The sequence below is a fragment of the Oncorhynchus kisutch genome, linkage group LG2, assembly GCF_002021735.2.
Source record: "Oncorhynchus kisutch isolate 150728-3 linkage group LG2, Okis_V2, whole genome shotgun sequence".
NCBI classification, from domain to species: Eukaryota; Metazoa; Chordata; class Actinopteri; order Salmoniformes; family Salmonidae; genus Oncorhynchus; species Oncorhynchus kisutch.
Window position 1 is genome coordinate 39,584,138 of NC_034175.2, and position 144,179 is coordinate 39,728,316.

General features: G+C 41.7%; 3 protein-coding genes across 12 annotated transcripts; 1 reads left to right on the top strand and 2 right to left on the bottom strand.

Moving 5' to 3' along the window:
• Positions 1 to 3,287: 3,287 nt before the first annotated feature.
• glsb (glutaminase b) lies at positions 3,288 to 66,946 on the top strand. Of its 8 annotated transcripts, none has more exons than XM_020454159.2 (18): positions 3,288 to 3,815; positions 22,682 to 22,778; positions 24,794 to 24,915; positions 28,869 to 28,998; positions 29,406 to 29,485; positions 30,700 to 30,863; positions 34,349 to 34,407; positions 42,605 to 42,637; positions 42,750 to 42,808; positions 44,719 to 44,785; positions 49,191 to 49,241; positions 49,880 to 50,056; positions 50,942 to 51,073; positions 54,484 to 54,576; positions 63,329 to 63,390; positions 63,595 to 63,671; positions 63,907 to 63,970; positions 64,230 to 66,940. In XM_020454159.2, the coding sequence occupies exons 1-18, from the start codon at positions 3,496 to 3,498 to the stop codon at positions 64,381 to 64,383; spliced, it is 1,941 nt and encodes a 646-aa protein (XP_020309748.1). In that variant the 5' UTR covers positions 3,288 to 3,495; the 3' UTR covers positions 64,384 to 66,940. The 8 variants fall into 8 exon arrangements, with proteins under 8 accessions (XP_020309748.1, XP_020309764.1, XP_020309772.1 ...); XM_020454140.2 differs by having other exon boundaries at positions 3,338 to 3,815; positions 28,869 to 29,025; positions 64,230 to 66,946; XM_020454150.2 differs by having other exon boundaries at positions 3,338 to 3,815; positions 28,869 to 29,025; positions 42,608 to 42,637; positions 64,230 to 66,834.
• LOC109865728 (signal transducer and activator of transcription 1-alpha/beta) lies at positions 66,105 to 99,701 on the bottom strand. Its single transcript, XM_020454126.2, has 24 exons — positions 99,578 to 99,701; positions 94,399 to 94,526; positions 88,765 to 88,909; positions 86,717 to 86,812; positions 86,270 to 86,359; positions 86,004 to 86,082; positions 83,415 to 83,524; positions 83,154 to 83,305; positions 82,897 to 83,031; positions 77,662 to 77,754; positions 76,696 to 76,755; positions 76,497 to 76,526; positions 76,316 to 76,406; positions 75,062 to 75,103; positions 74,803 to 74,886; positions 74,552 to 74,650; positions 74,259 to 74,394; positions 69,587 to 69,642; positions 69,406 to 69,497; positions 69,139 to 69,278; positions 68,672 to 68,857; positions 68,370 to 68,445; positions 68,102 to 68,150; positions 66,105 to 67,658 (listed from the first exon to the last, which is right to left on the bottom strand). Exons 2-24 carry the CDS (start codon positions 94,524 to 94,526, stop codon positions 67,635 to 67,637), a joined length of 2,193 nt encoding a protein of 730 aa, XP_020309715.1. The 5' UTR covers positions 99,578 to 99,701; the 3' UTR covers positions 66,105 to 67,634.
• Positions 99,702 to 101,946: 2,245 nt separating this feature from the next.
• LOC109865765 (signal transducer and activator of transcription 4-like) lies at positions 101,947 to 130,426 on the bottom strand. Of its 3 annotated transcripts, XR_002251617.2 has the most exons (23): positions 130,175 to 130,424; positions 129,418 to 129,546; positions 128,760 to 128,895; positions 117,638 to 117,736; positions 117,070 to 117,241; positions 116,518 to 116,603; positions 115,806 to 115,957; positions 115,345 to 115,503; positions 114,833 to 114,925; positions 114,649 to 114,708; positions 114,358 to 114,378; positions 113,946 to 114,039; positions 113,628 to 113,672; positions 112,382 to 112,465; positions 110,092 to 110,190; positions 109,447 to 109,582; positions 109,114 to 109,166; positions 108,699 to 108,793; positions 107,506 to 107,642; positions 106,956 to 107,147; positions 106,645 to 106,690; positions 102,701 to 104,384; positions 101,947 to 102,596 (listed from the first exon to the last, which is right to left on the bottom strand). XR_002251617.2 is itself a non-coding variant. In XM_020454222.2 (22 exons), exons 2-22 carry the CDS (start codon positions 129,543 to 129,545, stop codon positions 104,381 to 104,383), a joined length of 2,088 nt encoding a protein of 695 aa, XP_020309811.1. In that variant the 5' UTR covers position 129,546; positions 130,175 to 130,426; the 3' UTR covers positions 101,947 to 104,380. The 3 variants fall into 3 exon arrangements, 2 of the variants coding, with proteins under 2 accessions (XP_020309811.1, XP_020309791.1); XM_020454222.2 differs by having other exon boundaries at positions 101,947 to 104,384; positions 113,628 to 113,669; positions 130,175 to 130,426; XM_020454202.2 differs by having other exon boundaries at positions 101,947 to 104,384.
• Between the last annotated feature and the right edge of the window lie 13,753 nt (positions 130,427 to 144,179).

Consider the following 144,179-nt stretch of genomic DNA (forward strand, 5'->3'; position numbering starts at 1 on the left):
TTGGACCTAGACTTGGCGCTTTGGTACCGCTTGCCATGCGGTAGCAGAGAGAACAGTCTGACTAGGGTGGCTGGGGTCTTTGGCAATTTTCAGGGCCTTCCTCAGACACCGCCTGGTATAGAGGTCCTGGATGGCAGGAAGCTTGGCCCCAGCGATGTACTGGGCCGTACGCACTACCCTCTGTAGTGCCTCGTGGTCGGAGGCCGAGCAGTTGCCATACCAGGCGGTGATGCAACCAGTCATGCTCTCGATGGTGCAGTTGTTGAACCTTTTGAGGATCTGAGGACCCATGCCAAATCTTTTCGGTCTCCTGAGGGGGAATAGGTGTGGTCGTACTGTCTTGGTGTGTTTGGACCATGATAGTTTGTTGGTGATGTGATGACCAAGGAACTTGAAGCTCTCAACCTGGTCCACTACAGCCCCATTGATGAGAATGGGGGTGTGCTCAGCCCTCCTTTTCCTGTAGGCCACGATCATCTCCTTTGTCTTGATCACGTTGAGGGAGCGGTTGTCCCGTCACCACACTGCCCGGCCTCTGACCTCCTCCCTATAGGCTGTCTCATCGTTGTCGGTGATCAGGCCTACCACCGTTGTCGTCTGCAAACTTAATGATGGTGGTGGAGTCATGCTTGGCCACGCAGTCATGGGTGAACAGGGAGTACAGGAGGCCTCTTTATTTCTCACACAGCACTTTAACAGTGAGCCAACAAGAATGTACAATACATTCTTAAGATATTTTGGTGCTGACAGAGTATTGTCCCATTTAAAATGCCAATCTAAGTATGCCAAATTCCATGGTTGAGGATGGGTACTGACACTATTTGACTAGTTGGAGGGGGGGAATAATAGTGTAGTTGCTACAAAAACCATTGTAGCATTATATTTATTTAACTAGGAAAGTAAGTTAAACAAATTCTTATTTACAATGACGACCTACCAAAAGGCCTCCTACGGGGGCTGGGATTAAACATATAGGACAAAACACATCATGACAACACTACATAAAGAGAGACCTAAGACAACATAGCAAAGCAGTAACACATGACCACACAGCATGGTAGCAACACAACATGGTAGCAGCACAAAACATGGTACAAATATTATTGGAAATAAAAAATAAAATTATTGGGCACAGACAACAGCACAAAGGGCAAGAAGGTAGATACAACAATACATCACGCAAAGCAGCCACAACTGTCAGTAAGAGTGTCCATGATTGAGTCTTTGAATGAAGAGGTTGAGTTTTTTGCAGCTCGTTCCAGTCACTAGCAGCAGTGAACTGAAAAGAGGAGCGACCCAGGGATGTGTGTGCTTTGGCGACCTTTAATATAATGTGACTGGCAGAACGGGTGTTGTATGTGGAGGATGAGGGCTGCAGTAGATATCTCAGATAGGGGGGAGTGAGGCCTAAGAGCGTCTTATGAATAAGCATCAACCAGTGGGTCTTGCGACGGGTATACAGAGAAGAACAGTTTATAGAGTGCAGTGATGTGTCCTATAAGGAGCATTGGTGTCAAATCTGATGGCCGAATGGTAAAGAACACCTAGCCGCTCGAGAGCACCCTTACCTGCCAATCTATAAATTACATTGCCGTAGTTTAGCATGGGTAGAATGGTCATCTGAATCAGGATTATAACAGTGTGCTTATAGATATATGCACATTTCTATGTGCGACGGCAGTGCGAGACCATTACAATATCTACATTTAAAGTAATTGCAGTACCTATTCTAAAAGAGAGGGGGCACCCTTTTGCCTCTAATCACATACATACCATTTAGGGGCACCCTCTGAAAGAATTTAATGGCAAAGGAGTGAGATATTTCTAGAAAAGGAACGGATGTGACGCATGCCTCAGATCTCTGTAACCGGAGAAGAAAAAGAGCTCATGGTGTCAGTGTGAGAGTACTCTTTCAAAAGGAAACCCAATTACATTGTCTCCCTTACTCTCTCCATTGACAGAAATGGGTTAGTTGATCTTAGGTTTTACAAGGTAGTAAAATATACACCGTTATGGTGGTGAATAATGGTTCATGCAGTGTTCCAGCCCACATAGTATGAGACTCTAACTCCAACACTAACCTTCACTATATCAGCTGATCAACTGATAGTAGCTAGACAGGAAGTGCACTTTATTGCACACTGAAGAGAGACAGAATGAGTGAGAAAGGTGTGTGGTGGGGGGAGAGAATACAGTAACACTTTTTTTGAAAGTAAAGTGCTTCTCCATCTCGCCATCCTTCCCCTTTTCTCTTCTACAGCCATCAGTGATAAGAGGCGTTGCCCTAAAACGGTCTGCAATCCAATTTCCTAATATGGGCACCTCATCTGCATTTAGTGTTTTCCAGTGGCGCTGCCTGGCCGTCACAGCAAGAGGCAAGGCTATATAATACATCAGCAGGAATATGATCTCGTGGGAATGATCCAGCCAATGTCACGTAATTGAGAGAATGTGTGATGTATAGGATGGTCATCAAGGTCATACTGTTCATTATTCAGTCAAGTTTTATTGTCACGTGCTCAAGTACAGTGAAATGCCAGTCAACCTTTCCTTCTATGAGAGGGCTGACTGAACAATATAGAAGCCTCTTCTGTTTCTCACACAGCACTTTAACAGTGAACCAACAAGACTGTCCAATAAATTCCTATGATATTTTGGTGCTGACAGAGTATTGTCCAATTTAAAATGTCAATCTAAGTATGCCACACTCCAAGGTTGAGGATGGGAACTGACACTGTATTTGTCCAGCTGGGGGAGAGAGAGCCTGCATCAATCTGTCTCTCCCAGTAGACAAGGGTTTGTTGTCACAACTCATTCATTTGATTAGAATGATTTGCTACTGCTCCATGTCTGAATGATAATAGCTGTGCTTTTATGTTTTACTTCTGAGCGTAGGCTTAGATCATTAGGCTATCATTAGATAATGTACATTTGTTTCCATTCATCATCTATGTTTTATTGAAAGTCTTTCAAGACATCCATAGATTAAGGTCAAATTAAAAGAGCAACAAAAGCTACGCTGGACCTAGCTACCATAACATTTTCTAGACAAACTGAATGACCTCCACATGGGACGTCATCCTTGTTTTGAACAGTGTTTTATGAAAAGTGTGATTAAAGTTCACATACATTCTGGGATATAAATCGGTATTCGGCACGCGCAATAACTTTCATCAATGCCCTTCAATAATTAAAATATTTCCCGCCGCTAGGGAACCGCAATTCGTCAGAGGAAATGATGCAGGACAAAATTATGATAGAAACCAAGACCAGCCAATCCGCCATAAAGACGCTTCCAACCAATAGGATGTTTAGGGGGCGTAAGATAAGGGATTTTATTCATTTTTACAACGCCAGTACATTATGCTAGTACAGTGCTAGTCATTGCCCACGCTGAATGTTAACGTGGTACAGTGACTTTGCCTATCTTTCAATTCCGGGTTTTAGGATTTTTTTCAGGCAGACATTCTCCTCAACTTGCTCGAAAGGATTGAAATGTTACAGTTTAGGTTTTCGGCAGTGCTGAAGGAGTTGTTTCAATCCAACCTAAAGCGCCCTTTGACAGGTATTACAAGAAATAAAACGTCGTTACCAATCCACTACTGCTCCAGCAACGCCTCTCTTGATGTCCAAGTCAGCTTCAAATTGAAGCTTCTCCATGCCGGTGTCCACCGCCCTTTGCTTTGCGCCACACCTGGGACCCGGACCTACTGCACGAAGACCGAAGGTGCTGCTATACCTGTGACTGAAAGTGCTATACCGGTGACCGACCAGGAGAAGAAAGATGAGACTGCCAAAGAAGCAGCGGCGGAGAAGTAAGTTGAAGGCATTCGGGTGGGCTCCACATGATCAACAAATTGTAGAATTTGTCATAGTCTAAACTAGCCTATGGATATTTTCCTGTAGCCTGCTATTATTTTTAGAACAAGGCGCGCCTATTGGTGGTTTTTTATTCCATTTGATTACAAAGCGTAGGCTAATTATTCCATTAGCTAGCCAGTCACGTTCCTGGGCTAAGCCACTCTAATCAAATAACGTTACATTATTGGTCGCTTACAAATATTTTGCCGATGTTATTGCGGGTGTAACTAAATGCTTGTAAAAATGTTATTTTAAAGTGTCCGCCATAGTAGTACGGTGTCCCTGGAGCAAATTAGGGTGAAGTGCATTGCTCAAGGGTATATCGACAGATTTATTTTTACCTTGTCGTCTCAAGTATTCGAACCAGCGACCTTTTGGTTACTGGTCCAATGTTCTAACAGCTAGGCTACCTGCCGCCATACTGTCCTTATAAACATGTAATACACTTTTGGTGGTAAAATAACTTAGGGGCTCGTTAATTCTACGTCAAATAACAACCGTTCTCAAACGTGTATCCACTTTTTCAGTTCTCACAGTGTAGCGTGCTTACCTTGATAAGGCCTCTGTACGCGCGCCCACGTTTGTTTCCCTCGTGGAAGTGTACATTTGTTTTTGAATTTTGTATTTTTTTTTTTTACCTTTTATTTAATTAGGCAAGTCAGTTAAATAACAAATTCTTATTTACAATGGCGGCCTACCAAACGTCAAAAAAAGGCCTTCTGCGGGGAAGGGGGCTGGGATTAAAAATACAAAAACATGAAATAAAAATATAGGACAAAAAACACACATCACAACAAGCGAGACAACATTACATAAAGAGAGACCCAAGACTACAACATAGCTACATAGATGTTATCAAATGGCTCCAGTCCAAGACTGGCTTTGACTTTGTGAACATGGCACCGTAGGAATGTCAATTGTCATCCCCTTTCCATAAACACAGTCCACAGAAAGAAAAAGTTGTTTATCTTACTGCCGAAACAGCAAAATTGTGTTTTTCCGTGACACCTGGTTGCAAACAAGTGACATGATAGGCAGGGCCTACTCCCGATAAAGGTATATTTTGAATTAAGAAGCTTTCAAAAAGAGTGGAAATACACATACTTCGACATGTAGAATGGGAGTCATAGCGGAAAGTAGCTTTCGAGTATTAGCCGACAGACTTGGGTCATCTTTGGAGATCCCTATGCAACGCCTTTTCCAGCATGACTCACTACTAAAGAATGCGTTGTAGTCTACAGCCACACTGGCGTCAATCTACTGTTCTCTCCACTAGCTTTTCACCTAATACTGAACCTTTTTAAATGACTCACCATCAACAAGTTGTGAAACAACAGGTGCTCATATGAAAGACTACTTGGCACCATAGTTTATCTATAGCCAAAGAGGAATTGCAATGTACTTATCTCGAAGTAGACACTCCATTTGAAGTTTCGATTGGGAGGAGAGAGCACAAGGTATTCTTGACTGACTGTTTGTATAGCGGTTATAAATAAGTTAATGCCTAATCTTAAGAACATTTTTTCTTTCTTAATGCCTGTAAACCAGTGTGTGTGACACGTTTAATCAGTGGCCTCACTTCTTCTTGTGTGTTGAGAGGGCAGACACAAGGTGTGTGTTTGATAAGCATGTTGGGGGTGGGCTGGGATGGGCTGCTGGGGGCATAAGAACAGTATAAACGCCTGATCTATTGAGTGCCCGTGTCAGGTGACACACACTTGCATAGCAGTATTGTAAATATGGGGATTGCCTGGCCTAAATACAGACACACACACGCTCGCCTACTGTTGCTGCTGCTGTAACACAGTGAGGGGATGTTCCCATTGAGGGGTCCGTTCCACCTCAGGCCGGGAACCCTACACGTGGCCTAGGTCATGTTACCAGGCTCATCCCCAGGAAATCAATGCACACAGTCCTCGTCTAGTTAGACTATGGGAGAGGGAGGGAGAGAGGGAGGGAGAGAGGGAGGGAGGGGGAGATGTATGTTTTCATGGTATTACTATTAGCAGGGGGGGGTCATGATAGGATATGATGTGAGAAAGGTATGACGTCAGTGCTATGTGGATGTTTTATAGTGAACTCATATGAGCATGCTCCAACTGTTCACAGTTGCAGTACATAGAGCAAGCTTCACATGTACCCTTGGATCCTACTCAGGTGACCTCATGAGGCAAGGATGTTATTGAAATCTGGAAAGAACAGGAGGAACTAAAGCAAATACCGTTAAAGGACTTGTACAGTAAAGAGGGTGCAGTCAAGAAGTTAGTGACTGTTTGTTGCAGACAGTCAAGTAGCACGTTACAGTGCTTGAAAGGTAATGTAAAGTAACTGTTTGGTATTAGTCATATAGGCTAGTCTAGTTACTTTGTAGTTACTCTATTGGAATCTCATTGGTATTGAAATAAACTGTGGTATATGGCAAATTTTAAGTTCTCTCTGGGGTTGAACATGCCCCAAGAACCCATCTATAAGTAGCTCGCCAAGCAATTTTGAAAGTAAATGCTTTTTTTTGGTCATCTGTTCCTTCGCAAACTGTCAAACATAAAGCTCCTGGCTACTAGGCAGGTAGCCTAGTGGTTAGAGTGTTGGGCCAGTAACCGAAAGGTTGCTAGATCAAATCCCAGAGCTGACAAGGTAAAAATCTGTCGTTATGCCCCTGAACAAGGCAGTTAACCCACTAGGCCATTAATGTAAATAAGAATTTGTTCTTAACTGACTTTTCTAGTTAAATAAAATAAATATTCAATCAAAGCCACATGGACATTATTCCACTCCTGGTTAGCAACTATTGGCTTAAAAATCCAAACTTGACACAATATCTGCCAATTATTTTCTTGAAGTATTGCCCGTCTGTCTGTTTGGTGCACACATTTGTCTATTACTCCGGATGTAGCCAGTTAGCGACGGTAATGATAACCGTCTTGTAGACAAACTCTTTACCCCAAAATCTTCTCAATTAAATGTTAACTGTAAAGTAGGCTTACCTGACAGGAATATATAGATTATTTGTTTCAATTGGGTGGCCATTGTTTTGCAAACTCTGCCATGACAAGTGCTGCAAAGCAACAGGCCTTAATGCAGAAACATCGCTAGACCAACACATTCCTCTCTTGCATAAAGGATCGGACCCTTTTAAAAAAAACAATAGCATGGTATTCTTTCACTGTAATAGCTACTGTACATTGGACAGTGCAGTTAGCTTAAATTATTGTTAATCCTTCTGCCCATATCAGATATGTCTATGTCCTGGGAAATGTTCTTGTTACTTACAACCTCATGCTAATCACATTAGCCTACGTTAGCTCAACCGTCCCACAAGGGGACACCGATCCTGTAGAGGTTATTAATGCACGATGAAAGGGGACTTGCACCAAAAAAAACGGTGGTAGTTTTTTTTTAGACCTCAAAGTTGGTCTGTGATTTAAGCATTGACATGATGCAGAACATCAGTTTTTGTTTATATTGAGAGTAAATAATAAAATGTCAGGAAAAATAAAACAAAAGAACTGCTGATTTTTATGGGGCCCCCTTAGAGTTGTTTATTAACCACTGGAAGGGCAATAGTAAAGGGCTTACGTGTGTTACATATATGTACTGTATGTTACAGGAGAAGGTCAATTTGGGAAATGTATACGTTCCCCGTAATAAATTTGCAACAGGAAAGGAGCCAGCATATATTACAAGTTAAATCAGTTGACAGACAGTGAGCTGGTATGGGTCGTATCAGGACAACTTATCTGGGAAAAAAATAACACAAATGTATATACCAGGTATATTGACAGAAAACGCATATCTTGTACCCTAAGGACCAGGGTAGAGGAGAAGGATGTGGTTCTTTTTTTGGCTTGTGACATATTACTTAACAAAAAAATATATATATATATCTCTCATGCTAGAAAAGGTTGGAGACCCCTGAACTAGGGCCATAAAAATACTGCAACTGTTACAAATATAACATCGGTTCAGACCTCAGACGAACTATTTTTTAGAGCTCTACCCTCAAAATAATCTATAATGTGAGTTCTGATGTGGTTGAGTAGCTGGTTTGCGGTGCATGATACTGAAGTTGCAGAGTTTTCTCTCTGTCACTGTTGACAGAGAGAAAGGGAAAGTGGGATACCTAGTCAGTTGTACAACTGAATGCCTTCAACTGAAGTGTCTTCCGCATTTAACCCAGCCCCTCTGAATCAGGAGTGCAATGAGTCAGTGATGCAATGAGTCAGTGATGCTCACTAGTTCTTTTAAAAGGGGATTGCTTGCTCCACAGACAGACATCTCTCTCACAGCCTCAACATGTGCGTCACATGTGGCTTACAAGGACAGTACTTCATTTTCTAATGAAGGCAGAAAACCACAGGCCTCAATGGTGGCATTTTACCCTAATGCCAACGCTTTCTTCATTTTTATCGTAGCCGCAGCAACTTCCTATAAATGTAGTTCATGGATTTGACTCAAATCCACTGCGTCACAGGCAACGCATGTAAATGCAGATTCACAAACTCCCTAGACTCGGCACATTGCCTTTATGTAACAAAAATGGGTTACTGAGATGCGAAAGAAAAAGCAGATGAGAAGAGTTTGTGTGGTGCATGTTGCAGGCGGATGGGGTGATTAGCTGTCAGCAACAGCAGCATCTGGGTAAAGATGGCGCGCAGATCTCATGTTAGGATTTAGCTCATAGAAGGCAAGACTAGACACTTGGCAGGTTAAACTATTTTGTAAAGTACAGTGGCTTGGCAAAGTATTCACCCCCGTGGCATTTTTCCTATTTTGTTGCCTTACAACCTGGAATTAAAATATATTTTGGAGGGTTTGTATAATTTGATTTACACAACATGCCTACCACTTTAAAGCTGCAAAATATTTTTCATTGTGAAAAAGACAAGAGAGACAAAAAAATGTGTTGCTTTATCAGTATGCTTAGGGTCATTGTCCTGTTGGAAGGTGAAACGCCGTCCCAGTTTCAAATCTCCTGAAGACTGAAACCGGTTTCCCTCAAGAATTTCCATGTATTTAGCACCATCCACCATTCCTTCATTTCTGACCAGTTTCCCAGTCCCTGCCGATGGAAAAACATCACAGCATAGTGCTGCCACCACCATGCTTCACTGTGGGGAAAAAGCTAAATGTTAGTCTCATCTGACCTGAGTACCGTCTTCCATATGTTAGGGGAGTCTCCCACATGCCTTTTGGCGAACACCAAATGTGTTTGCTTATTTTTTTCTTAAAGCAATAGCTTTTTCTCTGGCCACTTTTCTATAAAGCCCAGCTCTGTGGAGTGTACAGCTTAAAACCTCTTGTGACGGGGCAGTATTTTCACGTCCGGATGAAATGCATGCCCAAATTCAACTGCCTGCTACTCATCCCCAAAATATAAGATATGCATATTATTAGTAGATTTGGATAGAAAACACTGAGGTTTCTGAAACGGTTTGAATCATGTCTGTGAGTATAACAGAACTTATTTAGCAGGCTAAACCCCGAGGACCATTCAGATTTTTTTTTCGAGGTTACTCTCTTTTTTGAGGTTACTCTCTTTTCAATGGGAATCCAGATTTCTAAGGGACCTTCTTACAGTTCCTATTGCTTCCACTGGATGTCAACAGTCTTTAGAAATTGGTTGAGGTTATTCCTTTGTGTAATGAAGAAGTACGGCCATCTTGAACGAGGGTCACTTGAAGTGCACTTGAAGAGGCGCGTGACCAGAAAGCTAGCTACAGTTTGTTTTCTTCCGGTATTGAACACAGATCATCCCATCTTCAATTTTTTGGATTATTTACGTTAAATACCTAAAGTTGTATTACAAAAGTAGTTTGAAATGTTTTGGCAAAGTTTACAGGTAACTTTTGAGATATTTTGTAGTCACGTTCCGCAAGTTGTAACCTGTGTTTTTCTGGATCAAACACGCCAAATAAATTGACATTTTGGATATATATTGACCGAATTAATCGAATTGGACCATTTGTGATGATTATGGGACATATTGGAGTGCCAACAAAAGAAGCTCGTCAAAGGGAAGGCAATAATTATATTTTTATTTCTGCGTTTTGTGTCACGCCTGCAGGTTTGAAACATGGTTTCTCTCTTTGTTTACGGAGGTGCTATCCTCAGATAATAGCATCGTTTGCTTTCGCCGAAAAGCCTTTTTGATATCTGACATGTTGTCTGGATTCACAACAAGTGTAGCTTTAACTTGCTATCTTGCATGTGTGATTTAAAGACATTTTTATATTCATTCATTTGAATTTGGCGCTCTGCATTTTCCCTGGCTTTTGGCCAGGTGGGACGCTAGCGTCCCACATATCCCAGGGGGGTTAAAGTGGTCCTATGGACAGATACTCCAATCTCCTCTGTGGAACTTTGCAGCACCTTCGGGGTTTTATTTGGTCTCTTTGTTGCCTCTCTGATTTAATGCCCTCTTTGCCAGGTCCGTGAGTTTTGGTGGGCGGCCCTCTCTTGGCAGGTTTGTTGTGGTGCCATATTCTTTCCATTTTTAAAATAATGGATTTAATGATGCTCCGTGGGATGTTCAAAGTTTTGGATATTTTTTATAACCCAACTTCTCAACAACTTTGTCCCTGACCTGTTTGGAGAGCTCCTTGGTTTTCGTGGTGCCCCATGTTTAGTGACACTGGGGCTTTTCAGAACCGATATGTGTGCTATTTATTTATATATATATATATATATATATATATATATATATATACTGAGATCATGTGACACTTAGATTGCACACAGATGGACTTTATTTAACAAATTATTTGACTTCTGAAGGTGATTGGTTTCAAGATCTTATTTAGGGGCTTCATAGCAAAGGGGGTGAATACATATGCACGCATCACTTTTCCGTTTTGACATTTTTTGAAACAGGTCATTTTTTTCACTTCACCAATTTGGACTATTTTGTGTATGTCCATTACATGAATCCAAATAAAAATCCATTTAAATTACAGGTTTTAATGCAACAAAATAGGAAAAATGCCAAGGAGGGTGAATACTTTTGCAAGGCACTGTACATTCGGGAAGTATTCAGACCCCTTCCCTTTTTAGACATTTTGTTACATTACAGCCTTATTTTAAAATTGATTAAATAAAAGCAACACTTGTTGGTTACAATTTGCTATGCTTATCTAATGGTTTCATTCTCCTATCAGTGTAATGGCTATTTCCTATGAGCAGACAAACATCCAACATTTGTATTTCTCCCAGTACTCTTTGTAGCACCAGAAAGGTCAGTGTAATTTCTCCTTATCAGCCTGGCTAAGTACTTGTCCACTACAGAGCATTGATACAGGATAAGAGCCTTGGAGCAGAATAGCAGTCTTACTGGGGCTATCTGCACTATGTACACTTATGTGGAATACACATTTGTGTAAGCGTTCATAATTTGCCGTATACACTCTTGTGCTATACAAACTTGTGCCGTACCCACACAGTTAGCCCTGAGTCATATCTGTAGAGGATACACTTATGCCGGCATATGCACGCTAGCTGGGTGAGTAGTTTAGGTCACTAACTTCCCGGGGGCTCAAATAAGTCAACCTGAACATTGGTGGAACATACCTAAGTAAGTTTTAAATAGAACAAACCTCCTCCAGGTTCCTCTATGTGCTCTCTCAAAGAGATCCACAAAAACTACTCGGAATGACTGGGCCTACAGGATATTCTTCAGACTATTGAATCAAGTCGAGTAATCCTCTTCAGCAGTGAACATTTTTAGTTCCAAAAATGTACTCTGGTGCAGATTGCTTGACTGAGCTGTACCGTTCTGTGTAGTGAAGGGCATTAGCGCAGTATCAGTTCTCCCAGGATGCTGTAGACTAGCCGGGTCAGGGGGGTGGTTTGACTGGTGGACTGCTGCTCTTTCGCCTAATGAGAGGAGTGTGTATGACAGCGGGCCTACACACACACTGCTCATTGTGTGAGAGACAACTGAGTGTGAAGACTAGACTGGCCTTTGTTGGCATCCCCAGAGGCTCCCTCTTTTTTTTTCTTCTCTCTCTTCCCCTCTTTTTTTCCACCAACAGACTCAGTGGATAGCTATGCAGTTAGAGGACAGCTAGCCTGGTTGCCATCTAGCCTACAGCTCATGCAGTGCTTAATGTGTGTTTGTGTTTACGTTTGCTTCCCTTGGTTCCTTCCGCCATGATGTGACCCGTATTCCATTTATAGTAAGAGATTAGGCTAGGTAGGAAGCTAGATTTATGCTACAGGACCGGAAGCTATTACAGTACTAAAGATGAGGGGATAAAGCCGTTAGCCCTGAGTCACCCTGCATGCCCTCTACTGGAAGTAATAAACCAGTTAAGTTGGCATAGTGTAAAATCACATACAACATTTGCACAGACCCATTTTGTACATTCATTAAAACATGCAAGAATCCGAACACGTGCCTACTACACAGAATGCACAATTATTTCTTTCCCAACACAGAAACTATTCTCCGCTACTGTTCTCCGCTATTGGGAAACATCTCAGAGAGCAATTTGTCATTATAAACTCACAACACAATAGTGGTGAAGTCAGAGGCTTAGACTGGAAATGAAACCAGTCATTATAGCATTAAGTGAGGTGTGGCAGGCTGGGTCAGGTGAGCAGAGTTATTTACAGTGGAGTGTGGCGGTGGTGAGCTGTCTTACCCAGCCACTTCTGCGTCCTAGCTTTTGGAACCCGATCTCCGCAGGGGCACGGGGACCCGCGTCAGTGAAAGAGGGAAGGAAGTGGTGAAAGCCCCAGAGAACAGGAGTAAGAATAGAGGATTGTGGCATTAATGGGGAAGCCATAATGGAGGGAAATGATGCGAGGAAGGAGTGTTGGCAGAGTGGCCATTGGTGCACGTTTTGTTCTGTATTGCTCATAGTGGATTTGCGCAAATGTAATAATGCCCAAAGTCTTCCATTGGAGGAATGACGTGTTCCATAATAACAACGTGTGTATTAGGACACATGGTGGATATTTAGGGTTTGTTGAAATTGTTTGCCCCAATTTGCCTGGGCCAGCTCAAAGGAAAAGTATTATTGGCCACAGAAGTATGGAAAGTATGATATGCAGTAATATAGGGCCAGGACGATACCAGTATCGCAATCTTTTTTCCCATGGGAAACATTAAAACACAAAGCAGACAGAAAACTTTGGTCCTTTTTAAAAACCTGCTGTATGTAAAATATTGTGCGCTATGGCTTGGAAAATAAATAATTGACTCGATGACAACAATGATGTTTGTTTGCAACATTAGGGCTGTTTTACAAAAGAAGTTAAATCTGATTTGTTTTGTTTCCTTGACACGATACCAACGAGTATCGTGATACTAGTATCATCCCGGCCCTACAGTAAAGTTTACTTGCACTTCCCTCATCTGTCTATGACCGTGTCAGAAAGCTTGTCCACATCTCCCGTTTTAGAGGTAGAGTGCATTTTAATCCACTGCATTTCTACTGCAGGTGTTTGCTGTGTGGAAGAAGTTCTCAGACCTCTGTGTGTAGCCTTAAAGCAGAATGCCTGCGTCAGCAGTTCTAATTCTGAATACAGGGTCTCTCTCTCTCATTCACTCTAAAAGAATAACACTCAAGCCTGCGCCCAGGCAACCTCGTCCTCAGATGGGCAAACACACTGGAATAGTTTCTCAGGCCCGGTCGATTAGCAGGCCATCCATCCACTGTAGCCTAATCTAGACGCTGACATTATTGACCTAACATCTGTCGCTAAACCATCACCCATCTGTTGGGTAAGAGATTGATCTCTGGTACAATTACCGAGAATACGAGTTTTACGTAACATTGTCAACTTCTGAGTCAGACATATAACAGCTAAAACGCTTTTAGGATATTAAAGCCAGATATTTTGTCATTGTTTCCTTATACATATCTAATTTCATAAAGCATCACAAACACAATGGGCAATCTCCAATACTTGTTGTAACACGTGAGCTTGATGAGTCAGAGTGAGATGTAGGTGTGTGGATGGTGGATGCGATGGCCTGTGGCCCATGGTACTGTAGGAAGAACCAGGCAGGAACCAAACAGGACCTAGGGAGGAAGTGAAGCATGCTAGTCCGGTGTGAACACATCCTGCCCTAAGCCATGCTCCAGGGGGGAGAGAGGCACTTAGTGCAGTGCCTGTGTAAAATAACCTGGGCCCCTGTTCCAAGAAAGGACACGTCCTCCGACCTAGCACTTTCTACATGCCCCTGCTTTTTCCCCCTCCCATATTTTGGAGCAAAGGTCCCCTCACGTATGCGGCAGTCACAGCGGCAGATGGTTGAATGCGTTTACTTCCAAGTGACCGCTTGCTGGTCAAATTAAAAGCAAAACACCTTCCGTTTCCTGGTAACCGGGCCTCTGCGTTTGCACTTCGATCTTTTGTTTGTTTTACTTCCTACTGTGTAAGTTAATTGTCTGTTGTGGTGGGGGAAAAAACGGACATATTGCAAACAACATTGTAGTGTGTTTTAAGAAATTGCCATTGCTAAAAATCTCTACCCTGTCTGTTTTTCTTCTGACATTCTTTCCTCATGTCTCACTGGCCTGTTCATCTCTTTTGGTGGTCATCCATTTTCTCTTTTGTTGCTTTGGTCTGTCTGGCTACAGTGACTAGCTCTCCGTGGGTTGCTATTAGGTCAGTGGCTGGGTAAGCACTATCAAATTAGGGGGGGGGGGGGGCAATATTGTATATGTTTTTTGTCCCCCCCCCCCCCCCCCACTTTGATTCTGAAATTACCATTAACCACTAATGAACTTGTAATTTTTGCACATTAAGTGTTTGAGCTAGTAATGTATCAATATTGTTTACAAATTAGCTATGACATAGCCAATGAATATATAATATCACAATGTGGGATTTCACCCCCATATGAAAATCAAATGGTTTTAACCGTTTGGTAGTTTTTTAGCAAGCTTCTTTTCTCCTCCAGCTTCGGCCATGCAATGTGCCTCGCAAAAGTGATTAGTCGTTATGAAATTTATCAACATTACCCTCTATATCAAATAATGACCCTATACACTGTTACCATGACTGATGGTGAACCTGAAGAATTAAAATAAATTATATTGTAAGCCCATTCAGTAGGTATAGCCAGATGAGAGCTGTGTCTCTCCGGTAGTTTACTTTTAATCCCTGTAAAACAGAGTTTTCAACAGAGCATTGATGACGATGACCTAGCAAATGACAAGTTGTCCCTCAACTAATCCAGCCTAAAATCACGCAAGCCATTTTCGCATTTTAATGACCTTTTGCATGCTACATTTTGATCGGTTTGGAGCCCAAGGACCGATGCAGTCAGATCTTAAACATTTTGAATCAGGGACCTATGAATCGTTACATTCTTGGTAAATACCAATGTAGCCAAGATACACAAGCGATAGCCTTCAATGTCGGCATATTTCATATTATCCGACAAAATGAAATATTGCTCTACTCAGCTCAGCCATAGACCGATGTAGCATCCACAGATACAACTGTTGCCACTAAAATAGCAATATATGGACACATTTAATTGGTATCATTTGCATATTGTGCATTCGGAAACTATTCAGACCCCTTGTCTTTTTCCACATTTTGTTACGTTAGTCTTATTCTAAAATGTATTAAATTAATGTTTTTCCTCATGTCAAAGCAAAAACAGGTTTTTAGACAAAGAATCCGATGGTCACTCTGACAGAGCTCCAGAGTTCCGCTGTGGAGATGGGAGAACCTTCTAGAAGGACAACCATCTCTGCAGCACTCCACCAATCAGGCCTTTATGGTAGAGTGGCCAGAGGGAAGCCACTCCTCAGTAAAAGGCACATGACAGTCCGCTTGGAGTTGTCAGACTGGGGCGTGTGCAAAGAATGTGCAAAGCTGTCATCAAGGCAAAGGGTGGCTACTTTGAAGTATCTATCTTTTTATTTGTTTAATACTTTTTGGGGGGGTTACTGCATGATTCCAAATGTGTTATTTCATAGTTTTCACTATTATTCTACAATGTAGAAAATATATATATATATATTATTTTTTTGGAGTGGGTGTGTCGAAACTTTTGACCGGTACTATATAACGCCAGTCTATTCTTTAATAATAATTCAAAATTAAAAAGGGGGTGACTCCAAACTTTTCAACGGTTGTGTGTGTGATACTTTGTGTCAAATATCGATGTATCGTCCAAGAAAAAGATCACTATATGTAGCTGTATCGATTTTTGTCCCCCATCACTACTTCAAACCCTCCAAAGCGATGAGTTACATTATTCCAACTAAGAACATTTTTCAGGTGCAATAATGACCATTTGTCAGGATGCGAACGCCAAATGGTGTAGACACGCCCTAATATGCACCGTTTATCCCACGCAATACCAACACAACATATTTGGGCAATACACAGGTGCAAAATATGAAATCGGCTCAAGAAAGCTAGGCAAAACAGCGAGGCCTATGCTGACCCTGTCCATTTAACAGTAACTGGACTCAGGAACAGCTGCAGCATTATCAATTCGAATGCATTTGAATGGCAGGAAATGAAAGCGTGAATACTCTGGAGAATTTCCTCAGGTTTTTGATGCAGTTTTAGATTTTTTTTATTTAGCATAAAAAACAACTATAATCATTGAGGAAAAAACAGATGACAAATATAATAATTCCTTTTTTATTTGGCTGTTCATAACAGCATTTCTTTATTAGATTATCACAGGGTAAACACTCCCTACCCTGACTGCATGCCACTGAGGGGAAGTGGTCCCAACTAGAGGATGTAATAACACTACTCTATTGAAGGCGTTTAAAGCAGCAATCCTTAATTGAAACATTAACAAAGTGTTCTCCCCACCAGTTTCAGTAAAAAGCTGAGGGATGAGGCTGGAGAAATGCAACCACTCTCAAATCCATAGACTACGCAATGGATGCAAGGATCGACAATCCATGATATAAAAATGACATTTGCCAATAGATCAGCCACGGCCATCCAAACCTGTGGCGTATTTGAGATGTGGTCACCCTAATTCCACCGATGGAAACATTGCTACGATATGTTTTCACATATGAGGAGAATAGCATTATTTCAACCACAGTTTTCTTACATGTCAAACTGAAATTTGATTTTCAAGTGAGTGTTTTTACACATGTGAACTTCCAATTCCATATGATAAGTATGGTTTTGCCTGTGAAATTTAAGCTCAACATTTGACATGTATATTTTTTTTAATGGTAAACTTGATTAAACTTGTCATTTGATTTTTCTATAGGCTATTGATATTATTTGTTCTCATTGTTAGTCTTACGTTTCTAGGCTATTCAAATAACTTTTTGAGATGGCAATCCGTTACATTGATTGTTTGTTCAGGAGAAAGCCATGCATAAAACAATGAAGCGTAGCCTTCAGTCACATTCATAGCTTCTCGAATGGAGAGCAAAGCGAATATAGGCAAAGTATATTTTTAAACGGCTAGACACAAGATGGTTAAGGAGTGTTTGTATAAAAATTTTAAAAGTTAAGCCTAATACCCATGCATTTGAGAGAGAGCGAGAGAAACAATATTTTCATTAGCATTTATTACTGGGTGTGTCATTGGCATTGGGCAAAGTCAATACTGTGTCTGTCTGGCGCAGCCCTGTTGGACATGCTCCAAGCAGAACATCCCCCTACGTGCTGATCTAGGATCAACCTACGACTGGATGGCACTGCCTCATCAGGATTCAGTGCTTTGGACCTGTAGTCAGTGACCTGCCACTTAGTATGACTTTTACTCTTTTTAGATTTATTTGACAGGGATAATGCACATCGATCATGATTTCTGTAAATGTGCCAGATTTAGTTACTCAATTTGTACCTGTAGTCGATGGCGGTGAACCCTGTGAAATGATTGTCTGAATCCTATCCTGAATGATCATAAATGAATTCTCCACATACTGTATTTTAATCCTCTAATGGAATTCTTCAACTAAAACATGACAATAGTCACCTTGACGTGAGCCAGCTCTTGGCTATTTCTGGCATCTATGTCTTTGTGACTCAGCAATCTGATGGTTTGGATGTCTGTGGCTGATTTATTGGCAATGCTGTGTTAGGGTTCTTAACTGCTGAGGTGCAAGAAACCATTGGATTGTCTTTTTCTTAGGGAGACGCAACCATCTGGGGCAAATACTTCAGATAAACGTTTAGTCTTGATTGATACACGATTCGGTTGTCAACAAACATCAATTGAATTAAAAATCAAACAAACCGTGGAACACTATTATAGATTTGGTGTAAACCTGGGGCAAATTGAGACAAAACTGTTGCATGTTCAGTCAACGTGAATTACTATCTTGATATTGTGTATTTTTCTGCTGGTGGGAAGAGATCCATCTGAGATGTAGCATTTGAGCCATGCTGGTTTTTAGTCAAAGACTGATGAAAGGACAGTTACCATATCTTCTGAGCAAGGGCAAAGTTGTGTGCCAGTCCCACCATTGTAAGGGTTCTGGATTCTGCAGTAGATGATATAATGATGTATGTCTGCCTGGTAGTTTGTAGCCGGTGGGTCCGGACTGAGTTGGCTCTGTGGTGTGGTTAGTGGCGTGTGAACGAGACCAGGAATGTTGTCTTTATTAATCCCATCGGGGGGGGGCGGGACTGGCCGGGGGCATTCCAGGAATGTGGCTGCCGCACTCTGACGCTGCTGGAGTGTGTAGCATAGGGAGCAATAGTTTATGGCGTCTTTTTGTTGGCAGTAGCTCCGCCATGGTTGGTTGGACAAAACCAATTGGATACCACGAAGTGAATGGAGTTTTTGTAGGGTTTTGGGATAGACTCCAAAAATAAGGTAAACCGAGGCTTAGGAGATCTCATACGCTTTGTTCTATAAGATAATCTACATCAGCTAACTTCACTTTTGTGGTGAATTTCTGTAATAAAAAAAAAAAGCACAAAAGATTCATAATCAATGAAGGTCATGTTAACTAACTGATATTATACATTTTTTTGACCCCTTTTTCTCCACAATTTCATGGTATCCAATTGGTAGTTAGTCTTGTCTCAATGCTGCAACTCCCGTATGGACACGGGAGAGGCAAAGGTGAAGAGCCGTGCATCCTCCGAAACACAACCCAACCAAGCCACACTGCTTCTTGGCAAAATGCTTACTTAACCCGGAAGCCAGCTGCACCAATGTGTACGATGGGACAAAGACAACGCTGGGCCAATTGTGCGCCGCCCAATGGGTCTCCCGGTCGCGACTGGACTTGGACCCAGAATCTCAAGTGGCACAGCTTGCGCTGCGATGCAGTGCCTTAAACCACTGCGCCACTCGGGAGGCCCTGATATTATCTAATAGAACGAAATGTATAAGATCTCTTAAGCCTGTGTTAACCTCCGACCTTATTTTCGGCGTTTATCCCAAAACCCTATTCTTTCCCAATTTAATTTCCCTCATAGGAATGGCTGAACGAACCAGCGGTTACTAATTTCCCTTGTTTTTTTCTACAAGCTGGCAATCCCTGTGTAGGGATCCCTGTGTAGGCTGTGTGTGCTGAACAGCATGCTGTGTGTAAACTCTGAGTGAGGGTGAGAACTGGGCAGTGTGTGTGTGTAGCCTATACTCTCAGTGGGGATGTGTGTGACTCGATCTGCTTTGTTTTGTGCTCAGTGGGAGCCAATGCTGAGAAAGTAGGCTGGATACTGCGTGTGTCAGTCTGACTTACAGAGGCGAGTGTGTCCTTAGTCACCCCACTGCAGACAGCAGGAAGTGTAATTAAAACCAGCAGGCCCAGTGCAGTTCTCCTCCCTCGTTCTTTTTTTCGTCTCCCGCTCTTTTCTCTTTTTTGTCTCTCTCTCTCTCTCTCTCATGAGGATGATGCATGAAACTTTGACTCAATACTAATATGTCTCCAAGCTCAATGTGATATTTCCACTAATAGCATGCATAGAGAGAATATTTGTTTAACTGTATTTACCTACTGTATGTTTTGGTAGCCACAATTTTCCCATTACATAGGCTTTCCTGAGGATTCTCAGGAGGTTTCCTCCTTTTTTTTGTAACTCTTCCAGGGCATGGATGTTTCTCTCCAGTGGTGGGGTATCCATAACTAGTGGTACCTCTAGGATGATGATGACACCAATGGTTATTCCCAGGAGCATGACAAAGGGTTGGGTTCCTGTTTTGTGTGTTTAATGTCTCATTTGTTTTTGCCTTGTTTTCTTTCCCCCTCTTTCTCTCCATCGTCCTGCTTGCTTTACATTTTGTGTCTGTAAGTATAGTACTATTTTTGTCTCTCACAGGTAGATATCGTTTTTCTCTCGTTCTCCTCTACCTTACACCCCCCCCCCCCCCCCCTGTTTACCTCTTGTCTGTGACATTTGTGCGATGTATTTCCCAGTTCCTCACTGCACTGCACACCTATGGATTTGATCCAAAGAGTCCCCCCACCCCCATCATCTCCTTGCAACACTAGCCATGCCCTGAAGACCAGATGTGACTTATTCTCAGACACCCAGAAACTACAGGAAGTACTCTTAACTGCCATGTAAAAAAAAAACATGTCAACTGTGACCAGCAGTAATGACTTTGAAGTACACAGATATTGTATTGAAACGGTGGTAGCTCGGCTGGCAAGTGACTGTGTTTTGACGGGTGCCTTGAAAGTGGCAGTCTCGTCTGCCGCTCCTGGTAACTGTGCCACTGCCATGCACAGTCAGTCGCTGAGCTACAAGTGGCAATCCCTCTCTGCTTTGCCAGTGCAGGCAACCGTAAGCCCTCTCTAATGTGATAACAGGGATAGAACATCAACAGGGTTAGGTAAGCACTTTATTTAACCACGCGACCACAGAAACGCGCAGGGACGCATATATATATATATATATATATATATATATGGACGCTCCCACACATTCAGGCCTTCCAACGCGAGCTTCAGAAATCCCTCACCTAATGTGATAATACCACATCAACAGCCGCTAGATAAACCCTTTATTTAACCTGGTGAGAATGGCTCTGAACACACACAAACAAGCTGGCTGACCACCTTCTGCTATTTTCTTCTTTCTTCCATTTCCTTTGGTTCAACATTCCGACCTAGAATATGTGGACATCTATAAGTACCTAGGTGTCTGGCTAGACTGTAAACTCTCATTCCAGACTCATATCAAACACCTCCAATCTAAAATCAAATCTAGAATCGGCTTTCTATTCCGCAACAAAGCCTCCTTCACTCACGCCGCTAAACTTACCCTAGTAAAACTGACTATCCTACCGATCCTCGACTTCGGTGATGTCATCTACAAAATAGCTTCCAATACTCTACTCAGCAAACTGGATGCAGTTTATCACAGTGCCATCCGTTTTGTTACTAAAGCACCTTGTACCTCCCACCACTGCGACCTGTATGCTCTAGTCGGCTGGCCCTCACTACATATTCCTCGCCAGACCCACTGGCTCCAGGTCATCTACAAGTCCATGCTAGGTAAAGCTCCGCCTTATCTCAGTTCACTGGTTACGATGGCAACACACACCCGTAGCACGCGCTCCAGCAGGTGTATCTCACTGATCATCCCTAAAGCCAACACCTCATTTGGCCGCCTTTCGTTCCAGTTCTCTGCTGCCTGTGACTGGAATGAATTGCAAAAATCGCTGAAGTTGAGACTTTTATCTCCCTCACCAACTTCAAACATCTGCTATCTGAGCAGCTAACCGATCGCTGCAGCTGTACATAGTCTATCGGTAAATAGCCCACCCAATTTTACCTACCTCATCCCCATACTGTTTATATTTATTTACTTTTCTGCTCTTTTGCACACCAATATCTCTACCTGTACATGACCATCTGATAATTTATCACTCCAGTGTTAATCTGCAAAATTGTAATTATTCGCCTACCTCATGCCTTTTGCACACAATGTATATAGACTCTCTTTTTTTTCTACTGTGTTATTGACTTGTTAATTGTTTACTCCATGTGTAACTCGGTGTTGTCTGTTCACACTGCTATGCTTTATCTTGGCCAGGTCACAGTTGCAAATGAGAACTTGTTCTCAACTAGCCTACCTGGTTAAATAAAGGTTAAAAAAATAAAAAATGTATCTCAAATTCAAGTGGAACTGTTATGTCTGGTTTAGCCAAAACTTCCAACAAGTCGTCTGAGGGTCGTGACTTAGCCGCACAAATGATTTGAAATGACACTGTCAAATTGAGAATCTGAGCTCAATGAAAACATCAGTAGCCTAGACCTAGGGGTGTGTGTGTGTGTGTGTGTGTGTGTGTGTGTGTGTGTGTGTGTGTGTGTGGAGACACACACATTGTACAATAGGGGGAGGAAATGATAGTACAAAAAAAAAAAACTTTCCAGTTTCACTGGCTCACCCAATGATGCTCACTCACCGGCGGTGGCTAATGTGCGCTCGTGCCAAAAGCCTATCTCTCTTTTGTTTTAGTCTGTAAAACAATGCTTTTTGCTCAATAGGACAATTTGGATGTTGATAAAATGGGGCAGGGAAATTAGAGGCAAATCAAATGAACTCTGATTGCTTTTATTAGAATTTTTTTCCATTGCGTACAGTAAAAAAAAAAAAGGTTTTTTAAATTATACTGTCAATCGTCCATAGGAAACCTATGGGAATCATAGAAATATAGGTAATAGAAAAGACATTTCCATGCAAGTTGGCTGCCGGACCAACCACCAAAAGTCATCTTTGTGGTAGTAATACATCAATTTACATTTCAATGACGTACCAGCTCAATTGCAGTAGTCTAAAGCGGATATGTCCTTTTCTATGAATTACAGTTCTATTATAGAAGTGACAACCACCCTGTATTATTAAAGGTATTATTAAAGGTACTGCTCTCTGACATCTTGTGTTCCTGTGTGTTCCTCCCCTACAGGAGAAGGAAGGCAGGCATCCTGCCCAGTCTGGAGGACCTGCTCTTCTACACCATCGCAGAGGGCCAGGAGAAGATCCCGGTCCACAAATTTCTCACAGTGAGTCATACACACACACACACCATCCTAACCCATTTTCATTATTAGACACCATTGTTCTCAGATTATTTGATGCTGTAACCATCATCTTCATCAATATTATCATTGTTGTTATCAGCATTATTATATTTACAACATCCTATTCAGAGCGACACAATTGCACATCACTATCGTAATTACATTTTTAGTAACATTAACTACATAAGGTTACACTGATCATGCTACATACTTCAGCACCACCACACAGTTTTCTATTGGCGCCATCCACATGATCATATTATTGCCATATTCATTATCACGACAGGTTTATTTCATAAGCGTTGGATCACTGCTGCTGCCCCGTCTCCTGTCTAGAGATAATTGAAGTGAGTCCTCAGACAGAGTGATGGGGAGGTGGTTGAAGGGTGTGAAATCTATCCCCCCCCTGGCCCTATCACGACATTTAGCCATTTGTCCTCTGTGTCACACACCACAGATTGAGGTGCTGCAAAAAGGTTGTTGACACACACACACACACACACACACACACACACACACACACACACACACACACACACACCATCCTTTATTACTCCAGCTTATCTGATCTTATTGGGCTATTTATCACCAGAGTGTCCTCTTCACTGCTTTCTTTACACCCTTCCCTGGGTAGGAGGAATATGTAACAGAACCTTGCACACATTGTTGTTTTTTGTGGTAGGGCATTCTCCAACGTTCTCCTGTGTCTCCTACTCAATCCCTTTTTTAGGGAACTAGGAACTGTGCCCATCTTCTTAACCAGGGATATTGGGTTAAGAACTGTGCCCAGCTTGGATTGAGCCGTAGCCCCATAGTATATCAATGAGTTGTTTGACCCAATTTAGGCATACTGTAGATGATTGGGATAGCAGCTACAGCAGGCTCTCCCCGCTGGTGGGTGTGCTGACCTGCTGTAACGTCCTCAAACAAGTGTATGACCGTCTAGTTCTGAAACTCAAAACGTTTCAGGAAAAACTCAGGGAAATAGGGCTGTTGTGAATATAGGTGATTCTGTTGGAACCTACAGTTATGATGCCAATCACATATGCCTATATTTACAGCCACTGATTTTTTTTTTCTTTACAATTTCATGAAACAAATCTTATGGAGAGAACTATTTTCCTGACAGTTTTTCCCAACGCGGCGATATATGTAACGGCATAGGATAAGATCTGCGGGCCAGCATATGATTAAACACACTCACGCACCCAAACCCACACGCCGATTCTGGCACAATATTAGGAACACTAGGTGAATACGAACATGTACACACCATCAAATAATAGCCCCTGGGTTTTACGGGAGGAAACGCAGGTTTGTGACTCTGCTACTTCACAGCTTCTCTTCCCTGACGCACATGTGGATTTTGAACCAGGCTGGGCCTGTGAGAGGTTTTGCTGAGAAAGCGGCTTCCCGTAATCATGTGGTAACCTCGTGTTTGAGCGTCCTAACTATAACGAGGAAGTTGGGGGGGGGGGAAAGGAACATATTTGCCTTTATTCTATTTATCGAATATCGGTGGAATTATCGTCCAATATCAGTAAAAGGCCAATATCGGCAGATTTTAATATTGGTCTTTAGGTCCCAGATCTGGTTGTGCTCTTGCCAACTTCATTTCTATTTGGCATGACAATCAGTGACGAGTTGCCATGATGGCACAAACAGTCTCGGGCTATATACAGTATATACTGTTTTATTGAGATTTTTTTTTCAGGACTTTGCCTGTCTTCTATAACTGTTCTCCCAGGCCGCTTGAATAGCTTCCTTTCCTTGATTCCTTTCCTTCACGATCACAGAGAGCTAATCAGGTCTGGTCAGTGCTAATAAAGGAGAAGAGACCAGGAATGGCCGCTTTTCATACGCCTTTCAACACCAAGGATGTTTGTTTTTTTCTCCCCACTTTGGGCCCACCAATGTTAACCGAGTTTCTGTGACTGCTCAGTGCAGGCTCACCAAGGCTAAACCAGAGTTGTGACCCCCCCCCCCCCCCTCTGCAGGCACTAAAGGCCACGGGACTACGCACAGGAGATCCCCGGCTGAAGGAATGCATGGACACCCTTAAAGTCACCCTGAAGAACACCTCGGACGGAGTCATGCTGGACAGAGACCTCTTCAAGAAGTAAGTGTTGTTCCCCGATGCGAATCAGAGACGCTCAGTAGTGTTAACGATATATGTATTGATAGAGTGGGGCGTGAATATGCTGTTGGCTATGCATTATCTTTTCACACTATTGTACCCACCCGAACAAGGCTGGCTTGGATATTTTCTTTTCACATCTTTCAGCACTGTTCAAGCAACTATGGTGAATGCCTAACCCGACCAGCTCAGCTCAGCTCGTCTCAGTGGTGTGAAAAGCCCTAATGAGGGATGATTGATTCATGACTGCGAGTTGACGTGTCTGTGCAGGCAGAGCTCCAGTTCCTGCGTGTTTTCCTCATCATAACAGCTCTAGCTCATGAATCATTCAGCCCGTCTATTCTCTGGGTTAAGATGGAATCCATTATTCACGTCTCGCCCGCCTGTGCCAAGCTAGAGGAAACCCAGTGATCTACTTCCTGCCACAATGTCACACGGCCCAGATTGACCCTAATTGTTGACATCCTGTCCTGAACCTTGTCACCTCAATGGAAACTAACTAATCCCGGTGATGTCACTTTGTTTCTATGAGCCACACGTTTTAAAATGCATTGTAAATGCATTAGGTATTTATGCATTGTTAGAATTTCTTACAATGAGCCATGGTGAGCTATTATGAATGCTTATAGCATGTCTTTAATGTATATTACCACCTCTGAGTAATGCTATATGAATGCAGTTGTCTTTTGGCCACAAACGGCTGTGACGATGAGCCCTGAGCTGTTACGAATGCGTACAGGAGGTCGTGTCGTCCGCTATGCCATAGTGAACGTGACGTGATAATAGGCCATCTAAAGTGCATTCATAATGCATTATAACAGGGTGGCTTAACAGAGAGCATAACCCCAAACCCTTCCAGACCGAGACCCCCACCAGAGCCAATAGGATGTCGGTCAGGCTCACGTATAGCGCCATGACACAGGACATCATGTGCTCACTGCAGCATGTGTTATGTTATAGTTTTGACGTCTTCACTATTATTCTACAATGTAAAACCCTTGACTGAGTAGGTGTGTCCAAACTTTTGACTGGTACTGGTACAGTGAGCAATATGTTTGGAACCTCAAATTGCAATAAACTGGCGGTATCGAAGGGCAATCCATATAGAATCGCGCACACTGGGCCTGACAGTTGTCATTAGCGGCTAAGCTTCTGTGGCGAAGAGAAATTACTTAGCAGTGCATGAGTACACTCATTCGTTCTCCCTTCCTCATCTTACTTAACATCACACTCTGGACACCGCTAAGCTACACTGCCCTAACTGGCCAATTAGCAGAGGGGATCCCAAACCTTTTCACCCAGTCCACCCTTCCTGCATTGGGGAACATCCCACGTACCATGTCTTACTATTGGCACAAGTACTGTTCAGGACACACTGTTCACACCCCTCTTGTTGGTGGAGAGAATTTTTCAGGGAAATTTATTTCCTGCAATTCTACACATTTTGTTATGGGGGGGCAGAGAAAATGTTGCTGTTTTTAAACCACATTTTTCTTGCATTTCTATACATTTTGCCATGTCTAACGTGTATTCATGTGGTATATTTTAGCAACTCAAACGTTACAACAAAATCTATGGGCTGAATAACCTAGCAAAAAAAAACTTTTAGCTGACATGGGCTAGTTGATCTGGACATTTCTAACAAGTTATAAATAGCTCTCTAAGGTTTGCAATGACTGATATGACAAGAGGAAAACTGGTGATGCTCTACACAATTTCGAAATTGCATTCTACTATTACAACTTTCAAGAGTATGTTGAAAGCTGGACTGAGGTAAAAAAAAAAAGAAGGGAAAAAAGAGGGGGGTTTGGGAACCACTGACCAGGCACTTTCATTCTCTCTGTTGTCACCCGCTGAATACATTGTGGGTGTGGGTGGTAGTAGGCTGGCCAGGTTAACATTGACAGGGCACTGTGTAAAACGATAGGCTCTGTCCACTCGTCCTTTCTGCTGCTGATGGACGTTAGACTAGACAGGGGGTCCGGACCTCCTGGAGTAGCAGAGCCAAACCACAGAAAGTCTATGTACTGCAGTGTTCGGTCGTAGGCTCAAATGACTCCGTTGATTGGCGTGCGGTGCTTGCAACGTCAGGGTTGTATTCATTAGGGCACACTGTATCAAAACGTTTTGTAACGGAAAAATGTTTCTTTATTGGAGAAGTTCAGGTAGTCCCTCCCTGTTTCTAACGTTTGTTGCCTAACGAATACGACCCAGGGCTGCATTCTGAACATTGCAAATAGTAATGTCTTGTGTAGAGCTCACATGATTGCTCAGTTGGTGCCGTGTCAGGTGTTCGCTGCCTGCTTTTCTGCCCAGTGTCACCCATCACCACAAATTAAATGTCAAATATCTATGTGTGGCAATTGTCAGCTATTTTTAAGACACCGGGGCAAGGCGGAAATGAGTGATGGCACTACGATACAGTCGCACTGAAACTGGTCTCCATGTCCACACGCAGTGCCCAGTTATGCCCATGCCAGTCTTCCTGTTTTCATCTGCATCTAGAGGAAGTGCTGCTTGGTACAATAGTTGTCCTTGTGGTTTCCAGAAAGGTCTGTGTGCGTATACAGTTCATTCTGGGTGGTTCCCTAAAGACAACCCTTCTGTTATTCACCCCCCCTGGAATAGTTTGTCCCTGGAACATTTCTGTAACAGCAGCCTGCTTGCTGAGTCTCCAAGGCCTAGCTTATAGCTCCCTGAGGGACATGTATGTAAATGATTGCAGCAGAGGGATGGTGATGGAACTATGGGATGTCTGTCTCCTGGACACACCTGGGTGTTATATCCTTCAATGTGTTAAATGCTAATATTGACTAGCAACGCTCTCCTGAGGCCCGGCGGCACGTTGAAAACAGTATCCCACAAGAAACCATGCATTCAAACCTTTTTTTAGATACAGTATGGTTATCGATTTGTTCTTCAAGGATGGAAGAGCTAGGCCAGGTCCCAAGGATCTTTAGGAATAAGGCACTGCATCTCAGTGCTAGAGGCGTCGCTTCAGACACTCCAGTTCGAATCCAGACTGTATCACAAGCGGCCGCGATTGGGAATTCCATAGAGCGGCGCACGTCGTCCGGGTTTTGGCTGGTGTAGGCCGTCATTGTAAACAAGAATTTGTTCTTAACCGAGTTGGATAAGGGTTAAATGAAATAAAAAATAAAATGATCAAACATGCCCTAGTTGCCACCTCACTTTTCTTTTTAGTAGGCCATATACTGTGGTCGTTGAGATGAGCATCTTTTTATGAATGTTCATGTAGCACTCGCAAAGCTACAGTAAGTGAGTTTTGTTTATCTTAAGTTAACCAGGCGTTAACTGAGAGCATCTGGGAATACTTATATTAGGCCTATGTTTCCCCCCCACTTACCCATAATGTTTTTGTGTGTGTGCATGCGACGCGTTCATGTGTTTTAGTATTTCATCCCGTGGCCCCAGGCTATTGTTAGGTTCTAAACCAAGAGCACAGACTCGCAGACAATTAGTAAAGCTCAAACCAAGTTTTTTTTTTTTTCACCCACTGGGTCACACAGCTGCATAAGACAGAGATGTATTTACACAGGTGCTGGTATTTAAACGTTCGTCCTTACACATCTGAACAGCCAGTACATCTCTGTTACTAGACAGTGATGCATGGTCTTTCTCACCTCATCTGACCTGACCTCGGCCCATATTCCTGACTTGTACCAGACTGTGGCCCTTCTCCTTCCCATGTATCCCTGATGTCTAACAATAACATGTTCTGACCGAATGTAAACATTCTACATTCCCCTCTCTCCCTCAGTGACATGAATAGGATATTTTATATTTAAGTTTAGAAGTCAGAACTCATTTTGTGGCTCACCATGGCTGTGTTAGCTCCATGCTAACTACCTGAGCTAAGAGGGACTCGTGTCATGTAATGTCCAAATAAACCTCTACCACCCTCCTTCCTCCAGATGTGTCCAGAGCAACATAGTCTTGCTCACCCAGGCCTTCCGCAAGAAGTTTGTCATCCCCGACTTCCAGTCCTTCTCTTCTCACATCGACGAGCTCTACGAGAGTGCCAAAAATCTGACCGAAGGCCAGGTTGGTAATCAGCCCATCCTGGGGGAGGTGGGTGGACGCCATCCTTCTCGTTGTTCCTGTAGTCTGCCTCTTTCACCTTTTTTTTCTTTTTCTTCCACCTCCTCTGTGGTATCGTCAATGGCAGATATTGTGTGTAGCTGGAGTTTTCTTATGTATCCTTTTCTTCTGTGTGTGTGCTTAACTGTACACGCTTAGAAAAAAGGGTTCTTCGCCTGTCCCCATGAACTCAAAAGTGTTCTACCTGGAACCAAAAATGGTTCTCCTATGGGAACAGCCGAAGAACCATTTTTAGGTTCTAGACGGCACCTTTTTTTCCATTTTTTTTCAGACTATGTATTTTTATCAAGGGAGTCTTACACGAACAGTTTGGATTACAGGTGTTGGAACTATTTTTCTCTCCACCGCAGGTTGCAGACTACATCCCCCAGCTTGCCAAATTTAGCCCAGACCTGTGGGCCGTGTCTCTGTGTACTGTGGATGGACAAAGGTTAGACTCGCGCCTCACCCCACCATTATGTACTCACAAAGCTTTTATCATGTGATTGAGACAGGGTTATTATTATTATCTTTAAGACCAACAGTTGGTAAGTTGACCAACAGTTGGTAAGTTGGTCAACAGTTGGCAACACTGAAAATGCACATGCGTCCCGCTATTTAACATCTGCAAATTTACCCAGTGATAGGATATCTCAAGGCCATCTGAACTGGGATAAAGGCCAGCTAAACTTCCAGTAGAAGCCAAACATTACGATGTAGGGTCCGCAGTTTAGTTCTGGCGCACTCATTGATAATAGATATGGTAAAATAACAACCAATCTTAGGGGGTGTTTGTGTGTTTTTATATGTCTGTAAATGACACTATCTCTCTTTATGATGTTTGCTGTAGGATAGAAAGTCATAAAGATAACATTGGAATGAGGTGTTTTGTTTATGTTCGGTTTTTATGATTTACAGCATGCACTAAATTCGGAGGGGCAGCTATCTGGATGCCCCTTAGCAGCTCTCCTTTTCTTTCTCTGTCGTTCTTACTGTCTTTATCCGTCTTATCTATTCCCCCTCTCTCTTTCAACCTACCTCTTCCTCTAGGTTTCTCTATTTCTGCTCTTCATCTCTCTTTCCTTCTACCCTGTCTTCTTTTTGTTCCGTCTGTACTCCATCCGCCACAGTCTTTCTCCCTGTACCTCGTTTTCACTTTCTTCCACCCCCTTCTGAGCTTCTCACTTTTCTGTGTCTCCTCTCCCCGTCTCCTTTAATGACGGCCCATGAGTGACGATGTCTGGTCATAGTGACCTTCTGTAACAATATGTTTACTCGCTCACGCCTCTCCCACTTGATTATATGGTGTTGACAGAGCCATCATGCGCTCCAGATATTGCACACTGCTTTAGTGTTCAGCCGCAACAAGAAAATCTCACCAGTTGAATAGTTCCTGCATGCACACAGCGGTTCTTGGCAGAGTTGAAGCCAATATCTGCATTGAAATGATATTTTTATGAACAATTTCTGACTGTCCTCAAGCCGTTCTTGTGATATCAGTGTTATTATTACCTTAACAAAGCTTCTCTCACATCAGTTTATCATGTGACGTGATGACACGTAAAGTCAAATAAGGTGAATCTGCTTTGTGATGTGTAGGAGGCCTTAAAGAACAGGGAAGTGGGACTTGATTAACCTGTATTTAAGCCTGCTTTTGTTTCTCAGACACACGGTAGGCGACACCAAGGTCCCCTTCTGCTTGCAGTCGTGTGTGAAGCCGCTGAAGTACGCCATCGCGGTGCACGACCACGGCACCGAGTACGTGCACCGCTTCATCGGGAAGGAGCCCAGCGGCCTGCGCTTCAACAAGCTCTTCCTGGACGAGGACGGTGAGCTGTTTCTCAGAGCTGATCCTGCTGGGGCACAGAATAAGACTAGAATGACCAGAATGGGGAAAGCCCCTCAGATCATGCCAGGGACCAGTTTGAATCCAAATCACAATAATGTTGAATCCAGATCACACTGTTAAATTCTGTATCCCTGTCATCAAATGTTATTTCAAATCAATACAGGTCAGGTAAATAGGCAGGTACAGCATCACTGTGTCGAAGTGGACAGTTTTTTCCCCCACCTGTGTCCAGACATCTAAAATAAATAAAAACTGTATTTTTCTGAGCAGTATGACATAGCTAGATCAACGTACGCCATAGCCGCTTTGCCTTTGAATGCCCCTGTCCTCTCGCCATCCCCTTTGTTTGATTGTTTTACCTCTTAAGTGCTTTTGATGAAGAGCCCACAAGTGATGTCTCTTTCTCCAGTCCCCCCTGTCTACACATCGATGCCTCGAGCGTCATCATCCATCCAACACGGTTATAGATGCCACTGCTTTCTAACTGCTCTCCAGCTGATGACGCATCCACCGCGGAATACAAGGCGGGCTGATTGGTTGTAAATGTTGACATTAAAAAGAGTGGGGAGAGGCCCTTACTTGCAACACACCAACCCCAACCGCCTTAGTCTATTTTCAATCCAACTTGGCCTTTCGGCAACTGTTGCTATGGCGATGATGAAACTTGAATGATTCAGAGATCATTCCCTCCCTCTGCTCAGTAGGGGTGGGCTGACGTATGATGAGGAGTCGGGGGTCTCACACAGTGTCCTCCTGCTTGCTTTTCCACCTATGATTCTACATCTTGCTGCTCCCTCTCAGAATACCAATAGAAAGATCAATGGTGACCCAGGAATAGAAGAGAACCTGTCAAGAGTCCCAAAGGGTTGTGTGTGTGTGTGTGTGTCCAAGCTGGCTGTACGGAAACCTCAATGTTTTTTCCTACACACATTATGTAGTCAAAGTAAAGGTGACCTTCATTCCCTCAACACATTTGACTACCAAATGGAGGATATGTTTCACTGTCCTCCTCACCCCAAGAAATAGGATATGCCTATGCTGGTAAATCAGAGCAAACAATAACTATACATTTGTATTGGATATGTTCAGGGGTTACCTCCATTTCAATACATTTTCTCCCATTTTAGTTCCTACTGAAATTGACAACTCTGTTAAATTTGCGCGCGTCATAAAGATACAGTATGTAATGACGTGCCCGTCAGAAAGTATTAACACCCTTGACTTTTTCCATATTTTGTGTTATAGCCTGATTTAAAAAAAATATTATTTCAAAATGAAAAGCTGAAATGTCTTGAGTCAGTAAGTAATCAACCCCTTTGTTATGGCAAGCCTAAAAAAGTTCAGGAATAAAAATGTGCTTAACAAGTCACATAATAAGTTGCATGGACTCACTCTGTGTCCAATAATAGTGTTTTAAAATGTTTTTTTTTACTACTTCACCTCTCTACCCCACACACACAATTATCTGTAAGGTCCCGCAGTGAATTTCAAACACAGATTCAACCACAAAGACTAGGGAGGTTTTCAAATGCTTCACAAAGAAGGACACCTATTACATAAATTGAATATCCCTTTGAGCATACTGAGGTTATTAATTATACTTTGGATGCTGTATCAATACACCCAGTCATAACAAAGATACAGACGTCCTTCCTAACTCAGTTGCCGGAGAGGAAGAAAACCGCTTAGGGATTTCACCATGAGGCCAATGGTGACTTTAAAATGGTTATAGAGTTTAATGGCTGTGATAGGATAAAAGTGAAGATGGATCAAAACATTGTAGTTACTCCACAATACTAACCTAATTGACAGAGGGTAAAGAAGGGAGCCTGTGCATAAATCAAATATTACTAAAAAATGCATCCTGTTTGCAACAAGGCTCTATAGTAAAACTGTTAGAAAAAATGGAGCAAAGCAATTTAACCTTTTGTCCTGAATACAAAATGCTATGTTTGGGGCAATTCCAATACAAAATTTTACGGAGTACCACTCTCCATATTTTCAAGCATAGTGGTGGCTGCATCATGTTATGGGTGTGCTTGTAATCGTTAAGGACTGGGGAGCTTTTCAGTAGCAAAATTTTAAAGGAAAGTCTGCTTTCCACCAAACATGGAGATTAATTCACCTTTCAGCAGGACAATAACCTGAAACACAAGGCCAAATGTACACTGAAGTTGCTTACCAAGTAGACATTGAATGTTCCTGAGTGGCTGAGTTAGTTTTGACTTAAATCTAATTGAACATCTATTGCGAGACCTACAAATGGTTGTCTAGCAATGATCAACAATCAATTTGACAGAGCTTGAAGAATTTTGAAAAGATGTGCAAATATTGCACAATCCAGGTGTGGAAAGCTCTTAGAGACTTACCCAGAAAGATTCACTGCTGTAATTGCTGTCAAAGGTGCTTCTACAAAGTATTGACTCAATGTTTCTTTATTTCATTCTCAATACATTTGCAACATTTTCAACAACAAAAAATGTACTTTGTCATTATGGGGTGTTGTGTGTAGATGGGTGATAAAAATATAAATTGTATCCATTTTTAATTCGCACTGTAACAACAAAATGTGGAGTAAGTCTAGGGGTATGAGTAATTTCTGAAGGCACTAACCGTCTCAGGGTTGCGTTCAGTCACTGAAACCCCGTAATCCTTAGTGCTGGTGCACATCTGAGTAGCAATCTGGGCCCATATCCTCAAAACTTCTCAGAGTAAGAGTGCTGATCTATGATCAGTTTAGCCTTTTAGATCATAATAAATAAAAATCCAAATGTATTTTTTATATGGACAGATCCTAGATCAGGACTCCTACTTTCAGACACTTTGTGGATACGGGCCCTAGTCTTTATCATCCCCTGTCTGCGTGGGCCATGTGCCACTGTTCTCAGAATCCCCTGGTGGAGGTGCCAGGATAGCTGTGTCAATTTGGTGACCGTTATGTAAGTAGGTTAAGACTCACTGCAGCGAGAGAAGTAGCCTTGACATTTGGACGTTGAGCAGGACCCAGATCATTTTGTTTGTTTAGTGTTCATTTCACTTTGCCCCTAACCCTGACAAATCTCATTAGTATCTAAGTAGTCGGAGAGAAAGTGTTTGTCTGTCATGTTTGAATAACAAACCTGATTGATTCAAGTGCAGGCTTGCATCTGTTCTCAGTGCTCTATGCCAAATGACATTTGCATATCCATTTCATTACAATACATTTAAAAAAGGGTTGCTAAATTATTAATGGATTGTCTAGTGTTGACAGTGGTCTGTTTTGATATGGTTCTAGGAATTTGTATGTCATTTTTACAATGAAAGCCACGTCACTCCAACATTCTTCGTAGCAAGCATTTATAACCAATACTGTAGTACATTTTTGAAAAGGCTCTGCAAGGAATCATTCCCACTCTAGGTCTTTGAGATTTGTAATCAATATTTTAAGTTGGTGTATATTTTTTTCCCATTTTTTTTATATTCCAGATAAGCCTCACAACCCCATGGTGAACGCCGGCGCTATTGTTTGCACCTCATTGATAAAGGTATGAATCCACTTGTGTTTCTGTGTATTTTTACTGTCTGTCTCATTCATAGTTCATACCAATGACCTCCGGCCCAGATAAGGTAAATTTGCCTTGTTCGCTCTGTGCCAGCGTCGATATTTGACGAGCGCCGCGATTTAACACAGGGGTCTTCAACCTTTTCTTGCCCAGGGGCCCCAGTCATGGCACACCGGCGACCCAGGGACCCCATCATATTTTGGCAATTAGGTCAATGGTAATGGCAGGGAGAAGTAATCAACATTTTAAATGAATAGATTTGGTAGATTTGTTTTTCTCTTTTTTTTTACTGTAGGTATGTACAAAATTAGCTTATTCTGTTATTGCTTGCAATATTGATAAAAACAGAGTCCGGGTCAGTGTGGTAGACAGATAATGTTTGGAAAGCCTCAAGGGGGTTAACCTAGTTTGTCATCATCATCTTGTTTGTCTGAGAGAACACCTCTCGACTTAATAGAGGCATGAAGTCGACTGCTAGGTGACTGACATGGCGATTAAGGCCTGTCGTAATTCTCCCTGAGAGGGATTTAGGGCAGCCTCCACTGGGACATGATTTTGCCGCCCCCGGTGATAATAACCTGGATGGACAAACAAAGACACACACAGACAGAAAGGCAGACACACACACACACACAAACAGACGAAGCTATGTCAGAGAGATCATGGAGCACTTTAGCTGAGCCCGCCAAGCAGGGTTTCCGTTAGTAAAATGTGGCACTGGACATTTGCCTGGCAGCATTTTAATTTATCAGACCCGTATGAATTGGGTTCGTAACTTGGTTAGGCCGTCCACCCACGGTGCTCGGAAGTACAGAAATCCCATTTAGATTAGGGTAATTAATCTTAACAGAACATGCAAAGACGTGCATCCATACCGAATTCCGATGCGCACTTTGAAGATGTTAGAGTAACTGTCCACATGTACTTTTCCTCAGCCAACAAGACAAGTATTGAACAGTCAAATCACTAGTCTATGTCAATCTACTATCCCCTATAGTAGAAAAGTTGACCTATTTTAGTGGTCAGCTTGGCGAGAAAGAAATAGCCTATTCCAAACAGACTCTGGGACAGTTGTGGGACTATAGATCCCAAAGTAGTAGGCTACATAAAACAACGTTAATAAGCAATGAGGCTGATCCAACCGATCATAACATTTAGCTTAAAATGTTGATAAACTATTATATCTTCACATTATAAGTGTAGCAATGCAGACAAGGCAGTAGGCTAGGTGTGGATGTTCATCCCATAATACAATCAGTGGGAAACCACAGAGAGGAAAATATCCATTAGAAATTTAGAAAGAGGGGAGATCTAAAGATGCAAAGACTACCAATAGCACACGAGAGAAATAGAGAAATAGGCTACTGCTTTCAGTGGCATATGGAAGACTTCCAAATGCCATGCATATGGTCGGATTCATAATATGTAGTAAAACGTTCAGGTTTCAAACAATTAAGTACATGTTTTCAAAATGCATACTGCCTCCAGCTCATTGCAAAGTAGTGTGACGCGTGAATAAAACCTGCCTTCTGTTACCTATGCACAGGCGAAATAAGAAGCGTGCTTCAATTTCTAGTTGAGAAATAATAATAGTAACTAATTTTAATAGGTGATTTCCTTTTAGAATTGTTACGCAATGATTGGGTTTATAAAAGCACCTTTCACTCCAGCAGCAAGGAAAGAGCTGTTTGAGGACCGAGAGCAGCAACTCTCATGATGTCTGACAGATTTTTCACTCAAAGGCGCTGTATGATTTGCGTGTGTGATAAATAAGATGCATAACGAGTTTACTCGCGCACCAATTGAATTCCACTAAATAAGCATGACTTGTCAAATATATTTCAAAAGCCGCTAAGGTTATTCCATCTACTTGTTTGGTTCACTCTCTTTTCTTCAAGGAAACAATATTTCCTCTTTAAAATGGGCATTGATCCTGAGCGGATCAATCGGAGAAGCTAGTGCTAGCTTTTGGTGTCCCTCGAAGAGGTTTGCTACACTATTACAAAAAAAGACACTAGGAACCTTAAATGATACTTCAGCTGTCCCCATAGGATAACCCTTTTTGTTTCTAGGTAGAATCCTTTTGGGTTCCATGTAAAACCCTTTCCGCAGAGGGTTCTACATGAAACACCAAATATAGGTTTCTCCTATGGGGACAGCCGAAGAACTCTTGGAACTCTTATTTTTTCTAGTCATTAGCTTAACCCCAGGCTTCTGTGCCTCTCCACACCTGTCTAGACCTAATAAACTGTCTCATCTTCTCACTGTTGTCGTCTCTCGACTCCTAAGGACAGGAGGGTGTCACCCCATCTGTCTCTGCTCTTTGGAGAGGATGGACCAATAGGAACAGAGTAAACACAAACATCACAGACGTGATTGTCTGTTCTCGTTGCTTGTTGAGACTCGTTGAACATTAATATGAGGCTTGTTTTGTTGTGGAATTGACCTTTGTTCTCTCTGAGAACTAGGCTACTTTTTCTGGGACTATAGGACACGTATGTTGTTTGGTCTGATCTGTTTGTACAGTTTCCCCATCTCCTATGGTCATTGGCGTAACATTGACTATAGGAGTTGGCAAGAAAACACAAACAGATCTGGGAGCAGGCTTGTTGTTGACCCGCCACTCGCTGTCAGAAAGAGTCTGGGTAGCCATTTGATTAGCTGTTCATGAGTCGTATTGCTTGGGAGTAGAAGCTGTTAAGAAGCCTTTTGGACCTAGACTTCGTACTCCGGTGTTGCTTGCCTTGCGGTAGCAGAGAGAAGTCTGACTAGGGTGGCTCGAGCCTTTGGCAATTTTTAGGGCCTTCCTCTGACACCACCTGGTATAGAGGCCCCGGATGGCAGGAAGCTTGGCCCCATTGATGTACTGGGCCGTAAACACTACCCTCTGTACCAGGCCGTGATGCAACCAGTGCTCTTGATGGTGCAGCTGTATAACCTTTTGAGGATCTGAGGACCCATGCCAAATCTTTTCATTCTCCTGAGGGGGAATAGACGTTGTCGTGCACTCTTCATGGCTGTCTTGGTGTGTTTGGACCATGACAATTTGCTGCTGATGTGGACACCAAGGAACCTCTCTCAACCTACTCTAACACAGCCCCGTCGATGAGAATGGGGGGGCATGCTCGGTCCTCCTTTTACAATCGTCCACAATCAGATCTTTGTCTTGATCACGTTGAGAGAGAGGTTGTTATCCTGGCACCACACTGTCAGGTCTCTGACCTCCTCCCTATAGGCCGTCTCATCGTTGTTGGTGATCAGGCCTACCGCTGTTGTGTCATCGGCAAACTTAATGATGTTGTCATGAGTGAACAAGGAGTACAGGAGTGAACAAGGAGTACAGGAGGGGACTGAGCATGCACCCCCGAGGGGCCCCATGTTTTGGATCAGCGTGGCGGATGTGTTGTTACCCTTACCACCTGGTGGCCTGCCAGGAAGTCCAGGATCCAGTTGCAGAGGGAGGTGTTTAGTCCCAGGGTCCTTAGCTAAGTGATGAGCTTTGAGGGCACTATGGTGTTGAACGCTGAGCTGTAGTCAACGAATAGCATTCTCACATAGGTGTTCCTTTTGTCCATGTGGGAAAGGGCAGTGTGGAGTACATGGAGATTGCATCATCTGTGGATCTGTTGGGGCGGTATGCAAATTGGAGGTGGTCTAGGGTTTCTAGGATAATGGTGTTGATGCGAGCCATGACCAGCCTTTCAAAGCACTTCATGGCTACAGACGTGAGCGCTTCGGTCAGTAGTCATTTAGGCAGGTTACCTTAGTATTCTTGGGCACAGGGACTGTGGTGGACTGCTTGAAACATGTTGGTATTAAAGACTCAGTCAGTGACAGGTTGAAAATGTCAGTGAAGACACTTGTCAGCGCATGCTTGAAGTACATGTCCTGGTATTCCGTCTGGCCCTGCGGCCTTGTGAATGATGACCTGTTTAAAGGTCTTACTCACATCGGCTACGGAGAGCGTGATCATCAGCTGTCCTGGACAGCTGATGCTCTCATATGCATGCTTCAGTGTTGCTTGCCCCGAAGCGAGCTTCAAAGTCATTTAGTTCGTCTGGTACACTCGTGTCACTGGGAAGCTCGCAGCTGTGCTTCCCTTTTGTAGTCTGTAATATTTTTCAAGCCCTGCCACATCCGACGAGCGTCGGAGCCGGTGTAGTATGATTCGATCTGAGGTCTGTATTGACGCTTTCCTTTTTTGATGGTTCGTCGGAGGGCGTAGAGGGATTTCTTATAAGAGTCCCATTCATGGAAAGTGGCAGCTCTACCCCTTACCTCAGTGCGGCTGTTGCCTGGTTGGGGTATGTACGTACGGCCACTGTGGGGACGACGTCATCGATGCACTTATTTATGAAGCCAGTGACTGATGTGGTGTACTCCTCAATGCCATCTGATGAATCCCGGGAACATATTTCAGTCTGGGCTAGCAAAACAGTCCTGTAGCTTAGCATCTGTGTCATCTGACCACTTCCGTATTGAGCGAGTCACTGTTACTGCCTGCTTTCGGAATCAGGAGGATAGAGATATGGTCAGATTTGCCAAATGGAGGGCGAGGGAGAGCTTTTTATGCATCTCTGTGTGTGGAGTATAGGTGGTCTAGAGTTATGTATAATTTGTATTTTATTTGATCTGATTGCACATGTTAACATACGGGTAGAAAATAGGTAAACTGCATTTAAGTTTCCCTGCATTAAAGTCCCCTGTCATTAGGAGCGCCGCCTCTGGATGAGTATTTTCTTGTTTGCTTATGGCCTTATGCAGCTCTTTGAGTGCAGTCTTGGAGCCAGCATCAGTTTGTGGTGGTAAATAGGGAGCTACGACAAATATAGATAAACTCTCTTGGTAAATAATGTGGTCTACAGCTTCTCATGAGATACTCTACCTCAGGCGAGAAAAATCTTGAGACTTCCTTAATATTAGATTTCTAGATGTTTTTTACAAATAGACACAGACAGCTACCCCATGTCTTACCGGAGGCAGCTGTTCTATCTTGCCAATGCACTGAACCCAGCCAGCTCTGTTATTCATGTCGTCGTTCAGCCACGACTCTGTGAAAAATAAGATATTACAGTTTTTAATGTCCTGTTGGTAGGATGGTCTTGATCGAAGCTCATCCATTTTATTATCCAATGATTGCACGTTGGCCAATAGGACTGATAGAAGAGGTAGATTACACACTCGCCTTCGGACCCTTACAAGGCAGCCTGACTTACGTCCCCGATATCTCTCTCTCCTTCATCGAATGACGGGGATTTGGGCCTTTTCGGGTGCCTGAAGTAAATCCTTTTGAGTCTGATTTGTTAAAGAAAAAATGTTCGTCCAGTATGAGCAGAGTAATCGCTGTCCTGATACCCAGAAGCTCTTTTCGGTCATAAGAAACGGTGGCAGAAACATTATGTGCACAATTGGTCAAGCCTCCGGCGCCATCTCTTGAAGCAACTCATCCATTATACTGACCCCCCCTCTTTCGTTGAAATATTATGCACCAAATGATAAACAGATGGAGATGTCCATTACATTCCCAAGTGCCAGTGTATGTCCTTCCAGACTTTGTCTATGGAAATCGAGACTCGCATGTTGGCCTACCAAGCAGCTAAGTGTATACAGAGTATGCACACACACCCACGGAGGGGCTACACCTTCACATACCTCTACATGGAAACAGGAGCACACACACCACATACTGTACACACACACAAACACACACACTGAAAGGTATATGTTTCTATCGGGTTAAGCCACGCATGGAGTTGATTTGAAAGGTGTTGTGTTACCCTGTCTGGGTGTCCATTTTCTTCCCATGTGAGTTTTCCACAACATTACACAGGCACTGCGAATAGAACAGCTACTCCTGAGCAAGCTGCATTCTCCTCCATTCATTGACAGGTTCATATAATGTGGGTGGGTTCTTTCTGTTTGTACATTTTGTCAGTGAAATGTCAAAATCCAGTGGTTTTGTCTTTACTTGTTGTCTGTGTCAGTTAATAGTTAATAGAACTATGTCTGTGTCCCTCAATGCCCTGTCTCCCTCAGTATATACCCGCATGTGCGTCATATAGTATAGTGTTGAGCTGATTATCCCACTCACAGGAAATATGTTGGGCTTACACACCCCACTGTGTGTCCATGACAACGCCACCGGGGCCACACCCCGACTATGTAACCATGGTTTTGATGGCTTCTTGTGTCTTTTTTGTGTGTATGTTGTTGCATATTTTGCAGACTTAGGAACTGTGGGATATTATGACCACCGCTGCCATGTCGTTGGTAAATTACGTTGGTAATTCTTCTTCCTTTTCTCCCTCCCCCCACCATCCCCACTCATTGAACAAGCCCGGATAGAATAGATGCATCTCTGTCAACATACCACTGTCATTTTTTGTTTGACTTGGTTATGTGTACCGATACATATGTTAGAATGCTGTCTGGAAGCAAAGTATTTTTCTCTGAATATATGAAGCAGGTTGAGTTCAATAGTCAATAGACATGCATGCTTTTTTTGGGGGGGGGCCATGTCTAGCAAAGCCAGTAATAGCAAAGAAATATGAGCATACTAGATCAAGTGACACGGAAGATCGTTTTTTTCCTCCCTTGCGCCTCTCTTTGCTCCCTCTCTACCTCCTGCTCTTCTGTTTAGTCTCCCAGGCGATCAACACTCCATGCTAATAAGCCCTCCTGATCCCCAGAGCTGTTCACAGGACACGTGTTAGCCTATAATACATACACACACACACACTGCACGGCAATAAAATAAGTGTTAAATAGGGCTGTGACGGACATGGAATTTTGGATGAAAATCATTTGGACAGCCAAATGACTGCAGTCTCTCTGTAATAACCGTTCAAATAGGAAGTGTGATTTGTTGATTCAACTGACATTACATGAAATACATTCCATTGCATGAGCCACATTTTAAAGCTGCAATATGTAAGCTTTTGGGCGACCCTACCAAATTCATAAAGAAGTGCTAGATCTGTGCTTCTGTGACTTATTTCTTTGCTTCCCGTTCTTAAGTTTTGTTTTTGCGTCTTTTACTATACACTATATTTGCTTGTTTTGTCACATATAAACTGAAATTAGGAGAACGATTAGAATTTTAGCAATCAGGAAATGGCAGAGCGACTTTTGCATAGTGCATCTTTAACATCAATTCAATGAACATTCTACATTACCATGGAAATTATTGCGTCACAATACCAGGCAGCTATTACGAGTGTACCCATGAGTTTACCAGGCAAATAGGTTATCAATAAAACGCCACAATATGGTGCCGAGTGTACAATTTGACTGCTCGGGTGAAAGGAAACCCCAGGCTCCTCTAAAACCATTGACAGGTAGCTACGTGCCACTTTCAAAGGATTGTTAAATAAATGTTGCAACTGTTTTGGTTTTAATATCACCTGTTGAAGAGCATTTGAGAACTACTAATTTCCGATTATTCCATGCAGAACAATTGCGCACATTTATCTCTATCAGAGTTATGCAAGTATGACCTATTGCCAAGGTTAGATGTTCCAAGCACATTTATTCATCGTCTGCTACAACACCTTTCTTGCTTCAGCAAGGGGCAAAAAAAATTATTGTTAAGAGTCCATGTTATGGCAGAAACGGACTCAACCTGCACGAATGCCCAGCCGTCCCGGCTTCAGTCAGCTGTTTGTTCCCCCTCCAAAAATATTTTAAGAATGTGTATATATATTCTATTTTTGAATGGTTATGATGGTTATTCTTCATCCATAACCATTGGTTATATGGTAACCATGACCGTCGGTTACACGGTTATATGTAATTGTGCCAGCCCTAGTGTTACATTTATATACAAAATGTGATTATGACGGATCATCTCCTTTTAATTTGATTCCAACCAAAGCCCACGCATTAACTGTCTTTTTGTGTCTATTGACTCTATAAATTCATTATACTTCTCTCTGTAACTATTTAACACCCTTCAGATTCTCTTCATCCATGTTGAATTGTGTATGTTTGTCTAGGTTTCACCGAAGCTCAGTTAACTTTGCATTTATAATGCATTAAACTGATCATATTTTTTGTTTTTGTGTATGACAGTATTATTATTTAAACCAAGGCTTGTGTTTTCTTGCTACTTTCATTCTGCTGTAAATATTTTCTCTTTGTCCAACAAACTTGACTTAATACCTTTTCTATTACTTTTCAGCAGGGAGCGAGCAATGCTGAGAAGTTTGACTATGTAAGTTTAATACCACATTTTGTGCATTGTGGCAGCTGTTTGGAGTTGTATTGGGTATTTTGTAATATATGTTAGAAAAAAAGTTTAACTGACTCCGTTGTTTCATTTCCAGGTCATGAACTTCCTGAATAAGATGGCAGGAAATGAGTATGTAGGCTTCAGCAATGCCACGTAAGTAGAGAGTGGCACCCTATTCCCTACAGTGCATTCAGACTCCTTGACTTATTCCACATTTTGTTAAGTTACAGCTGTATTCCAAAATGTATTAAAACATTTTTTCCCCTCCTCAATCTACACACAATACCCCATGATGACAAAGCAAAAACGGATTGTTAGAAATGTTTGCACATTTTATTAGAAATAAAATGTATTACTGAAATATCACATTTACATAAGTATTCAGACCCTTTACTCAGTACTTTGTTAACACTTTTGGCAGCAATTACAGCCTTGAGTCTTCTTGGGTATGAAGCTGCAAGCTTGGCACACCTGTATTTGGGGAGTTTCTCCCATTCTTCTCTGCAGATCCTCTCAAGGTCTGTCAGGTTAGATGGGGAGCGTCGCTGCACAGCTAGTTTCAGGTCTCTCGAGAAGTTTGGCGGTGTTCAAGTCCGGGCTCTGGCTAGGCCACTCAAGGGCATTCAGAGACCTGTCCCGAATCTACTCCTGCATTTTGTTGGCTATGTGCTTAGGGTCGTTGTCCTGTTGGTAGGTGAACCTTCGCCCCAGTATGAGGGAGCAGGTTCTCATCAAGGATCTCTCTGGACTTTGCCCTGTTCATCTTTCCCTCAATCCTAACTAGTCTCCCAGTCCCTGCCTCTGAAAAACATTCCCACAGCATGATGCTGAAACCACCATACTTTACCGTAGAGATGGTGCCAGGTTTCCTTCAGACGTGACGCATTGCATTCAGGTCAAAAATGCCAATCTTGGTTTCATCATACCAGAGAATCTTGTTTTTCATGGCCTGCGAGCCCTTTAAGTGCCTTTGGGCAAACTCCAAGCAGCCTGTCACACACCTCTTACTGAGAAGTGGTTTCCGTCTGGCCACTCTACCATAAAGGCCTGATTGGTGGAGCGCTGCAGAGCTGGTTGTCCTTCTGAAAGGTTCTCCCGTCTCCACAGATGAACTCTGGAACACTGTCAGACATTGGGTTCTTGGTCACCTCCCTGACCAAGGCCCTTCTCCGCCGATTGCTCAGTTTGGCCGAGCGGCAAGTGGTGGTTCCAAACTTTATCCATTTAAGAATGATGGAGGCCACTGTGTTCTCGGGGACCTTCAATGCTGCAGAACATTTCTTGTACCCTTCCCCAGATCTGTGCATCGACACAATCCTGTCTCGGAGCTCTATGGACAATTCCTTCGACCTTATGGCTTGGTTTTTTTTCTCTGACGTGCACTGTCAACTGTGGTACCTTATATAGACCGGTGTGTGTGCCTTTCCAAATCATGTCCAATTTAATTGAGTTTACCACAGGTGGACTCCTATCAAGTTGTAGAAACATTTCAAGGATGATCAATGGAAACAGGATGCAGCTGAACAAAATTGAGTCTCATAGCAAAGGGCCTGAATACTTATGTATTAAAAACAGAAATAGCTTATTTACATTTTTTTATTTTTTATTAACTTGTTTTCACTGTCATTATGGGGTATTGTGTGTAGATTGACGGATGAAAACATTTTATTTAATCCACTTCAGAATTCGGCTGTAAGGTAACAAAATGTGGAAAAAGTCAAGGGGTCTGAATACTTTCCAAATGCACCGTATACAGTGCACTATGTGGGCCCTGGTCAAAAGTAATGCAGTAAATAAGTAATAGGACGACATTTCAGACGCCATTTCAGATGCTTTGTGTGGCCTCCTCCTTTCCGGACACTTCTCCATTATTCATTATTGTTTAGACTGCAGGCATGCAGTCTAAAGTCTGGATGTTTACAGAAGTTAATCACAGTAGGCTCAGGATCTCATTTGGAAGAGGGTTTTTAATTATGACGGCAATGAAGGAATGTGGTGAAAGAAAACACACCTACTCACATGGGTGTAGACTGTTAACTGTTGTTGTGTTCTTTGTTACGCAGATTCCAGTCGGAGCGCGAGTCAGGAGACCGGAATTTCGCTATCGGCTACTACCTGAAAGAAAAGAAGGTCAGAACCGTGATGCTATCTCTCCCTCATCTTTCCACTTCCTCTTATCCTCCCTGTTCTCTTACTTGGCACTGTTCACTGTTCCCATTGTACAACTCACTAAGTTGGAGAGCTGCCTTTACGTTTAAATTTGAGTCATTTAGCAGACACTCTTATCCAAAGCAACTTAGTTAGTGCATTCATCTTAAGATATTGTAGCTAGGGGGGAAAGACACATATCTCAATCATAGAAAGTACATTTTTTAAAGTTAATTAGCTAGCAGCAAAGTCAGTGCTAGTAGGGGGAAAGTATTTACAGTTGAATTCGGCAGTTTACATACACTTAGGTTGGAGTCATTAACTAGTTTTTCAACCACTCCACAAATTTCTTGTTAACACACTATAGTTTTGGGAAGTCTATGCATGACACAAGTAGTTATTCCAACAATTGTTTACAGACAGATTTATTTCACTTATAATTCACTGATTCACAATTCCAGTGGGTTAGAAGTTTACATGCATTAAGTTGACTGTGCCGTTAAACCGCTTGGAAAATTCCAGAAAATGATGTCATGGCTTTAGAAGCTTCTGATAGGCTAATTGACATCATTTGAGTCAATTGGAGGTGTACCTGTGGATGTATTTCAAGGCCTACCTTCAAACTCAGTCCCTCTTTGCTTGACATCAAATGAAATCAGCCAAGATCTCAAAAACAATTGTAGACCTCCACAAGTCCGGTTCGTCCTTGGGAGCAATTTCCAAATTTTTTATTTTATTTCACCTTTATTTAACCAGGTAGGCTAGTTGAGAACAAGTTCTCATTTGCAACTGCGACCTGGCCAAGATAAAGCATAGCAGTGTGAGCATACAACAAAGAGTTACACATGGAGTAAACAATTAACAAGTCAATAACACAGTAGAAAACGAAGGGGGGGTCTATATACAATGTGTGCAAAAGGCATGAGGAGGTAGGCAAATAATTAAAATTTTGCAGATTAACACTGGAGTGATAAAAGATCAGATGGTCATGTACAGGTAGAGATATTGGAGTGCAGAAGAGCAGAAAAGTAAATAAATAAAAACAGTACGGGGATGAGGTAGGTGAAAAGGGTGGGCTATTTACCAATAGACTATGTACAGCTGCAGCGATCGGTTAGCTGCTCAGATAGCTGATGTTTGAAGTTGGTGAGGGAGATGAAAGTCTCCAACTTCAGCGATTTTTGCAATTCGTTCCAGTCACAGGCAGCAGAGTACTGGAACGAAAGGCGGCCAAATGAGGTGTTGGCTTTAGGGATGATCAGTGAGATACACCTGCTGGAGCGCGTGCTACGGATGGGTGTTGCCATCGTGACCAGTGAGCTGAGATAAGGCGGAGCTTTACCTAGCATAGACTTGTAGATGACCTGGAGCCAGTGGGTCTGGCGACGAATATGTAGCGAGGGCCAGCCGACTAGAGCATACAAGTCGCAGTGGTGGGTAGTATAAGGTGCTTTAGTGACAAAACGGATGGCACTGTGATAGACTGCATCCAGTTTGCTGAGTAGAGTGTTGGAAGCCATTTTGTAGATGACATCGCCGAAGTCGAGGATCGGTAGGATAGTCAGTTTTACTAGGGTAAGCTTGGCGGCTTGAGTGAAGGAGGCTTTGTTGCGGAATAGAAAGCCGACTCTTGATTTGATTTTCGATTGGAGATGTTTGATATGAGTCTGGAAGGAGAGTTTGCTGTCTAGCCAGACACCTAGGTACTTATAGACGTCCACATATTCTAGGTCGGAACCATCCAGGGTGGTGATGCTAGTCGGGCATGCAGGTGCAGGCAGCGACCGGTTGAAAAGCATGCATTTGGTTTTACTAGCGTTTAAGAGCAGTTGGAGGCCACGGAAGGAGTGTTGTATGGCATTGAAGCTTGTTTGGAGGTTAGATAGCACAGTGTCCAAAGACGGGCCGAAAGTATATAGAATGGTGTCGTCTGCGTAGAGGTGGATCAGGGAATCGCCCGCAGCAAGAGCAACATCATTGATATACACAGAGAAAAGAGTCGGCCCGAGAATTGAACCCTGTGGCACCCCCATAGAGACTGCCAGAGGACCGGACAGCATGCCCTCCGATTTGACACACTGAACTCTGTCTGCAAAGTAATTGGTGAACCAGGCAAGGCAGTCATCCGAAAAACCGAGGCTACTGAGTCTGCCGATAAGAATATGGTGATTGACAGAGTCGAAAGCCTTGGCGAGGTCGATGAAGACGGCTGCACAGTACTGTCTTTTATCGATGGCGGTTATGATGTCGTTTAGTACCTTGAGTGTGGCTGAGGTGCACCCATGACCGGCTCGGAAACCAGATTGCACAGCGGAGAAGGTACGGTGGGATTCGAGATGGTCAGTGACCTGTTTGTTGACTTGGCTTTCGAAGACCTTAGATAGGCAGGGCAGGATGGATATAGGTCTGTAACAGTTTGGGTCCAGGGTGTCTCCCCCTTTGAAGAGGGGGATGACTGCGGCAGCTTTCCAATCCTTGGGGATCTCAGACGAGATGAAAGAGAGGTTGAACAGGCTGGTAATAGGGGTTGCGACAATGGTGGCAGATAGTTTCAGAAATAGAGGGTCCAGATTGTCAAGCCCAGCTGATTTGTACGGGTCCAGGTTTTGCAGCTCTTTCAGAACATCTGCTATCTGGATTTGGGTAAAGGAGAACCTGGAGAGGCTTGGGCGAGGAGCTGCGGGGGGGGCGGAGCTGTTGGCCGAGGTTGAAGTAGCCAGGCGGAAGGCATGGCCAGCCGTTGAGAAATGCTTATTGAAGTTTTCGATAATCATGGATTTATCAGTGGTGACCGTGTTACCTAGCCTCAGTGCAGTGGGCAGCTGGGAGGAGGTGTTCTTGTTCTGAAGGTACCACGTTCATCTGTACAAACAATAGTACGCAAGTATAAACACCATGGGACCACGCAGCTGTCATACCACTCAGGAAGGAGACGTGTTCTGTCTCCTAGAGCTGAACGTACTTTGGTGCAAAAAGTGCAAATCAATCCCAGAACAACAGCAAAGGACCTTGTGAAGATGCTGGAGGAAACCGGTACAAAAGTATCTAAATCCACAGTAAAACGAGTCCTATATCGACATGACCTGAAAGGCCGCTCACAAGGAAGAAGCCACTGCTCCAAAACCGCCATTAAACAGCCAGACTACGGTTTGCAACTGCACATGGGGACAAAGATGGTACTTTTTGGAGAAATGTCCTCTGGTCTGATGAAACAAAAATAGAACTGTTTGGCCATAATGACCATCTATGTTTGGAAGAACATAAAGCAAGCCGAAGAACACCATCCCAACCGTGAAGCACAGAGGTTGCAGCGTCATGTTTTGGGGGTGCTTTGCTACAGGAGGGACTGGTGCATTTCACAAAATGGCATCATAAGGAGGAAAATTATGTGGATATATTGAAGCAACATCTCAAGATATCAGTTAAAGTTAAAGCTTGGTCGAAAATGGGTCTTCCAAATGGACAATGACCCCAAGCATACTTCCAAAGTTGTGGCAAAATGGTTTAAGGACAACGAAGTTGAGGTATTGGGAGTGGCCATCACAAATCCCTGACTTCAATCCTATAGAAAATTTGTGGGCCGAACTGAAAAAGCGTGTGCGAGCAAGGAGGCCTACAAACCTGACTCAGTTACACCAGCTCTGTCAGGAGGAATGGGACAAAATTCACCCAACTTATTGTGGGAAGCTTGTGGAAGGCTACCTGAAACGTTTGACCCAAGTTAAACAATTAAGGCAATGCTACCAAATACTAAAAAGAAAGGAGGACCAAGGCACTCTTCATATAATTAATTAAAATGCCTTTTAGTATGGCATGTTTTTTTTTTAACGACGCATTTCGGCTGCATGGCCTTCGTCAAGGGGGGTACAAAAAAAAGGAATACAATGTCCTCTTTAGAACAGCTTTTCCAATTAGCCCTAATTGGAAGAGGGAGTGGTTACAAAATTGATTGGACACGCCTAATACTAATTGAGTGCGTGTAAACTTCTGACCCACTGGGAATGTGATGAAAGAAATAAAAGCTGAAATCATTCTCTACTATTTTTCTGACATTTCACATTCTTAAAATAAAGTGGTCATCTTTCTGACCTAAGCCAGGGAATTTTTTACTAAGATTAAATGTCAGGAATTGTGAATTTGAGTTTTAAATGTATTTGTCTGTGTATGTATACTTCTGACTTCAACTGTGTTCATTTTGATTTAGGAGCTATTCCATCTTTCCCTAATAAGGAGTAACTAAACTTAAGCCATCTCACTCTCTCGCTCTCTCTCTCTATCCAATGTATAGTTTAAGATTGCTGAAATACAGAACAGCACATCAGTCATGTCAAAATATATTGCGTGGCTGTAATCTGTCTGTTTATATCCCCCCCCCCCCTCTCTGCAGTGTTTTCCTGAGGGGACAGACATGACGTCCATTCTGGATTTCTACTTCCAGGTACGTACAGACAGACGGCCCACAACTACACACTGCCAGTGGAGGGAGAAATGGGGAGGGGCGGGCTTATGGTATTGGCTAGATTGTGAATCCCCCCCTCTCTTTCTGGGTCTGGTGACTGTGACTTTGTTCATGTGCTTCTCTGGCTGAGAAGGGAAATGTGTGTAATGGGATAGCTGTGTTGACGTCACATCCCTTTGGGTGTTGACAACCTTCCTCTCTGGTGTCACGCTGACAACCCACTGACGTATAGGCTCCGGTCATGCTGGTCCTTTGGTAATGTTTGCCTTGGCCCACTGAGAACTCACATAACCTGGAGCCTTTCCTAAAACCATAGAAGGACAAGAGAGAGGAGTAGTTGTACTGGGTACATTATATTCTATCCATTTACATGTACTTTGATTATAGTATATGGTTTTCATTCTCCGTGCATACACTCTATTTTGATTATACTGTAGTACGTTTTCATCCAGAGTGGGGGCAATATTGGGACGGGAGAATAATTGAGTACGCAATGCCCTAGGCTCACGCTTGACTGTCATATTTATTCTGTGTGCATGTTCTATATTAATGTATTTCTACCTCTATTACTGTTTGGCTTGATCTTAGATTTGTGTTGTAACTGTCTGTCCCTCCAGCTATGCTCCATCGAGGTGACCTGCGAGAGCGCCAGCGTCATGGCGGCCACCCTGGCCAACGGCGGCTTCTGTCCAATCACGGGCGAGCGCGTGCTGAGCCCGGAGGCAGTGCGTGACACGCTGAGCCTCATGCACTCCTGCGGCATGTACGACTTCTCTGGCCAGTTCGCCTTCCACGTGAGTATACTGTACCTCGCCGCCATAGCTCATATAGCACCACAACACTGCTGTATATAAATGTTCCATAGTCTCCCGTTCTTTATCTGCTCTGACAAAAAAATAGCTTTCACCTGGCCTGGTTTTTTTTTCTTCAGAAAAGTGCAGATGAAAGAGAGGAGACAAGAAAAGGAAGCCATTTTACACTATTGAGATGCACCTTGAGTGTCAGTCCACAACCATTGACTTTTGTGGTCCAGTTAAAGCACAGCTTATTCTGCCCAATACTGCCACTCTCTGACAAAATCTGCCCTTTCCTCCTGCCCAATACGACCCTTTTAGTCCCATCCAGCCTGTCTCTGCCCCACAATGTCCCCAATTGCCCTCCACTGGGCTCCAGTCGCTGTCCTTGCCAGAACAAACCAGGTCAATATTCTACCTATAGCTCCCATGGAGGATTATCCAATCAGATGTTGTGCGATTATCCAATCAAGTATTCCCACGCATGATAGGGAGACACGTGATCGTATACAAATGTAAACAAGGTTTGAAATGGTTATGTATTAGTCAAATATTATATCTGTTTTGGCTTCTTGCGGTCAATTTGCAGTCTACAAATTATTCCCCAGACCGTCCTCAAGAAAAAATTGGCCCTGTGGCTGAATCTAGTTGATCCCTGCCTTGCTTTCACTCTGTGTGTCTGTCTGCCACTCACTCTTAGTGTGTATAATGCCCTGGGCCTGTATTCACCTTGAGTCTCAGAGTACGATTGTTAATATTGGATCACTTTTGTCTTGGATCATAATGAATAAGGGGAGCTGATCCTAGATAATGCACTACTTACAATTTGGGCCCTGATGTCCACAGAGTTGTGGGTAACCTCTCCCTGTGTCTTTGTGTCTATAGGTGGGCTTGCCAGCCAAGTCGGGCGTGGCAGGGGGCATCCTTCTGGTGGTGCCCAACGTTATGGGCATCATGTGCTGGTCTCCTCCACTGGACAAGCTGGGCAACAGTGTCAGAGGCATTCAATTCTGCACGGTACGGGGACACACTGACAAACACACATTGACACCTCCGAATAGACATACTCAGCCCCCCCCCCCCACACACACACACACATTACTATTACCACCCTCACACATGATCATATTTCTGCTTATTATATATCGCCCTCTCCCGCTCTCTGAGCCACCGCTACATGTTAATCTTTCTACCATCAGAAATGAGCTAGCCTAGCCAAATAGTCCTCCTGGAGCATCTGAGCCTCATAGAAACATCTTATTTAGTACATTTCCTGCTACAATTCAAACTTTATTGTTCCTGCAAGGAAACTCATTGTGCAGACGAGTACATGGACATAAAACAATTTCCCAAGTTGGGATCAATAAAGTAACACTCTACTCTCTACTGTTTACTATTCTCAAACGGGTATAAAAAAAATTGGATGGATGCTAGTTTCTGTTTGCGCCAACTAAGCTGGTTATGGCATTTCACACAATGGTATGCTGTATGACTTGTTGTTGCATAACACGATTTATAAATGGTACATACTATATGTAGATGTATGTTTTACTTGTGATGTCCCATAGTGAACTAGTAGGTGCGTTCTCATTGAGGCCCAGTCACTGGCGGTGGGGTTACGTACAGATACAGCTCTGAGCCGTAGAGAGAGGCCCCACGCTAGTCTGCTCCTTAATAACAAAGTGATGATTGATTAGATCGCATGGCTGGAAAACAATGCCAGGGATCACTGTCAACATGTAGTTGAAGAACGCCAATGTTCTTTAACACTAGAACTGCCATAGGCCATCGGCCACTGACGTTTTGATTTTGTTTATTAAAAAAAAGCAACCTCCTGCTCCTTCCCTGATTTTTATTTTATTTTTATATATTTTTTTTTCAAAATGTTTGTAGTTTGCAATACTCATTTAAAAAAATCATAAACAGAAAATGATTTAGATCCTTTGCTCAGCCAGGCGCTAATGAGTCTCTCTCTCTCCTCCACTGAATGAATGACATAGAGATGAATGGGTGATAATTATGCACTTTACTTCACAATTGAATTCAAAATTAGGCCTAGCTGAATGACAAGGAGGGAGAAGAGGTTGATTTAATTTAGAACAACAATAGTGCAGTGATGAGTTTATGCCTATTTATCAGCATTGTGGCATGTTTAAACCAAATAATTTGAATACGTGCCTTGCGGGTTGATATCATTCTCTTTCATGTTTTACTTTCTAAAAGAAGCTGTTACTGTTTTATTTACTATTACTCTATTGCTAATCAAATGTATTGTAAGGGAAACGAAAACATGCTGTTGCATTAGGCCTTGCCAAACATTAGGCACTTTGCCAAACATGTCCTTGATTCTATCCTTGATGTCCTTGATTCTATCTTCCGAGGGGAAGCAAACAATGCCAGTCAGCCTGCACAGCCGGCTCATCAACTATACCAAAACTAATTTCACATGTAATAAGAGTTAGCCTAAAGATAAGATTAAATTGACAATAGACTGAGTGACAATATTATCAGTTGTCAAATTTTTCATGAAGAGATTGGCGCAGCTTGAAATTGACAGATGCAGGGAAAGGAGCATCACTTTATCAAATCCTCATTCAGTCACATGCAGGTCAAACGTTTTGATTTCTATATAGTATCAGAAAGGCATAGTCTGCCGTTTATGACAATTACTGTTGTCAAATAAATAAATATTTCCAAATATCCCTTTTTTACAAGAATATCTGGGTTGTCTATACTTTCAGCACATGGCCAGTTGTGAGGCAGCTTTGCTCTGTCTACTAAAAAAAGACTAGTAACATAATACATTAAAATATGCTATTGTTTTATACATTTTCTTATTATCACAATGTTTCTTTAAACCTGCAAAAACTCAATTATAATTTCGTTCTGATGGATATAACTGTTTTTTTTTTTCATTTTTATTTATAGACTAGAGTTTAATAGTTTTTTAGTATTCTAATATTACGTAAGACCTTCATAAACACAACCAAATTATGATTCTTCCGATAGCATATATGAAATGTGTTTATTAGACTGTTAGAATGCTGATATTTCATTGGCTGGAAGGAGGGTCCATCAAGGCCAGGTGTTCTCTAGCTGATACTTTTAACACCAGCAATTCTGGTGTTAACCCCTCTAGGGTATGTGGGACGCTAGCTTCCCACCTGGCCAACATCCAGTGAGATTGCAGAGCGCCAAATTCAAGTACAGAAATACTCATTATAGAAATTCAGAAAAGATACAACTATTTTACATAGATTTAAAGATCAACTTCTTGTGAATCCAACCAAGGTGTCAGATTTCAAAAATGCTTTACGGCGAAAGCATACCTTACGATTATTTGAGAACATAGCCCAGCAGACAAATCATTACAAACAGTAATGAGCCAAGTAGAAGAGTCAGAAATAGAGATACAATTAATCACTTACCTTTGATGATCTTCATATGGTTGCACTCAGAAGACATTAATTTATTCAATAAATGTTCCTTTTGTTCGATAAAGTCTCTCTTTATAGCCAAAAACCTCAGTTTTGTCCTCGCGTTTTCTTCAGTAATCCACAGGCTCAAACGCAGTCACAACAGGCAGACAAAAAAAAATCCAAATTGTATATGTAAAGTTCATAGAAACATGTCAAACAATGTTTATATTCAAACCTCGGGTTGTTTTTAGCCTAAATAATCGATCATATTTAGACCGGACAATACCGTTGTCAATATAAAAGGTAAACAAGAAAGGCACTCTCTAGGTCGCACGCATGAAAAAGCTTTGTGACACGGCATGGTCCACTCAATCAGACTGCTCGTACTCCCTCATTTTTCAGAATACAAGCCTGAAACAATTTCTAAAGACTGTTGACATCTAGTGGAAGGCATAGGAACTGCAATTTGAGTCCTAAGTCAATGGATACTGTAATGGCATTGAATAGAAAACTTCCTACTTCCTGAATGGATTTTTCTCAGGTTTTCACCTGTCAAATCAGTTCTGTTATACTCTAGACACTATTTTAACAGTTTTAGAAACTTCAGAGTGTTTTCTATCCAAATCTACCAATTATATGCATATCCTATCTTCTGGGCCTGAGTAGAAGGCAGTTTAATTTGGGAATGCTTTTCATCCAAAATTCCAAATGCTGCCTACCCTAGAGAAGTTAACTTTACCTACTCATGTGACCTGGCATTGCCACTAGACCAATGGTTAGCGTCACCGGCTTCTGCACATAACATGTACGGACATGTCCGCATGGGATCGAATCCCAGCCCCACCGCTATTCTGATTCACTCTAGAGTTTATATTTTTAGTCCGAGCTCTCTCTTTCTGTTTCTTTCACCCTCTATCTCATTCGCTCTCTCTTGTCTGTCTTTTTCTCTCTGTGTCTCCCTCCCTCCCTCTGTCGGAACATGACCCTCTCTGATTCTATGCGTTCCAGGACCTGGTGTCTCTCTTTAACTTCCACAACTACGACAACCTGAGGCACTTTGCCAAGAAGCACGATCCTCGCAGGGAGGGAGGTGACCAGAGGGTGAGTACACATAGAAACAACCATCCCCTTCACACACACACGCACACAGATGCACCCCTCTTCCATTGTTACCACACCTTCCCAGAATGACATAATGTGCCTGATTTAATGGTGCTAAATTGGCTGTAAGCCGAGTATCTTAAGGGTTGCTAATGAGAGTTCCTAAAGAAAAATTGCTGCCCTAGTTATTTAGATAGCCACAGTACACTCTAATTTATTGACATTTGGATTATGTTTGTGGATATTTGATCATTTTAGGTATATTTTGGGGAATTTACTTGTTTATCTGGTTTGCCCTTTTGGAGGGGGGGGGATTGTCATTTAATTTGAGTTAATCTCAAGGTCCGTAAACTTTGGCATGCTTGGTTAAATATTAATGAAAGGTTAGGATTGATTTTGAATTATCCTTTCCTTTTGGTGTAATAGTGTTTTAATCTGTATGTTGAGAGGCAAGTGGCATCTCTGTCAGAGCAAACCAGACACACACACACACACACACGCGCCAAACAGTCAGACACAATAAACGCTGGCACATTCTCCATTACATAGTTACAAAACTTAACATATTACCAACCACGCATAGATAGTCACAGACACACATCCCTAGAGCAGCCGCACACGTGGCATGTGCAGGCAGACCCAACTAATCTGTTATCCCATGTTGCTTGAAACAGCAGTTTACCTTCGGACCAATGGATTACGAGAGCCTTCAGCAAGAGCTAGCTCTCAAAGACTCTCTGTGGAAAAAGGTGGTGCCCACTGATTGCCACGAGGACAGCTCCACCACTGTAGTCTATAGGATGGAGAGTGTCGGGGAGCGCAACTAGGACCCCCTCTCTCCTCCCTACCTTCTCCTGTCCCCTTTCTACACCCATATATGACTTCATATATTTATATAAATTATCAAGAGGATTATTTATTTCTATAAGTTTTATTATTATTTTTTTTACATAATGTAATGTCACATTATGTACGGGTGATGAATGATAATTGATTCTACCTAAGTTACTGTACTTTTTTTCCCTCTTTTTTTTCCTGTGTGTCCGTGGCTGCAATCCAAACACTTAACAGACACACCCTCAGCCCTCAAATGAAGTGGACACTTTTGATGATATATCATGACATCTGACGAGTTGACACTTGCAGGGCGAGGGAGGAAGGAATGATTTTTAAATGAGTCGCCCTTGCCCGGAAATTCGTCACTTGTTCATCTCGCAACGATTGTGTTTTCATTCACCAGTAGCGTGTGGGTGCTTTATATGCGCTACAGTCGATTATGATTGCATGTCTACTTATATTAACTACATAATTATTCATATATGCCTACTGTATCATAGCTAGAAAAAGAATTAGCTAACTAACGTTAGCCTCTCTAGCTGGAACTTCTGAAGACGGGGAATGTTTTATTTCTACAATTTCCAAAAGCTAACCAAACAAAAACATCATTACTTTTACGAGACGTGTTTGTGTAGCACAATTTGTAACTTCTTTACATTTGTTTTTACTTACACTTGTATGTTGACTCCATATTGACGTTGAGGTTTTAAGTTTTGGTGGACTGTACATCCGCTAAGAAAAATCATCGCAAATTGAATTATGGGGTGTTTCAGGCCCCGAAGCGAACATAATTGTACCCTCGCAAACTCTATTAAAAACGAGGGCTGAGGGGCTTGCGTTGCACACTTCCCTTGCTTGGCTAATCATTTGGACCAACGACAAATATGGCTGTGGGGATTCCCCCTAGGGAATAAGGCGAGGGTAAGTGGACGAGGGTGTGTCTTTTATGAGTTTGAAATGCATCTCTTGTGTTTTTGGGGTCCCTGCAGAGCTGAGGGAAGCCCTTCTGGCTGCCTGTCTAGAATGTCAGACTTTAGGGGCCTGAAGGGATTGCCTGGCTCAGATTGAGGCTTTGCAAGTAGACTTGATCCATTATTTCATGTGTGCTTCAATATCTACTGACAGGTTTGAAGTCCTGTATCTGTTGAACATGCCAGTGTGGGTATTAGGCCCATTGTAATGTGTTTGTTAACTCCCTCGCTTTGGTTTTTCTCAAACCAAAAGCCAAGGGAAGATGTGGAGTGTTGTGCTTTGAAACACATAAATACAATGCATCTCATTATATTTATATGCGTTGACAGGCTCTTAAGGTTACTACAAGCTTAACTCTGTTGATCTGTGTGTGTGTGTGTGTGCGCAGGTGGGTGAAGTGGGATTGGTAACAGGGTATCCTTGCCAGTCCCTCGTGTTTTTTTGTTGGTTTTTGGGGGGGGGGGTTTGGTCTTCATTTTTTGAAAACAAGGAACAGTAGCCTTCCTTTGCTTATAGTAGTAGGCTGGCTTTTAACCTGGCGAAAAACATAGCAAGCTAGCTAGTCTTTTTTAGCTCTCCACATCTCCATGTGAAATAATCAGATTGATCATTTAGAAATATTCTTCTACTTGCTGGTGTAACCTAAAACATTATCCCAGTTTGATATACTGCTTGTGTATTCATTCCCATATCAGTTAAAAATAGAACAGCATTTATTTTTTTGTTGTAAAAAAAAAACACATGGCTAGCAAGTTGGCTACAGCAGGTTATACCATTTCACAGTAGCCTGGAATCACTAGTTACTATTTCTAAATAAAATAATGTTTTGGGTGGATTCAGTTGCGGAGATTATGTTTGGTTATCAATGCAAAATAGTCTACTTTGATGAATTGCCTGCATATATATATCAGATCAAGGAACCAAGCAATAATACTGCCCCCACGGCTGCAGAAATAATGATACTGCATGTCTCAATTTTCAGGTAGTAAAACGGTACGCCGAATGCCAGAGCTTTTTTACAAGGAACCGCCCCTTTTTTGTGATGAAAAACGACATTGCAACACCGATATTTGCGTCTGCATAGAGCTTATAGTATGCTTTTAGAAGAGCAAACTGAGATTATAATGATAAGGCACTTATCGTCTCCGTGTCACGCCTGATATCAGTCGGACCATTCTAACTTGCATACCAGTGCTTTACCTTTCACATACCAGCAACAGATCTCACATGAGCCGATTTCTCAACTGCTGTTGAGTGGACCGAAGCTTTTCATCAAGGACGTAAAAGGTGACTCATTCCACCCCCTTTTGTGTGTGTGTGTGTGTGTGCACCTTTTTTGTATTTGAGTGGTGCATGCACACGTGTGTGTGTGCCATGTTCATCTAAGCTGTGACGCATGCTGAGGGGACCTTGACCCTGGCTCTGACAGACCGACAAGACACAGCACAAACCTTTAGTTTTCATGACATAGCCTAGTAGAATCCTGCTGGATCTATTCCATTGGCAGTTGCAGTATGCATATGTCAGATGGCATATCGTGGTTCTATAGGTCATACGTATATGTATTGTATAAGTCAGTATACCATTGAGAGAAAGTGTGATCACACATTGTTACCAATTTTATATTTAATCCGTATTATTACTGTGAATTACGTTTAGCTACCCTTAAAGAGGAAGGGGAAACCAGTTCCTCTTATCTATACTGTAGCTTAAGAATACTCCTCTTATCTATACTGTAGCTTAAGAATACTCCTCTTATCTATACTGTAGCTTAAGAATACATCATGTTTATTTCCAATATGCACTGTACAGTATCTACAGTTTTCCCAAAGACTGTATTTGCCTGTTGTGTGTTTTGGGGGGGATTGTTATCTTGCAGTAATCTTGATGAAACTCAACAGCAGCGCAGAACGGCAAGGGAATCCACTTACTTCACAAACGTTGGCCACATTTGCACATGTACGTCAACCAACACCGTGGGTGTCCTGCTGCTGGGGCTGTTTTTCTTGTTCAATGTTGTTATCCAATCATTCTTGAAACTGGACTGTTGAATTGGTATACACTGTAGTTGTAGTAGCCCTTTGTTACCCATGACTTCGTCATGAATGTGCTCTTCTTCTCGTGGGACCCATATAAGTCTATGGGTCCCATACCGGCCAAGGTTGGGGTCAATTTGAATTGAAGTCAAATCAGGAAGTGATTTAAATGTCAAATTCATAAATGGAAAGAATTTTGAGATACATGGCTTCTCCCTTTCAGTTTGTTGACAAATTATTGAACACAGATGCCCTGTTTTTCAATGATTGAATTTGAATTTATTCATTGAATTGGAATTCCTGAATTGGTTGACTTGAACCCACCCTATCCCATGTACTTTTAGTTCGTTTTTAGCTTATTTTAGTATCAGACTTTTACTTAAAATATATTTTTGTTGTTTTGTCATGTCAATATGCTTGGACTTCATTTAAAATTGTGATTTGGAACTAGGACTACTATTTCACAAAGGATGTTTTTTTTTTTAAGTGTAGGCCTTTAGATGTCATTCAGTGTGTGGTGCAAAGCATTCACAAGTCTCTGCCACTGTGGAGTGAAGCTAGCTGTAACTAGCCTAGCAGCTAACGTTAACTTGCTTGCTAATGCTAATTTACCAAATAATCAGTTCTGTTAAATCGATTCTATTTATTTGTACTGAAATTGTATCATTTTTTTTCTTCTGCTACTCGTGTGTTCTGAAACACGTTTGAGTGTGTTTTCTAATGTCTTGCCCATGTTGACATAATATGGAGAATGCAGGGGCTGAAAGCTTGCAAGACTTAGGAGTTAGGATGACGTTAGAGGATACAGGAGGAAGTTATGGGGCTTACTGAACTTTTCTACTCTACTGCAAAATGTGACTAATAACCCCAATCAAATTTTACACAAGGGTTTTTTTGAATGCCGTACCAGTATTTTCATTACAATTTATGATTTCACAGCAACATGTTTAATGTTTCCCACAATGTCATTATTTTACTTTCTTTCGAATGGCATATTTTTGTATGATTTAATAAATGTGTTTGAATCCCACCTTGATATTTTAAAGTTCATTTTAGTCCTTGTATTTTTTTTCATTTTTTCATTTTTCTGTTTCATTCCATATCTGTGCCTTGGAGAAAACAGCTGTAGCCCTCAAAGTTCTCGTGAGCTCCTCAGATCTTAACCTGATCTACCTGGAGTGTTGATTTATTACCAAAACCAGTTTGAGTTAGTGTCTTGGGCATAAAAGGGTGTTGCTTTCTCCTCATAGTAAAGACACTGACTCTTGGTTTGGATGAATACACTAGGTATTTGTCTTGTACAACTTTGTAGTTCTACAAGAGGCCAGTATTGCAAATACTAGCAAAGAGCTTCAGTAGTTGTAATGCTAGAAGTGTGTTGCAATGACAGGTGAAGTACCTGTTGAAATCATGTTGCCATGTTATAAACCAATAAAGTACTATATCCAACAAATACCTGTTTGTCAAATTACCACAACTGAAACTAAGTGGTTGAACCCTTTTTGTTTTATTAGTTAACAGGGGATTTTGTGAAAGCACTTTTGTTATATTGTTTCCACTGGTATTCTCTTACTAGGAAATTGTGGTATCAATGGGTAGTTATTGACATGTACCTTCAACACAATTGGTAATTTTGTATCTGGTTTGTACTAAACGGTGCCTAGAGGTTTTAATGAACCCTTAACAATCTGTAACGATCAGTAATTTAATGTTAACTAGTTGGTTATTCTTGTTTAATTACTGTTTTCACCATATAATTCCCAAGTAAATACTGTACCTGATCATGTCTGTGTGCTAAATACTTTGAAAGTGCAGTTTCTGTGACTAGCTTTGACTCTTCTGGTCGCAGTTCAACCTGAGCAGGAAAAAGAAAGGTGAGGGGGTGGGTGATTTGGGGAGGGGTCTTGTGTGGTATGCAGTGCAGTGCACCCTTTCAGAGTAAATGGAACCAATCAGAAGAGACCCCAGAATGCATTGTGCTTGATCTGTGTGAGCTTGGTCTGTATGCTCACGCTCCGGTCATTGTTCTGAACCAGTTTTTACTTGGTGAGTTAAGTCAAGTGTGCTCTCTTTGCTGGCAACTGTGTTACTTGCTGTACTATGTCTGTCTGTATAGTATGGTTATGTATTTCTGTTGTAGCCATTCTTTTTCAGCCTGTCAAGGAACATCCATCACACTTATAACAAACGTGACTGAATAGTCACTGTTTTGGCTTCAGGGTGAGCGTGGGTAAAAACTATCAAAGTAGTTAAGTTATTTAGTAATAAGTCAAAATTAGCCTCTTTTGAGCCAGTTCTGTTTTATTAGGGTGAATTGTATACACTTTTGTATACAGTCTAGACATTTTTGTATGGGAATGTGCTGGACTACCCTTGACATGCTGTGCTTGCTTGTGTGTTGCAGTGTGATCTCACCTACAGTGACCTGTGTCTGTGCAGGGCTGGGCTGATATAGGCCAGATTGGATTCAAACACACATTATGATACCTGTGGGGGAGATGTAGTTACTGCCATACAAATATAAGTAAATCGTGTAATTCTATGGCAGTGGCAATTTTGGTCACATGCCTATGGTGTTACATTTCACCTATTGGCACAATGCTCAGACTGGGTGTGTCTAAGTGACTTGTCCGTGTCTAGCCTCTTAATAGTCAAAAGAATCTCGGTCCAAAACGCCTCCCTGGCCCCATATGAACAGCGTGGTTCAGAGATTCTCTGCCCCACATTGGGTGTGTATACATTTTTTTATTTAAAAACTAGCCTACATAGCCCATGTTTGTTGATGACTGTGGGTTGGAAAAGGATGCTATCTTTTTGTGGTAAATAATGCAAGTGACTTCAATGGCTTTCTTTGAACGGGGGGGAATATTAGATTCACAGGAATACATCACATAAGATGAAGTAATACTTCAAGCTGCAGCTCCATACTACTTGTCAGACAGAACTGATACTGTATACTGGTTGTTGGGGTGGGATTGGGGTGGGATTGGTGTGGGTGGTCCGTGGGTGGCTTTTAACCATTGTATTGGTTTCCTCATGTCTTACTCAATAGTAGGAAGAAGTTGAGTCCAAATTGGATGTTGGGTACTATATTTATTGAATATTATATGAATCCTATAAATTTGAAAGGGCCAAATTGGTTGTAATCAATTAGCTTAATTTCTCAGATCAAATTCCATTGTAAGAAAATGTTGCAGAAATGCACATTTTATCTGCTTCTAACTATAAAAAACCATCTGAAATGATGGGTGTCATGGCTTGCTGAAATATGGGACGACTCTGCTTTGCGCTCTGCTGTCTAACTAGTTATTTTTTGCTACTGAGTTGTGACACTGATCTGCTAAATGCCTTTGCTCGACTCTATTCTACTTTGTTCAGTTCTGCTAGCTCTGCTACCTACGGCTATGCCCTGCTTTATTCTGTTCTGATTGGTGTTCTACTGTGATGTGGAGCTCCTATATGTTCTGTTTTGGGCAGTTGTCTCTGAATTCTGCAGCATCATCAAAATGATTCTGAGATGTTACTGAAACACTGCACAACTGTTCCTCCCCAAGCAAAAAAACAACATCTAAATTGGTAATAACTCCATATTGTCATTAACTGAGTAATGCATTAATTGATTGGTTTACTGGTTTGTTGTGAATGTGAATCAAGGGTTTTATGCTTTTGATACCCCAGCACTGTTTGTTTTTTAATTCACTCTTTTAATTCAATCCAGTACAGTTGAGTATCTAAAGCATCTAATTCCGATCCAAACAGTAGTTCACATGATTAGACGTTGACGCTTTGAAGCTCTACCCACAATACCACCGCCACCCAAATGGGAAAAACATGAGACCATTTACTGAAGGCAATGTCACTATGCCTTCAGTAACGTTTCAGCACCCTCTAGTGGTTGATGATTAGATTAGAGAAAGCTACCACAGACCCATAGCCTGCAATGCAGCAGAAAAGGCACACATAGTCTGCTAAAGCTTCAAGTTAGTAAATGGACCACACGAGAATAAGCTCAAATTGTATTCTATTTCTATGCTAGTGCCATAGTGTTACTCCCAATATGTGAATCTCTACCTTTTTATTTCTCCAATCAACTCTTTAGAAAACACTGCCAGAATCCAACCATAGTATCTGGTCTGTAGTCAATACTGGTAGCTCCTCAAACATGACTCAAGGCTCCTTAAGCATCTAATTGACTGGATGGCAGAATCGAGAACCTTGGCTAATAAATCTGTCAATATCCCCTGTTGCCTACAGCTCGAGCCAGGACTCACGGTTTGCCTAGGGCTAGAGAACTCACTCTTAACTCCTAAATCACTCCTAATACACTCACTACTCACACACACCTACTGGTCTTACCAACTGCTCAGTGGTCTCACTGCACACATAGTTAGTAGAATTTAAAAAAAATATACATTTGGGGACAATATTAAATATTGACAGCTTTATTACCCAAGGTTCTCTATTCTGCCAGCCAGTTAATAAGATGCCTTGAGTCATGTTTTGACAACACTAAAGTTAACAGGTCATATATGATCGTTTTTAATGATCATGGCTTATGATATAGGATAGCCTATTTTCATGCTGCCATTTCTCAAAAGAATGAAATAGATGCTATTCAGTCAGTCACTATGAGAGTTGCTTAGACACAAGGGGGTAAAAAAGTACTTCTGGCAAGTCTTACATGGCATTACATTCTACATAATGAATAATACTGCCATTGCCATGGGGGTTTTGTAAGGAGTTGATTGGGATCCAGAAGTCCTGATTGATGTTTGTTAGATTCTGCTTCTCTTTTAGCTGGTGAAGGACTGTGGTAGGGCACATACACCCCCCCCCCCCCCCCCCCCCCCCCCCATGCATGTGTGTGTTTGCCTGTTTCCACAAACTGCCTTCCTCCTTCTCTCCAGGTCAAGTCTGTCATCAATCTCCTGTTTGCCGCCTACACCGGAGACGTCTCTGCACTAAGGAGGTACAGTACGCACCTCTCTTACACACAGATGACACACTCATTGAAAGGGATTTTTTTTTTTTCAATCATGTTAAATTCATAATACTTGAGTAGTTATACCTCTGTTCATAATGATCCGTCTTCTATTGTATCTCTGAATTACTTCGGCCTTCTTTCTCTGCCCGTTATCTTCCATCTGACACTGCTGACCTTTTCTGTCTGTAGGTTTGCCCTCTCCTCCATGGACATGGAGCAGAGGGACTACGACTCCAGGACTGCTCTACATGTTGCAGCAGCAGAAGGTGCGTCTCACAACCTCCCTCTTCCTATCACACACGGGGGCAAATTGTGTAATATCAGGGTCCTCTGGGAGGGATTGGCAGACTCGGCCGCCTCTGTTTTCATAGGGGTTAATTTGCTGTCCCTCGGCAGCTGTGCTGCGTGGTGTGTGACGTCTTTGCTGCAGTGTGCGTAGGAGTGTGTGTGTATGTATGTTTTTTGTTTCTTACGCAACTCTGCCATCTGCTCTCCTTTCAGGACATGCAGAGGTGGTGCGCTTCCTCTTAGAGGCGTGCAAGGTGAACCCTGTTCCCAGGGATAGGTAAGCCCACAGAAACTTGCCTGTCTGCCTTGTGTGTTTTTTTTGTGTAGGTGGGTGGACGAGAAACGGTATCATATACTTGAGTGATAGTAAGCGTCTACAATGTACATTCTACAATACAAGTGTACTCCCACTCCAAAATAACACTTTTGTTTGTCCCCTGTCATTTTCAGAACAACTAGTGTTCGCTCCCAGAACTATTATGCCTTTTGTAGGCCAGTCTAACCCCAGTCAGTCACGCTTGTTATCTTCCCTATAGGTGGGACAACACTCCAATGGAGGAGGCCTTGCACTTTGGCCATCACGACGTGGTCACCATCCTCCAGGACTATCAAAACAAGTACAACCCACAAGAGGCCCCCAAGAAGAAGGTCAAGGAGACGACGGAGAACAACCTGGACGGCCTGCTGTAGTGTAGCCTTGCGAGCCAGCAGGTGGCACCACGCTGCTTTTATATCATCTCTACTATACTAGACTGCTGTTTTTGTGGTGGGATACGCTTTTTGGAGTGACCTTTTATTTTGTCGACTTTGTATGATGTCGTATTTCTGAACTGTGTTTTGATTGAACGTGTGTTTTTTTTAAATATATTTTTTTATACTCCCTTTTACCGTAAGCGTTTTGCTTTACCTTTGTCGTGCGCTTTGCTCCTTTTGCGACCGTGTTGCTTACTTTTGCTGTATCTTGTCTCTCTTCCATCACCAAGTATGTGTGGTGTGTGTTAGGGTCCCAAATCAAAGTGCACAGGCTGATTTGAATCTTTGTGACAATGGTGTACAATTCTAAAGTGATATTATTATACATATTCTCCTACATGTAAATTGTATATTTATGTACTGTTGAAAGTTAGTTCATTTCATGATATCAAGGACCAATACTTCCTGTAGTAGATCATCTAGCAGTTTGGTCTTCTTCCTGGAGGGCCACAATGTCCAGTAATCTTTGGCCAAATCAGGCACTCTCTATGGAGTGATATGATGTTGGCACTAATGTCACTCCGTACCATTCTAGCTAAAGTGCTTCTTTTAATGCCTGGTTGGACAGTTAAATAAACGGTAGGACATGATGGGCCACCACTATCAATAACGTCCAAGGACAAGGTTGGATGAGGGCTTTTTCCCCCTTTTGTATTTCACCACGCAGGCACTATATGGTCCTGTAGCCGCCTTAGTCACATGTAAAGGATGCCAGATGTTACCAGACTTCCTATGCTACCACTAGTCCGGGTTCAGACTTGTCTGGACATTTTATCAACCCTACTGCATAGGAACTATATGCGCTTTCATTTCAATATCATTTTTCTGTACTTTGACTTTGTTTGGGAAGTGCTCAAGACCCTCTTTAATTTGTATATATTTTTTTGGTCTTTTTCTGTATTTTCTCATTTATAACAGTGGAATTGTACTTCCCTATAGCTAAATACTGTATGTAATGCGCACAACACAGGCGGTTGTCTGTTTGTAGAGAGGTCTCTAAATCAGGAACTGCCGACACAACGGGGGTATCTGCGTCCCCATGATAAAACACTAGTCTGCCATCATACAGAATACTTTCTATCAAACCAATACAACAGGACTAAAGCCTACAAGTAAACCATCTACCCACTCTTCATCGGAAGCACATTTCTGAAAGGAGCAAACCAATTGGACATGTTTTGTGTAAAAGAGCGGGCTAACGTGTTAAACACATAAACATATGGCAGTTGACATGAATATTGTCAAAAAGAATCCTCTTAGATGTCATTTTTTATGAATAAGCGTGTGCCTGTGGCCAGGAATCAATTTCCCCACAGTAGTTAAGATCAGCTGGTGTGTAAAGGACCATATTACACAATCTAAACTAGGCTTAATTCAGGATTGGAATTATAGCATAGTCAAATTCCATTTAATTTCCAAAGAGTCTAAGAGATGAATGGAAAGTCCAGAATGACTTATTGTATTTGTATGTTATGCTTTGCTACTTGAATATGCACAGTAGCGTTGTATCCTTAACAGGTGCAACAACAGTTGGTTGATTTAGTGTGTCAGTTTTGTGCATAGCCACTCATGAGGTCCAATATGAATGTCAGATCCATCCACTTGAGGAGTGACGCACAGTATGACATGAGCGATACCAAAAACATAACCACTTGCAGTCAATTTACAACCTGTTTTTATTTATTTTTTAAATTGATGTTAACGTGAAGCAATACTGTACAATAGATCAAATTATAAATGAACAACAGTGGTAGTATTTTTTTCCCCCATAAGACCGATGTAGCATAAAGAACAGCTTCATTGACACAATGGGGAATAACCTTACGCAACGTTCTAATCCAGATAACGAATACACAGATGAAAAATCAAGTGGATTGGAAAGCTCTGTCCTCTATGTACATAACATCTCTACCACTACTTGTTGGTCTCTGTAAGGCAACGTGGCCGGTTTTCAGCAACTCCCCAGATCTGTCTGAGACGGTGACATTGTGTATAGAAAAATGTTCAAATGAAAGCCAAAGAATGATAACGGAACACGTTGCCACAGAAACTCAACCTCCTTCACCACTCCCAGTAGTCCGGGAAACACAAGACTGTCGTATCCGTGACATACAGGGAAAGGTCTCAAAATCAGACATTGGTTTTGCTATTGTTGATTCAGTGAAAGGTAACCTTGCCTGTGATCTGAACTTGTCAGCTGCCTAGGCTTTAGCTCAGAGGGCGAACACAATATTGTGGTTTGCAGAAGACCGGTGTTTGAACCCCTGTAGGTCATATGGACAGATGGTTCAAGTCAGGTGTCACCAGTAGTTGCAGACCAGTCTAAAGTTCCAACTAAAGACAGTTCTGAATGTATTGCTAAACACGGATGTCCTTTTCTGTTCATATTTTAGGGTATAGTTGATGTGCAGATGTGCAGATGTGCGATTGCTCCTGGCAGTGGAATATATACACATATTTATTTTAATAAACAAGGTTAAATAAATCAAAGCTATTCAGGCATGTGTGAGCCCTCTTCTTTGTCCTTAAATTAAACAGTGAAGTCCAAACATTTACCATTCATTTCTATTGGGCACAAAATTATCAAACAACCAAAACAAACAGCAAATGCATACAAGTGTGAGGAGTCACAAGCTTGGAATCATTGCGTGCTCGGATTATGGGACCAAATTCTAAACTTGAATACTTAAATTCACGTAAGGGAATTTGTCACATTAACTTTTGGTCCCCTAAAATTAAGGGACTATGTGCAAAAAGAGCTGTAATTTCTAAACGGTTCCCTCTATGTATGAAAATACCCTCAAATTAAAAGCTGACAGACTACACTTTAATCTCATTGTATCATTTCAAACCCATGGTGCTGGAGTACAGAGCCAAAACAACAACAAATGTGTCAAATGTCCCAATAATTTTGAAGCTCACTATAACAGCTTAACCATCACACTACATATGCATTCACAAAATATTATCCTGTCACACAGAATGACATTCCTTAATACAAACAGCTGAACTTGAAGCCCCAAAATCTCATGCATGTACATTAAAACGACAGACTACATATGTATACAGTTTTAGTTATATTTACAAAGGAAACCCAACAAATCTCTTCAATTTAATCAACATCTTCAGATCAGTTCGGTGCAGAGGAGTAACAAGTTTTCCAAGGGGCGCTGCCTGAAGAGGGCAGGTTAGTTTGGGAAAGCTTTGCACACCTGTAGGGAGAGGGACATGAGAAATACCAGAATCAAGGACAATAGGCTGCATCTCAATAGTGGAATGCTGCACTTTTGTGATTGCATTGAGTGTGTACTCTCACATTGTAAAAAATGCATGAATTATCCTTACATGAAAGGTTTGGAAATACATGCTCTAGCTATGATGCTAGTCCAGCTGTTTTCTGATGATTAGACATGTGTTCTGTCTGGCTTGAAACCTACCATAGTCGGCTGGTGTTGCCCTTATTGAAACCTACCACAACAATTGCATACTCTTTCTCCTTGTCTCCTTCTCAAAACCCATTGGAGGTCAGGGAGTTGGGACCTCTGGCTTTGTCATCCAATGGGTTTTGAGAAGGATGCGAGGAGAGAGTATGCAATTGAGAGCTTCCCAGCGTCTCTAATATGTGTGCGGCTGGTGCCGTCTGGCTGAAACCTACCACAGTATCAATCTCAGCAGGGTTAATAATCCTGGTCAGCTCTCCGTGGCTGAGGAGAAACGCAACCAGTAGAAAATATCAACTTTAGACATGAATAACTCAAATCAATAAAACTCAAATCTAGAGGTAATTTGGCATTTACTGTACCTTTGTGTTATCATTATTTATTTAAACATTTGACCTTTCATTGTACTTTGGGCTAGGTGGGTGTGTGTGATCTAAAACCAATGAACACTAGAAGGTGTTTCATAACAAGAATCACACTTACAATTCAGATACAGAGATAAGCTTCCTCTTAACGTAGCCAGCATCAGAATCACTCTCCAACTCCATTGGCTCAGCGGCTGGGAAGGTCGAAGGTTATACACGTTTAGGGATCATAAACTCAGAACCAAGACAATTACCAGTGGCCAGTATTTCAAATGGGAAAAATTGTGGCACAACAAAATATGAAAAAGTATGCAGTGAACATTGTGTAGGAATTGGAAGTCCACATCACCATTTTGACCTTTTTAACTACTCATTTTGACCTTTTTAACTATGTTTGGGCTGCGGTCGAGTGTTAGTGACCTTCTGTGGGGCGGCTGTAGTAGCGTGCTAAGGCGCTGTCTTTGGCGATCCTGGGGTAGAGGTAGACCAGAGGGTTGTCAGGGATGTTCTCGGCAGCCATCACCCTGTAGTTGTGGAGGATGTCAGGGAAAGAGACGGCGGCCAGCTCCTTCTTAGTGTAGGGCTCCACCGTGTGGAAATGGACATCTGCATGTTCATAGTTATACATAAATTAACAAACAGAATGTGATAAGCGAATGTGTTCGCAGTCAGATTACCTGTTAAAATACGACAAAACGGAAACCCATCTACAAGGAGAGAGATGGACACACATTCATAATGTGTAAAAGAAATGACAAAAACATGTCTGTCTGCATGGGTATGTATAGGCCATCATTGTAAATAAGATTTTGTTCTTAACTGACTTGCCTACTTAAATATAGGTTAAATAAATGTTACAGTATAGCTACAAACACACAAACACACACCGTCATTGGAGTGCTCCACCCAGGTAAAGGTGACAGCTCCCTCCCGGCTGCTCTCGCTGAAACGCAGCAGGAAAGTCCCAGGCTCCTTGTCCTTCAGCAGGGCCTTCTCTCTCTCCTTACTGACAAAGCCCATGATACACCTATATCCCAGAGATTCAATGGATTATAGCACAATAAAGTCACTTTTCACAAAACCTAGGCTTCAGACCTAGGCTTCAGAAAGGCCTACTGAAGAAATGCAGACAATGTGAAAATCAAAGCTCTTACCCGTCATTCCACAAACACAGGAGGTGTCCCTTGATCAGGTCCAGGATTCCATCGATCCACAGCCAGAAGGAAAAGCCCTTCTCGTTCACATTCTGCTCAGGCAAAGATGCACTTACTACACAGATCATAGTAAAACACACAGGGGTTGGCCAAAACGCCAAACTTAAAGTGCGATGCTCACCTTGCAGAACATGGTCCAGGGGATGAGCCCATTAGGATTTCCTACAGCCTCTCGACCTGTCACAGGAGCATCCTAGTATTATTGGTTCACTTTAATGGAATGACCTTAGCTTACACTTATGAGCATTACATGGACACATGTCATAAGCTGTTTACATTTACATACAGTGCCTTGCGAAAGTATTCGGCCCCCTTGAACTTTGCAACCTTTTGCCACATTTCAGGCTTCAAACATAAAGATATAAAACTGTATTTTTTTTGTGAAGAATCAACAACAAGTGGGACACAATCATGAAGTGGAACGACATTTATTGGATATTTCAAACTTTTTTAACAAATCAAAAACTGAAAAATTGGGCGTGCAGAATTATTCAGCCCCTTTACTTTCAGTGCAGCAAACTCTCTCCAGAAGTTCAGAGAGGATCTCTGAATGATCCAATGTTGACCTAAATGACTAATGATGATAAATACAATCCACCTGTGTGTAATCAAGTCTCCGTATAAATGCACCTGCACTGTGATAGTCTCAAGAGGTCCGTTAAAAGCGCAGAGAGCATCATGAAGAGCAAGGAACACACCAGGCAGGTCCGAGATACTGTTGTGAAGAAGTTTAAAGCCGGATTTGGATACAAAAAGATTTCCAAAGCTTTAAACATCCCAAGGAGCACTGTGCAAGCGATAATATTGAAATGGAAGGAGTATCAGACCACTGCAAATCTACCAAGACCTGGCCGTCCCTCTAAACTTTCAGCTCATACAAGGAGAAGACTGATCAGAGATGCAGCCAAGAGGCCCATGATCACTCTGGATGAACTGCAGAGATCTACAGCTGAGGTGGGAGACTCTGTCCATAGGACAACAATCAGTCGTATATTGCACAAATCTGGCCTTTATGGAAGAGTGGCAAGAAGAAAGACATTTCTTAAAGATATCCATAAAAAGTGTTGTTTAAAGTTTGCCACAAGCCACCTGGGAGACACACCAAACATGTGGAAGAAGGTGCTCTGGTCAGATGAAACCAAAATTGAACTTTTTGGCAACAATGCAAAACGTTATGTTTGGCGTAAAAGCAACACAGCTCATCACCCTGAACACACCATCCCCACTGTCAAACATGGTGGTGGCAGCATCATGGTTTGGGCCTGCTTTTCTTCAGCAGGGACAGGGAAGATGGTTAAAATTGATGGGAAGATGGATGGAGCCAAATACAGGACCATTCTGGAAGAAAACCTGATGGAGTCTGCAAAAGACCTGAGACTGGGACGGAGATTTGTCTTCCAACAAGACAATGATCCAAAACATAAAGCAAAATCTACAATGGAATGGTTTAAAAATAAACATATCCAGGTGTTAGAATGGCAAAGTCAAAGTCCAGACCTGAATCCAATCGAGAATCTGTGGAAAGAACTGAAAACTGCTGTTCACAAATGCTCTCCATCCAACCTCACTGAGCTCTAGCTGTTTTGCAAGGAGGAATGGGAAAAAATGTCAGTCTCTCGATGTGCAAAACTGATAGAGACATACCCCAAGCGCAGCAAAAGGTGGCGCTACAAAGTATTAACTTAAGGGGGCTGAATAAGTTTGCACGCCCAATTTTTCAGTTTTTGATTTGTTAAAAAAGTTTGAAATATCCAATAAATGTCGTTCCACTTCATGATTGTGTCCCACTTGTTGTTGATTCTTCACAAAAAAATACCGTTTTATATCTTTATGTTTGAAGCCTGAAATGTGGCAAAAGGTCGCAAAGTTCAAGGGGGGCGAATACTTTCGCAAGGCACTGTAACACTTGACATTTTTTCTCATTTTGCAGACGCTCTTATCCAGAGCGACTTAGTTAGCACATTCATCTTAAGTTAGCTCGGTGGGTCACGGGAGCCGGAGCTTGGACTGGGCTGAGCGGGAGGGCCCAGAGACCAGAGGTGGCAGAACGGAGTGCTCGTATTGGGGTGTAGGGTTTGAGAATAGCCTGAAAGTAACGAGGGCAGTTCCTTTTGCTGCTCCATAGGCAAGCACCATGGTCTTGTAGTGGATACGAGTTTCGACTGGAAGGTATCGGAGTGTGCGAAGTAGCGGGGTGACATTGGAGAACTTGGGAAGGTTGAAAACCAGGCAGGCTGCAGCGTTCTGGATCATTTGCAGGGGTTTGATGGCAGGAGATGACAATTGCCTGGATTAGGTTGCGATTGAGGTGGTGGGCCAACATTCAAGCTGAGATATCTGCCAGGCACGCAGAGATGTGTGTCGCCACCTGGGTGTCAGAAGGGGGGAGGGGGGAGAAAAGTAGTAGTGTCATCCGCATAGCAATGATATGATGGAGCCGAGGGACTCGGCGTATAGGATAAGAGGAGAGGGCCTAGAACAGAGCCGTGGGGGACACCAGTAGTGAGAGTATGTGGTGCAGACAACAGATCCTCTCCATGTCACCTGGTAGGAGCTGCCTGACAGGTAGGATGCAATCCAATAGTGTGCAGCGCCTGAGATGCCCAGCCCTGAAAGGGTGGAGAGGAGGATTGGATGGGTGTCGAAGACAGCAGATAGATCTAGGAGGATGTGAACAGAGGAGACAGAGTCAGCTTTGCCAGTGCGGAGAGCCTCCGTGACAAAGAGAAGAGCAGTCTCGGTTGAGTGACCTGTCTTGAAGCCTGACTGGTTAGGGTAAAGAAGATTGTTCTGAGAGAGGTAGTGAGGGAGTTGATCAGAGACAGTATACTCAAGTGTTTGGGAAAGAAAAGAAAGGGATACAGGTCTAGAGTTTTTTTTTGACGTCAGATGGGGTCGAGTGTTGGTTTCTTGAGGAGGGGAACGACTCGGGCCATTTTGAAGTCGGATGGGACGCAGCAAGTGGTCAGAGATGAGTTGAGGAGGGAAGTGAGGAATGTTGATGTTACTTTTTTATATGGTAAATAGATCTTAAGCAACAATTGCATTGTTAGCCATTATTTAAGATTAGTTAGCTAAATCAATTGGCCACCTAAACTCACTTGCCAGACATAAATGTCAAGAAAAACTATTGGCCATCTCACCTACAGTTTACATATACCTTAGCCAAAAACATTTAAACTCAGTTTTTCACAATTCCTGACATTCAATCCTAGTAAAAATTCCCTGTCTTAGGTCAGTTAGGATCACCACTTTATTTTAAGAATGTGAAATGTCAGAGAGAACTATTTATTTCAGCTTTTATTTCTTACATCACATTCCCAGTGGGTCAGAAGTTTACATACACTCAATTAGTATTTGGTAGCATTGCCTTTAAATTGTTTAACTTGGGTCAAACATTTCAGAATCTTGGCCCATTCCTACTTGCTCACACATGCTTTTTCAGTTCTGCCCACTTAGGTCAAGGCTTTGTGATGGCCACTCCAATACCTTGACTTTGTTGTCCTTAAGCCATTTTGCCACAACTTTGGAAGTATGCTTGGGGTCATTGTCCATTTGGAAGACCCATTTGCGACCAAGCTTTAACTTCCTAACTGATGTCTTGAGATGTTGCTTCAATATATCCAAATAATTTTCCTACCTCATGATGCCATCTATTTTGTGAAGTGCACCAGTCCCTCCTGCAGCAAAGCACCCCCACAATATGATGCTGCCACCCCCGTGGGATGGTATTCTTTGGCTTGCAAGACTCCCCCTTTTTCCTCCAAACATAACAATGGTCATTATGGACAAACAGTTCTATTTTTGTTTCATTAGACCAGAGGACATTTCTCCAAAAAGTATGATCTTTGTCCCCATGTGCAGTTGCAAACCGTAGTCTGGCTTTTTAATGGCGGTTTTGGAGCAGTGGCTTCTTCCTTGCTGAGTGGACTTTCAGGTTATGTTGATATAGGATTCATTTTACTGTGGATATAGATACTTTTGTACCCGTTTCCTACAGCGTCTTCACAAGGTCCTTTGCTGTTGTTCTGGGATTGATTTGCACTTTTCGCACCAAAGTATGTACATCTCTAGGAGACAGAACACGTCTCCTTCCTGAGCGGTAAGACCGCTGCGTGGTGACATGGTGTATTTGCGTACTATTGTTTGTACAGATGAACGTGGTACCTTCAGGCGTTTGGAAATTGCTCCCAATTAAGACTAGGTCTTGGCTGATTTCTTTTGATTTTCCCATGATGTCAAGCAGAGGTACTGAGTTGGAAAGTAGGCCTTGAAATACATCCACAGGTACACCTCCAATTGACTCAAATTATGTCAATTAGCCTATCAAAGCTTCTAAAGCCCTCGCGTCATTTTCTGGAATTTTCCAAGCTGTTTAAAGGCAGTGAACTTAGTGTATGTAAACTTCTAGAATTGTGATACAGTGAATTATATGTGAAATAATCTGTCTGTAAACAATTGTTGCAAAAATGACTTGTGTCATGCACAAATTAGATGTCCTAACCCGACTTGCCAAAACTATAGTTTGTTAACAAGAAATTTGTGGAGTGGTTGAAAAACTAGTTTTAATGACTCCAACCTAAGTGTATGTGAACTAGTTTTAATGACTCCAACCTAAGTGTATGTGAACTAGTTTTAATGACTCCAACCTAAGTGTATGTAAACCTCAGACTTCAACTGTATTCATGTCTAACCAACAAATGCGCCTTTATATCACAGACGGCTTTGCGGTGGTTGTGTCGTGGCACAAAACCACTCCTAGTCACAATACGATCTCCCTCTCCCAGACTCACCCAGGAGCTTGTCTCCCAGCATGCTCAGCTGCTCGTCGTTGAGGCCTCGCTTGGTTACGGAGGAGAACTGCCAACTCAGCACCTTCGACAACTGGCTCCAGGTGGCCTGGGACGGGCTCAGGAAGAACAGCAGATTCTGAAGGAGGAAAGAGAGGGACAGAGATGATCAGCTGAGCTGGGGTGGAACAAACGCCTGCACATCCAGTAGCTCTTCAGAAATTGGCAGCCCATGGATCACATGACGGAAGAAAGCAGGAAAGGAAATATTTTGTGAGGTGAGAGGAGATGAGTACCTTGGACTCACTGGTCAGCATGTTGTACCACATGACAGAGGCCCAGGCGCTGGGCAGCTGGCTAATATTGGAGATGACCACAATGGGCAGGGACGTCGTCTGGACACACATACGCATTCACGCACACACGCACACAGTCAGAAGGGAAAAGGGACAATAAGGTACCTTGGTACGTACTATTTATAAATATTGCTACCATGACTGTATACCATGTTTAGTAAAAGCTCCACAAAGTAGACTGTTGTTCTCACCTCCAGGTTGACCTGGAGTCCTGGCTGAGTGAGTTGTGTCTCAAAGCTGATGGAGTGGAGCTCCTCTGTCACTATGAGAGGACCCTGAGTGGACACACACACGCAGGCTTTCTTTTGACAACGATGATAAGCTATTGGACACACACACGCAGGCTTTCTTTTGACAACGATGATAAGCTATTAAAAGACTGTAGCTTAGCTTAGATACAGCATTACCACACGTATAATGATTAAAATGAAAATAATTGTATTTCCTTACGTCGTTTGTTCTGTTGCCTGTAGCCTTTTGCTCCTTTAGTTGCTGGGGAAGAAAATTATTGTAGTTGAGATGCCACCTGCAGCACACAAATATCGGTATGGCATTTACAGTGTACTGTACACTGAGTCTAGAAAACATTATGAACACCTGCTCTTTCCATTACATCGACTGACCTGGTGAATACAGGTGAAAGCAATGATCCCTTATTGATGTCACTTGTTAAATAAACTTCAATCAGTGTAGATGAAGGGGAGGAGACGGGTTAAATAAGGATTTTTAAGCCTTGAGACAATTGAGCCATGGATTGTGTGTATGTGCCATTCAGAGGGTAAATGGAGGGTGAATGGGCAAGACAAAAGTGTTAAGTGCCTTTGAACGGGATATGGTAGTAGGCGCCAGGCGCACCGGTTTGTGTCAAGAACTGCAACGCTGCTGGAGATTTCACGCTCAACATTTTCTCGTGTGTATCTAGAATGGTCCACCGACCAAAGGACATCCAGCCAACTTGACACAACTGTGGGAAGCATTGGAGTCAACATGGGCCAGCATCCCTGTGGAACGCTTTCGACACCCTGTATAGTCCATACCCAGACAAATTGAGTCTGTTCTGAGGGCAAATGCAATATTAAAAAAGGTGTTCTTAATGTTTTGTACACTCAGTGTATATTGCTGTGACCAGTGGTCGGTACAGTATTAGGGGACTCCAAACCGAGTCGCCTGACCCCAAGGCAAGAACGCTTACCACAACCCACTCTCTTAGGAGAGTTCGTAACAGACTAACGACCACTACAATTTGGCCAGACAAATTTTTTCAGTCAGAGCGTTTGGATCACTCTGTCACCCTGCCAACCAGTGTGACAGAGTGCAGTACCTTTGAAAGCTCCAAAGCAAACCTGAAAAAGTGGCTAAAGGCAAACCAGTCATGTGAACATTAAGACATTCTGACTCTTAAGATACTGTAGGACCAAGGGACATTTAAACTGTTATGTAATATTATAATTATATTGTTTATTGTTGCATATTTAGATTATTAATATATACAGTGTGTATATATATATATATATATAAAACAGTGTGTTATATTGTAGCATTGTAATGACATATTGATGTTGATTGTTTCCTGCCCAGGGAATACAGATGAAAACAAGCCATCTAGCTATATCTGGTGCAATGGAATGTTGTACATGGTCCCTGACAAATAAATACAATTATTAAATACAGGATATGACACAACGACATTGCATCAATTCATACCAGGTGTCTGAATTCTGCTGCCAAGCTTCCATTGGACTCCTCCATGTTCATAACTTTAGTATTAGTTCCAAAGATGTTGAATTTCCGGAACCTGGACAATGACATCAATTTAGAGGAAATGTAATCACGTCAAGGCTTTTTCAGGTATAGGTTGTAAAACGAAGAGCAAATTCATTCCTACCCTCTCACTGCATTCCTCTCAGTCACGTCCCTAAAGAAAGACAACCCACATCAGTGACTCAAGCTTTGACTCTTGTCATTGATAAAAATCGAAATCATTACTTCCGAACGTGCGGTGTCATCTTAATACCTTCGAGGTAAAAGGTTACAGAATCAAGAATACTCTCAGGGCAGGTCACTTCTAGAACACATTCACTTACTTGTCAAACAGAGCTTTGACTTTGAACTGGTAGTTCAACTCCTGAAGCTTCACCAGCAGTCTGGGGATAACATTGACACAAGATTGTTCAAATAAGGTTGTTCAGGTTTGCAGGCTTTTGCTCCAGCCCTGCTATTGAATTGAATGTATTTTGACATATCCAACAAAATGCACAATGTGGACCCAGAGGATATCACTTGAAGGTATTAATTAAAAACACTGGGTTTCCAAAGTGGTCTTCGATTATTATTATTAATTATTATTATAATAATAATTATTATATTATGATTAAAAGACAAGACAAAATTACAAAACAGCCATAAATCCTAAATCCTAAAAATTGCCACTATTCACTGTGCTTCTCCCCTCCCCCAAAAAATCAACCATATTCATTTCACATTAAAACAATCTATTAATTGCACATCATAATGATCCTTGAAATAAATACAACTGGCCAGCAGTAGGGGGCACAAGGGGCAGTGGAGTGGTTTCTCTTAGTAGACAACCTTGTCCAAAAAAAGAAAAGAAAAAGAAAAAAACCCTTGGTCTGCTTTTTAAAAGCTATTTTTACTTTTTATTTGCTTGGTCTCCAAGGGAAGGATATTCCATAGACAAATGCCTGTATGGAAAAACGTGCTCCTCGCAGTACTGTTTACTATTGGATTGTACAAGACATAACACTAGCTCTGGTATTGTGACTGTGTTGGTTATAGACCATATCAATGTGGTTTTTCCATGTAACCTGTGGCATGATCATTTAAGATGTCAAACGCATGATTAAGTTTAAGTTGGTCCACTCTGGAGTCCAAAGACAACAAGCCCACCTCCCGGAACTCTTGTACCCCTCTGTGGGTCCTAGAGGGGACATTCAGCATACCTGATAACATATAACCCAGCGGATTCTACTAACTAATCAATACAGTATTGCACATTGAGTTTGGAGTGTGTGTGTCACTGGTGCCCCCACCTGACTTTGACAGTGAACTGCACCCCAGTCTTCAGCACCAGAGGTCTTTGGGGGTAAGTGGGCATACAGGGCTGTCTCTCCACCACGATAGAACTGAAAGACAGACACCACAGAAACATACTCTCAATCAGCTGATAGTCACACTCCTATGGCACTCCACTAAAGCCTAGTCTAGACATTAACTCTGGGAGCTAACTCTAGTCTTCTGGGATGTAATCAGGAACCAAACAGGGAGAACCCTACTTGAATTTATCCAGCAGAAACTCTAGTTGCTACAGCAGTTTGGACTAATGATCACACCCCAAATCTCAGGCAAGGTTACCTTTCATGCGAGAGTAGTTCACTGAACCAACTCTGCTACATAATAATGATAGATAATAATGCCACTTAGCAGATGCTTTTGTCCAAAGAAACTTACTAAACATGTGTATTAGGGTTGAATATTTTCCCGAAAAACTACACATTTGTATTCCTGAGAAAATTGCAACCATTCCGGTAATATTCCCGTTCAAACCGGAAAAGGTATTTCAAATCATATAATTCCAGTGATTATTTTTATTTATAAATATGGACAGGAATTTCATGGTTTCTTGTTTTGTATTAGTCACAATTGAATCAACTCAAAGTTCTGTCAAAAAGTCACCACACAACACAATTTGTTAATTTAAATCTAGGCCTAAAATGTTGGTGTATTGGGGTTGCACCGCAGAGGATTATGGGGATTGTATGTTCTAGATACAGTGCCTTGCGAAAGTATTCGGCCCCCTTGAGTGGGGGGGAGTGATCATGGGCCTCTTGGCTGCATCTCTGGTCTTCTCCTTGTATGAGCTGAAAGTTTAGAGGGACGGCCAGGTCTTGGTAGATTTACTCCTTCCATTTCAATATTATCGCTTGCACAGTGCTCCTTGGGATGTTTAAAGCTTGGGAAATCTTTTTGTATCCAAATCCGGCTTTAAACTTCTTCACAACAGTATCTCGGACCTGCCTGGTGTGTTCCTTGTTCTTCATGATGCTCTCTGCGCTTTTAATGTACCTCTGAGACTATCACAGTGCAGGTGCATTTATACGGAGACTTGATTACACACAGGTGGATTGTATTTATCATCATTAGTCATTTAGGTCAACATTGGATCATTCAGAGATCCTCACTGAACTTCTGGAGAGAGTTTGCTGCACTGAAAGTAAAGGGGCTGAATAATTTTGCACGCCCAATTTTTCAGTTTTTGATTTGTTAAAAAAGTTTGAAATATCCAATAAATGTCGTTCCACTTCATGATTGTGTCCCACTTGTTGTTGATTCTTCACAAAAAAATACAGTTTTATATCTTTATGTTTGAAGCCTGAAATGTGGCAAAAGGTCGCAAAGTTCAAGGGGGCCGAATACTTTCGCAAGGCACTGTAAATGGTTGATCTGACTGCGGTCTCCCATATTAAAATGACTGAATTGTTATAAAGACGTGGTTATGAAACCCACAAGACATAAAAGATTGGCGACGTGTAAGTCTGAACCTATGGGAACATATTCTGTCTGGAAGTCATTTTTTTACATGTTTAAAAATGTTATTTCCCATGCTGCACAGTGTATTGCTAACCGAGGCAAGTGCATAGTTGAGATAGCATTGTCATGGGATGTCAGAAAAGGATTTGAGACTGACGTTGAAGTGGGAAAACAACATGATAAAAGGGAGGAATATACAGTGAGTAAAGGAAAGGACATTTATTAAACTGTGAAGACAAACAGAATAAATGAGCATGATAGCAGATAACCATAGACTTCCAGTCATTGTGCTAACGCTAGTTAGCACTAGCTCGCGAAACTACCTCCAACTTCCTTCATACTGGACATAGAGACATAAAAATGGTATCCACAAGTTAATCTAACTCTGGGGAAGTAGATAAAGGGCCTTATTGCCACAATCCTGAGGTATCCCTTTAAAAATAATGGTGGAACCAGGATATATGGGAGACTTCAAAGTCACAGTTAACCCGGTGTTGTCTGCTGAGCAGTATCCGCTACCACACATTGACAACCTTTTTGCGGGTTTAGCTGGAAGTCAAAAGTTCAGCACAAGTAGACTTCGCAGAAGTCGATTTTAAGATGCACGTGGATGAAAAGTCAAAAGGAACTGCTGATCGTCGTGACACATAAGGGGTTCTTCAGGGACTGTCATCTACCGTTTGGAATCACAAGGGTGCCAGTACTGTTCCAGAGGGAGATGGACCAGATCTTGAGTGGATTGCCAGGAATACAATACTACCTGGATGACATCCTCGTTACTGGGAAAGACGAAGAGGACTACCTCCGAACTTGGATGCGACCTTGCAGAGATTGAAGGACTACAGGCTGTGAGTTCATATGCTCAAATGTGCATTCTTCCAATCATCAGTTGAATACGTTGGACAGGTCATCGACGCCTGAGGCCTTCACAAGGATCCATCCAAGGTCAAGGTTATTTTGGACACCTCAGTTCCTAAGAATGTGAGCCAAATATGTTTTTTTTCCTGGGGTTACCGAATTTCTAAGGACGCTTTATCCCAAGCTTAGCAACAAAGCTGAAACTGCTGCATCAGTTGTTTTGTCAGGACAAAACATGGAAATGGACAGAACAATACGAGGAAGCATTCATGAAAACACTTGAAATCTGAAGCACTGGCACACTTCGAGCCATCAATGACCATCCAACGAGCTTGTGATGTTAAACCCATATGGTGTGGGAGCACATCATGCCTTCAGGTGAAGAGAAGCCGATCGCTTTCGTATTGAGAACATTGAACAATGCAAAAAGTAACTACGCACAGATAGAACGAGAAACCCTAGGTATCATTTTTGGAGTGTGTCAGTTTCACCAGTATCTGTACAGGAGGAAGTTCACCCTTCTTGCAGATCATTGTTCGCTGACGAGCATCATTGGACCGCATTCTGGTATTTTGTCCTTTGTTGTAAGCATGAACGTAAAACGTGGGCTCTGTTAATGTCAGCGCACACCTACGATATCAAGTACCACAAGTCAAAACTGCATTGCAACCCTGATGGACTCAGATGGACAACTCAGACGAAGTCACCCAAGTGGATATCTTCTACCTCAGATTAGTGGAAAATGCACCAGTCATTTCAACACAAGTGCGAAGAAACACTAGAAATTACTCAGTGTTATCTGAAGTAATGGACATTGCCATCAAAAGTAAGGCTGCAGGAGATGCTCCAGAACTGAAACCGTACCTTTCCAGGAGAACGGAGCTGTCAGTACATCTGGTCATCTGCTGTGGGGGAGGAGAGTTATCATTCCGCCTTCGCTGAGGATACCAGTGTTGCAACAGGTCATTGTGAAATTGCACAAAGCTACTTCTGGTGGCATGGATTGGATGGAAGCATTGAGGAGAAAGCAAAAACATGCTCCTCATGTCAGAAGGTTCGCAACGTACCTCAACTTCATCCGTGGGATTGGCCGAAGGAAGCATGGCAACGTGTACACGTCGGCAGGTCCATTCGAAAACAAAATGTTTCCCGTGGTCTTTGATGCTCACAGCAAGTGGCCAGAGGTTGCCATCATGAGGCCTACTACTGCTGAGAAGACCATCGAGAAGCTTGGAAAAGTGTTTAGTCAGTTTGGATCGCCACTCCAACTCATTAGCGACAACGGACCGCAGCTAGTGCCCTAAGAAATGACTACATTCCTACATGGAATGGCGTACGGCAGGTCCGCCCCACGTACCACACATCTACCAATGGGCTGGCAGAGAGGTTCGTACAGACCATGAAACATGCCTTAAAAGTGTTTCAGGGTCAAGGGACACTGCAACAATGCTTGAACAGCTTAATGCTATCCTACAGGAACACGCCTCACGCAACCACCAAGGCTTCGCCTGCATCGCTACTCAAGAAGAGAGCGTTACGCACAAGCTTCGACCTACTCAAACCTCAGAACTCAAAGGAGGCAGTGCGAAGTCAACAGGTCAAATCAAACATTATGAACAAAGGGCAGAGATTTTAATCCTGGAGACTGTCTTTGCTAAGAACTACCTCGACGGACAAAAGTGGGTTCCTGCTACAGTCATTGCTCCGACTGGTCCTGTGTTCTACACTGTCCAGACTGCAGAGGACGTCATCTGGAAAAGGCACACAGATCAGTTAAAGTTGAGTAATACCACACCGACAGAACCACCAGTCGTGAGTGGTCCAGAACTGTTACTGGGTGACACCCTGACCCAGCAGTAGTCACCTAGGGGCTCACAGTCACCTTCTCAGGACTGTTGTTCATAATGGGGACAATTTAAGTAGGAAAATGAGGAGATGTGGTGTATTGGGGTTGTGCCACAGAGCATCATGGGGGTTGCATGTTGAAACCAAACACGTTCTAGATACATTTTTGAACACATTCCTGTCTCCAGACTCATCATTATTGAATTGTTATAAAGACGTGGTTATGAAGCCCAGGAGACATAGCAAAAATATGATGAGGTTATTAGCCTACAGCCTAGTGAAAATGTCATTGGTTTTACATGTCAGCCAGCTGGTTGGCCCTTTTCCATCCCCTTGCTATCAGGGGGATTTCGTAAGGTCGTGGTATTGTGGTGACTTTATCATAGGGAACAACATATCCGATTCTCCGCTAAACAGACATGCAAATAGGCCTAGTAGTGGCGACTCATTAACAAGGATAGCACACGTGCACTATTTTTGTTATTGTAACATCATTGATCAATGTTGCCAATGTCTATTTCCTCCAGCACATTTGTGGACACAATGTACCAGACATTTTGATAAAAGTGAGTAGCTGCAGTTTATGTTTTGAGGCTCTGCCAGTGCCACAAAGATAGCTTGGAGATTTGTGAATGTGAGATGGAGAAAGCCTTCAGTAACTGTGTCGAGAGGTTGCGTGTAGCCTACTATTGATAGTCAGCAATGCAATTTATAGAAGGGATGTTTTCTATCGGGGACTTTACATTGAGTAGGCAAAATATGGTAGGCTACTAGCGATGTGAGGGCTGGCCTAATGTAGGCTATGAATGAAGCCAGAAATTAATATGTCCGGTTCATTCATGCAGCTATTCGCAAAGTATATTTTGCATTAGCGCTGCATAAAATGTGTATACCATCGGTTCACGGGACCCGTCAATATTATTATTGGGAATCGGGAAGGAGCTTGGTCGGTAAGTCCCGGTATACTGGTTAAACCCGAATGTGTATGTGATCGCAACAAGAACATAGATATAGGTGACGGAGCGGGGTCTCACTTGACAATGAGGGTCTTGAACAGGACGAGAGCGCGTTCCTCCAGAGTGCTTTTGCCCTGAGTGATGGGGTCCAGCTCCTGAAGTTTCTTCAGTTGCTGGCGTACCTGCTGTAAGCCCTCTGCCACCGCAGTGAACCTGCACCCACCCCCCCCCCACACACACACACACAGGGTTATGGTTGAAAGTATCTGAACAGTGTCTAAGGTTATGTGTAGTGGCAGGGGCAGGAGCTAAGGTGGACAGGAGGCAGGGCTGACCAGGTTTGTAGCTGATCTAGACAGGCATTAGGTGGACCACCGATACACGCAATCTGCTGTCTGTGCTTCCACTCAGGTATCTCCTCTGTCACCAGGGTGTACTGGATCTGCTCGGCCAAGTTCAGGATGTAAGCTATCTGATGCACCACCACCTACAGGTCGGGAGAAAAACACCACAAGCCAATCATACACCACAAGCTAACCATACAGAGTACACACACACGTACGTACGTACGTACGTACGTACGCATACACACGCACCTCTCTGGTTATGTTGAGTGTGATGAACATCTCTCTGATGACCATCTCCTCTTCACGGATCTCTTTCTGTACCACCGGTGACTGTGTCATCCCATTCACCTCTTGTTCCACTGACAAGTACATAGAGTCACAACTGATATATCGTTAAGCATTCCCAATATGATATTTTAAAAAAGGATCTGGAATTTTACAGCACAGATATTTCAGTCTGGAAACTAGTTTTTAGTACAGTAGGAGTAAGTTGTTACTTCAGTACCGTCACATTGGCTAAAGCATAGACCAGAGATCATCAACTAGATGATGACCGAAAGAAGGCCAAACAGATATAATATTAGACTAAAACTTTGTATACGATCACGTGTTTCTCTATTATGCATAGGAATACTTGGGAAAAGATTTCCAAAATCACTTGGAGCGGATATCCTGGTGTTTTTACAGTCTTTCATGTCCAATATTTTTTTTTATTCAGTAAATAATATACATAAGTGCCTTCGGAAAGTATTCAGACCCCTTGGCATTTTCCACATTTTTTTATTTTACAACCTTATTCTAAAATGGATAAAAATAAATACAAATTCCTCCGATATCTACACACAATAGCCCATAATGACAAAGCGAAAAGTATAGAGATTTTAGCCAAAGTATTAAAAATAATAAACAGTAGTATCTTATTTACACAAGTATTCAGACCATATGAGACTCGAAAACTGAGCTCAGGTGCATCCTGTTAACATTGATCATCCTTGAGATGTTTCGACAACTTGATTGAAGTCCACCTGTGGTAAATTGTACATGTCTATACAAGGTCACACAGTTGACAGTGCATGTCAGAGCAAAATCCAAGCCATGAGGTCGTAGGAATTGTCCGTAGAGCTCCGAGACAGGATTGTGTCGAGGCACCGATTTGGGGAAGGGTACCAGAAAATGTCTGCATTTGAGGGTCCCCAAGAACACTATTCTTAAATGGAAGAAGTTTAGAACCACAAAGACTCTTCCTAGAGTTGGCTGCCCGGCCAAACTGAGCAATCGGGGGAGAAGGACCTTGGTTAGGGTGGTGACCAAGAACCAGATGGTCACTCTGACAGAGCGCAAGAGTTCCTCTGTGGAGATGGGAGAAGTTTCCAGAAGGACTACCATCTCTAAAGCACTCCACCAATCTGGTCTTTATGGTAGAGTGGCCAGACGGAAGCCACTCCACAGTAAGAGGCACATGACAGCCCGCTTGGAGATTGCCAAAAGGCACTTAGACTCTCAGACCATGAGAAACAAGATTCTCTGGTCTGATGAAACCAAGATTGAACTCTTTGGCCTGAATGCCAAGTGTCTCATCTGGAGGAAACCTGGCACCATTCCTACGGTGAAGCATGGTGGTGGCAGCATCATGCTGTGGGGATGATGCTGACAATGATTCTAAGCACACAGCCAAGACAACGCAGGAGTGGCTTCAGGGCAAGTCTCTGAATGTCCTTGAGTGGCCCAGCCAGAACCCAATCGAACATCTCTGGAGAGTTCTGAAAATAGCTGTGCAGTGACGCCATTAAAATCCCCATTAAACCTGACAGAGCTTGAGAGGATCTGCAGAAAATAACGAACCCAAGAAGACTTGAGGCTGTAATCGCTGCTAAAGGTGCTTCAACAAAGTACTGATTAAAGGGTCTGAATACTTACATAAATGTAATATTTCCATTTTTATTTGTAATACATTTTCTAAAAACCTCTTTTTGCTTTGTCATTAGTATGACAAAGCAAAAATGATTTAATAAATTTGAGAATAAGGCTGTAACATAACAAAAATTCAGAAAGCGGCCTCCCGGGTGGCGCAGTGGTTAAGGGCGCTGTACTGCAGCGCCAGCTGTGCCATCAGAGTCCCTGGGTTCACGCCCAGGCTCTGTAGTAACCGGCCACGACCAGGAGGCCCGGGGGGCGACGCACAATTGGCCTAGCGTCGTCCGGGTTAGGGAGGGCTTGGTCGGTAGGGATGTCCTTGTCTCATCGCGCACCAGCGACTCCTGTGGCGGGCCGGGCACAGTGCGTGCTAACCAAGGTTGCCAGGTGCACGGTGTATCCTCCGAGACATTGGTGCGGCTGGCTTCCGGGTTGGATGCGCGCTGTGTTAAGAAGCAGTGCGGTTGGTTGGGTTGTGTATCGGAGGACGCATGACTTTCAACCTTCGTCTCTCCCGAGCCCGTACGGGAGTTGTAGCGATGAGACAAGACAGTAGCTACTACAACAATTGGATACTACGAAATTGGGGAGAAAAATAATAATAATAATAAATAAAAAATTCAAAAAGCACTCTATATATTTTTGGGGGGCTCAATATAACTTGGGGGACCAAATAAAACCACCCATGGGCTGCCAGTTGGGGAACCCTGACATATAGCATTAGACATATAGCAATAGATCTAGGACCATCCCTGACATATAGCAATAGATCTAGGACCAACCCTGACATATAGCAATAGATCTAGGACCAACCCTGACATATAGCAATAGATCTAGGACCAGTCTAGTCTCGTGTCCCAGACCCAGGCTGTTGAAATAGACTAGGACCAGGCTCAGGCTCAGAGGCTATCACTCACACAGTACCTCGGCTCTGCAGGGTCTTCTTCTTAAAGTCATGTTCATCCTGTAGGTCCTCCAGTGACTTCATTTCCTGCTCTACATCCTGAAGGAGGGCAGAAGTCACACTATTGGTTTTTCATGGACATCGATGATGTTTGTGAATAACATTTTCTGTCCTGCTCTTCCAGACTGTTCAACTGGCTATTTTCATATAGATAATGCCGTAGTCGTCTGCATGACAACAAAAAAAACACAACCAATATCACATGGTAATGGCCAAATGAGCGCACCTGCACTTGGTTCCTCAGGTCTTTGACATTGTTGTCCAACTCTTTCTGTTTCTCCAACACCACATTGTTTTGTGTGGACCGAACGTTTTCCTGACAAAAACAGTTACAGACAAAAAAAATCAGAGTATTTTTTCACACTCTGAAATGCTACTTCTGTTGCAGCAACGATTGAAGATAAAATACATCATATCAGAGGCTGTTTAACACTTATATATATATATTTTATATATATATATATATATATATATATATATATATATATATATATATATATTCTGCAAAGAGATTTGCTGAAAAATCAGTTCATGACTAAATTGTCCATGCAATAACAACTTTTCTCAGAAACACAAAAGAATGCGTCAATCACAATTCATTACACACACTGCGACAAACTATGCTCCCACATTTCCACAAGGCAGTATGAAAAAGGCAAGATCAGTGTCTCACCTCTTTTTTTAAGGCACAGGCCAGGATTTTCTTCTCCTCTTTCAGACATTTACATATAGTCATGGCCATGTGCAAAGGGTCCTCCTGAAAGTGGTCCTAGGAAGACAGTTAATCAACTTTAAAAGTCGAATGGGTGTTCCTCAAGGTTCTGTTCCAGGACCACTGTTCTTTTCACATACTTGCTAGTTGCTACCTCTTGGAATTGTAATTTATAAAAAGGAAATATCACTGCTATCCTGATTATAAACAACCTGCAAACCAAACCAGATAAAACATTATAGGTGCAATATGCAGAAATTGTGCCATTTTTTCCTGGTTGCTAAAATTCTAATTTCAGTTTGTGAAATATCTTTTCAATAACTAAAAATATTGTATTTTCAGCTGTTTGAAGCTGGGATTCAAATCCGAAAGTAAAAGAAGCTAAAACTAAACGTATACATGAGAAGCATAGAAAGAGTGCACATAGAACAGCTCTACCACTTCTTAAGACTTGCTTTCAATGAGAATGGCATATCTATACCTCACATTTCTATGTGAATATGGTTGGGTCGCCCAAAAACGTACATATAGCGGCTTTACGTTTGCTAAATCAAAGGCTTATGTAACAAAGGACTGGATAGCCAGTATCGTGTTTGAAAACTCAAACAGTACAATGGTTAATGATTAGCTTAAAGAACCTCAAGATACTTTTGTGTATGTGGACACCTTCAAATTAGTGAATTCAGCTATTTCAGCCACACTCGTTGCTGACAGGTGTATAAAATTGAGCACACAGCCATGCAATCTCCATAGGTAAACATTGGCAGTAGAATGGCTTTACTGAAGAGCTCAGTGACTTTCATAGGATGCCACCTTTCCAACAAGTCAGTTCGTCAAATGTCTGTCCTGGTCAACTGTAAGTGCTGTTATTATGAAGTGGAAACGTCTCGGAGAAACAACGGCTCAGCCGCAAAGTGGTAGGCCAAACAAACTCACAGAATGGGACTGCCGAGTGTTGAAGTGAGTAGCGCATAAAATCATATGTCCTCGGTTGCAACACTTACTACCAAATTCCAAACTGCCTCTGGAAGCACAAGAACTGTTCGTCGGGCACATCATGTAATGGGTTTCCATGGCCGAGCAGCCACACACTAGCCTAAGATCACCATGCGCAATGCCAATCGTCGGCTGGAGTGGTGTAAAGCTCGCCGCCATTGGACTCTGGAGCAGTGGAAACGCGTTCTCTGGAGTGATGAATCACGCTTCACCATCTGGGTTTGGTGGATGCAAGGAGAACGCTACATGCCCTAATGCATAGTGCCAACTGTAAAGTTTGGTGGAGGAATTATGGTCTGGGGCTGTTTATTATAGTTCGGGCTAGGCCCTTTAGTTCCAGTGAAGGGGAATCTTAACACGAATCTTAACACTACAGCATACAATGACATTCTAGATCACAATGTTCCAACATTGTGGCAACAGTTTGGGGAAGACCCTTTCCTATTTCAGCATGAAAATGCCCGTGCACAAAGCGAGGTCCAAACAGAAATGGTTTGTCGAGATCGGTGTGGAAGAACTTGACAGGCTTGCACAGAGCCCTGACCTCAACTATATTGAACACCTTTGAGATTAATTGGAACGCCGACTGCAAGCCAGGCCTAATTGCCCAATATCAATGCCCGACCTCACTAATGCTCATGGCTGAATGGAAGAAAGTCCCTGCAGCAATGTTCCAGCATCTAGTGGAAAGCCTTCCCAGAAGAGTGTAGGAGGTTATTGCAGCAAAGGGGGGACCAACTCCATATTAATGCCCATGATTTTTGAATGAGATGTTCGACGAGCAGGTGTCCACAAACTTTTGGTCATGTAGTGTAATTTTTGTCATTACATCAGCTTGAAACATTGTTGATACCCTCAATCCTGATTGGCCCTGATCTGACAATAAAACAGCATCTCCAGACCAGAGCTCTTAGAATTTAAGCACCAGTTTTATGGATTAATACTCAATAGCCAATGCCTGAGTGTTTATACCTTGTAAATTAATGTCAATCCACATTCCACACTGGCCTTACCTGCAGTTTGCGTTTAATCTTGCGTACATTGTGTTGCAACAGGAAGTTGTTCTCCAGGGCGAAGCGGCTGTACTGGTTGTCCAACTGGCCCAAGAGGTCATGGAAACGGACCATCGCCAGGGAAACGCTGGTTGCCACCGTGTCCCTGCAGGGTGTCAACCAAAAGGGGCGGGATTTTGAAATCTATTGTTATCATTTAAAATGATAGCAACCAGACCACGGAAACACAGTGTAGTGTCTTAACACTTAGTACTTATTTATATAATAAGAAAGACTCTGAAAACAAGTAATTGAACTGGAGCTTCACACTTACTCAAACGAGTTAGTACCAGAATAACATAGAACAACACTGCGCATGACCAAGGGTGCTCCATCCTTAAAGGGGACATCAGTAATTAACAGAACATAACATTCCTTGTCTTATACAATCAGAGTTACTTTTACCAAACCACAACTGAAACATTTCCCAGAACTTGTTGTAGTTATTTTGAATCTTTTAATTTGAACTTGAACAGTTCATTTTTGTTTGTTTGTTTATAAGTCTAGTCTGTCTGGTGGACGGTGCCTTCGTTCTGGGTAGCGCCTCGGATTGTCTGGAGGCTCCTGAACATCCTCAGTGTGTGCTTGTTCCATTATAGCTTCTGCTATAGCAGCACCTTCATCAACACATTCCCTTCTTTCTGCCTGGGGTCTCTTTACTGCCCCACCGTCCTCTACAGTTCCCTGTGTGTCATTCTCAAGATCTCTCTGTGCCTGTTCTCTCTCGATTGTTGTGCTGTTTTCCGTAGAATGCATTTGGATAATGTGACGCCACCACATTATGTCTGGGCTCACTTGAACCTGGTAAGTTCTGGGTCCCGTTTGTGCGTGTACGTTCCCTCTTGTCCATTTCCCTCCTCTTCTGTAGTCTCGCACCATCACTTCCTGTCCTGTTTGGAGATGGCGCTCCCGGCCACCGGAAAGCATCTTGGCTTGTTTGTTCAGCACTTCATTACGCCTGTTTGGCTTCATGATGTCCAGCTGTGTGCGGAGAGGCCTCCCGAACATCAGTGCGGCTGGGCTTTCATTTGTCGTGGCATGTGGGGTGTTTCGGTAGGAGGCCAGGAACTTGGCCAGTTTTGTTTGCAAAGTCCCTTCGTCTCGTTTTGCTGCACGGAGTCCTTGCTTTAGGCTTTGCACAAAGCATTCTGCCAGCCCATTGGTGGCAGGGTGGTACAGAGCTGAGGTTGAGTGTTTGATTCCATTTACTGACATGAATCTTGTAAACTCGTTACTTACAAAAGCTTGTGCGTTGTCACTTACCAGCTGCAGCGGCAAACTGAAGCGTGCAAAGTTGATCTGAGACATTCTATCGTCTGAGCTGAGGTGGAGGAGTCGGTGCAAAACACCTCTGGCCATTTGGAATGGGCATCAACTACTGTATAACCAGAAACATGTGCTTTTCAAAGGGACCAGCGTAGTCCACATGGATTCTCTGCCATGGCTCTGTGGGCCATTCCCATGGGTGGACTGGGACAGGAGCAGGCATGTGAAGGGTTTCCAAACATCTGCTACAGTTCTTCACAATGTTTTCTATCTGTTGATCCAGACCTGGCCACCAGAAGTGGCTCCTTGCGAGCAGCTTCATTTTGACAATTCCAATATGACCTTCATGTAGTTTCTGCAATACTAGATGTTGGCATTTCTGGGGTATCATGACTCTCATTCCCCACATCAAACATCCTTGGTATGTTGTAATTTCGTTTCTCCGCTGGAAATACGGAGTCAGCTCCTTTCTGCCAGTAGCTGGCCATCCTGACATGGTGTAGGTGTACACTTTTGACAAGGTCACATCTTTCCTTGTCTCCTGTTTGATAACTGTGCTTGTGACCGGTAGTGCCTCGAGCTGAGCGGTATGGAACATGTCCACTGCATTCACCCTCCTTTGTCTTTCTCTTGTACACGGCAGTCTGGAAAATCCATCTGCATTTGTGTGGAGGGATGACGGCTTAAACTCAATGTCATACATATGACTGGCAAGGAACAGGGCATATCGCTGTAACCTGGCTGCTGTCATTGCCGGAATGCCTTTCTTTGGACTGAAAGTGGAAAGCAACGGCTGGTGATCTGTAACCAGTGTGAAACGCTTGCCATATAGGTATGCGTGGAATTTCTTGACGCCCCACACTAGTGCCAGTGCTTCTTTGTCGATTTGTGAGTAGTTTTTCTCTGCATCATTCAATGTTCGTGATGCAAATGCAACTGGCCTCTCTGACCCATCGTTCAGTGTGTGTGAAAGGACGACCCCTAATCCATAAGGGGACGCATCACAAGCCAACTTCACTGGCATTTCAGGGTCGTAATACATCAGGACCTGTTCAGATGTTATGAGCCGTTTTGCCTCCAGAAATGCATTTTCACAATTCTCTGTCCACCGCCATGTCCTATTCTTTTCCAGGGGCTGATTTAGAGGTTGGAGTACTGCTGAAAGGTTTGGGAGGAATCTTCTGTAGTAATTGATCAGTCCCGTGAAAGATCTCACTTCTGTGATATTTTGTGGTCGTGGTGCCTGTACCACTGCCTCGATTTTGTCCTGTGTTTTGTGCAATCCATTGCAGTCAATTTCATGTCCACAGAAGACAATCTTGTCTTTGAAGAACTCACACTTCTGTAAGTTTGCCTGTAGAACATACTCTTTCAGTCTTTTCAGGACCTCTTCCAGGTTAGCCAGGTGCTCTTTGTCGGTGCGTCCTGTTATGATAATGTAATCCAGGATACACTGGGTTCCTGGGATTCCTTGCAAAATCTGGTCAATAGTTTGTTGCCAAATGGCTGGGGCTGATGCAATGCCAAAAACCAGGTGGATATACATGTATAGACCTTTGTGTGTGTTTATTGTCAGGTACTGTTTGGAGCTCTCTTCAACCGGTAGCTGCTGGTAAGCCTGTTTCAGATCGATTTTACTGAAGTGTTTCCCACCAGCTAGTGCAGCAAAGATGTCATCCAGACGTGGTAGGGGGTATTGGTCCACATGCAACATTGAATTCACAGATACCTTGAAGTCCCCACACATTCTAACAGACCTGTCTTTCTTCACAATAGGAACTATGGGTGTGGCCCATTCGCTTCTGTCCACTTGTCAGGATCCCTGTATCCTGCAAGCGATCGATTTCCGCTTCCACCTTTGGTCTCACGGAGTATGGAACAGATCTGGCTTTGCAGAATTTGGGTTGCATCATCTCTTAGTATAAGTTTGGCTGTGAAGCCTTTTACTGTTCCCATCTGATCACTGAAAACTGTGTTGTATTTCTTCCGCAAGTGTTCCAGCGTTTGGTCTGTGCCTTTCTCTTTGGACTGGAACGTGTGTAGCATTTTCAAGTCACACCAGTTCAACTTTATTTTTGAAGGCCATTCCCTGCCAAATAATGGGGGGGGGGGGGGGGGGGGGCAGTTCCAGGCACCACATACAGGTGTAACTGCCCCCCATAACGCACTCTGACCTGCAACGCCCCCATTGGGCTCAATCTCTCTCCTGAGTAGGTCTTCAGCAACATAGCCTTAAAGTGCTCATTGTAGACGGTAGTGGAAATTAGACACTGCAGATCCTGTATCCAGCTCCATTTTGAGGGGTTTGCCTTCGATATCTGGTGTCACCCCTATTATGCTACTGCTGGGAGAAGTCACTGTGTTTAACTCCATTGTACCAATTAATCGTTCATCTGAATCACTGCCACTGTTCTCTGCTCGTGCATTCACAGACCCTTTCATTTTCTCAGTTTTCCTTTTGTGACTGAATTTTGCTTTGCATGCTCTTTGAATGTGTCCCCCCTTCTACTGCATTTGTGACAAATTTCGTCTTTGAAACGTCAGTCTTCTGCTCTGTGACCATCTGTCACACCTGTTGCATTTTTCGGCTACACGGGGGGCTGTCGGCTGCGTGAAAACTTGTGCAGGGAAATATGACAGGTCAGTACTTCTTTTACTTTGCAACTCAAATGCATCTTTAGTCACGATTTCCATAGCCACAGCAATTTCAACCGTCTTTGCAAACGTGAGCTCTGATTCTGTGAGCAAACGTTTTTGAATGTGTTCATGTTTCAGTCCACAAACAAATTTATCCGTTAATGTGTCATTTAGGTTCTCTCCAAACTGGCAATGTTCAGAGTTTCTTCAACTCTGCTACATATGTACCAACACCCTCCCCCCCATTCTGATCTCTCTTGTGGAAACGTGATGAGGAGTGGTTTAGGTGATTGGAGATTGTGGAGATATTGCGAAATCACCTGTGAATGTTTTATTTGAGGGCTTCAGAGGGGCAGTCAGATCTCTTAGCAAATTGTACGTTTTTGGTCTAATTAAACTCAACAACGCTGGTACTCTCTTGTTATCAGCAATGTCGTTTGCAATGAAGTACTGTTCCAGTCGTTCAATGTAAGTTGCCCAGTTTTCTTGCGTGTCATCAAACACATCTACTTTCCCGATGCTAGCCATTCTCTTTACTTCCGGCTCCACGGGTCTTTGATCTGCCGCCTCGTTCTCGTCAGCTCTCCTCTCGTCTTCACTGCTTGCTAACTGTTGTGCTACAGGGTCAAAATCTTCCTCTCTTCCTACGAGCTCCATCTGTATTCGTGATGCACACTGCAGGTAATCATCCTCGTCGCCATTGTAGTGTCTTAACACGTAGTACTTATTTATATAATAAGAAAGACTCTGAATACAAGTAATTGAACTGGAGCTTCACATTAACTCAAACGAGTTAGTACCAGAATAACAGAACAACACTGCGCATGACCAAGGGTGCTCCATCCTTAAAGGGGACATCAGTAATTAACAGAACATAACACATGAACATGCAGAACATGCACATCAACAACAACGAAAGTGTCAACCTGGATACATCTCTTACTTTTCTTATTACGGTAGTTGGCGCAGGCTTTCATCTACCCATGCATTTCCTGCAATTCTATGTCACGTATACTCACTCTGACCTCTAGGTTATCAGGCTGCTGATTATCCCGCACACCTGTTACCATCGGCACCAGCGCATCATGACACTCACCTGGACTCCATCACCTCCTTGATTATCTTCCCTATATCTGTCACTCCCCTTGGTTCTTTCCTCAGGTGTTATTTACTCTGTTTCATGTCGGTGTGTTGTTTGTTTTGTTTTACTCATTAAAACATTCGCTCCCTGTACTTGCTTCCCGTCTCTCAGCGCACTCGTTACATTCTACATATTTTGCCATAGGCTGGAGAGAAGTTATTGCAGTTTTTAATATGATATTTGAGTGAGAGTGACAAGTTTAGATAGATTGGTAAATTAGCTGTCTGCTAGACTAAATAATTGTTGCTGACATGGGCTAATTGAATGACTGTCAGTTACAGAAATAACAAGAGAATCTGCTTTTACACAAACACATTTTGAAATTGCACCTTGGGCATTTTATACTATTCTAACTCTCAACAGTAAGTTTACATATTTTCTTGGGGGGGGGGGGGGGGGGGATTGATCCACTGGAAGCCAGTTGCCCTCCCTTCCCTAGATTAACAAACAGCAGCACCTTAAATTATGAGAACAGTACACAGCCTTTGAACACATCTACACATACTGACTGTGTAAATGACAGACCTAGTCAGCCACTGCTGCTCACTCACCAGTCATGGCTCTCAATCCACGCACTGAGGTACTGGCGGATCTCCATGGGGAAAGTATCATCATACAGCTGGTCCAACTGCTCCAGGTACTTGGAGTCTAATTTCTGCAGCTGGATCCACTGGGCCATCTAGGAACCAGGTACAGAGACATGGCAATCATTGTTTCCCCCTGTACCATTCCATGGGCACATACAGTTAGCTTCTTTAGTTTTTGAAGGGTTGAGGAAGAGTCAGCTGCTCTATAGTACTGCTGGGTAACACCAATGTTGCTTAATGTGATAATGGCTGAATTGTTTTCCATTATCTTTTTACTGCGTTCTGTGTAACTCGGTGAAGGGATATAGTTTAAACAAGCTTTAAAAGTAGCTAGACTGGATGCCGTTTGGGATACGCCAAATAAACATGTGATTCACATTTAAAAAATAATAATATATATATATATATTTTATTTATTTTATTCTTCACATTTTCAAACTGTAAATTTATATTTTCCAACGGGGCTATACATTTGGGTGAGTTTTTTCTCTCTCGCCTAAGTAGCCTCGTTTTACTGCCAAAAATAAAATTCAACCATCTAGTGTTCAGCAAAATAACAACACAATGTCAAATACAGGTAGACTAGTGAAATATTTAACATCTAATCACATTAACCGTTACTCTCTCGCCAGAAACCTTCACTCTTGTGCAGACATTTAGGAACGAAACATGACAATTTGAAAAATAAGCCACTGGAGTTTTTTGAGCAAGAATAAAGATGACTTTTGAGTAGTAAGACATGTATAAACGCAACAGATACTAGAAGGGGCATCTTATATGGTGAGCTCTCGAGTGGATAGAACAGGCAAGCCCCATACTATTGTGGAGGACTTAATTCTTCCTGCTGCCGTGGATATGGCTGGGACAATGCTGGGGGAAAAGGCCCCAAAAACTATACAAACAATGCCTTCATCAAACAACACTGTTTCAGAACGCATTAGGGACATGGCAGGATATGTTTTGAAACAATTACTGCTTCACATACAAGCCAGTGAATTATATGCGTTATAGCTGGATGAGTCAACAGACGTGGCTGGCCTGGCACAGCTCCTGGTATATGTCCGTTACGTTTATGGGGGGTCAATTAAGGAGGACATCCTCTTCTGCAAACCACTGGAAACCAGAACAACATAAGAGGATATATTTAAAGTACTGGACAGCTTTGTGACATCAAATGGACATTGGTGGTCAAGATGTGTTGGTATCTGTACTGATGGTGCAAAAGCCATGACAGGGAGACATGGTGGAGTGGTAACGGGCGTGCAAGCAGTTGCTCCCTACGCCACTTGGGTACACTGCAGCATCCACCGAGGGGCTCTTGCTGCTAAAGGAATGCCTGGCAGCTTGAAAGACATTTTGAACACAACAGTGAAAATGGTTAACTTTCTTAAAGCAAGGCCCCTGAACTCTCGTGTATTTTCTGCATTATGCAATGATATGGGCAGCGACCATGTAACGCTTTTACAACATACAGAAGTGCGCTGGTTATCAAGGGGCAAAGTATTGACGCCGTTTTTTAAATTGAGAGATGAGATTTAAGTTTTCTTTACTGACCATAATTTTCACTTGTCTGACCGCTTGCATGATGACCAGTTTCTCACACGACTGGCCTATCTGGGTGATGTTTTTTCTAGCCTGAATGATCTGAATCCAGGATTACATGGACTCTCCGGGACTATATTCAGTGTTCGGGACAAAATTGAGGCTATGATTAAGAAGTTGGAGCTCTTTTCTGTCTGCATTAACAAGGACAACACACAGGTCTTTCCATCATTGTACGATTTTATTTGTGTGTAAATGAACTCAAGCTTACGGGCAATGTCAAATGTGATATAGTGAAGCACCTGAGTGAACTGTGTGCGCAATTACGAAGGTACTTTCCCAAAACGGACGACACACAACAACTGGATTCGTTATCCCTTTCATGCCCTGCCTCCAGTCCACTCAACAATATCTGAACAAGAGAGACTCATCAAAATTACAATAAGCAGTTCTGTGAAAATTTTATTTAATCAGAGGCCACTGCCAGATTTCTGGATAGGGCTGCGCTCAGAGTTTCTTGCCTTGGCAAATCACGCTGTTAAGACACTGATGCCCTTTGCAACCACGTACCTACAGATGAAGTCGGAAGTTTACATACACCTCAGCCAAATACATTTAAACTCAGTTTTTCCACAATTCCTGACATTTAATCCTAGTAACAATTCCCTGTCTTAGGTCAGTTAGGATCACCACTTTATTTTAAGAATGTGAAATGTCAGAATAATAGTAGAGGGAATGATTTATTTCAGCTTTTATTTATTTCATCACATTCCCAGTGGGTCAGAAGTTTACATACACTCAATTAGTATTTGGTAGCATTGCCTTTAAAATGTTTAACTTGAGTAAAACGTTTCGGGTAGCCTTCCACAAGCTTGCCACAATAAATTGGGTGAATTTTGGCCCATTCCTACTGACAGAGCTGCTGTAACTGAGTCAGGTTTGTCGGCCTACTTGCTCGCACACGCTTTTTCAGTTCTGCCCACAAATTTTCTATGGAATTGAGGTCAGGGCTTTGTGATGGCCACTCCAATACCTTGACTTTGTTGTCCTTAGGCCATTTTGCCACAGCTTTGGAAGTATGCTTGGAGTCATTGTCCATTTGGAAGACCCATTTGCGACCAAGCTTTAACTGATGTCTTGAGATGTTTTAATATATCCACATGATTTTCCTCCTCATGAAGCCATCTATTTTGTGAAGTGCACCAGTCCCTCCAGCAGCAAAGCACCCTCAAAACATGATGCTGCTACCCCCGTGCTTCACGGTTGGGAGGGTGTTCTTCGGCTTCCAAGCATCCCCCTTTTTCATCCAAACATAAAACAGTAAAACAAGTCATTATGGCCAAACAGTTCTATTTTTGTTTCATCAGACCAGAGGATATTGCTCCAAAAAGTGCGATATTTGTCCCCATGTGCAGTTGCAAAAGTTGTAGTCTGGCTTTTTTATTGCGGTTTTGGAGCAGTGGCTTCTTCCTTGCGGAGTGGCCTTTCAGGTTATGTCGATATAGGACTTGTTTTACTGTGGATATAGATACTTTTGTACCTGTTTCCTCCAGTATCTTCACAAGGTCCTTTGCTGTTGTTCTGGGATTGATTTGCACTTTCTCACCAAAGTACGTTCATCTCTTGGAGACAGAACGCGTCTCCTTCCTGAGTGGTATGATGGCTGCGTGGTCCCATGGTGTTTATACTTGTGTAACATTGTTTGTACAGATGAACATGGTACCTTCAGGCGTTTGGAAATTGTTCCCAAGGATGAACTAGACTTGTAGAGGTCTACAATTTTTTTTCTGAGGTCTTGGCTGATTTATTTAGAGTTTCCCATGATGTCACACAAAGAGTCACTGAGTTTGAAGGTAGGCCTTCAAATACATCCCCAGGTACACCTACAATTGACTCAAATTATGTAATTTAGCCTATCAGATGCTTCTAAAGCTATGACATCATTTTCTGGAATTTTCCAAGCTGTTTAAAGGCACAGTCAACTTAGTGTATGTAAACTGCTGACCCACTTTAATTGTGATACAGTGCATTATAAGTGAAGAAATCTGTGTGTAAACAATTGTTGGGAAAATGACTTGTATCATGCACAAAGTAGATGTCCTAACTGACTTGCCAAAACTATAGTTTGTTAACAAGAAATTTGTGGAGTGGTTGAAAAATGAGTTTTAATGACTCCAACCTAAGTGTATGTAAACTTCCGACTTCAACTGTATGTGGGAGAGGATTCTCGGCCCTCAATAGCATCAAAACTAAATACAGGCACAGACTGTGTGTGGAAAATGATTTAAGACTGAGACTCTCTCCAATACAACCCAACATTGTAGAGTTATGTGCATCCTTTCAATCACACACTTCTCTTTAACCTGCGGTAAGTTATTCACCATTTTCGATGAACAAATAAGGTTTTATATCTAAGATGGTTATATAAAGAGCAAAATTATTGATTATTATCATAATATTGTTTGTTCCCTGGTCCCATAAGAGCTCTTTGTCACTTCCTACGAGCAGGGTTGTGACAAAAATTCACCATTCATTCTTATGTTTAATAAATGTACCGTGTAGTGTGTGTGTGTGGCAGGCTTACAATGATGGCAAAACAACATTTGAGAGTGCGCTGACCCTGGCGCTAGAGGGGGTACGCAGAGTTTTGCATTCCCAAAGAGTTTGGGAACCACTGATATAAGGAATGTGAAATGATTTATACTTTTACTTTTGATTAATCTAAAACCAAATACTTTTAGACTTTTACTCAAAGCAGTATTTTACTGTGTGACTTTCACTTTTACTTGAGTCATTTTCTATCTTAACTTTTACTCAAGTATGACAATTGGATACTTTTTCCATCACTTGGTTACAAGTGATGGCCAGGGACAATACTGCAGCCTTTCCTGCACTGATGAACAGTTGTTTTTTCATCAATAGATTAGATTACGCATTGAACCATTGAGTATCATGTGTCTCTTATCAAGATATATTTCTAATTCGTTTCCTGTTCCAAATGAAGAATATACAACCATTATCACATGCTGATTGATTGAAGCAAATTATATTCAGTCAACAGCTATGGTTATGGGGTGTGAGATTTTTCTAAACCTGCATCTTTGAAGCATTGCAAGATCAACTGAAGTGTCTTTATACGATTATGATGATTCTAGCAAATACATTCTGAAAACAGCATTGCAAGACAAAAATAAAATGAAAACATGATTACAAACATGGTAATCTATTGTACCACACTTGTAGTTATTGCACATGCATTGATTCAGTATGCAATTATTAGGTGGCCTAATCACTTTTGTCAAATTAATCCGCACAAGTAACGCTATGCAAAAACGTATGTGTCAGTAGCTGCCAATGAAACCTAATACAATTTTCAAATTAAATTATTTTTAAAAAATCATTAGAAGAAAATGGCAGAAATTATATTTTTCCTTACAAACCAAATTCTGTGAACAGACAATCATTTGAAATATGTACAATATTTGACCGTTTCAATAATATATCCCCAAAATGCCCTGCAATGCACAATTGCTTTTGTGGGCGTATTTGATATGCTATGTATTGATTACAGTAACTACCAGGTACAGTAAACTGTACCTACCTTGATTAACGTTGAAAACGGTACAAAAAGGTGAAGTCAAGATAGATGGGAAAAGGTTCCTCCACTAACATCCCCAGCCCTTTGCTTCAGAAAACATGTGAACATTTAGGTAGGCTTTTTAATTCTGTATAGCCTATCGCAGCTAAGCTTTTGCATAAATTCAGTAGAGAACCAATCAAAGTCCAGTGCGCGTTTTGGCGCTGTTCTTTCTATCGGGCAACCTCCCTCATCCGCATGAAATCAGAAACTTAAATTTAAAAACGTAACTCATTCAGACCGTAAATAGAAACCTAACATATTATTGAAAAAAGGCATTGAAAGTAATGTCACATATTTTGGGGGTAGTTCCTCTTGTACTGCAATGGAATGTTCAACATTTTAAAAAGCTAATTCATAACTCAAAAAGCTGTCTTGCTGACGAAACTGCATGTATTACAATTGCTTGGCAAAGTTCAACAGTCGTGGTCGTATCTTCATTTATCTTTGCAAGTGCTCTCAGGTTCTGTCGGCGGGAGTGGCAGAAAATGATGGAACGGCAGTGTATGAACCATGTGGTTTCCGAGAAAGCGAAAGTAGATGGTGCAGTTCCACTGATAGGAAACAGCCTGAACGTAACCTGCTCAAATTCCAAGTCAGTATTTTTTTCAGGAACGTACAGTGCATTCGGAAAGTATTCAGACCACTTGACATTTCTCATTTTGTAACAGCCTTATTCTAAAATTGATTAAATTGTTCCCCCCCCTCACCAATCTATACACAATACCCCATAATGACAAAGCAAAAACAGGTTTGTAGAAATGTTAGCAAATTTATTAAAAACAAAAAAACTGAAATACCACATTTACATAAGTATTCAGACCCTTTACTCAGTACTTTGTTGAAGCACCTTTGGCAGCAATTACAACTTCAAGTATTTTTGGGTGTGATGCAACAAGCTTGGCACAGCTGTATTGGGGAGTTTCTCCCATTCTTCTCTGCAGATCCTCTCAACCTCTGTCAGGTTGGATGGGGAGCGTCACTGCACAGCTATTTTCAGGTCTCTCCAGAGATGTTTGATCGGGTTCAAGTCCGGGCATTGGGTGGGCCACTCAAGGACATTAAGAGACTTGTCCAGAAGCTATTCCTGCATTGTCTTGGCTATGTGCTTAGGGTCTTTGTCCTGTGGTAAGGTGTACAATCACCCTAGTCTGAGGTCCTCCAGGCGGACTGTCATGTGCCTTTCACCTAGGAGTGGCTTCCGTCTGGCCACTACCATAAAGGCCTGATTGGTGGAGTGCTGCAGAGGTTGTCCTGGAAGGTTCTCCCATCTCCAGAGGAACTCTGGCGCTCTGTCAGAGTGACCATCGAGTTCTTGGTCACCTCCCTGACCAAGGTCTTTCTCTGATTCAGAGGGTTTGGTTTAAATACGGAAGACACATTTCAATTGAAGGGATTCAATTGACTGACTAGGTATCCCCTTTCTCTTTCCCTTCTCCCCCGATTGCTCAGTTTTGCTGGGTGGCCAGCTCTAAGGAGAGTCTTGGTGGTTCCAAACTTCTTCCATTTACGAATGATGGAGGCCAGTCTGTTATTGGGGACCTTCAATGCTGCAGACATTTTTTGGTAACCTTCCCCAGATCTGTGCCTCGACACAATCCTGCCTCTGAGCTCTACAGACAATTCCTTCGACCTAATGGCTTGATTTATGCTCTAACATGCACTGTCAACTGTGGGACCTTATGTAGACATGTCCAGTTAATTGGATTTACCACATGTGAATTCCAATCAAGTTGAAGAAACATCTCAAGCATGATCAATAGAAACAGGATTCACTTGAGTTCATGTTCAAGTCTCATAGCAAAGGGTCTGAATACTTATTTAAATAAGGTATTTCTGTTTTGTTTTTTTATACACATTTCCAAAAATGTTTTAAAAAACTGTTTTCACATTGTCATTATGGGGTACTGTGTGTAGAGTGATGAGATTTAAAAAAAATATATTTAATACATCTTAAAATAAGACTAACATAAAAATGTGGAAAAAGTAAGGGGTCTGAATACTTTTCAAATGCACTTTGTGCATAAATCATGATTTAGTCTGCCTATTTTTTTATTGAGTTGTTTCTTATTTTGATCACTTTCTGAAATATATACAATACAACTTTATCCCTCAAGTCAAGGGAAAAAAAGCTTGGCCCCTTGCCCCGGCACACATACACAGAAGCTCGATCACGTATGCAAAACCATCAAAATCAAGTCAAATTTTTTGGTCACATACATACATTTAGCAGATGTTCCTGGGGTGTAGCAAAATGCTTGTGTTCCTAGCTCCAACAGTGCAGTGATATCAAACAATTCACAACAATACACACAAATCGAAAAGTAAAAGAATGGAGTTAAGAAATATTTAAAATATTAGGACGAGGCCTACAAGATCGAACATAGGCCTACAAGAGAGATAATGATTAAAAAACATTAATGCCAAGATTACGGTACAATGCAGACAGACAGTCAATCAATTACAATATCAGAATGTCCTTTGTCCCATTATAGGCTACAGTCATTATAAAACTGTACATTTGGATCTTGGATGCTGGTTGGTTGATAGCCGCAAGTTATTCACAATAACAATTCCATTTGAATGAACAATGTACTATGGCATCTGTGACAGCACGCAGTGTCATTGAGGCCATCTCCATTTTGAAGTATTACATTTTCTTATTTTGTGTTTGAAAAAAGCATACAGCTAATATTGGTGATTTACTGCCACTTGCAGTGCTGGAGTCCTGAACCAAATTGTGTCATTGACTTGTGGCCACTAGAATGTGGTGATATACAGTATTTTAAAGACATTTAAAAATCATAGTTAACCCAACTTGGAAGACAATGCTCTGATCATTGGCTGATCGCTCCCAACCCATAAGAAACTCAGTTGACTACTTTAAAATGGTGGAAGCCCTCAATGGCAATGTCCATGCTAAATTGGGTCATATCCACAATGAGTCCTCCAACTCTGAACCTTGCAAGCCTGCCTCTCCGACCTATGCAGAAATGAGTTATGTTATTTCACAAAAGTAGTGGGTTGTGAAATAGATACATTGTTGGAATGTGGTTTTAACCTAATAGTATCCAGGAATAGACTCACCAGTTGTATTAATGTGTCCAGACAAGACTGACAGCTTCTCTGAGCCAGGCGAAATCATCATTATTATGGAGATAAATCCAAAGAAATGGAAATAGAAAAAAAAGGTCAAACAAATTAAAATGCACAGCTGCTTGATGTGATTGTGTGTTAGCTTTAGTTGGCCAGCCTGCATATCAACCTTTTTTTGTTGTTGCTTAAAATGGACCACCAGTCCGCTTGGCTAGCAACTTCAGAATCTCTGAACTACTGGCTTTTGCCCAAACTATTCACTCTAGCACGCTAGCTGCTTCTGTATACTTTCAATCATTGGGCTAACGCTAGTTAGCATTGGCTTGATAAACGACCTTCAACATTGCACGCAGACATACAAAAGGTACCCATGAATTCATCGGACTCTGGCTAAATAGAAAAAAAAGGGTTTGATTGTCAAGGTCAAAAAAATGTATGTACTGTATGTTGGCAACCGTTTACTCCAGGCGTTTGAGAACAGCCTTCGTCGTGTGTAATTCATGATAATCCCCCGGGTTCTCATACAGATGAAGGGTAGTTTAGATTTTTTTGCGGTGTATAAACCACCTGTGCCACAAACCATTGGAAGAAGCCGTAAACCCAAAGTAGGCCTACAACGCATCATGCTACACTATCTTGCGAATAAAGCCTGTAAATTAGTGTTTACACTTGACAGAAACTACTGTAGCGCCGCTGATCAGTGAAATAAGGAAGCAACCTCTTCCTTCAAGGCAAAACCGTAACCTAAATGGACAGCCCAAGGTGCTTTCCCATTTTACTACAATAGAAGGGAGGTACAGTAGCCACATGATGCCAACAATGTAGCAGATCAAAAAAATGGCAAGAGAAAATGAGAATCGGGTATTGACATATGAATCGGCACATCTGCATTTGAATCATTCACGAAATATTTCAACATGTGAGGAAACGTTGCGCTTCTGAAGAGCATGACAAAAAAACAAAAATCTTACTTGGAAATTTGTTTACGTGTTAAATTTTAGACAGCAAAATTAGTAATCGAATCCTGGGTTACAATCTGATAAGCAGTCATTAGTCAATTAATAAAAACAAATTACTATTCCACATATTCAAGGAGAGAAAAGCTGATGAAAAAAATATTGCTTTGTCCAGTACAATATTTTATCCATCCTCTGACTGTTGATCATGGCTATCTATAGGTTATATTCTACTCAGTAGTAAAGACAATAGGGGAAATCATATGTAGTTAACCCTTTTTCTACTCGAGAGGCCTTGGGCTCTTAGTGCAAAAATATCAAATTGGTAGCTAAACTAATGAAAAAGAATGGGATAATAAACATTTATTCTTTGTCCAAACCTTGGTTAGTGATAGAGAAGTTTAAGACACAGTCCAACAATAGGCTAACATTAGTGCCACATAATACAAGACATTTCAGAATACACACAATTAAATACATATCTTTTATGAGAAGTGATATACCACTGCATGTAATATCTACTTTACACTGCCAACATTATACGTTTGTATTCATGACAATGGGCTCAAAGACAATACTAGCAGTTGGATAGAAGAGCAATATATTGTGATCAGATGTAAGAGAAAATGCCACATCCAGTGACCCTCAGTGGAACACGAGTCGTAAACTTGGCATACTCTGCAGGTCATCTTGTGTTATTCGGAGTACGGAGAACTCATCTGTATAATAGGGAAGTAAAAGTCAGACAAATGCTTAACTTAGGACAATGCAAATAAAATATAAGATTATCGAATTTCAGCAGGTTCAGTCCATTGTTATTTGGAGACTGGCTTAGAGAAGCACAACTGCGTCTCTGCAATGATGAATGAGTTGGCTACAGTAGATAGGTCTACAGTATGGGGCTAGGCTAGCTAGCTGCAGTGTGTCTTTTAGGTGGAGGGGGGGGTTACTGTACTCACGACAGTCTCAATCTCCAAGGGGCTTAGGTGCTGTGAGTACGTCAAACATCCCAGGGGACATGGGGGGGGATTCTGGGGAGGGAGGTTAGGCACTGGGGGCGGCAGCAGTGGAGAAGAGTTTCAGTGTTGGATAGCCATAGCTAGCTAACATAGCATCCCTCTGTTTCAACCGGGTGTTTCAGTAGGCTAAACTAGCTAGCTGCATCCGCTAGTTAACTGAAAAAAATTGTAAAGAAATAAAAGCTAGCTCTCTAGCCCTCACTTTATTTAAGAAATGGATTTCAAAACTGTTCAACTATAGTCTTTGGAGTCAACTACTCACCACATGTTATGCACTGTAGTGCTAACTAGCTGTAGCTTATGCTTTTAGTACTAGATTTATTCGCTGATCCTTTGATTGGGTGGACAACATGTCAGTTCATGCTACAAGAGCTCTGATAGGTTGGAGGACATCCTCCAGAAGTTGACAATTACTGTGTAAGTCTATGGAAGCGGATGAGAAACATGAGCCTCCTAGGTTTTGTATTCAAGTCAATGTGCCTAGAGAAGGACGTAAACTAGCTGTTCTCCGGCTACCCTACAGTGTGCTGTTGAGGATACTGTAGATCTTTATTGCAAAACGTTGTTTCAATAAATTATTTGGTGACGTGAATATATTTAGTATAGTTTTATCTAAAAAGGATAACTAATGTTTCACTATTCACATTTTTCAGAAATTCAGAGGATGGTCCTCCCCTGACCAAAAGTATGTATACACCTGCTCGTCAAACATTTCATTCCAAAATAATGGGCATTAATATGGAGTTGGTCCCGCCTTTGCTGCTATAACAGCATCAACTCTTCTGGCAAGGCTTCACACTAGATGTTGGAACATTGCTGCTTCCATTTAGCCACAAGAGCATTGGTGAAGTAGGGCACTGATGTTGGACAATTAAGCCTGGCTCGCAGTCGGCAATTCATCCCAAAGGTGTTCGATGTGGTTGAGGTCAGGGCTCTGTGCAGGCCAGTCAAGTTCTTCTACACCGATCTCGACAAACCATTTCTGTATGGACCTCGCTTTGTGCATGAGGGCATTGTCATACTGAAATAGGAAAGGGCCTTCCCCAAATTGTTGCAACAAAGGTGAAACACAGAATAGTCTAGAATGTCATTGTAGTGTTAAGATTTCCCTTCACTGGAACTAAGAAGGCTAGCCCAGACCATGAAACAGCCCCGGACCATTATTCCGCCACAAAACTTTAGTTTGCAAGATGCATTGGGGCAGGTAGCATTCTACTGGCATCCGCCAAACTCATATTCATCTGTCGGACTGCCAGCTGGTGAAGCGCAATTCATCACTCCAGAGAACGCATTTCCACTGCATCAGAGTCCAATGGCGGCAAGCTTTACACCACTCCAGCCGACGATTGGCATTGTGCATGGTGATCTTAGGCTTGTGTGCGGCTGCTTGGGCCATGGAAACCCATTTCATGAAGGTCCCGGTGAACAGTACCTGTGCTGACGTTGCTTCCAGAGGCAGTTTGAAACTCTGTAGTAAGTGTTGCAACCGAGTCAGTCGATTTTTTACACGCTATGCGTTTCAGCACTCGGCGGTCCCGTTCTGTCAGCTTGTGTGTCCTACCACTTTGCGGTTGTTGCTCCTAGACGTTTCCACTTCACAATAACAGCACTTACAGTGGCAGCTCTAGCAAGGCAGAAATTTGACGAACTGATTTGTTGGAAAAGCGGCATCCTATGACGGTGCCACGTTGAAAGTCACTGAGCTCTTTGGTAAGGCCAATCTACTGCCAATGTTTGTCTATGGAGATTGCATGGCTGTGCGCTCAATTTGAAACACCTGTCAGCAACGGGTGTTGCTAAAATAGCCAAATCCACTAATTTGAAGGGGTGTTCCACACACTATATATACACAAAAGTATCTTATATATATATATTTTAAATACACATCTTTGGTGCAGGTCTGCATGCATTGTCTGGTCTGCTCAAATTAGAAGATAATAACAAACTGTTGTGTACGCACTGCAAAGTGGAGATGGGGATCCATGTAGATGATATATATGGAAAGACTGCAAGAAGATAAAAAGAGAATATAGGCATTTTAGTAAACAACCATTGATAATTGCATGTTGTGTACCAACCAGCCCCCTGTCCCCTCCCCAGTAACTAGGTACCACACGTAAACATCCCCACAAAACAATGAGAAAATGTTGCACTCCCCATAACATACTTTCATTCACAGAGAACTTGCTGGAACCTAGGTGGTCACAATTCCTATATCTAAAGTACAAGTCAAACCCCTCTATCATAAACGTGTCTTGGTAACCATCTTGCCTTTGCTCTGCTGACTGTTGTAATGTCGTCTGAAGGACTCGTCTTTGGGGATGCCGGGGTAGAGGAACTTGAGCGGGTTCTCAGGGACCTCTCCGTCTGCGATGACCTTGTAGTCCCGGATGATGTTGGCGAACGGGAGAGCGCTGAGGCGTGATTTGGTGTACGGCTCCACTGAGATTAATTTAGCCTCTCCTGTTGACAGACACAACCAAAGAGCCAATCAGAGTTGGATGTTGACAGAATACATTTTAAGACACTGAAAGTTTAGGTGCTAATTGTTTACGTCAAATTTTGGGATTTCAATGTTAACCGCATGGTTCAGATAAGATAAATGGATTCATATGTTATGAAACCACACAAATAATTTGTTTTAGGAAATGGTGTGGGGAAGTGTGACCCTTTATGTCTAATGAGGTCCTTTCTGGACAATATTTATCTCCATGAAAGGGGACCCCTTTTTGGCTCAAGAGCAGATGCAAAAGTTCCATATAGCCTCTTCAAGGTCAATTTCTCACGTCGCCACAGTAATTGACAACCGAGCGGGCCTCACCACTGTCGGACTGCTTCACCCAGGTGAAAGTGATCCCACCCAGGTGGCTCTCACTGAAGCGCAGCAGGAATGTCCCAGGCTCCTTGTCCTTCAAACAGGCCCTCTCTGTCTCCTTACTGACAAAGCCCATGATGCAGCTGAAGGAAGCACAAGCAAACCACACCATCAGTTACATTATGCAGAAACACCACTAACGTAATGAAGTACACTCTTCTAAAGCCCTCTGAGTAAATAGATTAAATGAATGGAACTGAACCTAAATGATTCATTTCCCGATTCCCGCAAAACTAGAAGTGTAGGCCTACATTGTCGGCCCGCTATACAGTTCTATGACGACTACCGTTTGTAAAACAGGTAGTTGCATTGGCTTGATTGATTCCTGACAAAAGGTTAAGACTAGGCTATAATCATTTTGCCTATTTAAGATCTGAATATCAGCTACCCAAGTTACATCAGGAGTTATCTGGAGTCAATTTGCAATGATAATTGATGTTTTTACACACTGGGAAATGCAGTATTCGCCATGAATCAGCTCAGCAAAAAAAAAAAAAAAAAAAATGACTTAATACCAACGTGAAATCATTGATTATCATGATAATTTAGCAGTCGTGAGTAGTCTAGTTTAATATTGTCCATTTTATTTGGACCGGTCCTGTTTTTAGGCTATGGTGTTTGTTAAAATGTTAAGTCATATTTTCATCAAAGCACATTTAAAAAAAAAAATTATATGGGGTGCCATTTAATGATGTAAAAAGTGTCTGTCACATGACATGAATTTGTTCTCCGGTCTAGGCTACAGAAAAACCACAAATGCTACTACAGAGCGCTCGTGGGTGGAGCGCCACAGCGCTGCATCTCTCCAACAGCGCCCTGGTTAGGCGAGCTGGGCGTTGGCAAGCTAAATATTTTTGGGTCCCTGCCTTTGGCAAAGTAAGTGCTGCTTATCATTGGGTGGAATCAGCACTCACCTAAATAGCCCATATGACAATGGGTGAGAAAAGTTAATTGTTTTGGGGCAGAATTATGTGAGGTGTTATGCGTTGTTGGAAGTGCGTCTTCTTGGCGAGTTTAGCTAGCAAAATGCCACCCTCGTCAATCTGCAGCCCTAGGCGGCCACCTAATCTTTCTTAATGGGCACGCCAGCCCTGGCCTAAGGGGATTGGGGTTGTTTCTGGACAGGCCACAAGTCTCACTTGTCGTTCCAGATGGGAAGCAGGTGCTTCTTGATGAGCTCCAGGATGAAATCCAGCCACATCCAAAAACTGAAAGGCTTCCCAGGAATATTCTCCTGGAAAAAGCAGACGGAATGGGAAAGAGATGAGAATTACCCTTATCTTTATACTGAAAAATGCCATAAACATTTAGCAATTTACTTTGACCACTGGAAGTAGGTTAAGGGGAAGTGAGGTGATTTTTTTGTTGGAGAAGGACTCCACTAGGAGCTGAAATGAAAAAGTCAATCCCGTCAAGATGGAGAATGACAGTAGAGTATGTATATGAAAGCTTCTACATAAAGGGAGTATTTGTTACTAAGACATGACATCATCCACCTGTGTTTAAGACTTGCAGTAGTAGGACTATAGGAATTGGTAGGACTGCTGGACCTACCTTGCAGAATTTGGACCAGGATACCTGACATTCATTGTGAGAGGCTTGCTGACCTACAGTGAAGATTAGTCATAATTCTGAATATCAACTAACCAGTACACATTTTATACACTATAAATATTCAGCTATTATTGTACAAAAATAACAATCCTTAGATAATATAGAACGATTTCATACTTGGAAGTCAGAGATTCTAAACAAATATCTGATCATTAATATTACTATTCTGTCAAACTTGAAAATACTTGCGACTGTTCGCCGTTCCTCATGAACTGGGCATGTATGCCAAGAGTTTTATGCTCTAATGAAATGTGTACAACTAGGCTGCTGTACCCATGAGTTTCTCTCCCAGCATGCACAGCTGCTCCCTGTTGAGGCCCCGCCCAGTGAAAGTCGAGAACTGCCAACTCAGCACTTCAGAGAGCTGGCCCCAACTGGCCCGCGGAGGACTGGCAAAGAAGTCCGGGTTCTAGAGAGAGAATTCAAAAACAACCCCCATATCCACTTGGTGAAATACCACAGTATGCCATCATAGCAGCGAGATTTGTGACCTGTTGCCAAAAGAAAAGGGTAACCAGTGAAGAACAAACACTGTTGTAAATTCAACCCATATTTATTTATTTTCCCTATTCTACTTTAACAATTTGTGTGGTGTGTAATATATATATATATATATATATATATATATATATATATATATATATATATATATATATATATATATACACACATACACACACTTGAAATGTCTATTTTTTTGGAACTTAAAGTGCAATGTTTACTTTTCATCTACTGTTTATTTCACTTTTGTATATGATCTATTCACCTGCTTTGGCAATGTTAACATATGTTTCCCATGCCAACAAAGCCCCTTGAATTGAATTTTGAGAGAGAGAGTGAGAAAGGCAGAGGGGGAGGGTTAGAGAGCATAATAAAAGATAACACCTAAAACAATGGTAGTGTGTGTCGTCAGCTCACCCTGGGCTCGTCAGTCAGCATGTTGTACCACATGATGGAGGCCCAGCCTCCAGTCAGCTGGCTAACACTAGAGATGACCACCAGAGGAAAAGAGCAGGTCTGCAGAGAGAGAGACACACACACACACACACACGATCCCTCCCAATGTGTTCTCCAATCTCATAAAACAGGTTTTTTAAATGCTGCGTTATCCTTGCAAGGGTAAAGTGCTCGAGTACTGAAAACAGGGGTGCCAATAATTAGTTAACTCAACTTGTATTGAGCAATTGTATTAGTATAAAATATAAATGTTTCCATTTTATTGAGCCTGCAAGGAGGCCAATAATTATGGACCTGACTGCACACAGAAAGTATATGCTTGCCTTTACGGAACTGAATAGACATCCTACCGTTACTTGCTGGGTCTATGGGCCCTAGGCTTAACTAATTGTTCTGTAACCTGACTGTGTGCATTAATATGTGAAGTAAGCATATGCGACCAGGTATTGAATGCATGTACCCAGGAGACAGCAAAAATACAGAGTTCAGGGCCAGCTCCGTCTTGACCTCTTGGTCAGCCAGGCCAAGCAGATTATCATTTGTTCAGATGGTGACAAAAATAAACATGAAAAAGGGAAAACTAGAGACAGGCATACCCGAACAGACTCTACACCAAACGAAAGGCCTCATGTCCACCAAAGAAACAAGCAGCCTCACAGCTCTGACTGACAAACACCTTGATTGCCTGCACTTGTGGGCTTATAAAGGCTTGGCTCAGCATTTAGACCCGGTTGGTGCTGCCCCCTGGGGATGGAGGGTTGAAGTATTGTCATGACGTTGGCCTCTTTGGGTATAGCAAGCCCATCTCCCTCTCCCTGCCTCCCCCTTGCCTCCTTCAACTAGGCTGCTGTGGTCAGAGGTCGTAAATTCCTGAGAAGACCTCATGGACACACAGTTATAGAGAGTCGTTTTTCATGGAGACAAAGGAAATCCTTCCGCCTCACAGAACTTGAGGTACGAACAAATTTCATGTTCCGGAGAATGTGTAAAAGATCGGTGAAGAATCCAGCTACGAACTGGTCCGTTTGTCACAACTTGGGAAGCTCATGGGAGACGGTGTGGCCACATTACCATAACACTGTTTATATAATAGCCCCAGATATAAGGTTTACATCTAATTGTTGTATAAGATGAATGAGTGAGTATGATACTGTTTACACAATTTTACAATGTGATTTGGGACTGTTTAATGAAGGAAAACTCAAAAAGGGAATTGGATTTGAACTAAATCAGAGTACCGCCCCTGAGCCCAGTTAGGGTCAGACATCCTGGGACAGCCCTTTTATGCCATTCCGATTAAAACCCAACTTTGAGAAATGATCACCAGACCGTGCTTACCTCAATTACGAGATGGCTAAAGGTTGCAGAATCTTTTAACCATACCACGTGGTTAAACTCTTAAACTATCGATACTGACAGAATGAGAACATGTCTTTGATATTAATTACTAGTCTGCAGCTAGGAATTCGGTATCATTGAACGCAAAGAACGACAACCGCCAAAACATCCATTCTATAACGAATGTCACTTTGAACTATCCCCTCTAACCAAGACAGAGAGAGAGAGTGAGAGAGGCTGACAATTCTACAAAAGAAAGACTTTTCACCAACGATCAAGACGACACACTTCTCCTTTGTCTAACAAGCCACCATGCCTGGTTTAGCACACTAGGGCACATCCTCCTATCATTACATTTACCTTTGTTTGTTTATGCATTTCTGTGAATTACTTAGTAATAAATCAATTATTTAAGACAATTGATGTATGGATGACTCATAGTGAAGACTGGGTTCATGCAGATAACCAACAACTTACGACGTTTGGAATGAGACTAACGTGAGGTAAAGTAAATAATTCATTAATTCGAAGACTAATTGATCAGATACAATATCTGAAAAGTTATTTTAGGAAATGATAACTTTGTAATCTGAATATTTTTCCTTGGTGCCCCGACTTCCTAGTTAATTAGTTATGTGATTAATCAGTTGATCGCATAGTAACTAATTACAGAGAATCTTTGATAAAAAACAGTCTTCAGTTAATGATAGTAAAGACACGACAGTATCTAGTCATGCTCCTAAGACCTAAACTACATAACATATTCCTTAACATTAAACAAGGACTAATAATAACTGACAATTTATGCTATGTGGGGGTTCTAAGGCGTGTGTGAGGGACTATATGTGGAGTATTGTAAGAATGTGTGTGTGTCGTATTCAGGATGTGTGAAGGAGTGTGTAGACTGACAGACCTCCAGGTCGATGTGAATGCCCTGTATGTTGAACTGGGCCTCGAAGCTGAGGGAGTGGAGCTCCTCCGTCACAGAGAGAGGACCCTGGAACCAGCAGAATACACACACTTTACTAAACCTTTTCCTCAGAACACATTAAATACAATAGCCAAGGGCTACAAAACCATTTTTGTTCAGTGAGTGACCCACTAAAAAGGTGTCATACATTTCAATGACAAACTATCAACAAGGATAAGGAATTTGTCCTATTTAACAAAGAACAGCATTCCATAACAAGGCTGGGAAAACCATCTCCTATGAAGTAATGATATTTTCTCTTCAGTATATGAGTAATCGGGCTAAGTTGATAGTGGCATTCATTAAGTACATTTCTGGATGAAATAAGGATCCTGTATCCTAAGAGCATTGTCTGGGAAGGCTTTGCCCTGAGTTTTGTTGAGTCATGTGAATAAAAAAAAAAGGTCAAATAAGAAATATATACAAAAATGAGTTTATCTATGATTTTTTTTTTACTCAGATAGAGTAAACAATGTTTTTCATCTGCGGTAAAATGATGGTGCCATCTCGAAACGTATACAAACAAACACTATTGTCCTGAAAAGGAGTAAAAAAAAAAAAAAAAAATCACTTCAAATTGATTGGAAAACTTTCAAACCATGGTAATGTTGCCCTCTACCGTTTTAAGAAAGCAACTACTTTTCCTTAATGGAAGTGTTTGAGTTGTGTTTTTTAAAAGATATCACCTCAGGGAAAGTAATTTACCTCTAAATAAATCGGAATGATTAAACTCTTAATTCACCTCAGTGTCCAATAACTTTAATTAAATGACCTCTGGTTGACCAGAATTTATATTTTTTGTAGTTGTCATTTAAAGACTTAGTTTCTCCCCAAAGCATTTCTAAAAAGGCTAACATGGAAAACAAAAATGTTTGCACTAGTAACCAGTCAAATTTGGCTATATCGCAAAAATTCATAATACAAATATTTGCTTAATTTAAGGCATAAGGTTAGCAGTGTGGTTACTGTTAGGTTTCAAATCAGATTTTAAGAAGGAATAGGCAGCGTTTTTGAGTTTGTGGCTGTGGAAACTAGTGTCAACCGCAAACAAATCTGAAGGTCAAGTTTCAAAGGTCAAGCTTTCCTAAAGTTCACTGTGCTAGAGTGTAACCTTTTGATAGGCTTGAGTCACTGACCATCATTTAGGGAGAAACAAAAATGACTGTTCAACTGTCATATTTCCCCTCACCTCGTTCACCTTTGTACCGTTAACATATTTCTTCTCTTTCAGCTGCTGAAGATAGATATACAGAAATTAATAATAAAATGAACTATTCATACAATTTCATGTACAGCTAGGCCAGAGCAATCATAATAAATCATTTTTGCAATATAACAGGGTCACTGCAAACCGTTGCATACGTCCAGTATGGCTGCTGCAGCCAGCCCCACTGGACCAAATCAGTTTTGAGTCCACTAAAATGTTTCACTAAACCTGTGGATTAACAGATTGGATTTTGAAATTATTATGAATATGTTAGTGGGGACAGTGAAGGTGAGAGATTACCAAGTGTCTGAACTCTACAGATAGACAGCCATTAGACGATTCCTCCACGTCCATTACTTTGGTGGTGGAAGTCAGGATGAAGAACTGACAATGTCTGAAGGGAGAGGGATTCGGTAAAGCCACAGTTAATAGTCTGAACTAAGCACACACACACACACACACAAAATGAGCTAAGATACATGGCAAACGCATGCAGAGGTAAAAACAACTCAATTTCCAGGTGAATTCCAGGCAACGGGTCATTCCGATAATTTAAACCGAGTCATCTGATTTGTAATCAAAAATGGCTTCTCGTATCGTTCTTTTTGGTGACTGTTCTACCTCATCGCTACACACACACACGTCACTTGATATTGTCCTAAATAACAGTAGAAGGAAATTCCCACTGAACAGCCCACACAAGTATACTCACACTCTGCCAGGGGGGAGGTACCTACACACAGGGGGAAATAATATAGAAAAAAAGCTAAATTACTCCGTATTGTAGTGCCAGCTTGCTAATGGATGTCTATGAAACATTGTTTATAGAACACAGTATATCCGTGACATGTTCACACACAGTATGTGTAACAGAGCTTGCAAAGAGCAACCACTGGTTCGCTCACCCTTCAAAGTGAATGTGCCACAATATGTGTTACATTGTCACCAGTGTACAAACATTGGCTAAAAGATGGAGATTAAAATGCTTTTGCGGATGTCTTACTTGTCAAATATAGTCTTCACTTTCAGTTGATAATCCACCTCTGGGAGTTTGACCAGCAATCTGGATATACAACGTGATCAAAACAGAAATACTGACTAAAAACACACATTTAATATGCACCCACACACACAACAAATTGATAATCACAATTGAGTTGTGTTGCATCTTGATACACATACTGTACCTGACTTTGGTGGTGAACTGCACCCCGGTCTTGATGATGAGAGGTTTCTGGGGGTGGGTTGGCATCCATGGCTGCTTCTCCACCACAAATGAGCTGTGGACATTGCACAAAGGATGACACACAAGAGAACGACAATAGCACGAGAGCAGTTGTGTACACCACCTAGATTTGGGTGGAGGCAATATAAGTCAAGTCCATTTCCCTGTCAACAAGACCATTAATGCGTCCCTATGCGTCCAGTTTTTTGGGGATAATTATTTTGTGATGGATATTTTATAAAATTATTTGTATTTACAAGTGTGGTTGCATCCTAAAGTTTGCAGGCCTTCCCTTTACGTTCAGCCTTTCTAAATTCACAAGCGTGGTCATTTAACCAAAGGGAGACTGGCAGACAGTTTATGCTTTGTTTAAACTGGTGCGCCACCCACTCTAAAGTAGAGTCTGACATATGCATTTAGTTAGATAAGGGTAGATATCTGACCAGAGGTGTGTGGTTTTGTTGAGGTTAGTACCTTTTGATGAGGTGGTCGATGAGGTATTTGACCTGCTCCTCCAGCTGCGGTCTCTGCAAGGAGATGGGGTCGCTCGCATAGGTCACCTTCAGGATAAGTTCTCCCAGTTTGTCCAGCTGACGTTTCATCTGGAACAGACTCTGGGCCGCCAGAGTAAACCTGAGAGAGAGAGAGCGGTCCCAAGTTACTGTGTTTTAGGATTGAGTTATTAGTTAAGAACAGTGTCTGATTGGCGTCCCACTTTTTCTCCATCCCTAGCAAACACAGCTGATTAATCAAAATTGCATTCTAAACTGGAGATCATGATTAGGTGATTATTGGAGTCAGGTGTGTTTGTTGGGGCTGGGGAAAAACTGACACCAATCAGGCCCTCGGGGACTGGAATTGCCCATCCCTTAAGATTCTGTGTGTGTGTACGGTATATGTGCGTGTGCATACATTCCTGCACATGTGCGTTTTACCAGTTCTGGAGCTGATCCAGTCCAGTGAGCAGTGGGCCACCTATACAGTTGATCTGCTGCCTGCGTTTCCACTCCATCAGCTCTGGGTTCAGCTGGGAGGCTATCAGAGCGTCAATCTCTTTTATCACGTCACTCATTTTAGACAGGATCTCCTGTGGTGGAACAATAAAATCTCAATGCTGGTCTGGAACTGCTGTGACTCAGTTGGCAAGTGCATGGTGCGCGCAACGCCAGGGTTGTGGGTTCGATTCCCACTGGGGCCAATTCATATGATTATGTATGCACTAATTGATGTAAGTAGTATAAGCCCAAAGCAAATTCAATTAATATTTTTTGATATCGTAACTCACTGAACTGTTTTGCAGTGTTACATCAAACTTGCAGTATTGTGCTTGATGCCTCGGTGCGCTGCACATGTCGCAGGCCCCAAAAAAGGAAAATCTTTAACAATCGTATCTATATACTGTAGATAAATATTCATAGAGTTGTATAGACTTAAACTGCATCAGACAGCAATTGCATAAGTACCTAACACAGTTATAAATGGCAAATGGTGGCAACCAATTCAAATAAATGCATATTCACTCCCAGATAAGGGCTCGCAGATAAGGGCTTTGACTGTTTACAGCCATAGAGAGTAAAAAGGTGCAGCTGACAAACATAGCTGATTGCTGGTTTATGTAAATGTATGCATGTTACAGTGTCCCCACACCTTCCTCTTAAAGTCCAGGTTGTTGAGAATCTCCTGCAGTCGGGTCACTTCCTGTTCCATCCCCTCTGTGTTCCTGTCCGCCGGATCTGAGGGACACAAGCACATCTAATATGACAGCGGGGGGGGGGGGGATAACAACTTTGGTAACACTTTAAAGGGGCAATCTGGGATTTGTATGTACATTTTTAGAGACTTTCAAATTAATGCAGTATAGCCATTGATTATTGAAGAATATAACAAAAAGGTGGTGATCGCTATGTTGTTTTTCAAATCCCAAATTGCCCATTTTAAGCCTATATGCTCACGATAAGTCTTACAGTGCATTATAACCCGCATCATAATGCATTACACCTGCAGGGCTTAAGTAAAGTCTTACCCTTAGTTATTCAATCATTCCACCACATCAGGCCACCAGAGGGTAAGACACAGCTATTGCCATATTACTTACAGCTATCCGATATTATACGAGAGCTATCAAATCATCTCAGATCTTAGGGGATTCCATAGGGGATAGGAGCTGGAAGTTGATTTCAGATTGGCCAGATAGCTGACCTCGAGACTGGGTAGTTTTGAAGCGTAAGTCAAAGTCATCTTGCATGTCCTCTAGACATTTCACTGCCAGGTCCAGCATCTGCACACTACTCCTGATCATGACCACCCTGTTGTCCATGTTCTTCTGTCTCTCGAAGGCCACAGAATTCTGTACAGACTTCTCCAATGGGCCCTGTCAAGAAGATAGAGGTTAACCACACACACACATAGGATCTTAAAATTTGAGCCAGTTTCCTACAGCAGGAAAATAATCCTGCAGCAACAGGATGCAAATTATTATGTGGATTATAATTAAATGGGGTCGATACATTTTTTGTAAAGGATCATGACAAACTTTTGAAGCCTTTTAAAACCTCAAATACACTACAAGTTTAACATTTCCTGCATTGTGAGAATATTCTCCAGCAACAGGGTGATCAAATTAAGATGCTACATCTGTATGCACACACACAGGCCTTTCGGTTGCACTTTAGTCTTCCTGCCTCTGTTTTCCCAGGTATTTTGAGGAAAGAAAGATAAGAGGGGGAAAATCATGGAGGTTTCCTGGTGACATAACAGAGTGACACACCGGTTCCGGTAAGTTGGCTGAGGCGATGATACGACGCTCCTCTCTGAGGCTAGTGGAGATGACCCCGGCCATGAGCAGAGGGTAGGCTTTGTATTGGATCTGAAACACACACACACACGATATTTGAATCTCTTAGCAAAACTGCTAATGTGTTGGGTTGACAGTCGCTGGACCTGGGTTTGAATTCTGGTGTGGGCTAACCCCCTGAATTCTCTGCAATATTATGCTACTGCTGTCTCCACCGCTTGACATATGCAGGCCCCTGCCTGCATGCGATCTAAACCCGGTCCCACTGCACTTCTACTGGGCACAAACTTGTTGAATCAAAGCGGTTTCATTGTAATTTGTCAACGTATTTAACTTACACTGTTGTTTTGAGGGTAACATTTCAACCACAGGATTATATCATGGTAACCAATTTTCAACATAGACAAACCTTATATAAAATATGTTGAATTTGTACCCTTAAAACAATGTCAGATCTTTAAGGTTATATCCAATCAGAAGAAAAAATACACTGCTCAAAAAAATAAAGGGAACACTACAATAACACATCCTAGATCTGAATGAATGAAATATTCTTATTAAATACTTTTTTCTTTACATAGTTGAATGTGCTGACAGTCTGTGGTACAATGTGGTGGATGGAGCGAGACATGATGTCCCAGATGTGCTCAATTGGATTCAGGTCTGGGGAACGGGCGGGCCAGTCCATAGCATCAATGCCTTCCTCTTGCAGGAACTGCTGACACACTCCAGCCACATGAGGTCTAGCATTAGTAGGAACCCAGGGACAACCGCACCAGCATATGGTCTCACAAGGGGTCTGAGGATCTCATCTCGGTACCTAATGGCAGTCAGGCTACCTCTGGCGAGCACATGGAGGGCTGTGCGGCCCCCCAAAGAAATGCCACCCCACACCATGACTGACCCACCGCCAAACCGGTCATGCTGGAGGATGTTGCAGGCAGCAGAACGTCTCCAGACTGTCACATGTGCTCAGTGTGAACCTGCTTTCATCTGTGAAGAGCACAGGGCGACAGTGGCGAATTTGCCAATCTTTGTGTTCTCTGGCAAATCCCAAATGTCCTGCACAGTGTTGGGCTGTAAGCCCCCCCCCCCCTTCCACCTGTGGACCTCCATGGGTTGATACATTTGATTTCCATTGCTAATTTGTGTGATTTTGTTGTCAGCACATTCAACTATGTAAAGAAAAAAGTATTTAATAAGAATATTTCATTAATTCAGATCTAGGATGTGTTATTTTAGTGTTCCCTTTATTTTTTTGAGCAGTGTATATAGGCTGGGCAGCACCTCCTACTGGAGAATTGATCTATCTACAGCTACCCTTTGGTCTCCCATCCAGGATTTTAAGCCTACCCAGCCTTGCTTAGCTATTTTTGTCACTGACTAATACCAATGCACTATAGTGAGAATGATTGTGGAGTAATCTCCACATAAAAAATAGATTTACTGTTGCTGTCGAAGACATGCCAAAAAGGTAGGTTTAACAGAGCAAATGAAATGTGACCATACTTTAATCACTCAAATGTCAAATGATTCTATTTAGGACTAAAAGTCATCAGCTATTGTTTAAATAAATTTTTTTTTTACAACACATAGGCTTAGTGTTTCAAGCTCTGATTGATTTAAAATTGTAGGATATTGAATTGTATAACATGACTTTTATAGTTTCAGTCACCTCAATATGGCCATGGATGTGATACTCAGTTTAAGGTTGATGACTTAATACTATTGAATTGTGTTTGGTTGACAACGCAACCAGATATCAACATTTGAATGCGATATCTTCTGCTTGGATAGTGCCATCTGTACCATTGACTAGCTTTCATTTGTTGGTTTTCAAATTAATAGTTGGTGTTTGATTCACGTCACCATCTCAAGCAAAAATCGAACTTAAAGAATAGGGCTAAGCCAGTTGCTCAGATGGACAGCAGTAGATACATCTCCTTAAAATGATGATATTTGGTTGCGTTGTCAACCAAACACAATTATATAATATTAAGTCATCTAACATTCAACCTTAAAACGAATAACACATCCACATCCATTCAGTAACCATATTGAGGTTTCGGAAACTATAAAAGTTATGTAATCATATAAAAGCTTGCATGTTCACGATAGCATGCGTCGAGTGTCGCAGGTCTGTGGAGATCTTCACAATTGCTGTAATATGCGTAGAATCTGGAACGGCATTGATCACTTGCACCATGTACTTTTAACGTAATCTCAACTGCAATCCAGGTCATTTGGTTTTGCTACTAGATTAAGCACAGTGGACAACACAATCTGTTGTATAAATAAACAAAATATCTGACATCATATTCCCATTTGAACTTTGATGTGCTTTTAAAAAATGGGCGAAAGCCCAGTTTTAGACATTTGGGTGACAAGTAAGCCAAACATATGACATCGTTTTTCCATTGGAATTTGGTTGTCCTTTTAAAGATGGTTGAAAGCATGGTGATAGCACATTGGAAATTCAACTAACTTTTGGCTGTGAGTGGGTGAATCTAGGTTGTAATCTCATTGATCAATGACTCAACCAAATATTATTCATGTTGAAATGATGTGGTGTGTCCAGTGGGTCTCTGTCTCCCTCTCATTTAATGTCTATCCCTGACAATAAAAGTACTATTAAAAAAAACATTTGAAACACAACATTTACATTTTTCGAACTAAATGGATAAAGGTGAAATAAAACTAAATAAAATGATTTTCTCTAAGAGCTTTTTGAAAGTGCGTTCTGTCAAGATATGGTGGTTTCTCAGAAACACAAATAGAGCATGGGGAGAACATGAGGCTAATAGCGGATTTATGCTTGATCTGGAAATACGGTCCGGATGCTCTGTACGGAGGGTGTGATGCAATTGTGGAGCATCCGGAGGCCCAATCGAGCTTTGTACGGCGATGGTGTGCCTCCTAAATTTTGTAACAATGCAGAGGGCTCCGTATAGCTCCGCATTGACATGATTGGTTGATGGTAGGCGGGGGTGGGAATTCCTGCAAACACACACAAATTCAGTTCCTTGACAACAGGTCTGCTCAATTGCTCTGCAAAGCACAAGTAGTAAGAATGCTCTGACCTCTGCAGAGGCCGTATCGTCGTAAATGCTGTACGGCCAAACGCAGATTCGGATTGACCATGCAGAGCCTTTTAGGTTTGCCCTACTTTCTCCTTAGAATGTATAGTGTATTGACCAATAAGGAAGTATTTAACTTCAAAGGGGTTTTTCCATACACTGTACATCCTTGAGTAACCTGAACCCACTGTACTGTCATTGCTCTCCACCGTGTCGTAGAATTACAACACGTTAATCACATTACTCTTATATAAGAATGTAATCTTATACTAGTACTCACTTTTTACTTTTTTTAATTTAGAGGCAACAAAAGAGTTCTTAACTCTCATGTGTCAGTGTGAAGAGAGAGAAGCCTCTGAGATTGAACGTCAACAGTAGATTTACAAAGGCTTGGTGATAAGACAACATTCCATGAATAGTGTGTGTGTGCCTGTCTGTCGGTGCCAGGGAGACCCAACCTCCATTTTTTTTTAAAGGAAAGGACCTAGGTCTGTTGCATTAGTATTCCTGTATAAGCAAGCAGTAAATGAACTAGAGAGCGATATTTGGTGCCATGTAAATCTTGATGTCTGTTGCATGAGAGCACAATGTACCTTCGTATACACTCTCTTATCTGTGAAATGTCATGAACATTCAAGAGGATGGACTTTGCTATAAAATGCTGTGGCTTAGACCTGCTGGTTGGGCTCTCAACTAAATCACCCACGGGTGGGTCGTTGACAAGCTCCTTTACTGCAGTAATTAAATAATAATGTTTGATTGTTTTGAGGAAGTCTAAAATGGTCTTTGATTAGAATAATTCCACCACAACCGACACAGCACACACAGAGAAAGTCTGCCATCAGTTGTGTGTGTGTGTGAAGTATCAGGTCTGCCATCAGCAAAAAACTAAATCTACTATGACAGTTTGAACAAGGAGACATTTACTGTAAAAAGACCAGGCCTACATGGGCCGTGTTTATTAGGCACAAAATGTAAGAAAGAGGGAAACAGGGAGGTATTAGCTGAACTTATTCAATAAGAAATGCTTGTTTTGCTACAGTGTATCCTAACAAACAAAACCATGAATGGACTTGCCCTCTGTACCCCTTAATTTGTTCCTTTTGTTAGCTTTAGCAGTCTCTGTGATCTGAACTCAGTTCTTTGCAAAAATGTGTCTCAAACACCACATGCATCTTGCCATATTTTTATCTGGTTTTGCAAAATGCCGCAGATTCTCTCAAGGCTTCTGTGACAAAACGGAAAGTTTTGATGTGAACATGTGAAACCTGATTTCTCTTTCAGTCTTTGTTTGTGACCATTGACAGGAGGGTGATTCAGTCTTGAAACCCCACGCGATACCCTTTAAATCATCACAATGACAACTACAGCACAAACAAACAACGTCAGCTCAACAGTGTAATTCAGCCTACTGTATTCAGAGAAAGACAGTAAAACCCCCATCTATCACCCCTCTGACTTTTTTTTAGCTGATCAAGAGAAATCCCCTTAGAAAAATAGGTTCTGAGTGTTCGGCTCTAAGAGTGTATGAAAGGCTATCTACAACCTAACCTAAAAACTGGTTATTTGGCTGTCCCCGTAGGAGAACCCTTTGAAGAATCCTTTTGGTTTTCAGAGAGGGTTCTATCTAGAAGCAAAGGGTTTTACCTGGTACTTGGCTGAGGCGACAGGTAGCCTAGTGGTTAAGAGCATTGGGCCAGTAGCCAAGATTTTGCGGGTTTGAATCCCTGAGCGGTCTAGGTGAAATATCTGCCACTTAACCCTAAATTGCTCCTGTAAGTCGCTCTGGATAAGAGCATCTGCTAAATGACTCAAATCTAAAAATAAATGTATTGGCAATGGTTCTCTTATGGGGACTGCTGAACCATTTGGTAACCTTTTTTCTTTTTTAAGAGTATAGCTTTAGATGAGACAAAAGCACTGCAATCTTGATTTCCAGTACTAATAGATTTGCATAGTGGGTTGAATATATTCTTCTTTCAGTGGGTCAATGCCATCACAACAAAATGCTATTCAGGTATGAAACATTGGAGAAGGTTATTTTTTATTTATTTATTTATTTATTGTCATAAAATGCATTTCCATAGAATTCCCTAAATTGACTGAGTTCAAAAGAACAGACCCCAAAAAATGCTTGTATACCTTCAAGGAACACTCAGCACAAATTGTCAGGAAAGATATATTTTCCACCTGTCCTCTGTGCGTCAGACATTACACCTAAACAACAACAAAACGCACATCGCCAAGCACCACCCCCAAGTCAAACCTCTCAATGTTCGTGCTACTACTACCTCTGAGAAGCATAACACGATCTGCACACACATGAAATGAAAGTGTGGAAACCACAAAGTTCTGCTGAGGTATGTCTTCCCTACATTAGTTAGTGTAACACAGAAATATGGCCCCATGCCCATCAACCTCAAACAGCCATTTTCTTTTCCTGTTAGTGTTTTAAGGTACAATTCTCAGAGAATCTAAGAAATATACTACCACCAGTCAATGTCCTGAGACCTCAGCAAGACTCCGAACATGTTTCTTTGATTCGCCTCAATAGGGAAAGAGGTCAAATTATGACTGGGACAACACTTATCAGTGAAAGAATACTCAGTATGGGGAAGACCAATACACGTGTAAGCCAATCCCTAAATCTACATAAAAAAGAAGTGTTTTTTTAAAGACATTAGTCTTTCACTTCCCTATCCATACTGAACACACACACACACACACACTACTCCAGTCATATTCAACTAGTGGACCACTGTCTAGATCCGGAACCAGAATTTTGTTTTTTTGGAACTCAGTAATACTTACACATACACAAATGTATGTAGACACCCCTTCAAATTAGTGGATTCAGCTATTTCAGCCACACCCGTTGCCGACAGGTGTATAAACTCAAGCACACCGCCATGTAAATCTTCATAGATAAACATTGGCAGTAGAATGGCCTTACAGAAGAGCTCAAATTACTTTCAACGTGGAACAGTCATAGCATGCCTCCTTTCCAACAAGTAAGTTTGTCACATTTCTGCCCTGCTAGAGCTTCCCCGGTCAACTGTAAGTGCTGTTATTGTGAAGTGGAAACGTCTAGGAGCAACAAGGGCTTAGCTGCAAAAATTTTATGCCACAAGCTCACAGAATGGGACCACAGAGTGCTGAAGCGTGTAAAAATCTTTCCAGTGAAGGGAAATCTGACGTTCTAGACAATTCTGAGCCTTCCATTTTGTGGCAACAGTTTGGGGAAGGTCCTTTGTTTCAGCATGACAATGCCCCCGTGCATAAAGCGAGGTCCGTACCGAACTGGTTTTGTTGACATCGGTGTGGAAGAACTTGACTGGCTTGCACAGAGCCCTGACCCTAACCCCTTTGGGATGAATTGGAACGCAGTCAGCGTGCCAGGCCTAATCGCCCAACATCAGTGCCCGACCTCATTAATGCTCGTGGCTGAATGGAAGCAAGTCCCCGCAGCAAATGTTCCAACATCTACTGGAAAGCCTTTCCAGAAGAGTGGAGGCTGTTATAGCAGCAAATGGGGGTGACCAACTCCATATTAATTCCCATGATTTTGCAATGAGGTGTTCCATGAACAGGTGTCCACATTCTTTCGGTAATGTGGTGTACTTCCCCAGAGTCCGATGGACTAATGGATACCATTTGTGTGTCTCTACATCCAGTATGAAGTAAGTTAGAGGTGGTTTTGCGAGCCAGTGCTTACTAGCGTTAGCACAGCTGTTACCATAAACTTTCAGCCATTACGCTAGACAGCAACTTCCTTCAAACTGCACGCAGAAACATAACAATTGTATCAATGAGTTCATCGGACTCTGGGGAAGTAGATAAAGGGCTTCATTGGTCTGGTGGTCACGAAATTTCATCAGCCAGTGATTGTCAAGCAAATAACTGTCGGTCTCACAGTAATTGACCGTAAATTAACAAACACATTTAGCATCTCCTGGCTTCCACACATGGCCTGGCCTACAAGCCACTGATGCTGACCTATGGAACATCTACATTTGAAAAGGTCTAATAAATCCATTTGTTTAAGACCGGTCTAAACAAGCATGATAATAAAATGTAGTCTATTTCAGAAGAACAGAATAGCATACTCTTGAGTTGTCCTTATCTGACTATGCCAAATGGCTGTGGGCTACACAGTTCAGACAGGATTTGCTTAGAATTCCATGGCATTATTTTATAGTAGGAAGAATACAATTGAACAAAGCTGAATAAAATAGGATGTTTTCGCCAAACGATTTGAGGTAGTGCACGTGGCTATTCTGTGTTGAGTGGTTAAGAAATAGGTATTCTTATATGCTTAAATTTAGAGTTATTAATGTAAATGTAATTGTTCTACAAATGTTGGGCTATATGTTTAGATTTTTAATACATTAAGGCTGCATGATTATTTGAAAAAAGGTGCTAGAAAGACATGAGCTCTGCTTTGTTTTTTTTGCACAGGTTGTACACACTACATCAGTCTCTCATTCACAATTTGACAAGCACTTGATAATGCCTAGAATTTCACAGCGGCATCCCCTTTGTGTTGCCGTAATGCACCCTAAAAAGAAAACATGCCTTTTGTGTCCAGTGGCTGTTGTACCCTTCTCCTCGAGTGCTGCGCACTCCATCACGCGATCGAGTCTTTCTCGCAGGTTACAAGTGAAGACAGACACATCGGGGAGGCAACTGCTCGCGTCCTTATCCAATTCCAAGATGCATATTGAAGATATTGGAAAAAGTGTCCACATTTACTTTTCTTCAGCCAACAAGAGGAGTAGGCCTAACAAACAGCAAAAGTACTAGCCTTTGTCAATCTACTGTCCCCCATAGTACAAAGGTTGACCTATTCTATTCTCTGCAAGAAATAAAGGGCATTATCGCCTTTATACAATGGGTTACCAACATGTTAAAATATTGATCAACATATTGATTAAATTTTTTATTTTGATTCATTTATTCATACTATTTCATCCTTTCACAAGATATAGTCACAACACAAATCTAGGTTTGCTCGAGACGCAACCCAGTCGTTCGTTCTATATGTTCCATTGCCATACTGGCTGGCAACGTTCTTATCCCTTGCTTACTAGCTGGCCAACTACAACTAACTTACAGTCATGTCAAACAGTGCAGACAGAATAACCGTAGCTGCATTTGTTTAAGCTGTTTTCTAGTGACATTTATTTGGATACATCCATAACAATGAGCTAATGAGACAACCTCGCCTGGCATGGAAAATGTGCTCACTCATTAGGACACTGTTCAGAGGAGCTAGCCAACAACACAGCTAACAACTTCAAACTGAAGCTGGAAAGACTGCAAACTACCTGCACCTTTTTTTAATTGACGTGTGTGTATATGCATGTATGTATGTATGTATGTATGTATGTATGTATATATATATATATAAATATATAAATTATGCCAGCGGATTCATGATTTCGACTGGCTGAGAAACGCTGCCTGCCTCCTTCTCGTCCCAACCCCTACACGTTCATTACATTACTATGGGACAATTGGAGATCGAATTTGAATATTGAAACAATTTTTCAAATGTCGGAAAGACAGACCGTAAGGTTTATACAAATCTCCACTGTTAAACTAAATGTTAGTCTAAAAGAAATGTGAGATAATGTCGAGATGCTTTTTATAGCGCAGATCAATTTTATAATTTACCTTACTGGGCTGATGAGACAATGGATTGTGCAGTCAGATGGAACAGAGTAAATAGGCATTTAAATGTCATAGATTTAGCTGGTGGTAACTTGTTAGAATGCGCTTTTAAAACAATCAGCATTAGACCCACCCGTTGTATAAAATGTTGATAAACTATTAGGCCATTTCTTCACATTATAAGCACATGGTAAGAGGCTATAAGCGTGAATATTCCATTGGCGGAAAACACCATTATCAAATGCAATTATGCACGTAATGCTTTTATTATAAATGTGCATGTTTATGGTGAAAATTATCTTCCCCAAAATTGAAACTCACATGCTGCTTATATATGCCAGTTATCCGCTTTACAAGGGTTGTAAGAGCCTAACTGTGCTTAATTTGAATCAGTTATTTGGCCACTTTAGTTGTGATACAAAACCTTATTGAAACATATAGGCTTATGAGCCAGGCTACCTTGTTTCTTATGCTAGGCATCATTCACAAGTGACAGGCTAATATTGTCAGCCATCAGACTATTCTTGATTTAATCTCGTCTTTACATATACCAAATCATTTTTTTGTGAATTTTGTTTTGATTTAGAATGGACCATTATCATGCACCTGTATCGAAAAACAGGGGCAGCAGAAAACAATTCATCTATGCACTTAAATAGTGAATGGAAGACGCTTTTCCCCGTGGTTTATTTTCATGCCAGCCAGGTAAGCTATACTCCTGTAAATATAAGCAATGCGTTTAATATTAGGAAAGTTGAAAAATAAATATAGTAGGCCTAGCCTATAGAAAGCGGATCCTCTTTTTAGTAGAGGCAATCACTGTTTTCTCAAGCAATTGCATAGCCTATTGAAAGGTTGCGCAACATGAGCGCTCATGTGTGTTTGATTCGATATTCCATTGCATTTGCATTGATGTCAGAGTGATTAGAGGGACAACAGAGCGCTGAGTACCAGGGAGTTAGCAAGTTAGGTAGGCTACTAATGACCATCAGTAGCATCAGAGGTTGGAGAAGCCTAATTACCGTGACTGAAGGGTCACGTGGAATTTGACTGCCGCGTAACCGCCGGGGTGTGGCGGTAATATGGTCACCGCAACAGCCCTAAGGTTGTACTAAATCACCTCAATGCTTGAATGCATCAATTTCAAGGGGAGACTGTTATCAATGTTGGATATGCATGGTGTACGGTAGGCTGGCAAACTGATTTAGCGCAGCATTCAGTCGGGTTTTAACTAGGTAAGGTGTATGCAGGGCTCATTTTGGTCGCATATGCTCCTAAGTAATTTGCTGTGCGACCTGGAATTTTATTTTGAGAGTACTAGTGGGACTACAAGAAAGTATATATCACCCAGGATAATTCTTGCTACAATTAGACTTCGCTGTACCGCTGCCACTGAGTGCCATACAACACGGTCCCGGACACAGCAATCAATTTCACTTATAGGCCTACGGCTGGCCAATCAGTTAGCTCAAATTACAGTGTCTGCAGCTTCCTCGAGCACACAGCAAAATTTATACTGTGAGATTTCTAAACTTTTAAAACGATGACTAGAGAGACGGTCAATGAATACAGCAAATAGCTGCTGTTTTTAATGAGCGAGTTCATCTTTTGTTTTTATTCAGCACTTTTTGAAGCCATAAAATGTGCTTCTTCCACTCGCACTTCAACCAGAACTGTAGCTGCAATGAATGAGTAGTTGAGTGTAGGTTTGCATTGTTATTATTAGCAAAGGGATGGTGAGAGGCAGACCCTCTGCTGCTCTCCCCCCCCCCCCCCCCCACCTGACCATCAGATGCAGGCACCATCAGTCCAGTAAAAATCATTTTTATAATAATTATTTACATGTATGCTCACTCAAGTAATACAATGGAGCCATTACCGGTGTGATCATATACCTCGTGTTTTGAAATAATTAAAAAACTACCATGCCGACATCATTGGCAGGGAATTTTAAGATAGCCAACATGCAGTGATAATGTATTGGGCTTATAGCCTACGGCACAAACCTCATCGCTACCGAACTGTTTTTAAGTGTAAACTAATCGGAACAGTGGATTTCAGCATGCAGTTTTTTGTATCAACATTTTAGCTTTTTAATAATAAGCAATGTATTTGAAGGGTTATTCGTTTCGAGAGCACAGCATGCGCTTCAAACATAGCTAGAATTCATATAGGCCCAATAAAGGCTTTTATCTAAATCAACGTACAAATCCGCTTCTCTGATGCTCGTGAATGTTATGTTGTGCACCTAATTTGAAGTTGGAAGCACCAGTGCTACCAAATATTTTTGTTGTTGATGTTTTTGCCCTGGGTGTATGGTATTGTAAGAGAGGTTGTTGTGGTACCTGTAACTGCTTGTTGATGTTCTTCAGGTTGTGTCTTTGTAGGAAGTTCTGTTCCTGAGAACACTGCCTGTCCAACTGAGACAGGAGATTGCTGAGGAGAACTGTCGCCATGGACTCATGGTGTGCGGCCATATCCCTGAAAAAAGGCACATACACAGCTAAGACAAAGTGTATCCAATTTCACCGTGTTTAATCCAAATGTGATTAAGAAGAACATGTAGAAGATACACTGAGTATTCAAAACATGACAAAACACCTGCTTCTTCCATGACATAGACTGACCAGGGGAATCCAGATGAAAGCTATAATCTCATATTAATGTCACTTGGGGGGGTATAAAAAGGTGATGTTTTGCACCAAATTTAGCTGACAGAATTATTTACAGCTGCAGTCTCCCCAGGGAACATATAAACATGAAAACATTATGTACAAACACACGTTTTAAAAAACAGAGATCAGGGACATTGCTGTGGGATCTGATAATATTTGTAAAGGACCCATCAAAAAATAAATATTGCACACAGCCCAGTTAATGCACCCATTGAGATTAAGACACAGTATTCCAGTGTTGTAGTGTAGTATTTTGACACTCCAAACCAAATGCATACATGTGTGCAAACACACATTCACAGACACCAGTACAGATACACACACTCACCAGTCCTGGCTTTCAATCCAGTCAGAAAGCACCTGCCGAATCCCCATAGGGAAGTTGTCATCATAAAGGTAATCCACCTGCTCCAGGTATTTGAACTCGAGCTGTTGAATTTGTTTCCATTGACTCATTCTGTGGTACAATGCCAACACAAAAGCATATTAAAAACGCCAAATCAATTACACTTCAGAGAGGGTCATTGAAGGAGCAGTGCTTGTAAAATTAATCTTATTTTTGTCCAGATAAGTAATAGTTTATGATTGTGCTCTTTTTGAATAGTCTACCCATTATCAAACTGTGCTGCATATTGTGTTTTATTTACGTATCAAATCAAACTTTATTTGCCACTTGCGCCGAATTCAACAAGTGTAGACTTGTTGAAATGCTTACTTACAAGCCAGTTCAAGGAGAATAAAATATTTACCAAGTAGACTAAAATAAAAAGTAATAATAGAAAGTAACAAGAATAACCATAACGAGGCTATATACAGGGGGCACCGGTACAGGCTAGTTGAGGTAATCTGTACATGTAGATGGGGGCAAAGTTACTATATGCATAGGTAACAAACAAACAAACAGCGTGTATCGGCAGTGTTACCATCACTTCCGACTTCTTGTCATTCCCATTTTTACAGCAGCATTAGCTTTTCTTACCTTTATTTCTGTAGCGGATCAGGATTTTTTTTTTTTTATGTATACTGTAGTCATTGACTATCAAAACATAATTGTTTGTGAGACGTCACGGTTTGTGAAAGCCTACCTGTGTCTTTAGACTCGGTGCTCTCTATCACATAAATATCCACCGTACACAAGTCATGAGAATGTTTTTCAGTTGTTTCCTCTTGAAGCCTTCGTGAATTCCCGACCAGAGACTTCTTTTACGTTAATCGTCACGTAACAGGCCTGCCTTACAGGTTTTGTCATCTCCCTCCCACGCAACTTGGTCTCAGAGGATTTCGTATTATTCTGTACATAAACCCGTTTCTTATGATGTGTTAGACAGGTGGATGGGTGGTTGTAAAACACAAATATCTAGCAACCCAAAGGTTGAGAGTTCAAATCTTATCAAGGACAACTTTAGCATTTTAGCCACTTTTCAATTACTTACTACTTTTTAGCTACTTTGCAACTACTTAGCTAACCCTAACCTGAACTATTTTTAGAAAACCCTTCACCTAACATTAACCCTTAACACCTTTAACTCCTAAGTGTAACATTAATCTTAACCAGTAGCCTAGCTAACGTTAGCGAGCTAACGAACTGAATGGAGTGTTTCTGGAAATGGGCGTGTGTGGATCATCAGCAATGCTTGTAACTATTAGCTTTACACAAATCATTATACATCGAGTTAAAAACAAAGGTGTCATTGTATGCTGATGATAATTGTTTTCTTTTAAATCCACAATTTGTATCCCTTTACAGGCTCATAGAGGATCTAGATACTTTTTCTAACCTCTCTGGATTACAACCAAATTATGATAAATGGACTATATTACGTATTGGATCACTAAAAAACACTACTTTTACATTACCGTGTAGTTTACCAATAAAATGGTCTGATGGTGATGTGGACATACTCAGTATACATATCCCAAAATAAATAAATTAGCCCTCCAATACATTTTAATAGAAAGTTAGCAATAAGATCTTGCTATCATGGATAGGAAAATACCTGTCTTTTTGTGTAAAAATCACCCTGATTAACTCTTTAATCATATAACCAATTTATATATATTTTTATGATCTTGCCTACACCTAGCGAAGTTACTTAAATTATACGAGGAAAAAATATTCAATTTTATTTGGAACGGCAAGCCAGACAAAATTAAGCGTGCCTATTTATATAATGAATATGAATTCGGAGGGCTGAAATTCTTACATATTAAATCATTAGACCTACCACTAAAGTCTTCAGTCATAAAAGCAGTTGTATTTGAATCCAAACTGGTTCTCTAGCAAATTCATAAGAATGTCTCATCCCATGTTCAAGAGTGGCCTTTTTCCCTTTATTCAGATAACAACCTCGGACTTTCACTTATTTGAAAAGGAAATCATCTCCCACATATCGATATTTTTAAAACAAGCCAGAGAAAATTGGTTGCAATTTCAATTTAATCCACCAGAAGAAAAAAATAACTAACAATACAACACATTGTGGTTAAACTCAAATATACTAATAGATGAAAAAAAGAAGGGAAAAAATGAAGAATGTATGTAAATTATATCATAAATTGGACTGGTGGAGTTGTTACACATGCAGCTAACAAAAATATATGGAAATGTCTGCTCTATGAAAACGTCTGCTCTACCCAAAATTACAACCAACTAATTGCAGCATTACCGCAGAAATGGAGGAGGGAAGTGGAAGGTTTCAAAAAGTAGGGAACATGTCTGTCGGCCCTGCCTTAACGACCATAATTGGTTAAAGATAATTGTGATAAATAAAAAAGTATACGAGTTTCATTTAAGGACCAAAAATTGACAGCTGTTCCATATAGATTGCAAAATAGTTTCAACATACCGATTCCACAGCACATGGTTTATGAACTGATATGCAAAACAACACCGGATTCAAAATGTATAATTTTTTAATGTAAATTATTATAAAAAAATATTGCAACCACGTTCTCATTTGCAGCAACGACCTGGGGAATAGTTACAGGGGAGAGGAGGGGGATGAATGAGCCAATTGTAAAGGTTGAGGTTAGAGGAAGGACAGGAGTAAAAACAAACCAAATATAACTATTGTAAAATAGACTGTGCCTGTAAAATGTACAGTACCAGTCAAAAGTTTGGACACACCTACTCATTCAAGGGTTTGTCTATATATTTTTTTAACTACTTTCTACATTGTAGAACAATAGTTCAGACATCAAAACGATGAAATAACACATATGGAATCATGTAGAAACCAAAAAAGTGTTAAATAAATCAAAATATATATATTATATTTGAGATTCTTCAAAGTAGCCGCTGCCTTGAAGACAGCTTTGCGCACTTTCGTGTCTTTGGCTATGCCGGATTAATTGATAAGACATGCTATTCTATAAAATAATTTCTCTGTAATTAATATCACCTGATTGAGCTAATCATGTAAATGTAATTAACTAGAGAGTCGGGCACCAATAAATAATATTTATAGAGCTGTTATCTTCCGAATAAACTCTTAAATAACTAGTAACATTTTACTACAATAGCAGTCAACATTAATCTTCATCTTACTTCAGTCTCATAATCTGAAAGTTGTAAATTCTTTTATCTGCAAGAACCCTGGCAAACAATTTGAATCAGCAATACAAAATTGGGATTAATTATTTATTTACTAAATACCTAACTAATCACACAGAATTCACACACACACAATTAATCATAACTCGATTACAAATTACATCATAAAGGAAAATATCCCTAGCGGGCGGAACAGATATGACGGCTTGTTACACAAAGGAAAAGGGTCTGGGTTGAGTGAAAGAGCGGGAAGACAGGAACAAAGGCAAAGCTGTGCTATCGTAAATACAGTATCTTATGCATTCTAAATTACCTCCCATTTGGAAAAGGAAAATGCAATGAATATTTACTCTAAGCTACGCTTCAGTAGGTTGGTGGTAGATGGAAGGCCGTGTTGCCAAACCGAGTCCTCTGTCCTTTGAAGAATGTCTCTGGTTGTCAATTGGATACGTTGTAGTAACGTCGTTGTGTGATAGACGGGATACTCTGTCTGTTCCTTCCTAACCTGCGTTTGCAGCTGTGGTCACTAACTCAACAGCTAGGAGGTATCACTTCTGTAGTGAATAAGAGTTCAAAGTTCATACCATTCGCAACCGAAGCTCATGCTGATGTTGGCTTCGTTCTGAACCATTCTGACATAGGACCGTCGCCCTCATATCCTCGGAAAGGGAAGTTCTGTTGTCGTCAAGGCTTTATATAGGAAGGGAGAAGAGGGCATGTTTGAACAGTTTTATAGCTCTTGTCCCATCACAGGGTAGGGCTACTGATTGAGCAGCACTATCTTATGAAAACCCAAATGTCACATTTTAGAAGCTAAAATCATATTTCATCCCATCACAAATAATTTAATATTCAAACATTTAAATTGAACAACAATTCTATGTGAATCTGATAACTCTGATGTGTAGACTTTCCACTGTAGAGTTTGTCATCTTATCATTGATGAGAATGTCTCAGATGACAACCGAACTGACATCATATTCATTAAGTACAACTGCATATGTTCAATTGTTCAGATTACCAGAATATAGTTCATTTCCCTCCACATTCTGACATTCCCAGAATCTCTATGTTAACCAAGGGTTTTGAAAATGTAACCTTAGTAGGGTAGAGAGAGGAAAAGGGGGGCAAGAGGTATTTATGACTGTCATAAACCAACCCCCCAGGCCAACGTCATGACAACACTCTTGGCATTCTCTCAAACAGCTTCACCTGGAATGCTTTTCCAACAGTCTCAAAGGAGTTCCCACATTTTCTGAGCACTTGTTAGCTGCTTTTCCTTCACTATGCAATCCAACTCATCCTAAACCATCTCAATTGGGTCAAGGTCATGTGATTGTGGAGGCCAGGTCATCTAATGCAGCATTCCATCACTCTCCTTCTTGATTAAATAGCCCTTAAACAGCCCGGAGGTATGTGGGGTAATTGTCCTGTTGAAAAACAAATGATAAGGAATGCAAACCAGATAGGATGGCGTATCGCTGCAGAATTCTGTGGTAGCCATGCTGGTTAAGTGTGCCTTGAATTCTAAATAAATCCCCGACCATGTCACCAGCAAAGCACCCCCACACCATCACACCTCCTCCATGCTTCACGGTCGGAACCAGACACGATGGTTAGAGACAAAAATCTAAAATTTGGTCTCATCAGACCAAAGGACAGATTTCCACCGTTCTAATGTTCATTGCTCGTATTTCTTTATTGGTGTCCTTTAGTAGTGGTTTCTTTGCATGAAGGCCTGATTCACATTCTCATCTGTACAGTTGATGTTGAGATGTGTCTGTTACTTGAATTCTATGAAGCATTTATTTGGGCTGCAATTTCTGAGGCTGGTAACTCTAATGAACTTGTCCTCTGCAGCAGAGGTAACTCTGGGTGTTCCTTTCCTGTTTAGGTCCTAATGAGAGCCAGTTTCATCATAGCGCTAGATGGTTTTTACGACTGCACTTGAAGAAACTTTAAAAGTTCTTGACATTTTCCGGATTGACTGACCTTCATGTCTTAAAGTACTGATGGACCGTTATTTCATATCTGAGCTGTTCTTGCCATGATATGGACTTGGTCTTTTACCAAATAGGGCTATCTTCTGTATACCACCAAAACTTTGTCAAAACACAACTGATTGGCTCAAATGCATTAAGAAGGAAAGAAATTCCACAAATTAACTTTTAACAAGGCACACCTGTAAATTGAAATGCAGCCCAGGTGACTACCTCATGAAGCTGGTTGAGAGAATGCCAAGAGTGTGCAAAGCTGTCATCAATGCAAATGGTGGCTACTTTGAAGAATCTCAAATCTATTTTGATTTGTTTATCACATTTTTGGTTACTACATTATTCCATGTGTTATTTCATAGTTGTGATGTATTCACTATTAGTCTACAATGTATACAGTAAAATAAAGAAAAACTCTTGAATCAGTTACTCTGTTAGTGTCCAAACTTTTGACTGGTACTGTACATTTTAATTATATCTGAACAAGACATTAATTTTTTACATCAACGACTGTGGAAGTTGTCTGCAATGATCACTTTGATTACACATGGGATCGAAATGGAAATTTATCTCCAAACAAAATGAATGCACATTAGAAGGTTTTGAATATAAGACTTGCTGTGTTACCAGTTTGGAGTTTTGTACTAATTTTAGAAAATTCACCATATACTTGTAAAATAGAAACAGTGATTGAAAACAAATGGAATAAGTATGCATGTCAATAATGAGAGTCAACACAATAAGCCAAATATTCCCAAATATGCAACTTGTCACGCCTGCTCTCCCTCCCTGGTGCTCGAGGGCGCCAGGCTGCCCTTCATTACGCACACCTGTCACCATCATTACGCGCAGCAGCACTTATTCGACTCACCTGGACTCCTTCCCTTTGTTGATTGCCCCGTCTATAACTGTCTGTTCCCGTTTGTTCCCTGTGTCTGCAATAATGTTGTTATGTGTTCATGTCCAGACGCTGTTCTGTCCTGTTCCATGTCCGTTGCCATTAAATGTTCACTCCCTGTACCTGCTTCTTGTCTCTACCAGCGTTGATTCTTACACAACTATCATAACACGCCTACTGTACCAAAAACAGTCAAATGTAACTATAATAATTTTTAAGGTGGAGATGTTTACATTTTCCCTTGACAATGATTTTATGTTTTAAAGTTCATTTTCTGCCATTCTACACATTTTGCCATGGGGCGTATAGAAAATGTTGCAGTTTTCAAGTAAGTTTTCTACAATTCTATACATTTTACCATGGGGTGGAGAGAATCATTTGCACGGGGTGGAGATCATTTGTTGCAGTTTTAAAGCAAACTACCAGAAATTCTAGGTCTCAAGGGACCCTACTTTGAGCCAATGACACGTCTTTTGGACATCAACATTCTAACAGTCCAATAAATCAATTCCATATATGCTATCGGACAAATAATACCTTGATTGTGTTTATGAAGGTCTTAGGTAACAGAATACGATTATTATTATTTTAAAAACATAACAGAGTTTTTATTATGTACTGTAGGCTACATGTAAACCCCCTCCCACACAAAAAAATACAGAATTTCAAGTGTTAAATACATTTTATTCATGGAGTGCCAGTGTACAACTATGAAACAAAAAGTATGTGCGTTGAAACACAGTAACAGCTTCTTTTTACAATGACAAAACAAATAAAAATACCATAAATCGCCAAGAGGCAGGGACAGCTAGACATGGTCCTGTGAATCGAACCCTCCATCATGGCATTGCACACAACATGCTCTACCAACTGAGCTACAGACACACAACACAGTTTACTGATAATTACAAATTGTAAAGCAAAGTAAATTAATAATGCATCCTTCATTATGACAGATACCTCTGCTGAAGAGACACATCCAAGAACATCACTGAAAACTAAAGTAATCTAATTAACTACACTACTGCTACTACTAGTACATCATCAAAAACACTCAAAATTATAAATGACTGCAATTATATTTATTTACATTTTGAAATAATCAGTGCCTAGTGAAAGTCTATTGGCTCAACACTCGGGCGTCAGGTAGCCTAGTGGTTAGAGCGTTGGGCCAGTAACAAAAAGGTTGCTAGATTGAATCCCCGAGTTGACAAGGTAAAAAATCTGTCATTCTACCCCTGAACAAGGCTGTTCCACTGTTCCTAGATCGTCATTGTAAAAATAAAAATCTTAACTGACTTTCCTAGTTAAATAAAAAAACTAATTCACAGTGGAACAATTATTAATTTTCAAGCAACAACAACGAAGAAAGCAAAGTCATGTTAATCTTACGCAAAACAGCATCTGCTGTCTCAACACTTGTGCAGTATTTGCAATTAATTTTGAGCAAAGTCCCGCCCAAGGATCTCCTCCAAGTTTGGGGGAGATGACGAGTTCTTGCCGTCTGGTTGACCAACTGTACCACACCACAATGGGATCTCTTTGAAGTTGTGACGGCAGCTCATGGCGACGTTCTCTCCCTCCAGTGTGAATTGAAGTCTGTTGGTGGGCACACCAGCAAGCACATGTATAATTACTCATGATTTATTTCATGTTATTACACATTTTCTTGTTCCACTATGAAACAAATATGTTTTGTAATTACATGTGCTGAAAGTCATCTGTGAATTATCATGTTAATAATGCCAAACTCGTAACTACACAGGGCCACATAGTCCCAGGGTTAATATGATGTTGATATGTGGATCTTAATAAACTGCAACCTGGTAACAACACTTGCAACAAGGCACACATTCCCATTAGCCACTAGTCTATTGACGCACCAGTGTGTCAATCTACTGTAATTAACATAATTAAAAAATCCCCATCAAAATCTTAAATTTAAGATAAAAATACCTATTTTTTGCTGAGCTACTTCTTAATCCTCCCTATACGCCTATGGCGGCCTTCCGCATCTGCCGTGGAAGGTGGCTGAGCTACTGCGGTGCTCGGCATTCTCACAAAAACATCGGTAGTGTCCGAACCGTAGAAACGAATGTGACTGTGGAAAGGGGAGATTCGCAGGAACATGATGGTGTTCTCTGTTTTGCTATATGACCCCACAAGTGTCCGGACTTGTCTGGGAACCGGTATCCGTTTAAAACATTAATGGGTGTATGGAGGTAGTTGTGCCCACCCAAAGTAAAGGGGTTAAATACAGTGCATTCGAAACGTATTCAGACCTAGACTTTTTCCACATTTTGTTGCGTTACTGCCTTATTCCAAAATTGATAAAATCATTTCCCCCCTCATAAATCTACATACAATACCCCATAATGACAATGTGAAAACAGGTTCGTATACATTTTTGCTATTTAAAAAATGATATATATTTACATAAGTATTCAGATCCTTTGCTATGAGACTGTTTCTATTGATCATCCTTGAGATGTTTCTACAACTTGATTGGAGTCCACCTGTGGTAAATTCAATTGATTGGACATGTTTTAGAAAGGCACACACCTGTCTATATAAGGTCCCACAGTTGACAGCGCATGTCAGAGCAAAACCCAAGCCATGTGGTTGAATGAATTCTCCAAGACATGATTGTGTCGAGTCACAGATCTGGGGAAGGGTAGCAAAAAATGTCTGCAGCATTGAAGGAACCCAAGCACAGTGGCCTCCATCATTCTTAAATGGAAGACGTTTGGAACCACTAAGACACTTTCTAGAGCTTGCTGCCCAGCCAAGCTGAGCAATGGCTGAGGTGACCAAGAATCCGATGGTTACTCTGACAGAGCTCCAGATTACCTCAGTGGAGATGTGAGAACCTTCGAGAAGGACAACCTAATTCGTAGCACTCCACCAATCAGGCCTTTATGGTAGAGTGGCCAGACGGAAGCCACTCCTCAGTAAAAGGCACATGACAGCCCGCTTGGAGTTTGCATAAGGGCATCTAAAGGACTATCAGATTCTCGGGTCTGATTAAACCAAGATTGAACTCTTTGGCCTGAATGCCAAGCGTCACTCCTGGAGGAAACTTGGCACCATTCCTACGGGGAAACATGGTGATGGCAGCATCATGCTGTGGGAATGTTTTTCAGCGGCAGGGACTTAGAGACCAATCAGGATCGTAGGAAAGATGAACAGAGCAAAGTACAGAGAGATCCTTGATGAAAATCTGCTCCAGAGCACTCAGGACCTTAGACTGGGGCAACGGTTCACATTCCAACAGGACGGCAACCCTAAGAACACAGCCAAGACAATGCAGGTGTGGCTTCGGGACAAGTCTCTGAATGTCCTTGAGTGGCCCAGCCAGAGCCCGGACTTGAACCCGATCGAACATCTCTGGAGAGACTTGAAAATAGCTGTGCAGCGACGCTTCCCAACCTGACATAGCTTGAGAGGATCTTCAGAGAAGAATGGGAGAAACTCTTCAAATACAGGTGTGCCAAGCTTGTAGCGTCAGACCCAAGGAGACTCAAGGCTATAATCGCTGCCAAAGGTGCTTCAACAAAGTACTGAGTAAAGGGTCTGAATACTTATGTAAATATAATATTGGGGAAAAAAAGGGGGATTGGAAATTATGCAGACAATTACATTGACAGGAAGCCACAATCTACCTGCAATATTAACACTGATCTACCCCCTAAAAAAATATTAATAATAAATATTGGTAAATCAATTACAATTTGAAAAGTAATCTACTATATTTATTGAGTTTCTGATCTGCTATTCAATCCTACCATTAAGGTAGTTTATTCAACTGATATCTAATTTTCTGCTCACAAACCTTTTCACCACTAACTAGCTATTGTCCCTCTGTAACCTAATAGTATCACATTTTGATGCGTCTGTTTCGAGAGTCACAACAACACTTTGTTTTCTCTGGGGATTTATTTGACTGGTTCCCAATTGTTCATAGAAAAACACAAGACGGGACACATTTCAGACTCATTCTGAGAAAATGACATTGGCATTTAGGAAAATAACTAAGCAAACGTTGTAGGGTGCACCCATTGTGTAATGACATCTGTCTTTCCACTAGATGGCCCTTGTACCAAGTAAAAACATTTATTGTGAAGTTGTGAATTTGAGCTCTGACACTTGATGCAATCATCCCTGTCCTCCCCATAAATACATTCATATCCATTTTCAACTACGTAGTGAAAGATTTAAAAAACATTTTTGAATGTGCGCAGACTAGCTTATTCTGAATCTAGCCTCGCCCAACAGGAGATGGAAACAGATGCGATTTGATAGTAGCCTTTGTATTGTACACAGTTTGTGAGAAAAAAGAGGGGAAATGATTCAGTAAAATAATCTAGAATTTGATCAATTATCAGATCCACCTGTCTATTAGATGTCAATTCCTGAAGTAGAAAGTAGTTGTTTTACATTGCATAGACAAAGCATTATGTGAGACCAAACAATTGTTCTGTTGTGGGAAAAGTAACAACATGGCAAAGCACAATATGTTCTACCCAATTCAGGAAGTGATTTGCCCAGCAGACTGTTTCACGTGCTATCATCAGTAAACGTTTCACAGTGAAATCCCTCAACAGTGTCTTCTCTAGTATTCTCACTTAGAATATTAGATGAGTGGACTTCAGTACAACTCTGCTGTCCCTCACATAGTGGACCTCAGTAAATGCCTGGATATGATGTGCATTGTATTTGTCGTTGAACAAGAGAGCAAGAGAGAAAATTCAATCCGTTACTCAGTGTCAAGACATATATTGCTCATCAATTTGATGTATTTGCCTCCCAAGGCCTCTCATAAACATATTGGAATGAAATACCCTTTTTTTTTCATACAAATTAGCCTTTGGGCACTTGGTCACAACATTACAAGCCATCTTTTGTTTCTTATAGGCAGCAGCTACCCTATGATCCATGCACAGATATACATGGGAATACTCTGTCACCAGAGTGCAGAGTGCCTGTCATGGCTGCAGGGCATAACAGGAGCTCTATCTTGGAGTTGGTACAATTCCTCTCTTGATTTATGGCGAAAAGAGGCCAGTAAAAACAAGGGGAGAGGTCCAAGTAGTCATCACAAGGAAACAGGAGAAAGCATGGAGTACTGTGGCCAAACAGAGTGGCAGGAGGGATGAGCGTAGGAGAGAGCATGAAGGAGCTGTGTGATGTGGCAGCTTTCATTCACCCATGGGCGAGTTTACTCTTTAACTGTAATGCTATTTTGACCCTCTCCCCCGATATTCTCCCTATCCCCTCTATCAGGGATGGAGCTCCTCTCATTCTGGAGTTTACAAAGTAGTACACAAATCTCCAGTAACATGACCCAATAAGGCTTCTGATATGTACTTTCAGTTTCAGATGTTCAAAGAAATAGAAAATGGTGATCAAGACAATACAAAATCGTATCCGGTGTAAAAACATAAAACTATGACAGCGCCTGGACTCTTGAGAGTGGGACTCTTAACATGAAGCACAATCATTCGTCAAAAAGCCATGCATAATGTTAGCTACACGAGCACGCAAACATTTAATCAGAGAGGTGAAGTGATCTAATATTACATGAATCTTAAATGAATAGGTTGGGAAAAGTATGGAAATACTAAATCCGTATACAAATAAATAACTAAATGGTACGGATTTTCTGAGCACCATCTGGTGGCTTCGGATACAATGGAGAACACGGGCAACTTGTGCTGCAACAGTCAGTCCCTCCAAGTAATCTACATGAAAAAACTGATGTGAATAGGAAAGCACTCAATGCACAGACAGGATGATCTTTTACAACAGAGGCGTAGGCGTCATAAAATACCGGTTTTCCCTGCCAGCTTTTCATTTAGTTGTCTCTGTGTTGTTGATGCTTCTGTTTAGAAAGCGAGAAGTATGTGGATGCATACACAAACAAAAAAAACTGGACAGGACATACACGATGATGCAATAGACAGTTTGTTTAACAACTGGTATTGCACATGTGCCTTGTGTGACTAGGAGCAGGTAGGGGTATACTCTAACAGGCAGAGTCATTTTATCACTGAAGTCAAAACAACCAGGTCTGACCCTGATCTGTCTTTGTTAACCAATCACATGCATTAGAGAGCGACAAGGGGTCGCTGGGGTAGAGATTTATGGTCACTGTGTCATATGTCCAACCCTAGAGTGACCCGAGAGGGAGGCTCACAACCTTATTTGCTAGGTAATAAATTCAACTTAAATTAGAATGTATAGTGACAGCAGATTGCTTCAGCTGAAACCAGATAATTATCCTCAAAGAATAAAACTCAAAAACAGCAATGAACCAATTAAAACACTGTGTTTCTCTGAAATCACAGTTTAAAAGAAATGCCAAGTCAACTACACTAGAAATTAGAAATATATAAAATTGCATTGGCCATTACAGTACTGTAATAGAGTAATATATGGCATTTACGTAGCAGCCGTTTTTATCCTCACTGACAACATTGAGTCCACACATATCTGTCATGTGACCCCATTGGGAATCAAACCCACCACCCTGGTGCTGCTAGTGCCACGCTTTTAGTAACTGAGCCACACATGACCCCTATAATATATAATTACAATGCAATACTGTAAAATACGATACATGATTACAATACGGGTGGAAGGTGTATGATCGCCATCCCCATGAGCGTGCCACCCTCCTCCAGGCTTGGATTCACCATGCCAAAAGAATTTCACCAGCTGCATGACATATGAGGACATTTACTGCCACGTCAATGAGAACCAAATGCTCAACAAGGCTTGATGCAAACTAGTGCCTGCTAAACATTATGTTTAATTTGATTACAGGTCAATTTTGAAGGGTAGTGCAAGTGTTTTGCCTAATGTGAAAACAGTGTAATGTACTGTCATTTACAGTACTGTAGCCTATTACATTCCAAGGGCAAATTTTTAAACATGTATCTAGCATTTTCTTTGTTTATTGAATTAACTTGTTGTTAAAACAACTCCATTGAGAAGATATCATTATGTTATGGTGACAAAATCAATGTTCTCATGATATTTCACAGGAAACTTGTTTTGGATCAATGGTTGTGCGGTGACAGATGAAAGCCCAATAAAACGTTTTTTTAATATAAGACCTGCTGCTTTACAAGTGTTACTGTTACCAGTTACCAAATTCACAACATACCAATAACAATTGAAAACCAACCTGTAAACCCACCCCAGTTCTTGTTCTACCAACACTTGCATTTTAACGATGACAGTTATGTCAACCGCAATGGTCCTCCTGTCAAGACCTAGTAGGCATACACAACTTTGTATGATTCATCTGAGCTAAACCACCTCTTGAATTATTATCTATTTCCCTGAGGCGTTACATATCACTAATTCAAAACCAGAGGTCTGACGGTATGTCTTTTTCTTTCTTTTTTAACAAAATAGAGGGCAAAATAATCTGTAAATGATTGATGTGCTTAATAAAAAAAAGTTGACTGTTTTTTACTAGCCCAAGCTTTCAATCTTCTCAGGGTGTGGATGGATGAAACTAGGGTGATAGTGTTGAAGAGCATCTACTCGGTAGATACTTAACACTTGCAACTCTTTTATGTATTTGATTTGCGGATCACTTCAAGTACTTATGAGGGCTAGGGTTAGGCACCTGTGAGCGCGTGTTAGATGCTCTAATGACTTGACACGCAGTGAGTAAACAAAGAATCTCTGAAAGGGTCAGCCAGGGTCAACTTTCCCTAACCGTCACAGAGCCATTTGTCACCAGACAAGTCCAAAACAAATGCTTGAACGGTGCGTATTTTCTGAGTGTCTAATTTCTGTAGTCCCTCGAATGTGTGTCTACTGAGCATTCCTAATACTAAAAGGATTTCAGTCGAACAAAGACACGTAACACTCCCTAATCGTGTGGTAGCAACATAACCCTTTGGAGGTGCCCCCTTTTCTGCCCAATGAACAGCTAATGGTGTAAAGCCTCTCAGTAGGAGGGTCGCCACACGGAGCTAAGTATGGCCCTGCTCCAGATGTGCCGTCCTGCATTGTCCAGAGCCATAAAGCACCCTGACATTGCCATTATGCCTCTGGCCTTTGTGTCTTTGGCCTGTTGAGCTAAGCACTGGCCATTGACTACTGACCAGGCACATTTCACCCCCCCCCCCCCCCCCCCCCGAACATGCACAATGACCAAATCAGAGGAATGCACTAATGAGGGGGACTTCAGTTGCGTTAAATATTTATCCAGTGTCACTGTCTATAAGGCTTAATGCTGTCAATACTTGGATTGTTGGGTTTACTGGTAGTTTGTTTATGGGAAGTGAAACTCACCACTAACCCTTGTTAAGTTATGACCTTTTTACAAACTACTGATAAGACAGATCCTTCATTTCCAAATGGGCTCTAACTTTTTGAGAACTTGGGAGTGTAAGTTTCTATCTGACATTTTTGCGTAAGTCACTTATAATTTATCGTGAGATGGTTCATGTCTGTGAAGCTCGATTTTTCAAATAGTAAGTTAAGGGGAAAAAATGAAAAACTAGAACGTTTTAACTGCATAATTCCTTCTGCGAACTTGGCTCTAAGTACGATCATTTAGCTTTTTGATTTCGAATTTTAGGTCTAAGAAAATATATGTAAAAACATTATTTGATTAAATATAG

Coding starts and splice junctions, on each gene's coding strand:
- glsb (XM_020454140.2), top strand. CDS start 3,496: ATGTTACAGTTTAGGTTTTCGGCAGTGCTGAAGGAGTTGTTTCAATCC. Junction 24,916..28,868: donor GACAGAGACCTCTTCAAGAA/GTAAGTGTTGTT, acceptor TCCTTCCTCCAG/ATGTGTCCAGAGCAACATAG. Junction 63,391..63,594: donor GACGTCTCTGCACTAAGGAG/GTACAGTACGCA, acceptor TTCTGTCTGTAG/GTTTGCCCTCTCCTCCATGG.
- LOC109865728 (XM_020454126.2), bottom strand. CDS start 94,526: ATGGCCCAGTGGATCCAGCTGCAGAAATTAGACTCCAAGTACCTGGAG. Junction 86,360..86,716: donor CCTGTGCCTTAAAAAAAGAG/GTGAGACACTGA, acceptor TGTTTTTGTCAG/GAAAACGTTCGGTCCACACA. Junction 75,104..76,315: donor CAGCAGAATTCAGACACCTG/GTATGAATTGAT, acceptor TTTCTTCCCCAG/CAACTAAAGGAGCAAAAGGC.
- LOC109865765 (XM_020454202.2), bottom strand. CDS start 129,545: ATGAGTCAATGGAAACAAATTCAACAGCTCGAGTTCAAATACCTGGAG. Junction 109,583..110,091: donor TGCTGACTGACGAGCCCAGG/GTGAGCTGACGA, acceptor TTCTCTCTCTAG/AACCCGGACTTCTTTGCCAG. Junction 107,148..107,505: donor GGTGAAGCAGTCCGACAGTG/GTGAGGCCCGCT, acceptor GTCTGTCAACAG/GAGAGGCTAAATTAATCTCA.